Source organism: Lepidochelys kempii, chromosome 1 (assembly GCF_965140285.1).
Source record: "Lepidochelys kempii isolate rLepKem1 chromosome 1, rLepKem1.hap1, whole genome shotgun sequence".
NCBI lineage: Eukaryota > Metazoa > Chordata > Testudines > Cheloniidae > Lepidochelys > Lepidochelys kempii.
In genome coordinates, this window is record NC_136380.1 from 204687925 (window position 1) to 204832103 (window position 144179).

The 144179-nt window shown below is 45.8% G+C and overlaps 1 protein-coding gene across 2 annotated transcripts; it reads right to left on the minus strand.

Moving 5' to 3' along the window:
• Positions 1-3827: 3827 nt before the first annotated feature.
• On the minus strand, positions 3828-95534 carry ARHGAP31 (Rho GTPase activating protein 31). Of its 2 annotated transcripts, none has more exons than XM_073308932.2 (12): positions 95345-95534; positions 32758-32860; positions 32039-32183; positions 26509-26591; positions 25663-25770; positions 23961-24106; positions 21822-22020; positions 18454-18578; positions 15323-15382; positions 13984-14598; positions 13209-13507; positions 3828-12091 (listed from the first exon to the last, which is right to left on the minus strand). In XM_073308932.2, exons 1-12 carry the CDS (start codon positions 95442-95444, stop codon positions 9551-9553), a joined length of 4524 nt encoding a protein of 1507 aa, XP_073165033.1. In that variant the 5' UTR covers positions 95445-95534; the 3' UTR covers positions 3828-9550. The 2 variants fall into 2 exon arrangements, with proteins under 2 accessions (XP_073165033.1, XP_073165023.1); XM_073308922.2 differs by having other exon boundaries at positions 13969-14598.
• Positions 95535-144179: the final 48645 nt, after the last annotated feature.

Sequence of the window (144179 nt, forward strand, 5' to 3'; positions counted from 1 at the left end):
TGCCCTTTCCTACCCTGTTTGTCTCTCCTCTTTGCTACCAGTTTGCCTCCAGTTCTATGCTGGTTGCTGGCCAGGTCAGGTCAAGAACTGGCAGCAGCGAGGTGTGTCTTGTTGACAGCCCTTGGAGGGCTGGGGTGTGAAGCAGCAGGGCAGGTTTCTACAGGAGCCTTCCCCGGTGCCAGGTTTAACAACCTGTCTCCTGGGTAGAAATGGAAAGCAACCACTTTGGAAACATGCTTAGACATGGAGCTGTCATGTTGTAACCAGTGCCTCCAGCACAAACACTCTTGGTTCAGGCTAGGCTGTAATTTGTACTGTGTCAGCCTTTCAAACCCACAGTGATTTGCAATCAGGGAAAAATGACTTGGTGGAAAGTGTGCTGGAGCATTTCCATGTGTTGCAACATGGTGGCTGCCAGCACAGTTTAACTGTCGTACGTGCAGGGCTTTAGTGTGTAATTTGCTTGATTTCTTTAATCATGGAAATCTTGGAAGTCTGTTGAGTGTTCTGGGCAGGTTTATAAAATGCTCTTGGTGGCAAGCGAACAATAAGACGGGTATAAAGAGAGAAAAACCCTGTGAGCAAAATTAGTCATCAGCTAGTGGAGATCACAGTCAAGACAGAGTGTATTATGATATTTAATGGCCACGTGACTGGTATGCTGCTTATATGCCAGTTGCCATAGAAACTTACAGGAAGCATATTCTAGTAATTTTCCTAAAGGGAAAGCAAAATTAAGGAAGGGTGTCACGGTGGAGGCTTTATTTGGAGTTGAAATCAAGCCCCATGCAGAGCTGGACAGGAAATCATTTTCCTGTTCCCCCAAGAATTTTGAGATTTTGACAAATTTTCCCATCCAAAATGGGACAAAATGTCAAATCTCAAAAAATTTTCTGAACTGAACAAAAATTTTAGCTTTGGGTCAAGCAAAAATATTTGTTTGGCTCATTCTAAACCATTGTTTTGACTTTTGATCTTTCCCAATGTTTCTGACACTTGTATTTTTTTATACTATATATTCATTTAAATTTTGAAACTAAAAGTTGTTTCAGAACAAAACATGGAATTTTTTGTTCTGAAAATGCCCAAATGGGGCATTCTGAAAGTTTTTCCAATGTTTTTTTTAAATGGCAAATTAGTTTAAACTAATTCTTTCCAATTACCAGTGTCCATTTTGATGAACTGGGATTTTCCAGTGAAAAAATGTTAGTCAAAAGCATTCCCAACCAATTCTAGTCCCAGACTCAGCTGGTGCGTGGACAAAATGTATTTTCTTGAGCCGAAAGGCTCAGTTGTTCTGAGGAAGTGAACCGTAGGTCAGATTGCAGGGTGGGTGGCAGAGTTTACAAAGGGCTAGCAGCTCCATTTTTTCAAGACAGAGGACAGGTGTAAACAAAAAGTAATGTCACTAAGGCAGTGGCTCTCAACCTTTTCAGACTACTGTACCCCTCTCAGGAGTCTGACTTGTCTTATGTATCCCCAAGTTTCACCTCACTTAAAAACTACTTGCTTACAAATTGCTTACTTTCTCATTTTAACCATATAATTATAAAATCAGTTGGAATATAAATATTTATTTCAGTGTATAGTATAGAGAGCAGTATAAACAAGTCATTGTCTGTATGAAATTTTAGTTTGTACTGACTTCGCTAGAGCTTTTTCCGTAGCCTGTTGTAAAACCAGGCAAATATCTAGATGAGTCTATGTACCCCCTGGAAGATCTCTGTGTACCCCCAGAGGTACAGGTAACCCTAGCTGAGAACCACTGACTTAATGCACTAATGGCAGGTGCTCATATGCTATGGCAATAAGGAAGTTATAGCAGAGAAATCCAGTTTATGACTTTAGTTAGGTTCATAGTTTTCCTTTATCATTCATAATTATACGCAAGAAACATCAAACTAAAATGAAGTGCTGGTTCTTGTAGTAATTTCTTGTGGTGTTTTTTTTCTAGCCTGGTTTAATTTTTCCTTTTAGTGTTAGCAATGCATTGACCACCTATCTTTTTATTTCCCTTCTATTGTTTGAAATAAAGCAGACTCCAGCGTGTAATGTACTAATGAGGAAACGTGCACTAACATCATGGAAACATCATCTAGTCAATATTATAAGAGGCTGGCAGGAACATGACCTTTAGCGCATAAAACTTTAAACTCTTAAAATAAGGGTGATTTTGTGACAGCCAAAAACCTCTGGCCTGACCTTCAAAGCTGCTGAGCAGCATCCACATCCCCCATCGGCTTCAGGAGGAGTCATGAGCGCTCAGAACCTCTGAAAATCCAACTACTCACTTATTTTGCTCCCTTAACGGAAACCCCCCTCCGCATTCCATGGTGCTTCTAGATGGCAAATTAGGGGTGAGAGGTGATAACAGAGGGAGACGGAAGCATTCATTCATCACATTCACCAGGATCATACGGGGGATAAGAAAGTCTCAAATCACCACTAGGGCACGGGTCTGTTTTATAAAAACTCCAGTTTAATCTCATGGTTGAGATCTGGCAAAACTTAAATTCTTAAAGCAATAAAAGGCACAAAGGCAGGCAATCCACCTGGACAATAAGGCTTAACAAAAATACGATCCATCGGGACTAGCAGAAGAAATAATCAATAGCCCATAAGCCAGTCCTTTTCACCCAACATCTGATTTCCAACCATTCCCCCTGACTTGCATCAAGTCAGTATTTTGAAGGGGACTAATGGATGCAGGAGTGAGCTGCAAGCTTTTCTGGGGTCTGCACTGACCACTGGGCCCTAAACAGGACTTGGCTACTGATTTCCTTCTCTTTCCAGGCTCAGTTCAGCTCCCATTGAAGTCAATGGCAAGCTTTCCATGCATTATGCTAGTAGTTGGAGCAGGCTGTTACTACTAAGCATTATGTTAATCAGGATCAGTTTAAGACTAAACAGGGTTTGGATCAACCATAGGATCTCACCAACCCATGTATATTTATTTTTGAGAGAAAAGATAGCAGAGAAGTAAAAATCAGGGAGCCTCAGGGAAAATGTGGAGTTGAAACTCCATCGGACATCTAAGGAAGAAATCTGTCATGGTATTTTGGGACTCGCCAATCTATTCCATCCTCTTCTAGGACCCAGTTCCGCTCCCGTTGATTTCAGTGGGAGTTTTACCATTGACTTCAATGGTAGTAGGATCTACCGTCGACCCACAACTAGCAATAATCAGATCTAAGAATCTAGCTTCACCTTCCTGTGCTGGTTATAACTTGTTCCAGCTCACACTCTCAGCAGTAAAGAAATTTTAATGGAAAACTATATCTGTACATCAGCCCAAGTTCCACAGATGTGATGGACCTGTTTAGACAATTCCTTCATTTTTAATTACATTTTAATATATTTATATATAATGTTCTTTTATATATATATATATATATATAAAAATTAACACAGTATTCATCAGTACAGGCATTATACAATCTAAAGAAAGAAAAGATAAAAAGATTTTGATTGCACTTTTTGGACTCTGGCTGGTGGAAACAGTTGCAGGCTTTTCTGCTGCTGTCTGCTGCAGACCTAACCTCCTCCAGAGCCCTAACGTGCTGAAAGGCTGCATCAAAGAAGTGCTTCAGCCTTTGTAAAATGAGCGAATGGGACGGACAGTCTAAGTTAATATAGTTTACAATGTAATGGACAGTCCTAGCTCCTGCTTTCCCCCAAGGACATGACTGCACCAGCCAGTCTCACACTCATCAATGCTCCTGCCATGGAACCAGGGGACTCCCCCCCCCCCACACACACACACAAGCCACCAAAGCTCTTCCCTGTCAGCCAGGTGATCCCCCCCCCCCGCAACATCCAACACCCCTCCCATCCAGCTGGGTGGTCCCTACATCCAGCACCCCTCCCATCCAGCTGGGTGGTCCCTACATCCAGCACCCCTCCCATTCAGCCAAGTGACCCCCATACCATACTACCTATCCAGCTAGGTGAATCCCACTTCTACCTCCCCTTGATGCAGGTGACCCCCACCATCCAACACCCCTCCCATCCAGCCAGGTGACCCCCCATACCCACCAACACCCTGCATGCATCCCCTCCTTGTACTGTATAGAACGGGAATTGACCCATCTGGGTATTCCTTGTCCCTTCTTCTAGATCTCATAAATTAACAGAAGTGTGATATACAATGTCAGGATTAGGCCTGAGGGCATAAGAGGCCACCTGAAAACCCTAAAAGAGAGGCCCTCACACTCTTCACAGGATGGGAGTGGGGGAGGAACTGTAGCCTTGTGATCTAGTCAGGAAAAGCATTTCCATGCTAATAAAACCAGGCAACAGATACCTCCCCTACACTTAGGAAGATCCTATATTGTGGGATGAACCTGTCTCCCATAAATGCTACTCCAATGGGTGCAGGGTATGCTGCACATGGACATGGGGCAGAAGTGCACCCAAAAATGGGATGGCTAATGTGAATGTGCTACACTATTACAACTTACTCTGGTTCAGCTGCACTGGTGCAAGTTGCAATGGTGCAGTTCTCTATTGCACACATGGTTCTACCAACTGCACCAAGACCCTACAGCATAGCTTGGACCTTTTCTCTAAGCTAGTAGCAACTGGTCTGAAACAGATTCCTAGTTCCAAGCCCTATGAATTCTGGGAAAGTTTGTTTCCAGAGCTGAACTTGGTGACTTGGGCCCAGCTCTACAATCAGCTGACATGGATAATTTAATCTAAATCCTCCCAACTCCGCAGAACTTGATTTCCTGATCCAAACTTTGTGGCACAGGTCCATCTCTGATTGCTCTCTGGAGAAAATAATTAAGCAATCAATTTGCAAACAGCTACAAGATAATAAGGTGATAAGCAACAGTCATCATGGATTTGTAAAGAAGAAATCATGTCAAACCAACCTGATAGCTTTCTTTGACACGGTAACAAGCCTTGTGGATAGGGGGAAGCAGTAGACGTATATCTTGACTTTAGTAAGGCTTTTGATACTGTCTCACATGACCTTCTCATAAAACAAACTAGGGAAATACAACTTAGATGGGGCTACTATAAGGTGTGTGAATAACTGGTTGGAAAACTGTTTCCAGACAGTAGTTATCAGTGGTTCACAGTCAAGCTGGAAGGGCATGAGTGGGGTCCCACAGGGATCAATTCTGGGTCTGGTTCTGTTCAATACCTACATCAGTTATTTAGATAATGGCATAGAGAGTATGCTTATCGAGTTGGGAGGAGTTGCAAGTGCTTTGGAGGATATGATCTGGACAAACTGGAGAAATGGTCTGAAGTAAATAGGATGAAATTCAATAAGGACAAATGCAAAGTACTCCACTTAGGAAGGAACAATCACTTGCGCACATACAAAATGGGAAATGACTGCCTAGGAAGGAGTACTGAGGAAAGGGATCTGGGGATCATTGTGGATCACAAGCTAAATATGAGTCAACAGTGTAACACTGTTGCAAAAAAAGCGAACATCATTCTGGGATGTGTTAACGAGAATGTTGTAAGCAAGATACGAGAAGTAATTCTTCCACTCTCCTCCGCACTGATAAGGCCTCAACTGGAATATGGTGTCCAGTTTTGGGTGCCACATTTCAGGAAAGATGTGGACAAATCACAGAAAGTCCAGATAAGAGCAACAAAAATGATTAAAAGTCTAGAAAACATGACCTATGAAGGAAGATCGAAAAAAATGGGTTTGTTTAGTCTGGAAAAGAGAAGACTGAGAAGGGGACATGATAACAGTTTTCAAGTACATAAAAGGTTGTTACAAGGAGGAGGGAAAAGAATTGTTCTTCTTAACCTCTGAGGATAGGACAAGAAGCAATGGGCTTAAATTGCAGCAAGGGTGGTTTAGGTTGGACATTAGCAAAAAAATTTCCTGTCAGGGTAGTTAAAGCACTGGAATAAATTGTCCAGGGAGGTTGTGGAATTTCCATCACTGGAGATTTTTAAGAGCAGGTAAGGCAAACACCATCAGGGATGGTCTAGATAATATTTAGTCCTGCCATGAATACAGGGGACTGGAGTAGATGACCTCTTGAGGTCCCTTCCAGTCCTATAATCCTATGATTCCATAAGTCTAGGAGTGTTTCTGTTAGACCAGGGGTATCAAACACACAGCCCGCGGGGTTATTTCCTGTGGCCCACCAAGCTCCCTGCCCCTCCCCCGGAGTTATTTCCTGCGGACCGCCAAGCTCCTCTCCCCCCAGCGCACCATGGCCCCGCTCCTCTGCCTACCTCCAGGCACTTCCTGCCGCCAAACAGCTGTTTGGCAGTGCTTAGCACTTTCCAGGAGGGAGGGGGAGGAGCGGGGAACCACATGCTCAGGGGAGGAGGCAGAGAAGAGGTGGGGCAGGGGCAGGGATTTGGAGAAGGGGTTGGAATGGGGCAGAGTTGGGGACTTTGGGGAAGGGGTGGGAAGAGGCGGGACAGGGGCGAGGCCTCATGGAAGGGGTGGAGTGGGGGCAGGCCAGGGGCAGCGGGGCGGGGAGTGTCAGTGATGTAGCCCTTGGGCCAATGTACTAGTCCTCATGTGGCCCTCATGGTGATTCGAGTTTGAGATCCCTGTGCTAGACCTTACCTAGCTTGCCACAGAGCTGTCCCTCTCTGGGGCCTACCTTAGTACTTTATGCATCAGCTGAAGCCAGTTAGTTTTCAAGGAGAAATGGGATCAAGCTGCAAAATTCGGATAAGATTTCAGACACCACAAGATTTGGGGATGTTCATGTCCAAGATTTTGCCCATTATCAAAAGAGTGCTCATTTGTAAAATCCAGATCTGGGAGCTGGCTCAAATTTTGAAGACCCTCAAAGGGCTGTGGTGTTTGGGTCCAGCCTTTGGTAGTGTTAAGTAGCATTTCCTAATAAAGTGATCTTCTCTTGAAGGGTTTTCCCACTTAACCCAGAGACTTATTTCTTGAAGGGACACTGTCAAGATTAAAATTCTATATTTCTATAGAGTGACTCTGCCTCCGTTTCAGTAACAGGTTTGATTAAATGAAAGAATTTAAAGAGTCAGATTTTCGTTTTTTTTGTTGTTGTTGTTTTTTGGACAGTACTCTTTGTGAACCTAGCCTGGTCTATTTCTACTTTCACATTCCAGTTCCCAGTTACCGGCACAATGCCGCAATGGTTGGGTTCCTACAAGGTCAGGGAGAAGGTGTAAATCACCACCCAAAATAAATGCATTCCCTGAAACTGAAAAACCCGGGAACCCTTTCCAGTCACATTACCATTTGCAGAATTGTGTAATAAACCCCTAAATATTGCAGCTAACCTACTTTAACAATTTCCCGTGGCGATGGTTAAGCCTCCACCCAGAGGAGCTACACAAGGGCACTTGGCATTCGTGGAACTGCAGCTCCATGCTGTATCACATTAAATGAAAGCTGGAGGACTAGCTATGCCCCTCTTTTAGTGGGGGGCTGCTGAGGGTTTTGTGTAGGCAGGGGCCAGGAGGAGATCACTGCTGAGGGGCTGCATGCTCAGGCCCAGCTCCCACAGTGCTTACTCAAGTAAAACCCCTGCTGAAGTCTATGGGAAAGCATGAATCTGGGTGAGGATTATAGGTTCTTTCCAGACTACTATCCCACCTGAGTTTATGAACCCACATGAGTTTGATTCTCCACCACCTTGCTTCTTGTGTGGTCTTTTATGTCCAGGCAAAGCAGGGGTCAAATGGTAAGATGATGTTGAAGGGCAGAGCATTCTGACTCAGTAATTTGTCCTCGCTTTGCACAAGAGTAAATAAGAAAATTGGATGCCAAGTGGTGGGGAATCATCCTTGGGTTCTTGGAGCCTATACACCTCTAGTCCCAACCAGACCAATGACATGGGAGTTTACTCTCCACCCAGACCGAATGGTCAACATTGGCTGGGTTTGCAAACCAGCAGACATTTCACCTGAGACACCAAGAATGCAGGTGCCTTCAAATAAAGATCTAAACACAGACAACTAACAGATGTTAATGAATTTATAACTTTGGATGGGAGCATCTCCTGATTGCCATTGGCCATGGGATTCATAGGCCTGCCCTTCCAGCTGCTCAGTTACTATTCCTGCCACAGCCCATGCTAGCTCGCAGAGGGACTATGAGCTCTAAGACTGGCTAAGAATGGCCCTCATGGACACCGTTACTAGGATTGTATCAGTACTGATGTCTCTATCTGCTGTAGGGTCACAAGTGACATTTTAACTGCAGAGACACCGAGGATAGTACAAGGCCAAGCACTTGCCTCTGGTCACACACCAGCTGACAGACGAGCCTGCGATTAACCCTAAGTCAAAGACTTTGTAGCGGAAGCCTTAATTCCATTCCTATGGCAGCTGTCCCTGTATGACCACGTATTGACAGTAATGATAACAGCCCCTCGGCATACAGTTTAATTCCAACAGAATTCCCTCCTGGGATAACATGCATGTTGCTCCTCCATTCCTGTGCACCAACAAATCATCCTCTCTATAATGTTCCTCCTAATCAATCTGAAGGCACCAACGGCCGGGGAGGTAAAAGTCAGCCAGGCTCTCAGTGACCTGGCCTCATATCTCAGGAATCTGAAGTGCAAAAGTAGCAAGAGACCAGTGGCTGGGAACATGCAAACCAGGAGGGGGGCCAAGGATGTGCTGATCAGAGGATTCTCATGATCTTGTCTAGCTGCTCGGATCCCACTGTGCCACTGCAGGTGGGAAAAACGATTGGGGGACGCTGTGGACAGGTCATTAAGCCCTAGGCGATGGTGAAAACTGATACTCTTGGTCTTTGTTTGGCCAGAACCTTTCTTCCACTAAAATAAGCCAGAGTGATGTCTAACACCCTGGAACCAGAGTGCCAGCTACAAGCCAACCCCCAACAAATAAGGAGGGACTGACTGCAAGACAGCCAGGCAAGTGGGAATCACTAAGTTGAAAGGGAAGCTGGGCTTATCTTGTTCAGCCACTTTCATTCCAGACATTGCACATTCAGGGACACCATGTCTGTGTTACAAAAGAACAGCTATAGGCAATGCCTTCAAGACAGAGTGTTTGCCATTGGAAGCTCTTTAGGTTAACGCACTCAGTGTGATCTTTACAGGTCAGCTTTACTTTCCCACCTTCAGCTATCACCGTTCTCCTCTGCAGTTTGCTTATGCTACGCAGAGCAGTACAGCAGGGATGGCTGGACAGAAGATCCTGCATCATCACCAGGGGGTGCAAGGGAGAAAAATGTACCCGTCTGGTCTTACCTCCTTCACATACAGTGCACCCATGTCCATTGGACCATGCCATGTTTTTTTCAGACAAAGGGTGAGACTTTCACAGGGTGTGTTAGAAAACAAGACTGAAGAAAACAAACTTCCTTGGGAATTTTTTTTCCAAAGAGCAGATAATGTGGGGTTGCCCGAAAAGGAGGAAGGGAGATAAAGAGAATGAGAACCTCAGGAGCAAAATGCTCTGCAGAAGGAAATAAAGGATTTGTGTCCTTTTTGCATACAATATTTATAATCATAACAACAACAACAACAATAGCACAGTTGGTCTCAAGGTGGGCACTCCCATCTCATCCACCAGGGAAGAGGGGTTAGGCGCGCTGGCATTATTCTATCTGCCTCCCGCTTCTCCCGTCGAGAATCACTGACCTCCTCTGGGGCTGATAAAAGCAGCTGGTGGAGGTCTCCAGTCTCTGCCCATTTTTGGGGATGGTCATTTTGTTCCGCAGAGTGACCCCCTCAGGCGTTGTCTGTAGGTTCCCAGACAGATCGCCACAAATAGGGTTTGGAGAGTTGCTCTGAGAGGGGCTTCTTATGGGTGATAACAACACTCTGGAGTCTGCTGAGGAAGATGGATGGTCCATGATGGGGAAGGGTGGGCTGAAGAGGATAAGGCTCTGGGGCCTTCCTGGTCTGGATCTGTAGGAAGGCTTGGAAAACCCCGATGGCCTCTCCATTTTTGAGAATTGTGGGTTGTCTCCTGCGGTCTCCCCCTCTGAAGTGCGCTTTCGGCGCAACACGGGCACCTCCTGGGTGGAATTACAACTGGAGAGGGAGAGATCTGGGAGAGGGTTGAGGCTGCCGTGCCTAGAAGATGTTGAATCCATTTGAGTGGGGTCACTGTTTTCTTTCTCCTCTTTGGCTTTCTTCTCTACCCGAGGGCTCTTTGGGGGCTCCAGCTGTCCCCGAGCTGCTCGGGGGGTCTGCCTGCTGCCTGAGTGGGCTTCTGTTTCCTTCCTCCCCAGCGATGCAGGGATGTCACGGTCGACGTTCTGAGTCTGTAGTGGCTGTGGGACCTGTGTGTACTGGATCTTGGGTGGTATCACTGGCACAGCTCTGGCCTGGCACATCTTAATCATGAAGGAGGTCCTCACCGCTGACACGCTCACAGGGGCAGAGTTACGACGGCCGGTGGCAGCATGGGCCACTGCCATGTAATCCAGGTCTAGCTCCCGGGGATCGAAGCGAGATCCCCAGGGGTCACCTATGTTCCCGGCAGGGCAGGCAGCAGGCAGTGACAGGACAGAATCACTGCTCTTCCCTTCCTTCTGCACACATAGGAGGTTTCCAGGTGAAGTGGGCACCGCCAGGCTCTCAAACTTGAAGAAATCAGGGGCAGGGAGGAGTGAATCCAAGTTGAGAGATGATGGCCTGGTTCTCACTTTACGGGGAATGTCTTCACTTTTGTTGTTACTCAGCTGTGACTCACTGGTAGAACACAGCCCTTTGGTGACAGCCACTCCAGTGGGAGCAGCGTCCTGAGGCCTGGATGGATCTTCATCTATTTTCTTTGCCTGCAAGAAACTGTCTGGGGTATTACAGTGTGGAAAAGGCAACTCAGGTGTCAAGTCCTGAGGGTTTTCTTTGCTGCCATCCACTTCCTTCTCCCCTGGCTCCGAAAGAGAGGCAGCGCGTAGTTCCTCATGCCTGGCTAGCAGACTCCCTGCTGCAGGCTCTGCCTCGCTGCTCAGGGCATCACTTGATCCCTCAGGCTCTAAAGAGTCCTCTCGAGGACTCTGAGAGGTCTCGGCTCGCTCGACGTGGCTCAGCCTGGGTGGTGAGGTTGGCAGTGTTTCTAACAGGTCCTTGGTCCCCGATCTAGTGCAGCCACGTGGGAGCTCTTCAGCTGCACTTGTGAAAGATGGTTGGATAGCCCACACACTCAGCACCATGTCTTTGCTATCCAGAGAAAGACTGCGACTGAAACGTGGCCGAGCAGAAAGGCCCCTTTCCACTCCGTAGCTCTGTGACTGGAAGTCCTGCATTGCCTTTTCCTGGAGGTTCTTGAAGGTAGGGGAATGGAGAGGGCTGGTGACCCACTGGTGATCCTCCCATGGCTCTACCAGCTCAAAGCCCTGGACATTGTCTGTCCATGCATCCTCCTCTTCATGGTCGAAAGAGTCCTGGGCTTTGTTGGCCATGCCGCCCTCTTTGGGCTTCTCGGCTCCAGCTCCACTTGCCCTCTTTGATGAGATCAGGCCACCTCCTACAGTCACTCTATCAGGTTTCTCCCTCTGGGTCAGGACTCCATCCTGGCCTACAGCAATGCCATCCTTTTCACTATGCAGCAGGCCAGTGTTGCCTTTCTCCTTGACTTGGTCTGGACGCATCCTTTTGGGATTTGAGACACCTTCTTTTAAAGGACGCTCAATGAGCTGCTGCTCATCATAAAGCTTCTGGTCTTGGTGGGGAGGTGGAAGATCACTGCTGACATTCTCCACCATTAGATGATGCTTTGGAGAAGCTGTCCCAGACAGGACAGTACCCAGTTCGGGTATGTTAGGAGAGCAGTCATGCTGTGCTACCACTTTAGGTTTACCACCCTGGAGGCCGCCAGGCTCCTTCAAACTTTCTTTGGAGGTGACACCAAATAAAGGCAACTGAGATGTGACCTGTGGGGTTCTGGCTGGAGTTTCCTGTTCAGCCAGTGTCAGGGCAAGCACAGAACCAGAAGAGAAGCTGTCCGTTTGTGGTGATGCAGAGGATGCAGAAGCTAGTGCTGAGTGCATTATTTCCTGGTGTGGGCCTGTCTTGGGGACATCTGTAGGCAAGAATGAGAGCTCCTCTTCAGATTCAATAATTTTGAGTTCCTGTTGAATCTCCGGCCACAGAGGTTCCATCAGGGCATTGGCAGCATCATCTTCAGCCTGAAAAACATCAGAAATGTCATAACCTGACAGCCATCACTCCACGTGCCCATCTGCCTTCTGCCCACAACGCAGCCTGTAGCAGCCCTCCAGGAATACCGTCAGACTAGTGGAAATGCTGGCCACCAGAAATCTGGTTAAATAAAATAATAATACCTTGCTCTTATGTAGCATTTTCATCAGTGGATCTCAAAGTGCTTTACAAAGGAGGTCAATATCACTACCCCCAGTTTACAGAAACTGAGGCATGGGGCAGTGAAGTGACTTGCCCATGGTTACCCAGCAGGCCACTGACAGAGCCAGGGATAGAATCCAGATCTCCTGATTTTCAGTTCAGTGCTCTATCCACTAGGCAACACTGCCTCCTTTGCATTTGCCTGTAAACAAATGGGTTTACCGGGGAGATCATCAGAGGTGGAGCTAGGACTCAGGTCTGGTGGCAAGTGGGCAAAGTGAATTAGCTGAGAAACAATAGCTACAATTCCTCAGACTGCCTCCCAACCTGCCCCATGAAATAGACTCACCTACCCCAGCAGGGGGCGCTACACACCCCATAAAGAAATGTTGCCAAATGCAAGGTCATGCACACTGGAAGGAATCATTTGAACTACTCATACACATTGCTGGACTCCACTAATCTGTAACCACTCAGAGGAAAGATCTGGGGTGACTAAGTGACTCAAATCAAAACTCCGCTCAGCGTGCAGCAGTGGGCCCACAAAATGTTTGGGTGATCAGGAATGGAATTAAAAAATCAGACTGAGAAAATCACAGACCTGATAAAGAACCTGGCAGAAATAGGGGGAGGAGGGTCAGAGATGGAGGGTCAAAACGATTAGACATATGGAGAAGCTTCCAGAGACAGTACCGACAGCAGGGTATAGTTAACAGAAGAGGGGAGTGAGAGAGGACATGACAGCTGTATACTGAATAGAGTCTAACCCTTATTAGCCTATATTATATGTCAAGATCACAGCTTGAGGTTGCTCGAATGCAGACACACATGCAACAGTTCCCCAGTGCCCTGTAGCAGTCCCCAGCAAGATGGGGATACTTCCATCTCCCTCAGGTGCTTTGAGACAACGGATATTCCTTCCTTTCAAGGCTCCCTCCTTACCAGCTCTCTCGGGAACAAGGCCTCCTCCGCTTTAACCCTTGGTGTCGCCTCCTGCTGGCTGCCTCTCTCTGAGGGGTTTTCCTGCGTCCTGAGCTGGCCTTGCTCGATCTCACCTGCCAAGTGCAGGCCTGCCGGGCCCTCGGGTGCTGGTGTCTGTTTCAAGCCAGGGCTCTGCTCTGGGGCTTGTCTTCCACTGGTGCTGCTGCCACTGCCTAGCAGCTCCTGGTTTTCTGTTGTTGGCTTTGAGGTTTCCGAGGACTCAGGCTCCTTGGCTGCCATTAGTTGCTCAGTGGTAGGACCTGGATTAGAAACACGGATCAGCAATATAAACCACTCACGACACAGGGCCTGCAGCTGGCCCAAGGCATTGAGATAAAGGACCTGTGTAGGTTCAACTCATCCTGACTGATAAAACCCAAAATCCTGCACTACACTGCTTAGAGTCCCTGCCGTCATGGACAGGGCACTGCTGTCAGGAAGTTCACATGGCTTAAGTCCCACATTCCCATGCCCCCGTGGAATGACCTTACTTCTCTACACCCACCCAGCGCTTTTCCCCAGAATGCCCACCCTCCCCCCAAGCCTCCACTGGGACCACTGAGCTTCTCCCTACCCAAGGTGTGCCACTAGGAGCCCCTAGTCTCTCCACTGCCTTGCACTGGATGGAATGGCCTCACTGGACCATGGTCCCTACCAGGAGCAATTCCTCAGCCCTGCTTTAGCCCTGCATAGCTCATTGCGGGGGCTGTCCACTGCTCACCTCTATAAGTTTTACCTGATGCAGACTCAGCCCTGGGCTGCTTCTCCTCCCTGTCTGTGGCCTGCTCAGTCCTGGGCTGGCCATTCGCTTCTGGCTCTGTGGGAGCGGCGCTGCCTGGCCCCAGAGCAGATGATTCCTCCAGGCTGGAGAGGGCAGGCTTGTCCTTGGCAGGCACGCGGCATGGGGTGCTGTTGGTGCTGATGACTGCGGACACCCGAAGGGGCACGGAAACGGCGAAGGGCTCTGAGATGTTCAGGGCTTTCCGCTGGTGCCGGGGGGAGGCTTCCAGAGGGAAGAGGCTGCTGGGGAAGCCTGATTTGGAGGCTGTGTCGGAGGTGTAGAACATGCGGCACGTCTTTGGGGAGGTCTGCTCGCTTTCAGCATCCTCCATGGCCCGGAACACCTTCAACTGCTCTGGGGGTGGCCTCGCCTCGGGGGCCGTGGGGCCAGCTTTATCCCCGCTGAGCTCTGAGCCTCCCTCGGCCCCCACTGGAGCCCCCTCACGGTCCCATTCACTCTCCTTGCTGAGGTCACCTGAGCTGCTTGTGCCTCCTGTCCGCGTTTTCATCACCGGGATGAAAAACCCTCCAGCAGTGACTGTGCGTTTGAACCGGCCTTTCTCATCCTCCCCTGGGGGGAGGAGACAAATGGAGAATTGGCAAAGTGAGCAGTGACAGCGGAAAGCCTTCTTCCATACACCCAGGAGACAGGGCAGGCCCTAGTGAACAGCCCCAGCCCTGCAGAGTCTCCGATACAGGGCAAGGGACAGAACCTACATCCGTCAGGCTCCTCCCCCAGGGACTCTACCCAGAGTTGGCAGCTGTCACAGATAGCTGAAGCTAGACAGGATCCTCTCCACTGGAAACTGTGCAGGATCCTTACTGGCTCTGGGCATCGTTGTGTGCCCTTGCCAATCAGCCATGTCTGGGCCTTGCTGGCTGGTTGCAGGTGCCAGGCACTGCCTCGTCCTCTTTCCAGGCAGCCTTCCCACAAATAGGGACCTCGTGCCCACTGGAATAATGCAGAGCTGAATGAAGCCCATTGTACTGGTAACAGATATTCACACAAGCAAATATTTATACATGCCTGGACCCATATGCCACCATACAAGCACACAGACGGGTAGAGCAGTGCATATACACATGTATGGTAATGCATGGACATGTGTAAACATCTGATGGAAGAACATGAGAACATCCAACACAGAGAGAAACGTAACCACAGACACAGGTGGGTGAGCATGCATAGAAACAAAAACACCTGCCAACACCTATGCACACACTCGTGAGAGCTAAGAGCTCACAGGCCCATCCTGCAGCTCAGCAGCCCTAGGTACAGGCTGTCAGGGTCTCACCTTCTACAGGCAGGGAGCACAGCGAGTCCATGCTTTTAGCTGGTCGAATAGTTGCTTTTTCTGTGAAAAAATAAGTTTAGAAACCTACATCAGATCCTGGGACCTGTCAGTTTACAACCAGCTGGAGAGCACAGCATAATTAAAGCCAATACAATGACCGGAGGGTGGGTTAATGCAGTGAAAAGGCATTTAGTGTCCCATTATTAACAAAAAAACAGCCTGATCTCCCTCAGTGCACTGTTTAGTATAGATCTGGGCCCAGAAAGAACCCCAGGCTCCCACACCCCTACATTTTGGGAGAGGTCAGGCCTGGAAATGAGCACTGTAGCTCAGGTCCATGACTGGTTTGGGATGGTAGCGTGTTAAAAGTATTCCTTATCAGAGAGGTAGGATGGTCTTGTGGTTAAAACAGAGACAGCCACAGGCTTCTTGTGTGACCTTGCACTGCATATGCAAATCATATGGGGTGGGTGTGATTGCAGGTGCGCAAGTACACTGTCAGAGACGGGCTGCAGCCACAAAGCTTGGATCAGGATCTGAACTCTCCCAAAGTTCAAGGGGATTTGGCTCCAGGATTTTGATCCAACCTCACCTCTAATTATTATACAGTACCAACCATACAAGTGATACTGCAGTGTTGCCAACTCTAGTGAGTTTAGCGATATTTTTGTGATATTAAGGTTTTTTTCTGTAAAGTCTCAGCTCCTGGATTCATGAGACTATGTGAGACTCAATCCCACCTTTTTTTAAAAAAAAAAAAGAAAAAGAAAAAAAAGTAAGTTTCTGGCCCTCATGATTGCAGAGAAAAACTTGAACACATGAACCCTAAAGGCTCCAACACCGGACAGCTAATTAAAAGAACCCAAAATGTATTTTTTTAGGGCTGTCAAGCCATGAAAAAAATTAATCGTGATTAATTGTGCTGTTAAACAATAATAGAATACCATTTATTTAAATAGTTTTGGATGTTTTCTAAATTTTCAAATATATTGATTTCAATTACCACACAGAAAACAAAGTGTACAGTGCTCACTTTGTATTTATTTTTGATTACAAATATATGCACTGTAAAAAACAAAAGAAATAGTATTTTTCAATTAACCTAATACCAGTGGTGCAATCTCTTTATCATGAAAGTTAAACTTACAAATGTAGAATTATGTACAAAAAATAACTGCATTCAAAAATAAAACAATGTAAAACTTTAGAGCCTACAAGTCCGTTCAGTCCTACTTCAGCCAATCGCTCAGACAAACAAGTTTGGTTACAATATGCAGGAGATAATGCTGCCTACGTCTTGTTTATAACATCACCTGAAAGTGAGAACAGGTGTTTGCATGGCACTGTTGTAGCCAGCATCACAAGATATTTACGTGCCAGATGTGCTAAAGATTCATATGTCCCTTCATGCTTCAACTGCCATTCCAGAGGACATGCGTCCATGCTGATGATGGGTTCCGCTCAATAACAATCCAAAGCGGAGTGGACTGACTCATGTTCATTTTTGTCATCTGAGCCAGACGCCACCAGAAGAAGGTTGATTTTCTCTTTTGATAGTTTGGGTTTTGTAGTTTCTGCATCTGAGTGTTGCTCTTTTAAGACTTCGGAAAGCATGCTCCCCACATCGTCCCTCTCAGATTTCGGACCACACTTCAGAGTCTTAAACCTTGGGTCGAGTGCTGTAGCTATTTTTAGAAATCTCACATTGGTATCTTCTTTATGTTTTGTCAAATCTGCTGTAAAAGGGTTCCTAAAATGAACATGTGCTGGGTCATCATCCAAGACTGCTATCACATGAAATATATGGCAGAATACAGGTAAAACAGAGCAGGAGACATACAGTTCTCCCCCAAGGAGTTCAGTTGCAAATTTAATTAATGCATTATTTTTTTAATGAGTATCATCAGCATGGAAGCATGTCTTCTGGAATGGTGGCTGAAGCATGAAGGGGCATACGAATGTTTAGCATATCTGGCACATAAATACCTTGCAACGCTGGCTACAAAAGTGCCATGTGAATGCCTGTTCTCACTTTCAGGTGACATTGTAAATAAGAAGTAGGCAGCATTATCTCCCGTAAATATAAACAAAATTGTTTGTCTTAGCGATTGGCTGAACAAGAAGTAGGACTGAGTGGACTTGTAGGCTCTAAAGTTTTACACTGTTTTGTTTTTTTGAATGCAGTTATGTAACAAAAAAAAATCTACATTTGTAAGTTACACTTTCATGATAAAAAGACTGCACTGCAGTACTTGTATGAGGTGAATCGAAAAACACTTTCTTTTGTCTATAATTTTTACAGTGCAAATATTTGTAATAAAAAATAATAATATAAAGTGAGCACTGTATACTTTGTATTCTGTGTTGTAATAGAAATCAATATATTTGAAAATGTAGAAAAATATCCAAAAATATTTAATACTTTTCATTTGGTATTCAGTGCAGGAGAATCTAGAGTTTGGGATGCTGGCCATTAGGAAAAACATCTTTTCGCCTGTAAACTCTGAAAATGTGATCTTATTTATCCAAATACCACGAGACAATAAACATGGGAACTCATGATGCCAGTTTATACAAAGACACTTTGGGTCTTTAATGCCCTGGAGGCATAGAACAGTCTCTCACTCAGTACCACATACGGTGTGTTAACCTGGCCATGCGCCATTTCCTATGAGACATAATACTTCCAGGAGTGCAGCTTCCCCTAAATCCACTCTGGGTTAGCCAATCCATCAAATACAACACTTAAGGCCGAAATCCTCCATGGTATTTAGGCTCTTAAGCCTAAAAAGCTTTGCAGAACTGGGGCTTAGTGCTTCCTAGGCCCAGGGTAGGGTCTGGGCAACGAAGCACATTCACCCCAGCATTACAATGGATGTTCTGGGTTAGTGTTCCCTGGTTCTGACTGCCTCTCATTTCCATACTCAAGTGAAAGGCCCATGATGGAAGGAGCCAACTATGTGACTCCTCCTGCCTCCCAACTCTCGAAGCCTAATCTGATTTTCACCCCAGATCTGAATTCTTGCAGCACTAACATCAACAGGCTATCTATTGTACCATTGCCATACCAGAGAGGAGTGATTAGGGGAAGCTGGCTGAGAGAGGAAATTAACTGACAAGCTGGTTCTTACCAGAGAGTTTCTGCCCTCTCACAAACACACTCCCATTTCGACTCAGTTTTGATTTTGAATCTGATCCAGACCGGCCCAGGTTAAATATTGACTTCCATTTCTTGGATTTGGTGGATAATTTTCTCCTGGAAGAGAAAATGTACAGGAGATTAGTGCCAGGTACCTGGGGCTGAACACTAGTCCTGGTGTGCCACATAAACCTGTCTCCCCCATCCCCCTCAGCCTCTGCTCTTCTTTTAGTGTCTCTCTCTCTCTCTCTCTCTCTCTCTTTCTCTCTCTCTCTTTTTAATACTGCGGTTTGCAAGGCAAACATTAGAATAACCTTAAGGCAGAGGTTTTTAAAGAGTCCCAGGGGTTTAGGCCCACAAATCCTAGTGACTTTCAATGGGAGTTGGGTGCTAAGCCCCTTGGGCCCCTTTGAAAAGCTCGGTGTAAAACTGTAGAAGCACCACATCTCATGCATATTCTCCTTTGTATACAGTATTGTGTGGATCTTTGTCTTCATCTCTCTGCCTCAGTCCCTCTGTTCATCTAGCATCAGACTGATCTTCTCTCTTCCCACACTCTCACCAATCTTGGTGGAAGAACCTTCTCTGCAGCTCCTGCTTTCAGACACAGACTCCCTGCATCTCTGCCTTGCCCTCAACAACCCTTCCTATCAGTTTGGTACAGAGAAGAGGATGTTAGAGGTACAGAGTCTCCTCTCATTGTGTTACGGAGGGACCAGGGGTTTAGAGGTAGGCCCGTTCTCCTGAAAGTGTGAGGAAAAGGACACTCGGGGGGAGGGGGGAGGGCAGGAGGGGTTGAGGTATCCTATTCGGGGAGCGGGCTGCCTCTGTACCTCTTCCCTTTGTTGTGTGGTCCTTTGCTGTTACTATATGAAGTATGTAGATACATCACTGCTAAGGTTCCTTATGGGTCACTAATAAGTCTCCAGCTGTAGAGGTTATTATCTCTGAGCCACGGCAATTCAGCGCCCATATTTTATTTAAATTAGATTAGAATAGATTAGATTAGGATTAGATAGATAATACTCTGTATTTATCTAAATATATATCTACCTGGCAACTGCAGCAAGGTCATCTGATTTCATCTTTTCGGCTATACCTCCACTACTGACAGCGCTGGTTCACAGGGTATGTGTAGATACACACGGCAGTGAAAGGAAGGCTGTGTCCACACCGTGGTATGTAGCTACGCACATCAGTTAAAGGCTCTGACACAGAAGAGGCAATGGGGAAAGGCTCCAGCAGCTCCCCGCTCTCTTCTCCCTTCAGAGTCTTTTCCTGTCTCACCATCTACACTGCTATTTATACCCGTACTAGCGGGGCGTGCAGGGCATGTACTCTACACGCTGCCATGAGGAGTGTGCAGTGTAGATGTACTCGTAGTGATACAGCAGGAGTGATATTTGTCCTAGTGGCTCTTCTCTTTGCATGAAGGGACACAGTGAATCATACAACTAAGTTAGGTTTCAGAGTAGCAGTCGTGTTAGTCTGTATCCGCAAAACGAAAAGGAGTACTTGTGGCACCTTAGAGACTAACCAATTTATTTGAGCATAAGCTTTCGTGAGCTACAGCTCGCTTCATTGGATGCATTCAGTGGAAAATACAGTGGGGAGATTTATATACACAGAGAACATGAAACAATGGGTGTTACCATACACACTGTAAGGAGAGGGATCAGGTAAGGTGAGCTATTACCAGCAGGAGAGTCGGGGGCCGGGGAGGGGGGTGGAGAAACCTTTTGTAGTGATAATCAAGGTGGGCCATTTCCAGCAGTTGACAAGAACGTCTGAGGAACAGCAGGTGGGCAGGCGGGGGGAATAAACATGGGGAAATAGTTTTATTTTGTGTAATGACCCATCCACTCCCAGTCTTTATTCAAGCCTATGTTAATTGTATCCAGTTTGAAAATTAATTCCAATTCATTAATTGGAATTAATTCCAATTCCAATTCCATTCCAATTCATTAATTGGAATTAATTTGCAAACTGGATACAATTAACTTAGGCTTGAATAAAGACTGGGAGTGGATGGGTCATTACACAAAGTAAAACTATTTCCCCATGTTTATTCCCCCAAACTTGATACAATTAACTTAGGCTTGAATAAAGACTGGGAGTGGATAGGTCATTACACAAAGTAAAATTATTTCCCCATGTTTATTCCCCCCGCCCCCACTGTTCCTCAGACGTTCTTGTCAACTGCTGGAAGTGGCCCACCTTGATTATCACTACAAAAGGTTTCCCCCCCCCCACTCTCCTGCTGGTAATAGCTCACCTTACCTGATCAATCTCCTTACAGTGTGTATGGTAACACCCATTGTTTCATGTTCTCTGTGTATATAATTCGCCCCACTGTATTTTCCACTGAATGCATCCAATGAAGTGAGCTGTAGCTCACGAAAGCTTATGCTCAAATAAATTTGTGAGTCTCTAAGGTGCCACAAGTCCTCCTTTTCTTTTTACAACTAAGCTAGTGGTTTTAAATCCTTTTTTCATTTGTGGGCTGCTAAAAAATTTCGAATGGAGCTGTGGAACCTGTTGGAAATCTTAGTCCGCAGACCACAGGTTGAAAACTACTGAATTAGGCAGATGGACACCTCATGCTGCAGTTCAAACCAGCCACCAGCAGGAGGAGCTCTTACAACAAATGATTTCAAGATCTGTTTCATATTCAGTCAGGTTGGGCAGATTCAGGGAAGTCAAGGCAGCTGCCTTACAGGATGGGCCTGCCTGGTTCTGTGCTGAGGAATGGTGGACGTATGAGAACACAGAGACCTAGAAAAGTTGTATGATCACATTTTCAATGCTTGCAAAGAGACAGACTGATTTCTTCTCCTTGGAGATGGGAGCACAGTAACCCCGATGGTGTTGGTATGTTCATCGATGGGTGGAGAAGGGGATCACAATGTAGGGAGTGGGCGTGCAGCAGGAGGGGGAGCATTCTGTCTTTCACATAACATTTCAAATGGCTAAAGTGGGACACAGCTGGTCACCACCATCCCCAGCTGCAGGCACCGTCACCAGAGCTTCACTTGCTGAGAGTGCGCCACACTCAGTCCCTGTCTTCCCGCCCAGCCCACTCAGAAGCAGTATCATTCCCCATCCCTGTGCTCCCCTGCAGCCACTGAGCACGCCCAAAGGGGCTGAGCATGCCCTGGAGCAGCTGAAGGCACTGTCTTCGCTAGCTCTGGCCCAGCCAATGGTGTGTACAGCTGCGGGCGCCACCGAATGCGGGAAATGTTCCACTTCAGTCAGCACAGGAGGTTTTTGGGAATCAAAGCGGGACAGTCCCGCCAAACTCATGACCGTGGGGAGGTATGCTTTCATCGGTTTGTATTTCAGCTTTCTCTGGGCACATACTTGCTGTCGGGTAGGTCAACGACAGTGTGGAAGAGGGATCCGGTGACTGGGACAATTTCAGGCAAGCTGTTCTCTCTCCTCTCTTTCCGGGCAGGGTGGGAGGCTGACAGACTCCGTGCCTGAGCTTCTTCCAGACTCACCAGTTTCATAGGCAGGGAGGCAGAGGGCAGGGTCAGACTCTTCACAATAGGCATATTCTCTGAAAAGGAAAAAAGAACATTCAAGCCCTGAAGGGAGAACCTAAGAAGGGTTCTCATATGTTTCCTCCACAGGATCACCTCTTGCAGGGGGAAAATCACTTGCTTAGAGATGCGCCTGTCCAATGTGTCCTCTGTCTCCACAGCAATCTTCTTCATCAGACTGCAGTGCCTCCCAACAAGGCTCTGCTCACTAGCCACACTCTGTATTGTGCTCTACTGGCTGCTGCTGAAGCCTGAGTATGAAAGATGTGTGTCCCTCCAAAACACCTGGATCTCAATTCTCCTGAACTTTGGGGAAGTTCAGATCCAGATCCCAACTTTGTGGCTGGCCCTTGTCTCTACTCTGTAGTCTTTCTCCCTGTTTGTTTAGGGGGGTTGTTTTGAACAGTGACATTACTTTTTCCTTCATAATTAATTTTGTTCTGGCAAAAGGACAATCAGGGAGAGTGAAGGCCCCTGTTTGTGTGGGCAACAGCAAGACTAGCTTCCCACACACTGCCTCACCAATGGGCCAGCCTCCTCTCAGAGTGGGAGGGGAGTTCAGCCTCTACAGTCTAATCAATTTTGGCCTTTCTGCTGAACAAGGGAATCAATGAGGGCCAGTGCTGGTGGCTTCTGTGATATGGGAACTTCCCCACTAAGAACTGGACTAAGACCGTCCGTGTATTCCTCACAGGACTCCACACAGCTGTTAGCAGGCAACAACGTTCAGTCACTACCAAAACAGGCCAGATTTGAACTGGTGACCTGGAGATCAAAGGCTCTGCAACGCATCACCAACCCTTTATGTTGGTGAGTCACTACTCCATCATGACATTTGTGCCAATTTGAACTAATCCTAGGGCAGAATTATTCATCCTGCAGCCTCTAACCTCTGCCATGGGAGAACAGAAGGCCATAGGCATTGCATTAGCACTGGAAGAACAGGGGTGTCCACAGGTCAGGGCTGGAGCTCTGAGCGGGTGATTTCCAGCAGAGGACTTTAAGGGTAGTGACAGAGCTGGGTGTGGGGAGGTTGCATAGCCACTGCCTACACTGTGTCTTTAGGCAACATGGTAAGTCCCTCACTTCCTTAAGTGCTAAAAATTCCCCTAAAGCTCAAATAAAAGCTGAAAAGAATTACAAACTTATAGGGGTGCACATTTTTGAGGTTATGTGAGGCTAATCAGGACCAAGAGCCCCCGTTAAAAGCACTTTCTCTACAAGCCTGTATCTGAGTAACAAGAACAGTATTTCCCAATTCTGCTGAAGTCCAGGACAAATTCTCAGTTTATGAAATAATGCCACCAGTTATAAAGCAGCAAATCCTTAGACATATGATCCGAATGCCATGCAAAGCACACACTGTAGTTTTGGACATGTTTTTTTGATGGCAGGAAGGGCTGGGATTAGACATGACAAGCAAAGGGAGGAGAAGGCTGTCGACAGAGATGGGGACAAGGGTGTGAAGAGCTATGATTGGAGAAGGCCTGACATTGCAAGGAGAAGATTTTAGGCTGGGCTCAGGCTGTTGGTGGGAAGGTTTAGGGTTCTAGGCATTGGTGAGAAGAGCTAAGTGGGGTGGCTAAGGTTAGGATGGATTGGAATATCAAGGGTAGATCCGTGAGCGTCGATGGGAAAGGTTAATGTTGGGATTGGGAGTACTGTCACGCTGGTGAGGAGGGAGTTGATGAAAAGTGTCACGATTAGTCGGGTCAGGCATTGGTGAGAAGGTTTAGGGTGGGTTTGCATTTTGGTAGGGACTATCGGGGATGTTGAAGAGAAGGATCTGAGGTGTTGGTGAGAAGTGTTACAGTCAGTGAGGGGCTAGGGTACTAGTGAGAAGGTTTGGGAGCATCTATGAGAAAGGACGGGGTTGAAATTGGGGTGTTGGTGGGAGGGGATGGGGCTAGGGTTAGAGCGGCCAGCAGTTAGCGTATGTGGCAGGGGAGGTAGTTACCATCATTCTCCATGGAGCTGGCTGTTATATTGTTGCTGAAGATTTGATCCACATGATTCAAGATAAACTCAATCACCAACTGTTGGACTCGCACCTCCAGGAAAGCTGCATCTCCGTTGCAGCCAACAGCCTCGATCTCCTTCGACCTGTACCACAGGGGGAGCAGCCATAAATACAATAAAACCCCTGCATCCTAAGATACAGTATGTGAGGGAGAGAATTGCTTTGACCTTCCCCAGTAGGTCATGGGTGGAACCTTTCCCTGATACAGCAGGAATGTTCTGGAATAGGAATTTTTTACCCACTGTTGCTCTGAGTCTTGTTCTTTTTACTCTTCCAGTCCTTTATTCTCTCTTTAACTTTCCATTCTTTCTTTATTCTTTCCCCATTTCCTTTCTCATCTCTCCTTTTTCCTTTTGTGTTGCTTTCTCCATTTCCTCTCCCCTTTGCATTTTAACTAATTTTATTCATCAGAAGTTTTCTTTTTCCTATTTCCACCATTCTATTTTTCCTTTCCCACCTTCTCTCGGTCCTCTTACTCTATTCCTTTTAGAGACTAAACCGAACACTGGGCCCAGCACCCCCTCAGACTTTGGCTCCAGCTCCAAACTTTGTGGTTTGAGCTTATCTCTGTAAGGTGGATTTGAAGCCAAACCACCAGAACTGAACCCAATCAAATGTGAGGGAAGAGCAGATTTGAATTCCATGTCTTGGGTTCTTCTTTTTCCTGCTATTTTTTATGACTGTCTTTTATGACCTTAATATCTATGAGTCTATGAGTCCCTGTCCCTTCCTTCACTCCACCCAGCACTCTTGCATTCTCACTCTCTCAGCAGAAAAACCTTCCTTATCTTGACATGCCAAAGTGTTACTGAAGAAATTATCTCTGGGCAATGGATCCTTTGTAAAGTTAATGAGTGGTTTGTTAGATAACGGTTTGGGGCATTGCCAAAGGGATAACCATGTAAGGAGACTGCAGTTGCATTGCCTGCTGCTTTCTTGTCCTCCCTGGGACTTGCATTACAAAGGAAACAGACTTCAGGTCATTTGACAAGAAGGACAGAAGCTGGAATGGAAATGTCTGAGTAGTAAACATCCACTTTGCAATGTTCAATAGTTTCAACATTTGATCCAATCACAGGATTGGCTCTCAGCATTGATTTTCACGCATGGTAAATTACGAAAAACTGCTTGGTGATCTTGTGATACCAGCGAACGTCCACTAGCAACTATCTTAAGATCTTCAAACTCATTTCATTTGTGACCAAAATGGATTTGGATTCAAGTCATCTATAACATGTAGCACTATCTCCCCTTCCCGAGTCACTCATTGCTCTGTCCTATCAAACTCAATCACCCATATTTTGAAAACAGTTGCTTCAATCCCATAATGATGAGCAAACGCCTCATTTTTAAATGGACACTGTCAAAAAGAATATAGTTTTTAGAAATCCATAGATTTCCTTCCCTGGATATTATTAGTAAAACCTCAGGTTATTCAACTTGGGAGAATTTTTTAAATGATATTTACTTTGCACTATTATTTATGCTGTTTATTTCTTTGCATTTTTCTCAGCGGGCTCGGTCTGTGACTAACTGGTCAGTCTCTGTTTACTGTCTGGTCAGTTTCACTCTTAGATGATCCAGCAGTAGCTCAGCAGCGCTCCCCTAAGAGTGAAGTGAAAAGAAGTCCTTACTGTACCTGAGGAGATTAGGTGCCCACACTAGGGCCAGGTTCCTGGTGTGCATGTTGGTCATGTTGCTGAAGGAGGCCAGGTGAGTCAGATGCTTGATCAGGTATTCCAGAGTCCTGCAAGCATTTGGTTTGGATAAAGAAAAAGTCTTCAGCTCCTGCACATGTGATCAAGTCTCCCATTAGTTGCTAGCCCGCGAGATTACAGCAGTCTGCCATATAAGATCTGCTAACAGAATGCTCCTTTAGCTCAAGAGGTAGAGGCCTGTGTTTTGGTGCTGATAGTACTGGTTTCAGTCTCCCGCAGTGACTGTGGGGTCTGTATATATGAGACTGGCAAAATGGGCACCATGGCTCAAAGCCAGAGCAGCGATTTGTGATGTCAGAGTTTATGAGCAGTGGTGCAGAACACTGTGGATGTTGTTATTGCAGATGGCTTCATGTGGCACAACCCAAATGAATTTGAGGAGGAAGGTCAGTAGGAAGCAGAAAGAAGGGGGCTACTGATGCATATGGTGGCTGTGGAAATTCAGATCACATTGTATGCTTAAATACACGTGCTTAATTGCCTTCTCCCACTTGGACAGCACTGAGCAACTGGCCAAATACGTTATGGCAGCTGGGAGGGAGAGCCGGGTTGACGGAAGCTAGAAAGGGCTGGTTGCTCTTTCAGACACATAATGCAATGATCTGTTTAATTTTATTTAGAGGACAGGTGAATTGCTCTTGAATTTGGTGGCAATGAATGAACCCACCTCTCAGCTCCTCCCCGAAGCTGAAGCTGTTTCAGAGAATCCTTCCCACAGCTAAGAGACACCGTATGGATCCCCACAGCCTCAACGGCTGAGTTCTTACCTGTAATGTGATGGTGGAAGTTCCTGGATGACATTTTGAATTCGGGCCAATTGCTCCTCCTCTGGGCAGCGAGATATTGCCTCCTGTGGAGAGAAAGGAAATAGTCCATTGAGGTGATGGATTTAGAGGAAGTGAGGAAGTGACAGAGAGAGACGTGTACAGAGGCCTGGCAGGTGTCAGAGGGAGCACTGTCTCATTACATTACAGAGCTATGAGTAGGAAGTCCTGCCACTGACTTTCTGTGAGACCTTGGGCAAGTCACTTCACCTCCCTGTAAGGATAACCATACTTACCCACCTCACTGCGGGGCATAGAGCCCTAGTCTCCTTCAGTTCACAGCTGAAAGTCTGGGCCTTAATTCATTAAACACTTTGAGATCTTCAGCTGCGAGATGTATTTCCTTTTTCTTCTTTTTGACTCCTGCCTTCTCCCTCCCCTCCTTCCTCCCACTCATTTTTGAAAATTGATTCCCCTTCCTCCCCGACCCCGACACACACACACACTGACTGGGAGAAAAATGGAAAGAAAAAAAACAAAAAATACGGAGAGCGGGTGGAGGAAGAGAGGGAAAATAAATGAAAGGAAAAGAGGAGGAAATGATAAATAACAAATGAAAAATATTGAAACTTTTTCCAAAAAAAGTTTGAGAACAAATAAAAAATGGGTCCTTTTTAAACCCTGTGAAATGAAAACAGCTTGGGACTTGTGGGCATGAAAGGCAAAGTAATTTATAAATAAAAACAAGCATTATTATCTACTGTATGTAGATACAGCAGCTCCTGTGATGATGAGGTATTTTAGATGAGCTACAATGACAGGTGCCTAGAAATACAATTGCATAGACAGAATAACAAACATCTGCATTAGCCATTAGAGTGGAACAGCGTAGATAAAACGGAGGTGAGGCACCTCCCCACCACCACTAGCCCGGCAGTTCTCTGCAAAGCAGGAGCTGAGAGGAGATTTAAGAACTTATTGTCTGAATTCCTGAGAGTTCTTCTCTGCATTGTTAGTCTTCTGTCAGCTATTCCCTTTCAACATTACAATGGGAGAGGAGAAGCCACTAGGAACTTCAAACAATGTGAGGCTATCTAGGATCCACCTGCCCACTCTGCTACTGCTGGGGGTTGGAGTGAGTTCAAAGAAAGACACGGTGACCGCTCCTGCCAACTGGAGTTTTGCCTACATAAGGACGTCAGCAAATCTAGAACTGAGATGAAGAAAACAAGCCTTTCCTAACCATCAGTTGCTTAAATATAATTAATTTGAAATCACCAACCACAACCACAGAAACCCCTTCCTGTGTTTTCACTGTCACTACTACATTCCCATTATTTATTCTGCTGTCACTATTCTCGTCACTATTCTTTTCACTATCAGCCATCCTTTATGCAAAACCACATGTAAATTGCCATAATCAATTTCGCTACCAGAGATGGGCATGAACTGCATGCCGGGATCCAAGCAGCCCCCACTTTGGGAACCCAGATTTGAATTCTGTGCCTTGAACCTATTTCTGATCTTTGTTGTCAGCCCACAACCACAGGTGCATAGACACCACCACCATCACAATTACCATACCAAGCAACAGAAGCATCAACAATGTCATCAGTCAATACCTTCACCATTGTTACCAATGATCTCACCAATAAGAGCATAGCCAGGATCACCAACACAAGTCCTTTAATGTCACTGACATGGTACACGTGTGCTGTCAAACTTATATACCATTAATCAGGCATCGATCGAGGAGAGGGCTTTGCAGCAATAATGAATATATAGAGAGAGATCAGGTGTTCATATACCACCAGCCTGCCTCCAATGTCAAAACAGTTGATGGGGAGAGAGAGACGGACACCTTATTTGGATTAAATGAGCTCTAACCTTAATCTTCATTCAAAGCAGGAACTGAGCCTTTTCTGAGGTTCAAAGAAGTTAGTGGGGTGAAAGTTAACCTGTCATTTTTTTTTTATCTCCACAAGCCTCAGCTCCAGAGATAGTCCCAGATAAAAAGACAGCTCTGATACCTCTGAACTTGGGAAATCCAAATCTGAGCTTTGTGCCTGACCCCATCTCTGCTATGGGCTGAACTGAAAACCCAGAGATGAAAACTCCTGAATTGGGGGAAGTTCCACTCCAGATTTAAATCTTACAACTCAGACCCATCTCAGCTGATTATTTTTGTTTCAATCCACCAGTGGAAGTACTGACCTATAAAAAAACCTGTTTCCATCATTCGAGAGAGAAGAAGCACAATAAATCCTACGCTTCTCATGTGAGATTTCCAGGCCATTGGTTCTGACCAAAGATGGATCAGGAGAAGCATCCAAACATTTGGATGCAAATCTGAAACATCAGACATCAGCTGGGTTTTGGCTCACACATTTCATTTCTAGGTTCTAGGAAAGGAAGCTGAAACAGACAGCAAGCAAATGCTGATTCATGTGATGTCATGACTGACTCAGACTCAACAGCCATACTTCTCAGCCAACTGAGCTAGAAACCCATGGCATGGCTTACAAAACCATGGGGCACCATCTTCAACATGTGGAATTATAGATTCGGAGCATCAAGAAGGAGAGGACACAGAATCCCAGGAAAAGCCAACTGCTTTTATTTAATGTATTTTTTTCAAATGTAGCATTAATTGCTGATTGTTTCACCTTTCACCTTGTGAATGGGAAGAAAAAATTGGAAAGAGACAGGGAGTTTCAGATACACAGTCAAGGACAGACATGATCTCTTACCCTTCTACTACACTGACCACACTGGGTGTGCTCAGCTGGTACCCTGTTCCTCCTAACCTCTGGCTAGCAAGTGGAGTAAAACTGAGGAAAGAAGAAGGTGTGTGGCCTTCTGTTTTTGAATTGGTTCGATGGAGCAATCAGTCCCTTTACACTAGTGTTAGAATGAGTCTGTCAGTGCCAGAGTCACCAACTCGATCAGAACTGGATTATGAGCTGGTGAAGGCCCAGAGCAAGAGGGAGTGTCACACTGCAAAGGTAAATATGCAGCAATGCCATGGCAGGGTCATCGCATTTATAAATGTGATACCACTGAAGCCGAAAGGCTAATCCCTCTCTGGTCATTAAGAATTTTCCTATCCTGAGACACTAATGTCTGAATTACTGTGGTGACTCAAAGCTGTGCCTAACCTTCCTCAGACACAGTGTTGAGTGAGGCAGACAGGGTGGGATTACCAGGCATCCCTGCCTCCCACCCACACCCTGCTGTCTAGGCACTGGGGCACCCATCCTACATTCAACCAGACTCCCCATCTGGTGGTTTTCGCTAGACTTTGGGGAATAGTTTCTTTTTTGGGGGCTTCTGTTAGTATTTCTAGTCAAATGAGTTACCCACTGTAAGTAGAAATACCTATAGTTAAGGCTGCCCAACAGTTCCCATTATAAAACCCTGAAGCCAACATTTTTCAAAATGTTCAGCGAATCAAAATCTTGAAAAAAAATTGCTTCGGGTCAAAAAAAAGATATTTCATTTGACCTGAAACAAAATGTTTCATTTTGATTTTGAATGTTTTTTTCACATTTTAATTTAAAAAAAAATGTGAAGGAAATTTCCAAACAAAAAGTCATTTAGAGCTGAAAAAATGAAACATTTCCTTTAAAAAATGTCATAATGAAACATTTTCACATTTTTGGATTTTTAAAATTATTTTACCTACACAATTTGGCAAAATCAACACAAATTCACAAAACGTTCCAGTGTCATCCAATCTTGCATTTTTTGCCGAAAAAGGTTTTGGCTGAACAATTTCACACAGCTGTAATAAGAACCTGTTTTCAGTTGCTTTTAACTTTGCCAAATCTTAATCATCCCAGTTCTCTAACCCCTCTACTCCTTATCCCAGTCTCCTCCCACACTACCCCCCCAGACCCGGCTCCTCACCCCTTTGCATATCCTATCAGCCTTTTCTTCCTTCTTGTCCTCCTGCCTGGGCCCAGCAGTGAAAGCACAAGAGAGACCATCTTCCTGCTCTCAGTTCCTATGTCGGGCATGATAGTTGTCCCTGGGCAGCCAAGAGAAGTAACTGCAGGGAAAGTCCTGTTCAGCCCCTGCAGCCCTTAGTTAGAGCATGCTCAATACAGATGGAATCTTTGGAGAATTTAGCTGCCAAACTCTAACAAGTCTCTAGTGAGCAAGTGCAAACTGAGATTGTTCAAAGACTTAAAACTTGGCCAACTTGCACATATTTTCAAGGGGAAAACAAAAGGCTTTTCTGTTCTACATACATTCATATACCATGCTCATCACTATAATATCTAGCATTCCTGACACCAGAGTGATCCCCCTGCCGAATTTCTAGTCTCTGCTTCAAAGTTAAGGGGAGACACCAAAGCTTCTCAACAAAACAGTTCTAAGAATTTTTGAACATGGGCAATACAATGTACTTTTCCCTAATATCGTTCTGAGAAATGAATGAACTGTTTTATCTGAAACTTTCCAAAAACATTCAATATGAGTCAGCCAGCCAGCGTGGAAAATTTCAGCCCAAATGATTAAAGATTGGCAAAGTTATAACCAAATGAATGCAGGGTTTTATAGTGGAAAGCATCAGGCAACCTTAACTACAGGTGTTACTATCTGCAGTGCCAAAAATAAAATATTAACTGTCATCAAATTGTCCAGTTCTTTTAGAAATCCAGCTATGGTCACCAGCACAGACTTAGGGAGGCTCAGCAGCAAGGGTCATTGTCTATTTTTCTGCCCCCAGCAGTCTGCTCCTACTTGTATCCACACATAATCTGTATTCGCTTTGCAGAATGGAGTTATTACACTTTGAATTACAGTTACTTTAAATGAGGTTACAGATTTCTGCTTGAACAGTTTCCACCTTCACCTGCTCTTTGTATCCAGGACATGATCATTATGGCCTGATTTTCCATTGCCCTCTACTTTGTGTCATAATTTACATCAATGCAAACTGAGTGCACACTAGCACATCTGCAAGATGTAGTATTTTACACCCACTGTGCACTCGCTGTGAACAGGTGTAAATGACTGCACAGTGCATCAGACAATCAGGCCCTGTGAATTCACATGTTATAAAAATTACAAGCAAAGGACAGCAATGGGGGAAAGAATCAGAATTAGGGAGGAAGGGAGGGAGGGCCAGAGGAAGGAAGGAAGGAAGGAAGGAAAGGTTCAATGAGACAAAGAGAAAAAAAAGCGGGGGGGAAGCGAGTAAGAGAAAGAATGAGAAAAAAACAGAATGAGAGAGGGAGATATGGAAGAGAAGGAGACAGTGTAACACAAAGATAGAGGGATGGAAATAGCGAAGAGAATGAGGGAAACAATGAAGGGACAGAGAGAAACAAAGTGAGAAAGAGCGAGACAGCAACAGACAAAATGAAAAGATAGCAGGAGTGTGCATGAGCACTGATGGATGATCCCCCTACACACACACACAAACCCCTGACATGGGGTCATCAGAGTGAGACTAAAACACAACCAACTACCTTTACCAAAACACATGTGCATGCCGGGCTGTGAAAAAGAATAAAAGGCTCACCGTAAATTTCTTGTAGAGCTCATAAGTGAGGAGTGGGTTTGGAAGCTCCCTGAAATACAGCTTGCAGAGTGACCCCACACAGTGAATGTCCTGAAGGTAAACTTCCCTTGTCAGGTCTGGACATTGATCAGAGCCAAACTCCTGCCTGAAACAACACAGAAAGAGATATAACAGCCTGGAAGAACAGGAGCTGGAAACAGTCCATGCCTAGTTGTCTGTCACAGGCAGAGGGGAAAGAGAAATATGTTATAGGCTGGAAAGCAGAGATCTGCCTCTTTTACCTGCAACCTGGACCAGATCTTCTCCTGAAGCTCAGGCTCCAGGTTCATTCTTCTCTGGTTTTCCTCACACAGCTCCACTGATGGGTCCTAAAACTGACATACAGCGACTACCCTCTCCTGAGGTTGGATACTCCTGGACTGCCCCTGAGGTTGGTTACTCCTAGGCTGCCCCCAAAGTACTCCGTTAATGGACCCAGAGTGGGGTGCTTTTGGGGGGACAAAAGTTAGTCTCCATAAAGTAGTGTGTTTGGTCTTTACCAGTGTTAGGAACTAAGGTTTTCTCTAAATCTGGTCTCCTCTTTACCAGGGCTGGGCCCTGCTGCCCTCATTACACTACCTTGGGACGACATTCAACAAGTCTATGCCTGGACTAGCCCCAAACAATGGTACTGAGCAATGCCACTGAACCCCGCTTTGCAGTCAGACCCCTGCCCTTACCTCAGCTTCTGTATGTTGGATGTCACTCCAGAGAGCCGGTAGATTCCATCCACAATGCCATGGGTCTCAATGAACTCGGCACAGCTCCTCAGCACGTAAGGGACTAATAAAGGAAAGGAAGATGAGGTCAGCAGTGACTAGGCAGAGAGAAGATCTTTCATGAGGGTCCTCAGAGGAGAGAGTCCCATTAAACGGTGGCAGAGCCTCTCTGCAGTGACCAGGAAAGGATATTGTAATTGGTGAGATCAAGAATAGCAAAATAAAATCATTGAGGTGGCCACAAATTGATTTACAGAGCTAGACAGAAGGTCGCACGACAGTTCTGCAGCAGCCATGGTCATCATCTGTTCTGACAATAACGGCCTCTAATCACACGGCTGCTCTAGCCATACCGTGAAATGCAAGAAAAAGGCTTTTTCCAGAGGGGAAAGTGATTCAATCATAACTGGGAGCATGAAGAAGTGGGAATCCTCCAAGCAAGCTGTTCTCAAGAGGTCTCCAGCTTAGCTGTGTTGTGCCAACTGGTCTGATTAGTTTGCTTAAAAATCAGAGAAGCATCTACTCTTGTGTGTGAGCCTAGTACCCAGTGACTAGGGTTTAGAAATACCTAGAGAGATTAGATTAGATGGAAATATAGGCCAGATCCTCAAACTGACATAGCTCCTTGGGCTTCAAAAGAGCTCCACCAATTTATACCAGCTAAGGATTTAGAAAAGAGCCCAAACTACTAAATTCATATCCAGATCTGGAGTTCAGGTGTGTTTCAATCTGAGGTTTTGCTTTCTCCCATTACACAAGTATTTGAGCCAGTCATCCTTTTGGTTCAGATCCATCCCCTGCAGTCCCCAGTGCACTCAGCTGGCAGAGTCCTTCCCTATTATATGCAAATCACTACACTAATGCAGTATGAAGGCTGTACAGTTATAATCCCAAGACAGTCAGGAAATGCAGACGTTAAGGTTCCTCACAGCAGCATTAACTCAGCCACATTGTGTGTCCCATATGCTCTGTAGGACAAACAGTAATAGATTAAGCTGTACATTTAACCAGAAAACCAGGCCTAGCCAGTACCGTGAAGCGAGGCTACTGGCTGAACCTTTCCTGGGTTCTAGTGGTTATAATATGCAGCAGTAAGGTCATATCAGCAGGGATTTTGATATTTAGGACCCAGATCCAGCAGACCAAGGAGGGTCTGAATATAGCACAACTGAGAAGGCATGCGGGAGCCATCTCAGGGGGGCTGTACCTCTTACGTACCATGCAGCACAGCACCACTGGGGCCATAACATGGAGCAGTGCATTGGGGAGGGATGGGAAGGGGTTATTGGATCCATTTCCTACACCAACCCACCAGTGCTGTTTTTTCTTGTCCTGGCCATTAAGGGAAAGGTTTTTGTTTTTTTCCTGAAGGATTTTGCTACTTAATGTAGCATGACACTTACATGTCCCCTCATGCCCACTCTCTCCCAGCAGTAGGATCCTGCTCAGGTCAGGCAGGGAGAATGTGTGGAGAGGTCACAAGAGGAGTAGTCATCTTTGCACTCCACTAAAAGTCTTAGCAGATGCCATTTTTCAGAAGTGATTTTTCAACCTTTTATAACATTTTCATGCCTGCCCCTGCAAGCCAAGCCAAGGCACCAGTCCTTAGGGAGGTCTCTGCCCATGCCAAGGATCAGGTTTCAAACTTCAGCCACCGTCACTGTACTCCCATTCAGAACACAATGGGCCAGATATATCAGGGACAATTTGTTGTTTCAGAAAGTGGAGGCGGTAACCAAGGAGACAGCCATTTTAGACTTGATTCTGACCAACAAGGAGGAGTTGGTAGAGAATTTGAAGATGGAAGGCAATTTAAATGAAAGTGATCATGAAAGGATTGATTTCATGATTCTAAGGAAAGAAAGGAGTGACAACAGCAGAATAAGGACAATGGACTTCAAAAAAGCAGACTGTAACAGACCCAGAGAACTGGTAGGCACAGTCCCATGGGAAGAAAATCTGAGGGAAAAAGGAGTTCAAAGAGAGCTGGCAGTTTCTCAAAGAGTCAATATTAAAGGTGCAACAGCAAACTATCCCAGTGCAAAGGAAAGATAGAAAGAATAGTGAGAAGCCAGCGTTGCTCCCTCAGGAGCTCTTTAATGACCTGAAAATCAAAAAGGAATCCTATAAGGAATGGAAACATGAACAAATTGCTAAGGGTAAGAACAAAAGAATAGCTCAAGCATGAAGGGACAACATAAGAAAGGCTAAGGCACAAAATGAGTTATACATAACAAGGGACATAAAAGGCAATAAGAACTGGTTCTTTAAATAATTTAGGAGCAAGAAAAGATGAAGGAAAGTGCAGGTACTCTCCTTAGCGGGGAAGCAGAGCTAATAACTGATGATATCAAGAAGGATGAGGTATTTCATGCCTATTTTACTTCAATTTTCACTAAAAAGGTTAATGGTGACCACATACTCAGCATAATTAATATTAACAACCACCAGGAAGGAATGCAATCAAAACAGGAAAAGAACAGGTTAAACAACATTTAGATAATTTAGGTGTATTAAATTCAGCAGGGCCTGATGAAATGCACCCTAAGGTACTGAAGGAACTAGCTGAAACAATCTCACAATCATTAATGATTATATCTGAGAAATGGAGAACAGGTGAGGTCCCACAAGACTGGAGAATGGGAAACATAGTACCCGTCTTTAAAAAGAGAAAAAAAGAAAAATTGGGGAATTATGGACCAATCAACCTAACCTCGATACTTGGAAAGATACTGGAACAAACTCCTAGAGGACAATAGTGTTCTAAGTAATAGCCAACATGGATTTATCAAGAACAAATCATAGCAAACCAACCTTCTTTGTCAGGGTTATTGTCCTACTGGATGGGGAAGCTGTAGATGTGATATCTCTTGATTTTAGTAAGGCTTTTGACACTGTCTAACATAACATTCTCATAAGCAAACTAGGGAAATGTGGTCTAAATGAAATTACTATAAAATGGATACAAAACGATTTTAAATACCATACTCAAAGAGTAGTTATCAATGGTTCGCTGTCAAAGTTGGGGAATATATCTACTGAGGTACTGCAGGAGTCTGTTCTGGATCTGGTACTATTCAATATTTTCATTAATGACTTGCTTAATGGACTGGAAAGTATGCTTATAAAATTCACAAATGACACCAAGGTAGGAGGGGTTTCAAGCACCTTGGAGGACATGATTAGAATTCAAAATGACCTTGACAAATTGGAGAATTGGTCTGAAATCAACAAGATGAAATTCAATAAAGATAAGTGCAAAATACTACACACTCAGGAAGAAAAAAATCATATGCACAGCTACAAAATGGGGAATAACTGGTTAGGCAGTAGTACTGTTGAAAAGAAGTTATAGTGGATCACAAACTGAATACGAGTCAACAACATGAGGCAGTTGCTAAAAATGTTAATATAATTCTGGGGTGTATTAACAGGAGTGTCATACATAAAACATGGGAGGTAATTGTCCCCAGTCTACTTGGCCTGGTGAGGCCTCAGCTGAAGCACTGTGTCCAGTTCTGGGTGCCACACTTTAGGAAAGATGTTTAGAAATTGGAGGGAATCCAGAAAAGAGCAATAAAAATGATACAAGGTTTAGAAAACCTGACCGATGAGGAAAGGTTAATAAAACTGGGCATATTTAGTCTTGAGAAAAGAAGGCGGAGGAAGGGCCTGATAACAGTCTTCAAATATGTTGAGGGCTGTTATAGAGAGGATGGTGATCAATTGTTCTCCATGTCCACTGAAGGTAGAAAAAGAAGTAATAGGCTTACTCTGCGGCAAGTGAGATTTAGATCACATATTAGGAAAAACTTTCTAACTATGAGGGTAGTTAAACACTGGAATAGGTTTCCCAGAGAGGTTGTGGAATCCCCGTCACTGGAGGTTTTTCAGAATAGGTTGGACAAACACCTGTCAGGGATGGTCCAGGTTTACATGGTCCTTCCTCAGCGCAGGGGGCTGGACTAGATGAGCTCTTGAGGTCCCTTCCAGCCCTACATTTCTACGATTTGGTGCTCCCGGCTAAGTGACTCTCTGAGGTTTAATCAGCAGAACGGAATCTTCGTGTGGTGTTGAGCCAGCTTTATGCCATCTCTGTTACTGACAACCCCCCTACCCCCAGTGTAAAAGATGGGGCCAAGAGAAAGGAAGCATTGCCAGAGCACTGTTACACTCTAGCAATCCCCAGCTGCAGGAATGGCCCCTTAAGGTTGTTCTAAGTTTCTCTGCAAGACCAGCAGCCTGAGGATCAGACTGCCCCAAAGGTGACTAACAGCAACCCTGGTGGCTCCCCACACCTCTGAACTGTACTGGGTACAAGATAATCTGGCCTAATGTGGTTCCGATTTGTTTGTTTGACCATTTTGCAATGGGAAACATTAATTTTATTCAATTTTTCATAACTCAAAAATGGGGGAAGAAAAGGGTTTTCCTCAAACTTTCCTCCTCCTCCTCCTAATCTAATACACCTTTGGGGAAGGCACCAAGTATGAAAAATTTCAGCCCAAATGTTGAGTGTTATGAAAGGTTGTGAAAATGCTGGAATAGAAATATCCCAAGCTATATATGTACTGGGTGCTCACAGGCATCTCTTTTCATATGCAGGGCTTTGGAGCGGAGCACGGAGCTGGAGCACGGAGCAGTGGAGCTGCAGGTTTTTGCCTGGAGCTGGAGTGGAGCCGGAGCACAGAAAATCCTGACCGCTCCACTGCTCCAGTTTTTTTTTTTCATTTTCAATCCAAAATGAATTATATTTAGCAAGAAAGTCCTAAAGATGCCAAAAAGTTTCAAATTGTATAACAACTGATATTAACATCTACTTTACCACTTTACGTAATATGTCACAGTTATTCTCACTTCAGCCGAAATCAAGATTTAATGTACAGATACAAAATTACAAAGTTTTGTGGAGATATGTTTTATTAAAGAATCAGCTAATTATCAGACATCCTGCAACACTGCAGACGGCTCCCACCCTTGTGCCAAGGTTAGGCGAGTACATACTCATGTAGATTAGTTAGATAAGTATGTGTTGATACTTCTTTTGTAAGGGTTGATCAATGAGACGTGCTGAGTGCTGCGATTACGGAAAAGTGTGATGCAATACGCAACGTTTAAGATATCACGAACAGGTATATTGCAAAAAACTAATGTTTTTGTTTATTGATATATTATGATATCGCAAGAGATATTAACCACTTACGCTCATTTCTCACACTGGCTCCCATTACCGGTACATTTGTTCATTTATACATGTTCCCGTATTATTCTGGCGGACTTATTTGATATGTCATCTGTTCAACGGCCTTTTGGTAGCGTTGTTTGTAATTTTAAATTTACTGAAAAAGTTGTGTGCAGCAGGCATATAAATATACAGTAAACATTTTTGCATAAATTAGGAGTGATTTTTGTGATATATCCAGAGTGATTGGAAAATGTCCAACACAATTTTGGGGGTGAATCCTTAGGTCATTTTAAGAAAAAATGTTTCTGTGAACACGTGTCCTAAAATTCTTCCTAAGGGAGCTACAGTCCCTTCAAGGAGGTGATAAAAAGTTAATTTCTGATTAATATCTCAAAAACGCTTTAATATAAAGTAATGAAATTATGTCTGTGTCTTAGCATTAGTATGTGCTACCATATTACGTTATCCAAAATTATTTAAACCATAGGCATCCTGAACTGGCGGTTGCTCATTTTTATTTCATATTTCAAGAAAGGCTTGTCGTCGACTGCCCCTGGCTACGACCAGTACTACTTTGTTCCATAATAAAGTTAATAATTTTTGGTTATTATTTATTATTACATTTAAAAATTATGGTTCCAAAGCTGAAAAATAAGTAATAAGTAAAATTTTTTGTATCATTCTAAGCAGATTAAAATTTTTAAACAGTTTTCTCGGAAACGGTTAATTATACAAAATAAATTAAGAGTATCATTTAAATGCATGTTTTAGCATTAAATCATATTCCAGGGTTGTATCTGTTAAATACTAGTTTTTCACTAGGAGGGTGGTGAAACACTGGAATGCGTTACCTAGGGAGGTGGTGGAATCTCCTTCCTTAGAAGTTTTTAAGGTCAGGCTTGACAAAGCCCTGGCTGGGATGATTTAATTGGGGATCGGTCCTGCTTTGAGCAGGGGGTTGGACTAAATGACCTCCTGAGGTCCCTTCCAACCCTGATATTCTATGATTCTATGAAATAGTCGAAGATTTAAAAAATATTAAATAAAATTGGCCCAGTCCCCCCAGTTCACGATGCCTGTAGTTTAAATAATTTTATTTGAATGATGTTGTATGATAGAACGTTGGAAATAAACTTTAACGGGAAAGCGGATTCAAATTGCAAGCACAGTCCTTTTAGTAAAGAGAGCAAATTTTCAGAAATATATTTTTTCTTCATCAGGCTGGAAACATTATACAAGATAGAGCAAATAACAGGTTCTATCTTGTATAATCTATTCAGGCTGATGAAACAAAAACCTATTTTCGAAATTTGATCTCTTTACTAAAAGGACTGTGCTTGCAATTTGAATCCGCTTTCCCATTAAAGTTTATTTTCAACCTTGTAACGTGTAGCCTCGTTACTTCCCAACAAGTAATGTTGTAGAATAGCAATAGCACATACTAACGCTATGGCACATACCAAATTTCATTGATATATCTATATTAAAGTGTTTTTGAGATATTAATTAAAAACTTGGAAAATATTTTGAATATTTTACCGCAAAATTTCATAAGAAAAACTAACTTGCAATTTATAAATAAAAATTTATATTATGTATATTAAAAATACTTCTTACTTCATTAAAACTGCAAGAAACATGTTACAATATTAAAATATACTTTAATAATAATTTTGTGTAAAAAGAAAATGCGATCATTTTTGTCCAGAAAATCCAAAATAAATTCAAAGTACCTTAACTGGTTAAGATATCACAAGCAGGTACATTATAAAAAAAATGTAATGCTTTTGTTCATTGCTTTTCAAAGATCATAACAAGAAACATTTGGATGCAATAGCAGCACAAGCAGATCTGGCCATGGCTTCCACAAAAAAATCAAATCTGCCCCCCATGATTGATAGCCGATTTATGGAAAAGGATCTCAACTACGTCTTTACTTTAGAATTTGAAAAGCCCAAATTTGGGCTTTTGGGAAAAGCAAAGAAGAAATCTGCAACGTGCAAGGTGGAAAAGGAAGTGAATGGCGAGCTCAAACCATGCAGCTTCAAGACAAGTGAAGCAAGTGCTGTGAAAAGTTTCAGCCTTTGGCGGCATGTAAAATGTAACCATTCTGAAAACTATGCGGCTCTAGTTACAAAAAGGGACCAGGAAGATGAGGCAAAACAAAAGGTTGACGCAGCTAAATGACGTCCATCTGGCTCTTTGAAAACTCCTGTAGAAAAGATTTTTTGCGGAGCTTCATCTGAAAGGAAACCCAAAATTAAGCAAACAAAACTTGACTCATATTTGAAGTCCTCAAAGGTTACAGTCACCATGGATGCCAATACTTTCTGTGAAGGGCTGATGGAAATGGTTTGCTTGAGTTCAACACCACTCACTACCTTCAGGCTAAAGAACAAAAGATCCAAAAAATTGCAGGTGAAATGGGTTGGCAGCTTGGCGTTTTGACAGGGCATGATGCGGTTCATCATTTAGTTGTCAGCACAGCTGAGTCTGGTCGCGAAGAGCTCAAGAAAGCTTTGGAGCAAAAGCTGTGCTACCTGAAAATGGATGCGGCAACCTGTGGAAACAGAAATTTCCTTGCAATCAATGCTCAGTACTATGAAGAAGGAAAAAATAAAGCTGTGGTAAAAATCTTGGACATAATTGACACTGAAGGGCGTCACAATTCTTCGTATGTGAAAAGTCAAGTAAAAGCTATTTTAGAAAAATTTGGGATCAGTGAAATGCAAGTGCTGAGCATCTGCGTTAACAATGCAGCAAACATGACGTGTGCCGTCAAAAATTTCAGCGAGGACAGTAAAACCATTTCTACCTCTGAGAACTGGTATGTGGACAGAACTGAAGCTATTTTGCCTGATGAAGGAACTAAAGGAATGGATGAAATCAAACTCAACATGGATGCTGCTGCGCAATGGGTTAATGACCCTAGCCTCATATTTCCAACATGGCTTCATGAGGACTACTCAAAAGTCCAACTGATGAGGTGTGGTATTCACACTCTTCAGTTGGCAATCTGGGATGGACTGAACAAAGAACATGCGAAGAAATTTCTAGCAAAAATTTGACAAGTCATTGTCAAACTACGAACCCCAAGTATTCCAAGTGTTCTGCTTGATTTACGTGGGGTAACTCAATCATTGGATACTGTGACTCGCTGGGGTTCAACATTTGCGATGATTGATGAGCTTCTTGTTTTTCAATCTTACTGTGAACAAGTGGCTGCTGCTGGAACAAGAGAACTCAAGTTAACAAAAGCTGAATGGGATGAAGTGAAATACCTGCGAGACCTCTTGGCAAAGCCAAACCAAATAACCATGAATCTTCAAGCTGTCGATATAACCCTGGGAGTTTTAATGAAGGAATGGTGAAAACTGTCAAAATTCTTGCAAGAAAATGGTGGACAAATTGCAGAAGGAATTCTATCCTCCATGCAGAAATGTGAAGAGAAGCTTTTTGACAATATTAATTTCCTTGCTGGAGTTTATGTTGACCCACTGTATTGGATTCTTCTTACCTCAAGGGAAATACCAAAGGCAAAGGAAGGGCTCCTTGATATTGCTTGACGACTTGAAAAACAGAATCTTTTGCTACATTTGAACTTGGCGAAAGAGGTTGAAGTAAACGAAACACAACAAAATGAGTCATCGACAATCGAATTTGCAGTTTCGGAAAGTTCACATCCTTCAGAAATAGCAGGCTGTTCTCAAACTTCCCTCTCCACTCTGAACTTGTTTGAGCGTCCATCCCTGAGACGTCTTCAACCATCACAGGGAAATGGAGATAATTCAAGCACCAATTCTTCAGAAGATGACACCTTCTAAAAGGAATTGGATAAACAAGAAAGACGCCGGCAAGTTTCTTTGATTCATAATTGTAATGAAGCGAGAAACTTTTGGGGAAGATTGTGAGGCTATGGAGTCTATTGGTAGGCTAAAAGTTAAGTCTGTTTTTGAGGCCACAGCTACCCACACCTCATTCAGGCTGCCTGTAGAATTGCTTCGAGCATGCCAACAACTCAAGCTAGTGTAGAGCGACTGTTTTTGGCTTTAAAGTTAATTTTAAATGATTTGCAGCAGGCTATGAAACATGACTTGATTGCTGCAATAATTTTTTACAGAATGAATTATGAATTATTCTAGTTTGTATTATTGTTGATTACATTAAATTGTTTTAAAAGTCTGAATAAAAATGTTTTTTCAAAATTACAGTACGCACTTTTTTATTTAGTTAAAAATTAATTTGAGTTGGAGCGTGGAGCGGAGCTGTCACAATTGGTGCCGGAGCAGAGCTGGAGTGGAGCAATTCAAAAATTTGATTGCTCCAAATTCCTATTCATATGTGTTCATTTGGCAATCTAAAAACGACACCAATCATTTCAGCAGCACATGAGCAAGTCATGTAAATTAAACCAATAAAACAGCATGACTGCTTGTCACCCCGCCCTCTCCCATTGCCATTTCACAAATCCCATCCCTCCTTAGCCTACCTACAGTCTCCCTAAGCCACCCCGTTGTCAAAAGCCAGGGAATAGAAAGGCTTTGCAACATGGCTTGATAATCAACAGGTTTAAGCTGTGTCAGAATAGTCTCTATAGCACTCAGGAAGCCCTCCCTACAGAATTATTTCTATGTGGAGTTTCATCTGGGTGATTACATCGATGACTCCTCATGATGATTAATTTGAGCACCCACCCACTGCAGTCATTTTGGGAATTCTTGACCTTTAGTCTCCTGTGCCTTAGCCTGAGAATGCCCTCTTTCATATCCCTATTCTGCTTCCACACACATGCACTGAACCCCAGCAATGCATAGATCTCATACATCTGCCAGCAATTACTCTGAAAGTCACATGATCCAAACAAGTAACTCTCCTCTCTGGAGATTTCACAGTTGTTGCACCAAAGTAACAGAGAGGAGAATTTGTCCTGTGTCTTTAGAGCACAGGGCTCATTATACTGTCTCACTATCTAATACTGAATCAAACTCAAGGACCTTGTGCTGATTAAAGACCCTCAAGAGGATGGGTCAGGACTAACCCAGAGATGTGACTTCTGTCTCTGTGGCCTTCACCTGCTGTAATAGCTGTGTTCATTAGAAACCATTAAACTGTCTACAAAACAGGGAAGATGCATGGCAGCAAGAGACAGAACTTTCTCAGTAGCAGCCCCTTGGCTATACAACTCCATCCTGAAGGATTAGTTCAAACAGGAATTATTCTAGTTCAGACAGAAATTATTTCCAGGAAGTTTTATGACCTGTGCCATGCAGGAAGTCACACTAGATACTCAGACAGGTCCCTCCTGGCCTTCAAAACTATGCATCTATGGTTCTTCCATGATGTCACTGCCTTCGAGATGAAATGTGAGACTCATCCTTTCACAGTAACAGCATCCTCCTCCCAGCAACGGCAACTGCACTAATAAATCACATGGAAGGAAACTGATGGGAAGAGAGGAAAGAAGAAAGCTTCTCCCACCCCTTTCCCAAAAAGCCAAATATTCCTTTAGGACATGCCCCTGGAAAGGAGAGAGAGAAACATTTCCATCTCTGAGTACAACCGATAGCTGGTTATCTGTAACATGAGTAGGCACTCAGACACTGTGATGAGGAGCATAATATAAATGATTAGCTAGAAAGACAAACTAAATAGAAATCTCCCCTCTCCCTCCGCACCCCACCCTTGCCTGTTTAGATCATCAGCTCTTTGTGACAGTGACTGTGTGCGCCTAATGCAATGAGGCTTCAGTTTTGGTTGAGGCCTCGAGGAGCAACTCTGATATAAAATACAAATAATACTAAAAAATAAGACATATCCATGTTAATTTCAATTTTATTCTGGGGGGAAGGTGGGTGAATCACTGTTTCATCATCATCTTCCTTCCCACACCAGCAGGTGCATAAGGCAGACGTCAAACAGTCCCTATCCTGGGCTCATTTTTCCAGGTCTTTTATATTCAGATGTAATAATGCCACTTCATCCATTATTGTGCTATGGAGACTGCCTATAGACCAGCCTCTCCATCTCTTGCTATGGGGTTGCCAAAGAAATGCTTGTTTAAGCAGCCTATTATCGGACATTCTTAAAAGGTGTCCCAAATATGTCCACCTCTTCTTTCGTACTGCTTGTACTGATATAAGTAGTTGTACCCATTCTAGGACCTCTTCATTCCTTATTTTAGCTATCTATTTTACTTTGAGTATTCTGTGCAGACACGTGCATGGACAGAAGTTTAGTTTGCATTGAATGGACAGATTATTTTTCAATGACTCTGCTCCATATAGAAGGACACTTAGGACATTGCTTCTAATGATCTTGCGTTTGGTGGTTTTGCTAATCACATAGGAGTTCCATATGATTATGTTTTTGAAACACAGTACTGGGGTTCCATGCGGTTAAGTTTTTGAAATACAGCACCCGCTTTACGTACTCTGGACTTCATATCAAACATGCACTCATCAGTATTATGAATGATGCTACCCAGATAAGTTTCAAAGTAACAGCCGTGTTAGTCTGTATCCGCAAAAAGAAAAGGAGGACTTGTGGCACCTTAGAGACTAACAAATTTATTTGAGCATAAGCTTTCGTGAGCTACAGCTCACTTCATCGGAAAGCTTATGCTCAAATAAATTTGTTAGTCTCTAAGGTGCTACCCAGATAAGTACATCCATTGAGGATTTTCAAGGCTTCACCTTCGAAGTAGATAAAATCATTGGTGGGTAAATTAATTTTCATAATTTCCATCTTTGATTTATTGGTAAGACCTACTTGCTTGGCAGAATTTGCAAGACCAAATGTCTTTCACTGAACATCTTTAACTGAATTATTTATGAGACAGATGTAATCTGCAAAGTCAAAGTCTCCAAGCTCGCCATCTATCCATGAAATGCCAGTTTCCATACTGATAGTCTGTCGCAAAACAAAATCAACAGTGTCTCAAGCCAATGTTAACATTAAACTAGTCAGTGAGCTCCTGGTTTATCTTTACTGTACATTGAGTATTCTGATACAAATTTTTAATAATGTGAATTATTTTGTTGGGGACTCCATAGATTCATACTGTCTGCCACAGTGACTCTCAGTCAACACTATCAAATGCTTTTTGGAAATCCACAAAATTCAGAACTAGTGTTTGCCACAAGGAAAAAGACAAATTAATGAGAGACAAATTAATTGAGTAAACTGTAAAGAATGTTAAAAACCCACACAAAAACCCAGTTACTAGCATCTAGATGGCTCAGTAATATGGTCTATGCCTTAAAACTCCTTTGTCTAGGGTAACCAGATATCCCATTTTTAAGGGGACAGTCCAGTTTTTTGGGACTTTTTCTTATATAGGCACCAATTACCCCCCACCCCCTGTCCAGTTTTTTCACAGTTGCTATCTGGTCACCCTACCTTAGTCAGACAGCATGAAGGATAATCAGATATAAGAAAAAAATACCAGAAATTCAAGAGTCATCTACAAGTGACTAATTTGACCTCAGGGGAAAAAAAACTTGTTTAAAAAAATCTCTTTTCATCTGCTGAGCCTGGGATTTGTATGGAATAAATCAGGGCAAGAGGCCTCAGGCAGATGAGAGAATCTCTTATGCACCAGTGTGGATAAAAATCAGTGAAGCTGGGAATGAGTGACAGGGGATGGATCACTGATGATTACCTGTTCTGTTCATTCCCTCTGGGGCACCTGGCACTGGCCACTGTCGGAAGACAGGTTACTGGACTAGATGGACCATAAATTCTTTTTTTTAAAAAAAATTGGATTTTTTTAATTTAAATCAGATTTTTTGATAAAATGCTTTTTTTTTTTTTTTTTTTTTTAGGAAAAAACCTGTCTAAAGATAGTTTTAATTAAGATGCATTATAGCGCAAAGTTATCTCATCATGGCATAGGGATTACAAATTCTAATTCTATAGTATGAGAGAATATATTCATGTAACGTTTAAGAAAAGTTTTGTAAATGAGTTCCAATAGTTCATGGATTAGGGACCCAATCTTATGGGGCTCCAGGAGCTTCTGTATAGATTATTTAGGTTAATCTTTCTATCTACCCAATGGGACTCAGTGCTCAGTCTACAAGATACTATCAGAAATGCTTAGTTTTGAAGTTCTCAAATTGGATTTGTGTCTCCAGAGATAACATGCTTGTTAACAGCAAAAATGTTTTAAATAAAATAAATAAATAAATAATATATAGAGGTGAGAAATAACAGACCTCAACCCTATTGTCCCTCTGCAAATTTGTGTACACAGAGTCAATCCCTTATCTCTCTAAAAGAGCAAAGTTTCAAAAAGTTCAATGAATCAAAGATTTTTGGGGGCGGAATAGATCTGGACAAGGAGAAGTCTGGAGGTAAATGTGAGAAGGGAGGGACAGGCAGTAGAAACAAAAATGAAACTGTTTGAGCAGCATATTCCAGAAGTCTTGAGGTCCTTCTGAGTGTAGCCTTCATTGATTTGAGATCTACCATGCCATTCTCTCACTAGAAAGGAAAATCTATAATGGCAGCAGGCTGTAAAAGAGACCCAGTTTGGGAATATTTTAATGATGTTCCTCTACCTGCGGGTAAGACAGGCATGCGTGCAAAATGCAAACAGTGGAACAAAGAAATGCAAGGCCTGGTTGCCCAAATGAAATAACATCATGCAGGATCTTCAGGTTGGTAAATTTTTTTTATTTCATATTTGTTTCTTAAGGACTGCCTATCTTCCTTCTGGACTATTCTTGAATTCTCATGTTTGAGCAAAAAAATATAGTTGTTACTCCATGGTACTATCATTTTAGATGCAGTTGTGATAAAAAATAAACAGCTGAAATAGGCAGATCTTCCTTTTACAATTTCATCTTTAAAGTAGTACTGAGTATCAGTGAATGCAATGATGTAATTGGGCGCAGACTCACCCAGTGGCGCCTCCTGCTGGCTGTCTGGGAATTAGCTCTTTTTACCAGCTCTGGAGCGCCCTCTGCCAGTGTCTCGCCGTCGCTGGCCCCCATGTCCCTCCCGGACCCCAGTGCCCTTTTACCTGGGGTGCTGCCCCTCCAAACCCACAGATCTGGGTCTCCCCTCCCCAGGGAATCCCTACCCACTATCTCCACTTTCCCTCAGCCTATGGGCTACTGCTAGTCACCATCTAGCCCCCTTTCACTGAGGCCAACTGCAGTCTGTACAAGCCAGTCATCATAGACAAGGGAGGTTTTGACTTGCTGCCTTCCCCTGCAACCCAGTACCTCCAGGGGCCTTGTACAAGGCCCTGCAGCCTGGGGAGTTGCTGGCCCGGAGCTCCCCAGCTCCTCTGGCCTTCCCCCAGCCCTGCTTCGTTCCAGTACCCTTTAGCACTCAGGCAGCTAGGTCCATCTCCCTCCTCAGCTAGAGGGAGACTCTGTGTGCTTCTGGCCCACTGCCCTCTTATAAGGGCCAGCTGGGCCCTGATTAAACCAGCCGTGGCCTGACTGGGGTGTGGCCCCAGGGCCGGCTCCAGCTTTTTTGCTACCCCAAGCGGCAAAGAAAAAGAAAAAGAAGCAGGGCCCACCGTCGAATTGCCGCTGAAGAGGGAGAGAGGGAGTGAACCACCCGCTGCCAAATTGCCGCCGAAGACGCAGACGTGCCGCCCCAATCTCGGACAGAGTGCCACCCCTTTCTATTGGCCACCCCAGGCACCTGCTTCCTTCACTGGTGCCTGGAGCTGGCCCTGTGTGGCCCCCAGCTAAGGCTGCTTCTCCCAATCAGCCCTGCTTTTCCTTCCCTGCCACAGCCCTCTCCTCAGGCTGTTTTAAGCCTTTTAAGGCAGGAGCGGGTGACCACCCCTCTACAAATGAGTAATACTAAATGAGCAGTATGGTAATAATAATTAAATAACTGCATTGACTTATTTTGTTTAGGAGAATCCATCCTCAATATGCAGGATTCTGAAGACTATCCACCTTCAAGATCACCATCATTTTCTACAGTTTCAGAGTTATCTGCCAATGATAGTGTTTCAGTCACATCATGTATGTCACATAGCCACAGTATATCAACTGTAGCAAAAAGAAAAAAAAATCTCCATTATCCAGAAACAACCATAGATAAATTTGTGATAAGAATCAGCAGATTACAAAAAGAGGTAATTGATGAAAAAATTGCCCGGTTTGTTTATGCAACAAACTCTCCTTTCCGTCTGATTGAGAACCCACACTTCATTAACATGGTTCAGTCACGGAGACCAGGATACAATCCACCCAACAGAGCAGATGTCGCAGGCAATTTGCTGGATAAAGCGTATGTAAGAGAAATTGAGCAGTGTCCAAAAGGTCTAGAGGGTAAAATTGTTAACCTGAGTCTTGATGGGTGGAGCAATGTCCACAATGATCCTGTTGTATGTGCTTGTGTGACAACACAAGAAGGGAATGTCTTCCCTACAGAAACAATTGATACATCAGGAAATGCACACACAGCAGAATACCTACAAGTAGCAGCAGTAAAAGCTATAACAAACTGTGAAAAAATATTCAAATGTCTAGAACACAGCTTGGTCACAGACAATGCTGCAAATGTATCCAAGATGAGAAGAAATGATTTAGAAGAGAGTGAAGAGAGTCCCAAGCTAGTAACATATAGCTGCAGTGCTCATTTGGTGCACCTCCTAGCCAAAGACTTTAAAGGCTAATGTTGTTCAAATTGAAAAATACTTCCATAACAACCACTTTGCACAGCTGCTCTGAAAAAAAAATGGGAAGAACCAAGCTGACTCTCCCACAAGACGAGCGATGGAACTCAGTAGTGGACTGTTTTGAGCATTCTATCAAAAACTGGCCTAATCTGATGACAGTTTGTGAACAAAATCATGAAAAAACAGATGGCACTGTCACAGCCAAAGTTCTCAACACTGGACTTAAGAGAAATGCTGAACACATGCCGAGTACCCTGAAGCCTATTTCTGTAGCCTTGAACAAAATGCAGGGAAATAGCTGTTTTATTGCTGACGCTGTTGAAATTTGGAAGGAACCGAGTGAGAGCTTAAAAAGAGAAATATGCAATGACGGAGTTAAATTACAAGCATTAAAAAAACGAATGGGACAAGCACTATCTCCAGCTCATTTTCTTGCATATATTCTCAATACTCGGTACCGGGTCAAACCTTAACTGCTGAAGAAGAGGAGCTGGCTATGACATGGACATCCAGCAATCATCCCTCCATAATGCCAACTATAATAAACTTCAAAGCTAAGGGTGAACCATTCAAGAAATATATATGTTTGCTGATGATGTTTTAAAGAAAGTCACACCAGTGAACTGGTGGAAGTCACTTAAGCACTTGGATTCAGAGACTTTTGAAGCGATAATCTCACTTTTAACAGCAATAGCTTCTTCTGCCGGAAAGGAAAGAATATTTTCTTCCTTTGGACTAATTAATTCCAAATTGAGAAATCATTTGGGACCTGAAAAAGCAGGAAAGCTTGTTTTTCTTTTCCAGAATATGAACAAACAGGAAAATGAAGGTGAAGACGACTGAGCTTGCTGCAAAAGCCAATATTTTAAGTTTCTCATGTTGACCTGGCTGACATAGTCAATTTAACTATTTTAATTAAAAACAATTTTAACAAAAACAAACCTGATTTTAAAAAACTTGAACGTTTAACTAAATTCAAAAATTCATATGCTTGTTTTGTTAAAATATTATATGTTTGCTGTTGAAGAAAAAAAATCCAGAATACATAACGTTGTTGTTTTAGTTAAATAAAACAATTTAAATATCTGTCTGGTGATGTTCTCCTCCTAATACAGCATGGCAAGAAAATCCTCCAAATATTAATGATTAACCTGTTGAACTGGAGATAGTTCACCTCCAAATGACTTCATAAATATCTGCTTCAATTAACTATTGTAAATGAAATAACCAAACAATCAAACCAAACTGATACAGCTGTAAAACTAATCTGAAAAGTTTTCAAAATAAATCACTTTAAAAATGTATAATGTGTACCTTCTAAAAATGAAACCTACATCTATCTCTGAGTTGTGAAGAATATGTATTAAGGTTATAACAACCAACAAGAATGCACTTTTATGTAGAAATCCATAATTAAATTGCGCCTTCCTGACTAGTGATTTAAATCATGATTTAAATGAATTTCATTTAAATCATTATTTAAATCAATTTGATTTAAAGCAAATCTACCCTGTTATGCACCAATTGAGGGAGGCTAACCCAATCCACAGGCAAGCAACAGAAGGGACCTGAGGGAATACAGGTCAGCAGCAAACCTTTTCAATACTTTTACCGAGTTTAAACATTTGTGTGAATTTAGTATTCATGGAAGTGAGGGGCAGATAACTATGGAGACAGCCTAACATAGCATAAACAGGTAATATACAAACAGAGCCCCTGCTGTTCCAGTGCTGGGCTCCCCACACAGCTCTGCCAGTGCCCCTCAATCATCATGCACCATGATTTCCTTCTATTCCAGTCATTGGATTCTTCTGAATAGAAACACCCAGTTGTGTCAAATTGTGTCGTGGTTTTGTGATTCAAAAAAATTTCACATGGGACTCATTTCACTTGTGGCCAGAAATTATAGACTTGACCTCAGATCTCTGGAGGTGAAAGGACTGTATCAATTTCCTGCAAAGCAAGCCCCTAAATGCAGCCCTTGTGTGAAACTGGAGCACAATAAATGTTCTGTTTCAGCAGAACCTGCAGCACTGAAATCCCTCAGCAGAGCTGATCTCCTACAGAGCTGATTTATTAGGGCATTAGGAGGGAAGGGGAGAGTGGTAGTGGGCAGCTGACCCCCATTCTGTGCCAGTCTGAGATCATTTCATTCTGGTTTGGCTGTTTTTCTATTTCAGAGATGAGTCAGAACCAAAACAATGGGTCCAATCATCCCTGAACTTGGGGGTAAGTTCAGATCCAAATGTGAATTTTACAACAGGATTCTAGCTCTATAAGAGGCCAACCAGAAATCTTGGATCTGAACATTCTGGGGTTCTGAGGAAGTTCAGATTTGGATCTGAACTTTGCAGCAATGTGTGTGTGTGTGATGTGTGCATGAGAGACAGAGAGAGAGAGAGAGATGGGGGTAGATGTCCCAATCCTCATGAGTTTCTATAATTAAAAGCATGCTGGAGGCTTGGAAGTTGGAAGAGGCAGCTGGTGTCACACAAACCCCCGCTTGTTCTGCCAGACAGCCAAAATGTCCTCATTTGAAACTACAATAAAAAACAGATGGAGAAGAAGAGGAGAGTGTGGAACCAGGCATCAGTCAGAAGGGAAACTGAGTTATAAACATAACGCAGAGAGAGAAAATTATGCTTCTCTTCCCCTTAGACAAAAATAAAACAAAAGGCCAGTTTCAGTGATTAACACCATTCTTGCTGAATGCCGATGGTGGGGCCCTATGGTATGGGACTATGTACTTTTATCATAGACTCATTCCATGAACATGTGTCATGCCACATTCCTATACAAGTCACACTCCTTATACAGCAGTTACATATCATGCCTCCTTTCTATCCTGATCAATATCCCTCTGATGAAGGCCATGAATGGTCACGGTTTCCTACCTCCCACCAGGCTCCTGACTAAAGCTGGGAATGAAATTATTTTCCCATCCCATAAATATTTCTAGATATAGAACAATATTCCCATCCCAAAAATCAGTTTGGGTCAATCAAAATGTTGTATTTTGATTTTGACCATTTTTTTTATTTGAAAAGGCTCTATATCCCTTCTAAATTGCTTAATCCTAGCTAATGTAACTGCGGATGCTCATATTATCCACGTCTAATCCTTCTAAACTCTCGGCTTCAGTGAAATTTTGTGGCAGTGAGTTCCACATGTTATATGTGCACAAAGTGCAAATTAATTATTCCCTTTGTCAGTTTTGCTTGTTTTTCAATTTAATTTTATACCTCTTTGTTCTGAGATTAGAAGAGAGGGTAAAGAAGAGCACCTGATTTACCTCCATTCTACCACCCATTATTTTATACAATATACATTTATACAAATGTATTTTATACATTTTATACATTTATACATTATACATCATACAGCTAGGGCACACATTTTACCACATAAACAGTATTATGTTATTAATCTGCCTTCATATCACAAAAACGAATAGCCATTATTACATATTGCAGCACAACTGAGTTAATGTCACTTTTATTTTCGCATTTCCTTACTTTTAATGACTTTAACTCTCCAATCTTATGCTGCATTAGCACTGCATTTTGCATTTATTGTTAGGTAAATACAGTCAATACACATAAATACAGTCAATGATGCTTTGCATTTACAGAACTGCTTTCAACTGAGGATTTCAAAGCACTTGGCAATGGTGGGATTATTATCCTTGATTTACAGATAAGGAATCTGAGATCCAGAGGTGACGTGACCCTCTCGGGATCACACAGCAAATCAGTGGCAGAGCAGGGAATAGAATCCAAGGCTTTTGTACCAGTATAACTATTTCTGGCAGGAGTATGATTCTTTCCTCCCATTATACTAGGGTGACCAGATGTCCCAATTTTATAGGGACAGTCCAGATTTTTGGGACTTTTTTGTATATAGGCTCCTATTACCCCCTACCCCGTCCCGATTTTTCACACTTGCTGTCTGGTCACCCTACTTTATACCATTAAAAGACCTCCTGTGGATGCCATTGTACCATGTAAAGGTGCCTTCCCCTCACCCTGCAAGAGCAGTTATACCAGCATAAACACACGTATACCAGCATAACTGAATTCACATGAGGAGGGTTGTACCACTTTATCTATACTAGTGTATAACTAAAGTGTTAAAACTTTTTTGTGTAGATATCCCCTTACCAACATAGCTATGCCAGCAAAACCTCCAGTGTAGACACTGGTATGCTGATAGAGGAGTACTTTTGTCGGCATGGCTAACGTTTGGAGAGTTGGTGTAGCTATGCCAGCAGAATTCCTACTGTTGGCTTATTCTGCATCTACACTAGGGGGCTCTGCCCTCCTATTAAACTCAGCTCTTAACGTTCCAACTTGCCTTCAAATTCTTAATTGCAATTTGTGACTGTTCCAAACACAACCTGAATCCCCTCCCCCACGCCCATCTCATCGTACTGGCACTGAATGGCCCCCCTGTTGGCAGCCTCAGACTGAACGGACCAGGGAGCCTGAACTCCCCTCTCGCCCCCAGAGAAATCCCTCCAACTCAGGGATAAGGCCCACTGGTGTGGAACAGCATGGGGGAAAGCCTGTCCTGCATAGCTATGGGGATAGACAGAGAGCTTCAGTCTCCAGGGCTGTCAATGCAACACCTTTCACCAGCACGAGATTCACTTTATAGAAGAAGAAAAAATAAACTGCCTCGCCATCAGATTCCACTGTTAGTTTTGGCTGTGATGGCTGCGCTGCCGGAACCCTCACGCACCCTGTGTTTAAACAGTAAGAGACAACTAAACAGCACCAAATAGGTTTAAAAATGAATCATCTCATTGGAGCCCTCCTTCCCTCTTCCCCCTCGGCTGCCATCAAGTCAGCCAAAAAGATGAATCGCTGGCACTGCTCTGATCCTGTCTATGCAGGAGCCAGAGCAACTAAATCATCCAACAACCAACACACTCTCTTTTATTCGTTTGTGGGAACCGTTGCTGCACTGGCACTGGGGTTTCCACAAAAATACCGTTAGCAATCTATCCCAGAGACTGAAGCACAGCCTTGTGTTATCATTTTGACTGGCAAATCCATTCACAAAACGAGCCTAATCCTGCAAATCACTGAGCACTCTCAACTTCCGCAGTCTACGCTGGTTCTAGTCCTTTGATTCTAAGCTGATGCAATTCAATACGGTATTCAATTCTTTGGGCCAAACTTGAGTTCCATCGAAGGCAAAGGCAAAACTCATTGAACTTCAAACAGGCCAGGATTTTGCTCCTTGATACAGTACCCATCTTGTGTTCAGTACACTCTTTGAGGGAGCTAAAATGAGGGCTCGGGGTGTGGGCTATGGGGTGGGGCTGGGGATGAGGGGTTTGGAGTGGAGGTGCTGCAGGCTGGGACCGAGAGGTCCAGAGGGCGGGAGAGGGATCAGGGCTGGGGCAGGGGGTTGGGGCGTGGCAGGAGATCAGGGGTGCAGACTCCGGGCGGCGCTTACCGCAAGCAGCTCCCAGAAGCAGCAGCATGACCCCATTCAGCTCCTACACAGAGGTGCGGCCAGGCAGCTCTGCACGCTGTCCCGTCCACAGGCGCTGCTCCTGCAGCTCCCACTGGCCGCAGTTCCAGGGAGAACTGCTGTGGGGGCAGCGCTTGGGGCAGGGGAAGAGCCCCCTGGCTGCCCCTATGCATAGAAGCTGGAGGGAGGACATGTTGCTTCTTCCGGGAGCCTGCAGATCCATGGTATGCATGGAGCAGGACAAGCCCCTGACCCTGCTCCCCAGCGGGAGCTCAAGGGCTGGATTAAAACGTCTGATGGGCCGGAAGCGGTCCACACGCTGTAGTTTGCCCACCCCTGGTGTAATGTAATAATCTCCCTAGTAGTAACTGATGGGCCGGAAGCGGTCCACACGCTGTAGTTTGCCCACCCCTGGTGTAATGTAATAATCTCCCTAGTAGTAAAGGCTTAGGTATATGAAAATGAGCAGGGCTCGGATGCTGGTGTTACAGAAGTTTCACCATTCACCTTGCTTCTGATGACACCTGGCGAAAAGGATGCCTAGTTTAAGTGCTGTATCAAAAGCTGATAGAATATGGAAGCAAGCGGGTGCCATATACAGATGGGACATTCGAGGGAGCTGAGGGAAGGAGTCAGCAGGAGAATAATAAAAGTGCAAAGCTGTAATTGGAGAGTTTTCTGTTAATGAAGACTCCCCTGCTGATGCCTCCTGAGCACTCACTGATTTCAGTCAAAATCAGTAAACAGGTCCACAGCCCATGGGTGTGACATTATGTCCGCTTCTTTCTCTCTTTGCTCTGTTATACCCTCATCTACCTTCTTTTTCTCAGTTCTCTCCCTCTGTTAAAAGGACTGGGGAAGGACATAAGCCACATTAGTTCATCTTCGGGTAGTTAGGCAAACAGGAAAACATATAGTTTTTGTATATTTCTCATTCACTCTCAGCATGAGAGATACAACCCACAAGGGCATCAGCAGCAGGTTTATGGTGAACAGCAAGCCTGCTTCCATTTGCTGTCTCTACTCTCCTGCTGAAATACATTTGCCCAGTCACTTGCAATCAGTCCTCTTGAGGTGTCAGCAGAGCCCCATCAGCCATTACTTTAAGAGACCATGGGAAACAGCATCTCCCATGAAGAATGGGAGCAGTTGCAAAGGATTCCTAGAATCATTGAATCTAGTGGTGAAGTTAAAAACAGCTTGGTCCCTTCTAGTCCATCTCCCTGGTGGCCAGTGCAGAACTGTTCCTTGCTATAGTGTTTTGTTCAGTCTCGTTTTAACTATGCCAAGCAATGCGGATTCTTCCCTCACTTTTGCGGGGGTGGGGTAAGAAAGGCCCATAGGTCTCACTGTTAGAATACTGTTCTGGGTGCAGAGGTTCTGGGGTACACCTGAAGAGGACCAGCAGATAGTATAAGTTAGACAGTTTTAGAACCCCAGTGCTATGTCCCTCTTTTATCCCAGTTGCTCTCTCTCACACACACAATTTAGCCTACAGTATTTTCTATTATACAGAATTCTTCCTCATTTTCTGCCCTACACGGTAGTGCCATGTTGCTGTGTAGTTCTAAACAGCTGCCATATTCCACACCAGAGATGACTGCATTTTAATGGTGGGCAAAGTGATGTCTGTGTACAGTTAGTAACGTGTTTTAGGAGCCCTCAGGATTAAAGGTGCTCCATCTAAGTTATTACTATAATTAGATAGACTGAAGAGACACTAAGATGAAGAAAAGCAGATGGGCAGTGCTGCAGGTCTGTTACCCTCTCCTCAGGTCTGGCTCTAGGTTTTGCTGGGTCCTGTTTGAAGTAAAGCATGACTGGCTCTTGACAGACTTCAATGACTCTCACAGCACCTCAGGAATGGCTATGGTAGAGGGAGGGAGGGTTTCAGCAGTTGGTTGGGGCTGGCTCCTTGTCATTGTTGGGCCATGGAGGTTTGAGCCCCTAAGGTTCTTTCAAGCTTAGGGGGAAAAGGACAGGGAAGCTGGATGTGTGAGTTGGGAGAGGATGCTGACAAACTGGGATCCCCAAAAAGTCAGTGCTCTGTATGGCCTCATACTGGGCACATATCTAGGGGCTGGACCGGAGTCTCACCTCCTCCAGAGCACATTGCTGAAGAATAGGGATGGGCTTAACCTGAAACCCTGGATCTGAATATCCGTGATATTCAAATTCAGAGAAGTCTGGATCCAGGACAAACTTTGGACCAGAACTGGCCAGACATCCTGGAGGGAGAATGCTGGACCCCCTCCAGGTGTGTAACAGGTAGAATGCTCCCCCTGCACACCAATGAGATGCCTGGGGCAAAGTCCCTCCCGGAACATCCCGGGGTAGTACATATCCACTCTGCCCCCAGTGCCAATCAGTTGATCCCTCTGCTGGCCCACGTCTCTGTCACAGTCCAAACCAAAACCACAGAGCTGAACATCTACAGACAGTGTAAGAAAATCAAGAACTGGATCCGGATCTAAACTTCACAGCTCAGGACCGCCTCCAGATCGCTCGAGTAGGCAACTATTCCCTTGCACAGTCAGGGGAATCTTTTCACTATAAATGTTTTTCTGGTAGTCAAACAGATTTGTAGTCTGGAAAGCAGAGAGCTGAATCCTGGAAGTGACAGGCCTGATTCCCCACCACCTGGCATCTTGCATCATTATTTGTATCTGCACCAAGTGGGCATGAAAGGATTTGGAAGAATTTTACACCCACTTAGTGCAGATGTAAATGACAACATGGTGCAAGGCAGTGGAGAATCAGACCTGGTATCCTTGTTTCCCTGTGGGCAGAGGACTGTTTGGCTGCACCCCATGTAGTATATCTTTGGCTTTAGGTCATGGTTTTCTTTTAAATGTTGCCCTTGGTCACACTGATACAGATTGACACTTTCACTCAGGCTTTTCACTGATCCACTGACAAAGAGCAGGCACAGCAATTTCCAGATGTTACCTCAATGGGCTTCTTTAAAGATAGCCCATGATTTAGGGCAAACAGCTACAAAACTTTTTAAGAAGCTGTGACGTTATTGACATGAACTGGGACCCTATAGATCATTGTTGCAACTAAAGTCCTGTAGTGGCCCCCAAGTCTTGTATAAAGGGGTCAAATAAGGTGTCTAAGACAAGGTTATGGTTTGCTGGTTATGCTTATGCTATCTGTATAGGGGTATCAAGACTAACACGGCTGTTACTCTGAAAGTTATGAATATTGGCTCTATACTGTCTGTATTTCAAACTTATGCTATGCTTCTGGGGAACACCCCAGACAAGTTGACATCAGCTCTGCCTAGCCTGCTTGATGGCCCATTCAGGACCATCAGCTATACAACTGACCCATTGAGAGAAGGCAGACACAACTTGTGACTCAGCAAGGTATGTACCTATGGACAGAACTCTGAGGTTTTTCCATGCTGTGTGATGGACAACATGTCTTTGGAACAAAGAAAGACAGACCACATGGCAAGAGAATATAAAAAGCTGCTGCAGCTCCTCCATCTGGTCTTCAATCCTGCTCTCACCGCTGGAGGAACTTCACTACAAATGGAAGCTCTGCACAAAGGACTGATGACCCATCCCAGCTGTGGATGTACTCTAGAGACTTGATTTGAACCTGCAGTTTATTCCATCACTGCTACAAGCCTGAACCAAGAACTTTGCCATTACTGTATGTAATTGATTCCATTTAACCAATTCTACCTCTCATCCCTATCTTTTTCCTTTTATGACTAAACCTTTGGATTTTAGATTCTAAAGGATTGGCAACAGCGTGATTTGTGGGTAAGATCTAATGTGTATATTGACCTGGGTCTGGGGCTTGGTCCTTTGGGATCGGGAGAACCTCTTTTCTTTTACTGGGGCATTGGTTTTCATAACCATTTGTCCCCATAACAAGTGGCACTGGTGGTGATACTGGGAAACTGGAGTGTCTAAGGAAATTGCTTGTGTGACTTGTGGTTAGCCAGTGGGGTAAAACCAAAGTCTTCTCTGTTTGGCTGGTTTGGTTTGCCATGGTGTGCAAAGGAACCCCAGCCTTGAGCTGTAACTGCCCTGCTTTAGGCAATTTGTCCTGAATTGGCATTCTCAGTTGTATCCCGCCAGAACCAGCCTCGTTACAGAAGCACTATGCATCACGGAAAGACAGCTGAAGAGCTCCAACTTAGCCTGCTGCAAATGAGAAACTGAAAAGTGAATGCAAACAGCAGCCTGGGAAAAAAGGAAATAAGGATTTAAGATGTCAAATTGGTAAGAGAAAATATGTGCAAGCGACTTAGAAATAATAAATAAAGAAACTTAAAACAAGTTAAAAACAGTTCCATCTTTGCTTACTCACCAAGGCATGTATTTAGGGTTCAGTATTACCCTTGCAAGAATTGCTCCTGTTGGGCCTGTTCCAGGAGACCTCACACATGCACAACTCCCACTTACTTCAGCAGGCCTTTGTACACTAGGAAAATAACCTATTGGTGCCAATTCTCTGCTGCCTTACACTTTGTCATTTACACCTGTCCTAAGTGAGTGTACACTGCTACCAAATTTGACTGAAAGAAGTATTTACACTCATTTTCTACAGGTGTAATTAACGACAAAAGGTGCAAGGGAGAGTGGAGATTCAGACTTATTGCTGACACGCATTCCTTTCAGCCTCACTCAAATGAGGCTGAAAACAGTTTACCTACTAAATTCCCTGTAAATTCCTTATAAGCTGTGCAGGTGTGGGGCTGCGCAGCAGCCTATTAAGCACAGGCACTCAGGGAACCCAGCCCCAGTGGACCTGCTGCAGCTGAGGGACAGGCGCCCCTCCCCCTGGCCCAAACAGGACCCTGCCACAGCCAGGGGAGAGGCGCCTATCCGCCAGAGCTGCTGCAGCCAGGGGACAGGTGACCCGGCCCCAACCCAGCCCCGGACCTGCTGCAGCCAGGGGAGAGGCATCTATCCGTTGGCCCCAGCCCTGGAGCTGTTGCAGCGGGGAGAGGCACCTCTCACCCCCGCAGCCCAGGTGCTGCTACATGGACAAAGAACTGGGGGAAGTCTTTTCTCCCCACTGTAGCCCCGGGGCGGCCTGCACCCCAAACCCCTCATCCCCAGCCCCACCCCAGAGCCTGCACCCCAAACCTCTGCCCCAGCCCCACCCCAGAGCCCACACCCCCAGCTGAAGCCCTCACACCCCTGCACTCCAACCCTCTGCCCCAGCCCTGAGCCCCCTGCACACATCACCTCCATACTGGTGCACATAACAAAATTCATTTGGCACATGTGTGGGAAAAATTAGAGGAAACACTGCCCACCACTATAAGAGGGTGAAGTCATTTTAACTCAGAAAGCTGATGCTTCCCTGGTAGAATGAGGGGCTAGACCCTTGATGAAACCTGCTCCTGTTATACCAAAGTGTTAGACTTCTGGTGAAATTTCTGGTGCAACAAAGTTGCTCGACCTCTGGGAGAAAACCTGTAAAAGCCGGGAGCTAGATATACTGTGGAAGTTCAAATGGAACAAGTTGTCTAACAACCAAAACATTTTCAACCTTAGTGGAGAAAAAGACCCCTGGGATGCATAGTTGCCACACATTGTGAACAAGTCATTCCCTAGTTTCGGCACACCCAATGGGAGATACATACATGTAAGGGTTAAAAGAAGTCACAAGCACGTAAATCACCTGCACTAGCATGGGAGGAGCACCTGTGTAGATCATGCATGGTTGTTTTTATCCTCAGGGTGTCTAACGCTGAGCAGTAACCTGCCCACCTGAGGACATGGACTCTGTTTCTGGGCAGTATGGAGAAAACACTGCCAATAAAAGCAGGACAAATCTCTCAAGCTTCAGATAAGTTCATAACTGAACTCAGCTTAACTCAGGGGACTAGTCTACAGATGCAGCCTTTAGCTGATGAATGCTTGGTGATTTCAGACATATCTTTTAATCCTCAGGGCTGCAGTTTTCTCAGGTACACCAGCCCTGATCTCAGGGGTCTCTTTAATTTTCCTTTCCATTTAATAAAGAGGACAGAAATGGGGGAGTGGTGTGTGCTATAAGACTCCTAACTGGCATGGCTCCAACATCTGGATGCATGCTGTGCACCATGTCTCTTTCAAAGTCGGCAGCAAATACTATTGCAGGGGTGGCCAAACTGTGGCTCATGGGCCACATGCAGCTCTTTTACAGTTAAAGTGTGGCTCGCGGACCTCCTCATGCCCTCTCCCCATTCTCCACCTGTCACACTGGAAGGAGAGCTCAGAGCTTCTTCCCTGGGGCAGAGTTGTGGGGCAGGGGTTCTTGTCCAGCGGGGAAAGGGGTCTCAGGGCTTCAGCCCTGCAGGAGGTGCCTGCCAAGGCTCAGGGCTTCAGCAGGAGCAAGGTTGAAGCCCCGAGCCTCAGCAGGAGCCTCCCACAAGGCTGAAGCCCCCAGCCCCAGCAGGTGTGCCCAGCTCTCGAACTTCTGAAGATTATTGTATGCAGTTTGGAAGATCAGTAAGTTTGGCCAACCCTGTACTGTTGTGTTCCATCTGCTGTCCTTGTCAGATCAATACTCCGCATGTGCTCAAAGTGACAGTTGTTTCCCACAACAATCTGCAAAGGTCAGAGGTGACAAACAGGAAGGTACGACTGCATCTGCAGCGAGCAGTGTGCCGGAATGCTGCTGGCAGCCACTGCTGCAGCACAGCCTCCAACCGGGTTCACTGCCTCCTTTTTTGAAGGGAGAATACCTGAGCCTCACTGTGCACGGTGTTCCGACCTGGCTCAATCAAGCAACCAGAGGTCTCTCGGCTGGGACACTAAATTATATCAGTGTAAAAGAGAGATCGGGCAGGGCAAAACTTTGCTCAGTTTTTAAGAGTTCAAAAACATGTTGTTATGGCAGGTGTTACTCGGTGTTATTTTAACACCTAGTATTTCAAGGTCTTTCACTTAGTGTGTAAGCAAATATTCAGTCTTGGGAAAACATGCTCTGTGGTGCTGGTGGTTTTGTTATGCAATGTTCTGAGTACAGGGAGCCACGTAAGCAGCAGGAGAGTTTGCACCCTCCATTGGTCTATTATTAATGCCACTTCTTGAGGCAGAGTTGCTACCTGGGAACCTGGCATTGTTGTTGAGCTGAGATTCCTGGAAGAAGAGTTTGCCTCTATGTGCTGTTTATGACCACCTCTGTTCCCGGACTGGTGTATCTGTATAGATAAAGCAAGGTACACTTAGGGTATGTCTTCACTACGACCGGCTCGACGGGTAGTGATCTATCTATCAGAGATCGATTTATCGCATCTCGTCTAGATGTAATAAATCGATCCCCGAATTGACGCCTGTACTCCACCTCGGCAGGAGGAGTAAGCGGAGTCGACGGGGGAGCCGCCATGGTCAACTCACTGCCATGACGACAGCCAGGTAACTCAAACTAAGATACTTCGACTTCAGCTATGCGAATAGCGTAGCGGAAGTTGCGTATCTTAGTTTGAATCCCCCCCCCCCCCCCCCCCCGTGTAGCCCAGGTCTTAAAATACACCCAGATTCCACATCACTGATTTCTCCTCCCCTGGGAAGCTGACCTACAAGGTCCCAGACATCTGCTACTGTTGGGTGGAAGAGCAACACTGAAGTTGGAAGAAGGGGCAACAATATAATGAGGCTGAACATGTGGTCACCCTCACAGTGACTCATAAAGGGGCAGCCCCTCTGAATTGGAACAGGGTTGAGTTGAACACTGCAGAATAAGTCTGCTCCTTCATCCACTAAGAGAAACAACCTGTAAAGGAGGTAATTACAGTCAGTATTTCTCTTAAATTCCAGAGTTTCTTTTCCTCGGCTGTAGGGGGAAGGCTGTTCAGCAGTGTTATCTGTATTTCTTTATCCTCATTCTTCTTTCTATCCCATGGCCTCCTCTATCCCAGACTGTGAGGAGCTGTCTCCATACTTCTCCCTTCACCTCCTCCCTCACCCCCGTTCCCCTAGAGTCCCCTTTTCCCCCACACTGGGAAGGTTAAATCTTCATATCCCTTCAGTCACTCAATAGATATGCATGTGCGGCCAAGTGGGGAGGGTATCTTCAATGCTAGCACTGGGAAGAAGCCAGCACCCAGCTGTTACAGCAATAATAAATACACTCTCTCTTCTCAGTTGTAGTCCCTGGCTTCCATACTACCCAGTGGATTTCTGGTATATTCCATATTTTGTTCATTTTGTTTTTCATTTGACAAATGACAGGCTCTGAACTAACGTGAAAAAAAAAAAACACCTTTTTTCCCCCCATTTTGCTATCTCTGCTCCAAGTCAATGCAGGTAGCGCTTATCATTTCCTCTCTACCACACACACCAGCGTGCATTCATTTCCTGCGAGCTAGTTCTAAACTACAGGCCGATATTGTTTTCGAGGCCTCTCTCACTTGGAAGCAGCAGTAGCTATGCTGCACAGGGCTTCCTGTTGATGTCAGGCCCCACTTCCTCCTAAAGCAAATGGACTTCCTGTCAGCATATGTAACCTTTTCCATGAGGACTGGAAGGAGCCATTTTCCTACACAGGAGCAGAAAAAAAAATGGGGATGGGAATAATGGGGAGGCTGCCAGGATTGTTTTATTCTTGCATTTGTGTGTTTAGTCAGGATAGAGCCCTTATCTCTAACAAGAAAGAAAGAGAAAGAAAGAAGCCAAGACAATACAATTATATCTCAGCGTCACCAGTGTTTGTGAATACCAGAGAAATAATTTATTGCACAGAACATCAGAGAATGATTAGGCTCCCAGATTTCCCACTGAGGAATTTAGTCTTAGTAAAGACAAGCTACAGCAATAGCCACCTTGGCCTCCTACATGGCTAATGAGTGGATGGCAAGCCAGGTGTGAATCTACAGTGCACCAGCCTGCTAGTCAGGAACTCACCACGTGGACGCTGCTACAATGCAGTAAGAGTCCCACGGTGCCATTTAGCGAACTCAAAGAAGCCAAATTTACTCCAGATTTACACATATCTAAATGAGAGCAGATTTGGTCCCCAAGGCTATCACTGTCTGCCCTGCAGATCCAGCTCCATCGCATGTGAATAAACTGGATTGTATTCCATCTCGTGCATCATCAGCAGAATTGTCAGCTAGGGTACAATTGAGACATCTTTATTGCTGGAGAGGGCAGCGGGGGCAGAAAGAATCCAGTTGCAGTCTCATATCAGGGATAGCGTGCAGGGCCCTGGTGAAGTCTGCAGCACTGACAATTAGAAAATCATTTGCCAAACAAACAAACTCAGCAGATTGGATCTGAAATCACTGATGCCCCAATCCCACACAATCCAAGTCACACTCTAAATAACAAGCTCTCTACAGAAACGGATCAGGGATTCCACAGAAAGTCACATTTTCCTTTTGCACCTCCTCTCTCTCTCTTTTAGTAGCTTTCTGTTCGTGAATGAATTACTTCAGTCCCTCTCAAGCACTGCACTGACCAGGAAAAGGGTGTGGGGATTATTAATGGAAAAATCCTTGAATCCTTCAGCCTCGTGCATGACTGTAGTTACAAGTAAAAGCAAACAGGATACCACACTGTATGTGCAGAGAGAGAACAGAAACTCAAAACGATCTCCAGCAACTGACTTATGAGGGAAGAATAACACACCTATGGTAAATAGGCATAGCTGGAGCAAATTATGATGTATGGGGAGATGGGCACATAAACTTCTGGACATGGGTGTAAACACCAAGAACGGAGAGGGATTGTTTAGGTTGATCAAGGGGGTGTACCTATGGGGAATTTATGCTGAACGGTAGAAAAAAAATGTCCTAACGGTGAGAGAGTATTATGCTGTGGAATAGTCTGCTCAAAGGAAGTAGTGGGAATGCCATCACTTGAAACATTTAAAAGTTGGTTGAAGAATACACTGTAGGGAACAGTCTTGCATTGACCTCTGGGAGACAGACAAAATAATCCTGCTGGTCTTTTCTGTCTCTATTATCAGGTGAGACTTTCAGAGAAAAAATCTGGCAAGTCCACCTGGAGAGTTTATTATATAGCAATAATAAATTAAAGCATATACAGCACGTACTCCATACAGCCAAATGCAGCTTCATTTTGAACTGGATCCTGAACAACAGGGGAAGCAAAGCCAATTGAAAATTTTCTGTTGGTAGTTTTATTTGGAAAATGCTGATTCAACTAAATTAAGATGTTGCATGGGAAGGTATGGATTTTGTTGAAATGTTGAATGAAAAAATATTTAAACATCGTTTTGAAAATGCTGAAGAGCTTCATTTTGACATTTATTATAAAAATCAAAACAATAAGTATCATATGATATTAATTTTTTCAGAAATTTCATTTTGCAGGAAGTTTCCATCTTTTGTTCCAAGTAGGGATGAAATTCCGAGTTTTGACCAGCTCTAGGGGGAAGCTAGTGAATTTGACTGAGCATGGGAAGAATGCGCTTGCTCTTCTTTGCACATGCGAAAAGAGGGGCAGCAATGTTCTGCATGGATGGGAGTCTAGGCAACTGAGATTTACTCAGGGCAAGACTACACTACAAAATTAAATTGCCCTAAGTTTCATCAACATACAGCCATCGCAGTAATTGAATCAGTTTTGCATGTCCAGTCTACACTCCCTGTGTCGGCAGTGCACATCCTCACCAGCAGAGCTTGCACCAATTTAACTACCAGTGTGGGGCATTGTGGGTTGGCTTCTGAAAGGCAGCAACAACCAATGTAAGCAACGCAGAGTCTACACTGAAACTGTCAACCTAAGCACTACACTTCTCATGGAAGTGGAGTTATTAAATTGGTGTAGTGAGTGAGTTACATCCACGGGAACTGCATTTTAGTGTAAACACTTACAGGTTAGGTCAACGTAAGCTGCCTCACTCCGTAATGTAGACCGGACCTTGGTCTGGGATACTGTGTGTGTTTCTAGAGCTTGTATATCACCCCACACCATACACGTAACTTTCATTTAAATCAATCAGTTACTCAAATCCCACAGTGAAAGGATCAGGCTCCAGCACAGTCTTACAAAAATGTATTTCACTTCCATCCGAGAAGCTCAAAGCTCTTGACAAACAGCAATGAATTCAGCCTCACAAAGCCCCTGGACAGAGAGCAATTATCATCTTCATCTCAGATGGGGGAAGTGACTTTGTCCAGGGTCACATGGTGAGGCAGAGCTGGGAGTGGAACCTAAATCTTGTGACTTGCACTCCCTGACTCAACCACAAGACCAGCCATCCTCCATATGAGCCTCACAGCAATAAGCACAGCTCTGAGTTCAGAGGGTTGGTGACGTACCCAGACATTTATATGAGCTTACTAGAATCACTGGGTCTAGAAATCAGGCTGGAAAACTCACAAGGACAGGCTTTTCTGGGAGATACCCTGTACTTCCAAGGCAGAAATACCTTTCTCACCCCAGATTTCCATCGCTATCTGAAACCTAGATGCAAACAGGCATATGACATTTAAATAAATAAATACACTGGAACCTCCTAAAAGGTTTTGGCCAGGGTTAGCAGGTTCAAGTTTGGGGCAAAGTTCTAGGCTGGTTCTTATGAGAGACCAGTGAGAGACTAAAACCCCGGACCAAAACGTCTCCTTGGGAATGTTTAGAACTGAATTCAATCTTTATTGCTCGTTCCCACCTCTAGTCCTTATTTTTTTCCTAACTGGTTCCCCCATGACTAAATACCACCATAATGGCAAGAAGCTACCCAGAGGCCCTCTAGGGAGAAGCTACATGTCTAATTTTCTCAGGAAAGGCTAAAAGAGATGCAGGTTAAGTTCTCACTGGAAAAGAAGAACTTTCTGCCTGCTTCAAAAGCCAATCATGTCAGTCCCTAGGCATTCACTAAGGCCGCGTCCATTTCTTTCTGTCATCTGATCTCTTCCACCTCTTTTACTTTTTCATTTCCTCTTCTTCTTTTCACAGGACACTTGGTTTCTTATATTTTTTCTTCCCCATCTCAGCCTGGCAAAGCTGACAGTCCCAAGCCTCAAATTTTTAACCTGAATCCACATTTAGAACACACCAAAAATTAAGGATGTTTGGATCTGGGGTTTTGGTTCAGGCCCACCTCTTCTGACTAGAACTCTAAATTGGGTTGAAGTCAAACAACCTAGCCTTTGTTCAGCTCTCTGTTCCCCTGAAATGTCAGCAAACATCATGGTTTTGCTGATGCCATCATCTGGGTGGTCTGAACATCTCCCACACTGCATGCTGTGACGGGGTGGGTGTTCAGCAGTCATCCAATCATAGGGATAGTTGCTTTAGGACATTATTGTTCCTTCTCACCAAGGCGGCGGCCTGAAGCAGCAACAGTGCCATGAAATCTACACAGACACATACACTTCCAGCTGCCCTGGCTAGCAAGGGACACACATACTGTTGGTTTCAAACCACTAGCTGATTGTGCTGCTGGGAGCACAGGAAACCACACTGGAACTCAGGACTCTCCTAGAACATTGGGATGGGTGGCTAGACTCCCCCTTTCCTTAACACCTGCCCTCCTCTTTACATAGCCTGCTTCTGCTGGGAGAGAAATGAGAAGAAAAGAACACTTGCTTGCCTGCATCACGGCTGACCCTGGGTTGGCACACAGCTGTGGGGCAGTCTGAGCTCCTCACTGCTGCTCTAGCGCCATCCTGCCTGGGTGCTAGTTTCTCTGTCTAGGTGGGAAGGGGTCCAACCTGTGGCCCAGAAGCCACTTGTCGCCCACAAGACTCTGAACTGTGGCCCTCAAGGGTGTCTGTGTTCAAAAACTGCGTGTTTGATTGGGAATGGAAAACGTGCTCCCTGAGCCGTGTCCTGTGATTTTAAACCCAGGTGTTTCAGTCAGGCCGGATACTCTGAGGGAGAGATGGGGGCAACTCCTTCCCAGCTGCCTCCCATTGCTTCCCCTGCAGCCCCGGTGTGAGCTGGGTGCTCTGAACAGCTGCTGTCCCTTCTCTGCTCAGCAGTTCCCCACTGACTACCTGCTGCACCTCAGGGGAGGGAGGAGAGACCTGGTCTGACTGCTCTGTGGCCTGTTTCCAAGCTAGGCTGTAAGAGCCCCAGGGCGAGAAGGATCAGAGCTCACAGGGCTCTGCCTAAGCGTAGGGAAGTGCTAACAAAGGGTGTACCCCTCCCCACAGCCCCAGGCAGCCCAGGAGAGTGAGGAAAGGGAGACGCTGAGAACCACAGCCCCTGATTCACCACCCAGCCTGGGGACTGCTCTAACCTGCACTGTCTGGCAATGGTCCCCTCGGCACCATACTGCACCTGGGAGAGAGCTGGAGTGCAGTGTACACTGGCTACCACCACCACACCCCACAGCCCTCTCAAGATGCCCCTCCATCAGGGGCTGTGAGGAGGGAGGCCTAGGAGCCCCAGCATAGCTCACAGTAGGGGAATCCCCAGCAAGGGACCTGTGAGTTGCTCCTTCTGAGAGGACTCCCTCTGCACTGCCTGAGAGTCTGCGATTGTGATCTTTTGGAAATAACACGTTGGGCCCTCAGTCTGAAAAGGTTGGGCATCACGGCTCTGTCATATTCCTCAGCTGTTCACTGTACTGTATGAGCACCATTTACAATACTCAAGGGTCATATGGAATTCTCCTTAGTCTCTGCTCTGCACCTCTCCCAAGGCCAATAGATTTTGCTTTACAGCCATTTTTTTGTTTCGTGCTGGTCTGGTTCCTTGTCTCCAATTATTGTAGGGAAGGTTTGGCCAAATGGTGAGGTTTGCTTCATGCTCTGAAGGTGGTCACTCTTATCCCCTCCTTTAGGACATTCCCCAGACAACTGCTCTCAGTGGTCAATGCCTGTTCTCTGACTTTATACACCCTGGGCATTGTCAGCTCCAGTGTCACTCTGACACAGCCATATCCCAACTCATTGAGGGCCCTGAAGAATTTTAAGACCAGGGGCTTGGGTTGCCTCCACCAGTGGAAGGTGCAGAGGATGGGCATGATGTGTTCTCAGCAGTTTGTCCTGCTAAACAGGTGTGCTGGTGCACAAGTTCTGCACAAGTTGCAGTTTGTGTTGCCTCTATCTTTAACTCCAGATGCAATTCCAATACAATACACTGGCAGTGACAAATGCATGTTAGACCTCATTATCCTCTCACTTACACAATGGACTTCATTGGAGTTACTCCTGCCTCAGAATGGCAGTAACTGGGAGAAGAATCTGTGTTCAGTCTAGAAGCAGCCTGTCACTGTGCTCTCTCCTGGAGATTTTACTTTTGTTCTTTCTTGTTGCTTCACTTAGACTACATGAAAAGCGACTGAAACTTTTAAAAAGAACAAGGAGTACTTGTGGCGCCTTAGAGACTAACAAATGTATTTGGGCATAAGCTTTTGTGGGCTAAAACCCACTTCATCAGATGCATGTTGCTCTTTGCACATGGAAAACAGCATGCCGGTATAAATCCAGAGTAATTCCACATGAGTCAATGGAGGCACCCCAAATTTATAGCAGTGTAACTGAGATCAGAATCAGGCCCAAGGCCACACAAACTATGCATCTGGAGTGACTCAGTGGTAAAAGGCAGCTTGTGAGAACACTCAAATGCTGATCCAAGACCAGGGCTGCCTCTCATTGCATGCTCTCCTCTGTGGGAAGGAGCGAGGTATCACAGTGACACGTGGTGCTAGGACAGCCATAAACTTTGCAGAGCCAAGCACAGTAGGGTGACCAGATGTCCTGCTTTTATAGGGGCAGTCCCGATTTTGGGGTCTTTTTCTCACATAGGCACCTATTACCCCCTACCTCCTGTCTCGATACTTGCTATCTGGTCAGCCTAAAGCACAGTAATATACTGAAGAGGCCTTTTCCCCACCAGCACTTCAGACTGGGCTTGAAAGCAAACTGCAGTTCCAGTGCCTGATCCTGTATTCCTTCCACAACCAAACCTCCTGTCAGTTTTTGGGGAATCTTGAGTGTGCAAGGAATGCAGGATCAGGCACCAAGTCGGGAAGACTGGGGAATGTGTAATTCACTGTGGACTCAGGATAGATTGGGATACAGTGCACCATGGAATTGATGCCCAGAACAGCCATACTAGGTGTTTGTCAAGTCCGAGCCAGGTGCTATGTCAGAGTGGTGCTGCCAGTGCAGAAATATCCCATATCAGTTTGAAACTGGAATAAGAATCAACGGAAATCTTGTAAAAGATCATGAAATTTCTGAGCAAATCCAAGGAATTTATGAACCTGGCTCGCCTGCCAGTGACCTGAATCTACTTTATAAATCACATCAACGAGCCAGCGTTGGCTGGTGGAACACAATGGCTAATCACAAACTCCAAAGAACATCCATTATATGCTCAGCAGGTGATATGTAAAACCTGTAAACATTTGCATCTGCTTTATGCATACATCCTGTGCTCGTGACCGGTGATTGCCTGCCCCCCCCCCCCACACACACACACACACAGCAGAGAGAGCACAGGGCTCTGAACAAGAGATGGAGTCAGACAGCTAACAAAATCATCAGACAGCTAACAAAATCATCCAAAGCACAGGACTTGGTGGTGATGGGGGACTTCAACTACCCAGACATCTGTTGGGAAAATAACATAGCAGGGCACAGATTATCCAATAAGTTATTGGAATGGATTGGAGACAATTTCTTATTTCAGAAGATGGAGACAGCTACCCAGGGAGAGGCTGCTCTAGATTTGATTTTGACAAACAGGGAGGAACTGGCTGAGAATTTGAAAGTGGAAGGCAGCTTGGGTGAACATGATCATGAAATGGTAGCATTCATGATTCTAAGGAATGGTAGGAGGGAGAACAGCAAAATAAAGACAATGGATTTTAAGAAGGCAGACTTTAGCAAACTCAGGGAGTTGGTAGGTAAGATCCCATGGGAAGCAAGTCTAAGGGGAAAAACAACAGAAGACAACTGGCAGTTTTTCAAAGAGACATTATTAAGGGCATAAGAGGAAACTATCCCCTGAGTAGGAAAGATAGGAAGTATGGCAAGAGACCACCCTGGCTTAACCAGGAGATCTTCAGTGACCTAAAAATCAAAGAGAGAGTCCTACAAAAAGTGGAAACTGGGTCATATTACAAAGGATGAATATAAACAAATAACACATGTATGTAGGGACAAAATTAGAAAGGCCAAGGCACAAAACGAGATCGAACTAGCTAGAGACATAAAGGGTAACAAGAAAACATTCTACAAATATATTAGAAGCAAGAGGAAGACCAAGGACAGGGCAGGCCCATTACTCAATGGGGGGACGGGGGGAAATAACAGAAAATGTGGAAATGGCGGAAGTGCTTAATTACTTCTTTGTTTCAGTTTTCACCAAGAAGCTTGGTGGTGATTGGATGTCTCACACAGTGAATGCCAGTGAAAATGAGGTAGGATCAGAAGAGGCTAAAATAGGGAAAGAACAAGTTAAAAATTACTTGGACAAATTAAATGTCTTCAAGTCACAAGGGCCTGATGAAATGCATCGTAGAATACTCAAGGAGCTGACTGAGGAGATATCTGAGCCACTAGAGATTATCTTTGAGAAGTCAAGGAAGACAGGAGAGATTCCAGAAGACTGGAAAAGGGTAAATATAGTGCCAATCTATAAAAGGGGAAATAAGGACAACCCAGGGAATTACAGACCAGTCAGATTAACTTCTGTACCTGGAAAGATAATGGAGCAAATAATTAAGCAATCAATTTGCAAACATCTAGAAGATAATAAGGTGATAAGTAACAGACAGCATGGATTTGTCAAAAACAAATTGTGTCAAACCAACCTAATAGCTTTCTTTGACAGGTTAACAAGACTTGTGGATGGGGGGGGGAGTGGTAGATGTGGTATATCTTGACTTTAGTAAAGCTTATGATACTGTCCCGCATGACCTTCTCATAAATAAACTAGGGAAATGCAACCTAGATGGAGCTACTATAAGGTGCGTGCATAACTGGTTGGGAAACCATTCCCAGAAAGTAGTGATTAGTGGTTCACAATCAGACTGGAAGGGCATAACAAGTGGGGTCCCACAGGGATCAGTTCTGGGTCCAGTTCTGTTCAATATCTTCATCAATTATTTGGATAATGGCACAGAGAGTACACTTATCAAGTTTGCGGACGATACCAAGCTGGGAGGGGTTGCAAGTGCTTTGGAGGACAGAATTAAAATTCAAAATGATCTGGGCAAACTGGAGAAATGGTCTGAAGTAAATAGGATGAAATTCAATAAGGAAAAATGCAAAATACTCCACTTAGGAAGGAACAATCAGTTGCACACGTACAAAATGGGAAATGACTGCCTAGGAAGGAGTACTGCAGAAAGGGATCTGGGGGTCATAGTGGACCACAAGCTAAATATGAGTCAACAGTGTAACACTTGCAAAAAAAGCTAACATCATTCTGGGATGTATTAGCAGGAGTGTTGTAAGCAAGACACTAGAAGTAATTATTCAGCTCTATTCTGCTCTGACTAGGCCTCAACTGGAGTATTGTGTCCAGTACCAGGCGTCACATTTCAGGAACTTCCAAACTGTCAGGGTGGCTAAGCACTGTAATAAATTGCCCAGGGAGGTTGTGGAATCTAAGAGCACATTAGACAAACACCTGTCAGGAATGGTCTAGATAATTAGCCCTGCCACAAGTGCAGGGGACTGGACTAGATGACCTCTTGAGGTCCCTTCCAGTTCTATGATTCTATTATTCCAATTCTATGATTATATGAAAAACACTGGCCCTGAGCACCCCGAACACTGTGGATATTCAGATCCATAATTTGCCTCTCTGTCTCAACTCTCTTCAGAGCCATTTGAAAAGAACAAACCTGGAATCAGACAGGTTGCCTAGTGGGGCCTTTCTCACTCTTCACCTTAGCCTGATAAACAGCAAGAAGTTCTGTGCTGGGATTCCAGAGACATAGGCCAAGTAGGATTCAAGGATGGGAAGCTGTATATATTTCCTCCCCCTAGGCCCGGACCTGGGATATCCCAGGACCTGGATACAACCCAAGCCAGCTTCACAGATTCATAGATTCTAAGGCGAGAAGGGACCATCCCTTGGCTTCTCACTGGGATATGCCAGCACTGAAGCCCTCCTTTTGAAGGTGAAGCTTTGTTTCTCAGTTTATTCTGGAATTCATAGAACCATAGGGTTAGAAGGGACTGCAGGGGTCATCTAGTATAACCCCCTGCCAAGATGCAGGATTTGTTATGTCTAAACCATCCAAGACAGACAGCTATCCAGCCTCCTTTTGAAAACCTCCAGTGAAGTAGCTTCTACAACCTCCCAAGGCAGTCTGTTCCATTGTCCTACTGTTTTTACAGACAGATTAAATCTCAGGAAAAACTTCCTAGATCTGCTATGCTGTGGTTTGAACCCATTGCCTCTTGTTCCTGCTCTTATGGCAAGGGAGAAAAAAATTTCTCCATCTTTTTTATGTAAGCCTTTCAAGTATTTGAAGACTGTTATCACGTCCCCCCTTAATCTCCTCTTTTCCAAACTAAACATATTCATTTCCTTCAGCCTTTGCTCATATGGCTTGCATTCCATCCCTTTGATCATCTTTGTCGCTTGCCTCTAGCTTATTATTGTACCTGTGTCTTTTATATTAAAGATGGGGGGAGCCCAGATTCACCAGCTTTTCTGACATTTGCAGGCCAGTCCCAGTATCACTGGTCTGAGCTGGCTTACAGAACATTTAAACAGTTCTGTATTTATTTCCAGTTTCCAGGCATCACACAGCAAGGAGTGGATGTCAAATATTCACATCCTGAAACAGCTGTGATGCACAATGTCAGCATGACACCATGGGGACCCAAATGTTACAATATTGTATACGATGCAGTGTCGCACTGTGGCAATCCAGTTGCTGCAATATCATGATGCAGTGTCAAGCCATGATATAATTATACTGTTCCACAGGGCAAATATATTTCAGGCAGCCACTGGGACTGGGTGAGATAGCGGTTTTAGGTCATAAAAATCTTTTATTTCCAGTTTTTCTTCACAAAGCCACAAACTGACAGCAAAACTCAGCCGAGATTCTCAAGTTTCACCTGGTTTCTACTCATATGGCCCAGCTTAAACCCAAAATGCCACCAAAGTTTGCCTCAAAAATGCTCTAGATTTGGCCAAAGGGTTTGCAAACCAAGCCCCAGGTTTAGTTCATAACAAAACCTAAATCCAGGCAGGTTTCCCCTACTTTCAGACTTTGTTATGGAAGTTTCATACATTTTGATTGGCCACCTTAGTAGAGCTTGTGTGACCTAACACCCCTTTCACACAATAGCATGGGCACTCCTGATGGTAATTTTTATAGATGGCTTTAAAATGGAGGATTGGAAAACAAGAACTCAGGGAACAGTACAGCCATGATCCTAATAATCAGAGGGCAACAGGCACCCACTCACCCCTCTGCACCTGCATTGAAACTTGGAAGCAGCAACAGCAAAATCCGGTGAAGGAAAGCAGCATTGATTTTCATTATTGCCTTAGAGGACTTCAGAAAATTCAGTCAGTCAGAAAGTTAAACAAGGAAATTACAAAGCTGTATTTAAAAACACTTGAAAATGTTTCAAAATGTCCTTTGAGATGAATTGGGCCACTGTGTAATCCCAGGGTTTGCCAAATCCATCAGGAAACACAGACTGATGGGATGTATCAAGACAGGAAGGTTCAGGGCTGCAGTTGGAGAGATAGGGAACATCAGGAGATTCCCACAGTTCCTTTTTGGTAAGAAATATTAGTGCTATATGGATGTGCACACTAAACAAAAAGAGAAAAAAAAACACAGAACTAAAAAGTCCTCTTGGAATCTCCTGCTGGTGTCTGTCTCTCTTTCTTTGCTCTTACCTCCCCAACTTGATTCATATGACCAGGATGACCATATGGCTGCTTCCTACTTTGATATGTCATATTTAGATGCCTTTTCTATATAAAAAAAATTAAAGGAGATAATTATTAGTGACTTGGCTGCATTGGATCAAGGGATTGGAAACTATTTTATTACCCACCGCTGTTTTTCTTTAAGAGACAGGTTGGCCACTTTTCTAAACACTTCCCAGGACAGGGCTGTTCACAGCTGACATGAAGAGGACAACCCAATGCAGGCCTTAAATAAAGAGGCTCTCATATGGGCATGCTGGTACCTGGGGTCACTAAAGGAAATGTGTTCCCAGCAAAGTTCTATTTCACAGAGACTGCTGCTGCACGAAAACGCCCTGGGGGGAACAGATCTGTGCTTATTCCACAGCAGTCTATGAAAGAAGCAACTGTTCTGTGTTCTGAATTCTGAGAACCCCCTGGCCAATAGTGTCCGCTGCAAGCACCCTGATTAAATCCCCATTTTTACACCATTTCCAGTAGTGCTACTAAATCTCTCCCTGATGAAGAGCCCATCTGCCCAGTGATTCAGGGCGGGGAGAGGGAACTGGGTAGCTGCTGGGAATAAAGAGGAACAAGGGAAGGAACTAGGAAGGAGGGAGTAGAGAACAAGAAAGAAGAGGGCATGAAGAACAAAAGAAAATCCCCATGTAGTCTACAACACTGGGGTTCTCAACATTCCAATGCCAAATGCTTGTTTTTTCTGGGCCCTGCTTCCTTTGTGTCTCTTCTAGATAGATCCTCAAATGACTTGTCCTGCAAGTAGAGTTTGCTGTGCCATTGGCTTTAAGACGTTAATTATACAGCAGAAATCAGAAGTTGCAATATAAGGAGAGTTGTTGCAGGAAAAGAGTGTTGAGCTCATGTTTAATCAAACTTCCTTACATTTTGATGGCTTGTTGCATGGTAAATCAACTATCCTTCTCATTTCTAGGAGACTATGAAATGTGAGCACTTTCAGATCTTTGTACCATGGTGCATGCTTCCAGAATTAAGGAAGCTGATGCACTCTCAGAAGGCAACTTTTAAATGTCTATGACTTTACTTCAAAGTCAAATTTCTTCAAGTGAAGCACAATACCTGGTGATCACGGAGCACTCCATGGACACATCGAATTTGGCGTTGTTCTGAGAATGAAGCTTGGTATTTTGTTTTTGTTTTTTAATTATCCAGGCATTAAAAGAACAGTGGGCAAATTTCTTTAACTGGTGAAAAGCTTGATTGCTCATGTTCCAGTCACACAGAAAACAGCCGAATGGCATTTTCTCAAACTTTCCAAAACAAGATTTGTTTCTTAGACTGAAAACAACCAGGAGCAATTTCACCGAAAAAGGTCAATGTTTTTCGGTGTCTGGAAATAGGGGATTAGGATAATAAAAAGAATTCTTTGCACTTCTATATTATATTCTCTCTCTCTCTTTCTGTTGCCTCTCCTGAGCACTACATCTGTTGCTGGCAGTGTAATTGTCTTGTACCTACCTAAACAGAAGAGTCTTTCCATTGGCTCTACCCCTAGCACTAAATCTGCCATGACTCTAAGTCTTGTTCAGAAAGTTTTGCACCTTCCCCACGGCCATCCGCTCTCATTCAGCACCATTATTTGGCTTGCAGATTCCTCACACAGTTTCTCTCTGCCACCTTCACCTCTCTTTCATTTCCCCATTCTTTCCCTCCATTCTGCTCCACCACAGGATTTTTTCATCTCTCATACACACTCTGCTCCTTTCAGCCATTTCTTTAGCCAGCTGCTCCCCTGGCTGTGATATCAGCTGTGACAAATTAATTAGGGTAGGACGTAGCTAGTACTTGGATAAGAGATCTTCAGGATAAACCTAGGTGGTGGTGGCAGTCTTTGCTATGAGTCAGTAGCACTAATATCCAAGCATGGGCTCAGGAAAGGCTGGACTGCTGAAGGTGCTGTCTTTTAGAATGGCTGCAGAATGGAGGTTCTGGTCTCCAAAGCTCTCTTAGCACTCTTTGCCAGAATATCAGGGTTAAAGCCAGAGCCCTGGCCAAATCCCTGTTCAGGTTATCCCTTTTGCTCTTTCATTTAGACACTATTTTTTTTCTTTCCTGTCCTAAGGTGTTGGGCAGTGTTGCTAGGTACTATTAAAGAGCTACCATGTTCTCTTCAAGATATAAAACCTCATCCTTCAGTGCATAAGCTAACCACTATCCCACCGGGGGCAGGAAGGCACTTCCCTTACAGGCATATTATCCCATAACTGTCCACTCTGCCATTCCTGGCACCTCCGTCTGGAGCAGCTGGTGCTGGCCACTGTCAGCCAGAGGATACTGGACCAGATGGACCACGGTCTGATCCAGAAAGACAGTTCCTATGTTCCCTAAGGTGACTGCATTTCAGTAATAGGTGAAGTAATTCATGAGATCCAAGACCCTTCAAACCGTGTAACAATAATAATGAGTCCACACAGAGCACTTTCACCCATAGCTCTTCAGAAAGATGGGTTAGTATCATTACTCCCATTTTTCAAATGGGGAAACTGAGGCACAGAGCAGGGAAGTGACTTGCTCAAAGTCACACAGTAAGTCAACAGCAACCCTGAAGTAGAATCCTGAACCTATTGCAGTGCCCTATTTACAGGCCTATACTCCCTCCGATTGCGTCTGTATTTTAGACAGATTAATAGACTGATAGATGGATGAAGCATTTTCAGATGAAAGGTCCTTCAGAAAGCTAAGGTGTTATTACTGTACTATGTCTGCACCACGTTATTAAACTGCCCACAGAAAAAGAAAACAACTTGAGACTCCAAAGACTCATTTCACATATGAATTTTTATGCCGCTGAGCATTCAAGTCATCAGCAGCTTCTTCCATTCTGTGCATTCCTCAATGGGCTCTTGGTGGGAGCGAAGTCATTCCTAATATTTCAGACAACTATGTTGCTGGTAGTTCGGAAAAGTGCTCGGCTGAAACTGCTGACACGTCTCAAATTCCCCAAGCAGTGTTACTGGCCCTAGCCAAGTAAGTTCAAGGAGCCATCTGGCTGGGGTTGTGACATCCACGTGCCAGCAGCCTGCCTCTCGCTCCCTGAGCTGGGATAATTGGACATTGTTCGGTCACTGAATCACATCTCTGTAGGGCTGCAAGCTTGTCTCGTACAGATGAGCTAATTAACGTGCAAACAGCCAGAGGAAGGAGGGAGTCAGTCAGTCAGTCAGAGATAGCCCTTACCCCTTCCCTTCCCAGATAATAAACAGAAGGTTTATGTGTAAGCAGGATGCTTAATGACACTGGGGGAGGGGAGGAGAAGAGGAGGAGCCCCCTTCTTAATGTTTAATATTTGAGCCCTACATGTAACACATAGCCTGCCTTGGGTTTGGGTGTGGGATTCTTCCACAGCCTTGTTCCCATGAGAAAGCAAGGGTTCTGAACTCCCAAGTAAGGCCCAAAGCAGCCTGGAATCCTGCAGCATCTGCTGCTGCACTTGCCATTTGATTTCTGGGGTTTGCGGTATGATATAAATAACTCTTTGCCTTCTCCAGCACCCCCACCCGCTAGAATCTCAAAGTGCTTAATGAAGAGGAACTAATTCAGCTTTGCAAGCTCCACTTGCCCCTTTCTGTGAGGGACAATAGGCCAGTACTATCATGGATGGTCAACTCCTCAATTTCCGACATCTCCAAACAAAATCTAATTAACATCACTGATCCTTCAGTATGCAGATGACGGAGTCATTCTTGCACACACCGAGACCGACCTGCAAAATATCCTAAACCTTTTTTCAGGTGCCTATCGCAGCCTGGGTCTCTCTCTCAACATTGGGAAAACCAAGGTAGTTTACCAACCCTCATCTGCACAAACTACAATTTGTACTCCACAAAACACCATCAGTGGAGAACCCCTGGAAAATGTGGACCATTTTCCATACCTTGGCAGCCACCTCTCGCAAACAGCCATCATTGACACAGAAATTGAATACAGGATCCGCTGTGCCAATAGTCTTCAATTATGGTGCCTGTTTGCAGATCCCTAAGATCTTGGTTTACAAGGCAGTTGTCATCCCCACCCTTCTCTATGGGTGTGAGACCTGGGTAACCTACCGACGACATCTCAAATGGCTGGAGTGGTTCCAACAGCACTGCCTCAGGAGGATTCTCAGGATCAGCTGGGAAGACTGACGCACTAGCATCAGCATTCTCTCTGCAGCCAACATCAGCAGTATAGAAGTGCAGGTCAGGAAACACCAACTCTGCTGGGCTGGCCACTGTGCACATATGCCCAACACTTGCCTCCTGAAGCAAGTACTTTTATCTCGGTTAAGTCAGGGAAACAGGGCTCACGGAGGGCAGTGGAAGCGCTTTAAAGACATACTGAAAGTACACCTTAAAACGGGAGGCATCAACCCAACAAACTGGGAGGACTCGGCGCAGAACAGAACACAGTGGCGCCACCCATACACCAAGCCACAGCTCACTTGGAGGAGAACAGACGTGCTCAGGAAACAGAGAAGCGACAAGGGAGGAAAGAAAGGGCACAACAGTCCAGCCAACAACTAGATTTCCTCCAAAATTACACCTGTCACTTCTGTGGGAAAACCTGCAGGGCACGAACTAGGCTCCTCAGCCACTTAAAAACTCACCAGTGAACCCCCTTGGTAGACATGATCCTTGCATAGAGGGATGGCCAAAGATTAGCAGCCTCATTTAACAGGTGGGGAAACTGAGGCACAAAGCAGCTAAAGGGACTTTCTTAAAGCACCGTGCAGGGCATCAAGGACGCTATTTGTCTCCCCTGGGTTGTGAGTGGCATCCCTTTTTATGTTCTACAGTGAGGCTCTGGAAGAGGGCAGGACCCCCCATGAACAAGGGGTTAACGTCAATTTACCCCATCTCTGGCACAGGGTTTTAACAGGTGGGGTATAACCCAGGGAGGCCAAAGGGACAGGGTGCCTTTGGGGAGGCTGGGTGCCACAATCAAGGTCACAATTCCGAGCTGAATCCCAAACGTGGAACAGTTTTCTCTTTGCTTATCTATGGTCACTTAATTTTCTTCCCTTAAGGAAGAGACCCTGCTGATTGACTGCAACTGTATTTTCTTCTGCTAAATCATTCCACCACCTTACAAAAATTTAATCTCTATAATAAAAGATGCACTAAAATCAGACACAGGGAACCATTATTATTTCCCTTCTAGGCTGGGATGCGGCTGCTGTTTAACAGAGTACAGAAACACTATACAACAGCTCAGGACAGGGAATGAAGACAAATCATGGATCCAACTGAAACTGTAGAAAGGGAATTGAGGGATGCAGAAAGTACATATGCAAATGATAATCTGACCAGATAATCACCATAAACTTCTCTATCCTGGGGAAAAAAAGAAAACCAGCATTTTTTAACAGTGCTCAAGCAGTCAGGCGGCCCTTTGTTTTAACAAAGGGCAGTACCTCCTCACACCATCCTGGTGCATTCACTGTGTTGAGTGAGAAGGAAGGCCAACATCTATCTACTGAATCATCAACACCACTTCCTGCAACAGATTTCCTTGGAAGACTCCAGTCCTGGATAGTGTATATGAAAGTGCTTCAAGCACAGTTTAAGGCTGTAGGTTTAGGTCTGCCATGTTTAGAACTCTACATCCACTTAATCTTCTTCACTATTGCAGCAGAATGACAGACAGGTATTTAACCCACTTGAGAGCACTAGAGGCAAACAGGACAGGAGAGAGAAGGGAGGTAAAAGAAGAGCAATATGGTTCAAAGCTGTTATCATCAATTTGATCCTGCTGATTGCTTGTTTATTTCATTCAAATTACAACACAGACCCAAGACGTTCTGGATGGTTATCCAGAACGAAGGATCATCCTCCCTGATCAAAACTCAAACTTCTGAGGTTTAACCATCATTACTATAAGCAAAGCAACCCACTAATGAGGAAGTTCAAAAAGGAAACCAGTGCAGGCCTCACATGAGACTCTGAGAGTCTCCAACATCTTGTTTAACACACTTGCTCTGCCAGCCTCTCTTGGTGCAAGCCAACAACAAGATACTGAATAGCACACACTGCCAGAGACAGAACATGTGAAACATTATTGTTCTGAAATACAGATAGGCTCAAATTTCACAATTTGGATCCAGATTTCCAAACATCCACAATCTAAGTTTTAGGGGTGCTCAGATCAGTGGTTTTGATTCAGCCCATTATAAAGACAGGGGCCATTTACTCAATTCTGATCTGGAACTCATCTTAGGGTTTGAAGATGACCTTATTAAAAAAAACCCGAAGTACTACAGTATCAATTCCAAACAATATACAGTACAGATACTGCAGTGTTTGTGGCAATCACAGTGGTATTTTTTTAAATAAGGATTGGATCTGAGAGTTTGGTTGGGGCTTATGTCTAATTGCCTGCCTTTACTAAAATTAGAAATAAGTCAAGGGACCCAATTACAACATGACTGTCCTCTGCCCATTTGGACCATCCAGGTTTTTGACCCAGTTTGACCCAGTTTCAGAGACACACAACACGACAACCTTTAGCTGTCTCACAAACCATGTCCCAACCCAGCTATAACTGGGAGAATGTAAAGTAGGGCCTAAGACAGAGGTGGGCAAACTATGGCCCATGGGCCACATCCAGTCCGCAGAACTGTCCTGCCCGGTCCTTGAGCTCCCAGCCGGGAAGGCTAGCCCCCAGACCCTCCCCTGCTGTCCCCCCTCCCTGCAGCCTCAGCTCGCCGTGTCACCAGCACTCTGGGCGGCGTACCTGCGAGCTCCTGCCGGGCAGCACAGCGGCATGGCTGGCTGGAGCCGGGCAGCGCAGCTGCCAGACATGCTGCTCTGAGCGGCATGGTAAGGGGGCGGGGAGCAGGGGGCGGGAAGTGGGATCCTGGGGGGGCAGTCAGGGGACAGGGGGCGGTTGGGATGGATCAGAGGTTCTGAGGGGGCAGTTAAGGGGCGGGAAGTGGGAGGGGGCGGATAGGGGACAGGCTGTTTGGGGAGGCACAGCCTTCCCTACCTGGCCCTCCATACAGTTTCAGAACCTCGATGTGGCCCTCAGGCCAAAAAATTTGCCCACGCATGGCCTAAGATGTAGGTTGGTTTGATTTTTTTAAACGGTTCTATAATTGTAGAAACAGACATAGCCTCCTGTTCCAAATGATAAGTCTTTGAGCTGCTCCTGGGCTTGGGGAGCATGTGGGATATTAGCATCTCTGAAGGCATTCAGTTAGTCAAGCTCTAAACATGGAAGGAACAGGAGCAGAAGATGAATAGCTGCAACCCTGCTCAGCTGCTAGAGCAGAATTCCAAGAGTAGCAGCAGGCAGCTGAGAATCTGGCAGCAGGACATGCATTCCCCATCCTCTTGCCTGTTCCCCACTCCAGGGAGGGGCATGCAACAAAGCCTCTGTGAAAGAGTCTGGGCATGTGTCAGGTGCTGGTGCACATGGGATCGCTTTACAGCGGCGTGTGCCGACCAAGAATCATCAGGGGAGGGAGGCCACTGCAGGCACCATACATTGCTGCCCCAGAATTTTATTTGTATGCTTTTATTTAGACAAAGATCCTGCATAGACGTGTGTGACCTATTATGAAATCTGTGTGTTAATAAAGCACCCATTTGTTCGTTGTTCAAGCTCAGCAGCAGTGGGACTGCAGAACTAACTACGACACAGAGGATCTAACCACAGTACCTTAAAGGACTCTCAGCACTAGTGTGATCTGAAGCTGTCATAACCAAATACCAAATTCCCCTCCCTTCTTGTTTAGTTGCAGACTCAAAGTCCGACCCTGGCCTGAGTTTTAAACAAACTTGAGGCTAATTTATAATAGGAATTGTCTCACATGTTCACTCAATAGTACTAAACACTAAGCTACTTGTGTTACTGTCTCTGCCCTGCCTATATGTGTGCCTAGACAGGGGCACTGTTTGGAGCTTCTGCATTGATGCTGAGGCACACAGCATTAGCTGTTGGTAGTAGGGGGAGGAAAGAGGTTGGGCTCCTACTAAAGTCAAGGGTGTTTTCTCCACCTATGATTTTATTTCCCTTCCACACACCCAATTATTATTATTGACGCATGGGTGCCCAACTCCCCTCTGCAATCAGTACAGTAACCTCTGTATTATTTAATTTGACACTAAATTCAATTTGTGCTACAATGTCCTCTGTGCAGTCCATGTCAGTCTTTGACTGTTGTAGATGTTTGTGTTGACAATATATAACTGGACTGCAGAAGTTGTTAAGGGAGAAGCTGAAGGATTTGAGGAGCAGGATTGAGGACAATTGGGGTTTTTGGCACTGGGAAAGCCTGGGAAGCTGTTTGGGATTGTAGGACAGGCATGTTAGCTGGATGTGTCTCCCATATGATCAGCAATGCACCAATTGCAATGTTTACATTTATGTTATCATCTTTAGGATTCTGAGTCAACATCCCAAAGAAGATGAATCAAGCAGTTCACTCTGTTAAAGGTATTGTTTCAGGATGGCTGCTGACTCAGACAGACATCACTGCATCACTCACCCTCAGCTCATAGTCTCAAATTTTACTTCACAATTAATCTGGAGAAGAGAGGACTGAGAGGGGGCATGATAACAGTTTCAAGTACATAAAAGGCTGTTACAAGGAGGAGGGAGAAAAATTGTTTTTCTTAATCTCTGAGGATAGGACAAGAAGCAATGGGCTTAAATTGCAGCAAGGGTGGTTAAGGGCAGATATTAGGAAAAACTTCCCAACTGTCAGGGTGGATAAGCAATGTAATAAATTGCCTAGGGAGGTTGTGAAATTACCAACATTGGAGATTTTTAAGAACAGGTTAGATAAACACCTGTCCGGGATGGTCTAGATCATGGGTGGGCAAACTACGGCACGCGGGCCACATCCGGCCCATCAGGGTTTTGGATCCAGCTCACAGGATTGCCACCCCTGTGGCGCTGCAGGGCCAAGGCAGACTCCTTGCCTGCCCTGGCCCCACGCCGCTCCCAGAAGTGGCCGGTACCACGTCCCTGTAGCCCCTGGGGGACGGGGGAGAGGCAGAGGGCTCTGTGCGCTGCCCTCGCCTGCAGGTACCTCCCCCGAAGCTACCATTGGCCACATTTCCCCGTTCCCAGCCAATGGCAGCTGTGGGGGGCGGTACCCACAGGCAAGAGCAGTGCACGGAGACCTCTGAGCCCCCCCGCCCCCAGGGGCCGCAGGGACATGGTGCCGGCCACTTCTGGGAGCGGCATGGAGCCAGGGCAGGCAAGGAGTCTGCCTTAGCCCCGCTGCACGCCGTTGCCACCCAGGAGCCGCACAAGGTAAGTGGCGCTGGGCCGGAGCCCGCACCCAGAACCTCTCCTGCACCCCAACCCCCTGCCCTGAGCCCCCTCCAGTACCCTGCACCCCAACCCCTTGCCCTGAGCCCCCTCGTGCACACCGCACCCCCTCCTACACCTCACACTCCCTCCCCCACCCCAACCCCCTGCCCTGAGCCCCCTCTAGTACCGCATACCCCTCCTGCACCCCAACCCCTTGCCCTGAGACCCTTCCTCCCACACCCCACATTCCCTCCTGCACCCCAACTCCTTGCCCCAGCCCTATATTCATGGCCCTGCATGCAATTTTCCCACCCAAATGTGGCCTTGGGCCAAAAAGTTTGCCCACCCCTGGTCTAGATAATACTTAGTCCTGCCATGAGGACTGCAGTGGACTGGACTAGATGACCTCTCAAGGTCCCTTCCAGTCCTATGATCCCATGATTCTACGATTAAGAGGACTCCAATTTTTTTTAAATGAGAACTAAGATACTGAAGCAGAAATCCGTGGCACAGTGTATACTCTGCAGCAAATATGGTGGTTGTAGAATTGCAGAATATACATAAGGCCACGGTTACAGATTAACCATTCTGGTACTGTGTCTGAATCATGAGAGCTCCAGTCTAGAGCGGGGCCTGACCCAAAATCTAGTTCCAAAATCAAAAACTCAAATTTGGGAAAAGTCAAATCTGGGTAAGAGTTCTGCAGTATCTTTACTTCAGCTGTTGCCTTTGTATCATGCTAGCATCTCATCTCCCTGTGCCTTTTGGAGCTGTGAAATCCTGTATACTGCAGCCCCCAGCAGTTTGCGACCAAGTCTAGATAAAATGTGCTGTTACCAATAAAGAGAAAATGTTTGCTAATTCAGAATGTGTCTTCTGTAAAACCTAGTTCAAATTATGCAGCCAGAACATGTGATTCATACTGTTTGCAAGGGAAATGCAGGATCAAAACAGAGGGAGGCATGCAAACAACATGTCTGTCTCATGCAGTGGTTGATGAGGTAAATGTAAAGCAGGAAGCAGCCTGGACCCAGAATATGTGATTCACACATGAGTTAGCCAGGGAAATATAGATACAAAGCAAGGAGAGCTGTGCTTGCAACACAAATCTTCAACCAAGCTACAGGGATATGAAAACCCAGCTCCCAGAAACCAACAAACAGACTGAGGAAGTAATACAAACAACATCCAAAACAAGGAAGAATAGCGAAGTAACAACAGCAAACAGATGGCTTCTGCTCCCATTGTTTCCAGTGTTAACACCCAGCTCAGATTTGCTTTCTTGTTGCTTTCACAGTGCTGCTATAAAGGCTGATGTCTGGGACCTGCAATATGACGCACTGCTAGTGAAAGTGGGTGTAGAGAAAGCAACCTTGGGATTATTACATATTTGCACACACTATCCATTGTGGCTGCCTACATCTATGTAGGAATCTACAGAAGCACCCCCTTCACCTATGCAGACCCAGGTGCTCCATGATACCATCCCTCTTCTCCCTCCACACATGAGTACATGCCCCGTAGTTCATACATTCAACCTTTGATTCCCTATGCAGCAATTGTCTTGAAAAAAAGTTTGGTCCCATACTCACTGGGAGGGGTTCAGTTTACTAATACATTCCTCAAAGAGTCAAATCACAGCACCTTGAAACTGACTCCAGTTCTCAGAGCCTGCAGTCTCTGCCCACCACAAGACCATGGAAACACCAACCTGAGGAGAAACCACACACATACATCTATATACACCACGAGTCGACAGCCTGCAACATGTTCCACATAGTATAGTGAATTTATTTGCATTAGTATATTAGTGACATTCATTTTAATATGTTCTCCAGCTGATACCCAGGTAAGGAGATGATTTAGAAGTCTAAACTTCAAGGTTGAAATCCTTGGCACTCCACATTCAAAACACAGGAGGGACAATCTAGCCTTTCATCCTTCTGCAGTAGATGTACATTGGGTCTTTTCAATGAGACCTTAAGAAGTGCCCTCTTATGTCTTCTGCATGGGCATTAATGATTCTTCAGCACTTTTCATAAAAGTGAGGGTTTGTGCATGCATTCTTACACACAAATATAGGCCTGCGAGTTGCACAGTCATAAAGGCAAACACATACCCCTGTACACACACTTTCATTTGCAGACAAACATACTTAAAAAGGCAGACCCCAATGCACACAAACACATCTTTATGAACATACAAACACAAACTAGCTTACACAGACCTCGGTGTTTACTGTATATAATCACACCCATATGTCCCTGTGCACAGAAACACTCACATGAGCATGCAAATACATTTGCACACACAGAGCAATGCATCAAAACATTCCGCACATACATGTGTGCAAGGACACACATGGAGGGAGGGATAGCTCAGTGGTTTGAGCATTGGCCTGCTAAACCCAGGGTTGTGAGTTCAATCCTTAAGGGGGCCATTTAGGGATCTGGGGCAAAAATTGGTCCTGCTTTGAGCAGGGTGTTGGACTAGATGACCTCCTGAGGTCCCTACCAACCTCGATATTCTATGATTCTCTCTCTCTATGATTCACACACACATCCATGCATGATAACACAGCATACAAACATATGCTTGAGCACGCTTATGCGTGCGGCTGCAAAGCCACATGGCCTGGAGAAGCCAGCTTCACATCTGCACAGCAGGTTTCAAAGTTGGCTCCATCTGGACCATCTCCTTACAGCAAATCACATGCTGCCTGCAAGGTAGGTCTCCCTGCTCATCGGAGCAAGGGCAGCAGTATGACTGTAAAATAAATGGCATAAAACTCTGTTTCCCTAGCACATGGTCATTATGGCTGATGTGGTGACAAGATACTGTCCCAAGATCGGGAGTAAGTGACTGGAGAACTGGCTAGGGCTCTGTGTTTTCTTTCTTCTGTGCAAAGTATTTAGTATTTAATTATTATTAATTTACCTCCTTAAAAAAATGTTGATATCTCCTACAGTAATGCTCTGAAACATTACAATGCACAACAGTGCTACTGCAATGCATTCGGAGAGCTATTACGGTCCAAAATTGCAGTATTTTTTTATTAGGGTCCTAACACTAAATGAGCCGTGTTTTAATGCTCACTCAATGCAGTCATCCTAATGCTTCTTCTATAGGAACGGTGAGTGTGAAGAGATGGGTGTTGAGGGAGGAATGTTAGAAGGGTTTTATTAGCTTTGGCAGAGAGGGTACGGGACGTGATGGAGACGGGGAGTGGAAAGACGGTGGATACTGTAGGATGGGTACTGGAGACACCGTTATTGGAGGAGGATTTATATTGGTAGATTAATGATAGGCACTGGGGAGAGATTTTAGGGTTGTATGGTAGGGATTGGGGAGAGCAATGAGGGACGAGTAATGGGACCAGGAGTAAAGGGTACTGTGAGAGCAGGTGATGTGTACGGGGAGACTGAGAAGAAGATCCATATTGAGGAAGTGGGTATTGGAAAGGACAGGGTGATGGATATTAAGGATGGGTGTCGGTGGAGAGAGGAAGTAGGGAATGGCATTGTGGAGTCATTTCCACTCCCATGTCCTGGAGAGATACGCATCCTCATCCCTTGCTTGTATCCTTTGCATGCCTAGTTTGAGTTCCTACATTCACAGACTCCAAGGCCAGAATGGACCATTGTGATCACTTAGTCTGACCTCCTGTATAATGCAGGCCACAGAACTTCCCCAAAATAATTCCTAGAGCAGATCCTCTAGACAAACATCCAATCTTGATTTTAAAATTATTAGTGATGGAGAATCCACCATAATCCTGGTAAATTGTTCCAATGGCTAATTACCCTCACTGTCAAAAATGTACACCTTATTTCCAGTCTGAATTTGTCTAGCTTCACCTTCCAGCCACTGGACCGTGTTATACCTTTCTCTGCTATATTGAAGAGCCCATTATTAAATATTTGTTCTCCATGTAGATATGCTCAATCTGTAATTAAATCACTTTTTAATTGTTTTTTTGTTAAACTAAATAGATTAAGCTCCTTGAGTCTATCACTATAAGGCATGTTTTCTAATCTTTTAATCATTCTTGTGGCTCTTCTCTGAATCCTGTAAAAATTGTGGGTACCAGAATTAGACATAGTATTCCAGCAGCAATCACACTTGTGCCAAATATAAACTTCTCTACTACTAAAATAACCTCTACTCCCACTAGAGATTCCCCTGTTTATGCATCACAAGTTCTCATTAGCTCTTTTCATCACAGCATCACATTGTTCAGCTAGGGCCAGCAGTTGATTTTCCACCATGACCCCCAAATCCTCTTCAGAGTCACTGCTTCCCAGGACAGAGTCCCTATCCTGTAAGTATGGTCTACCTTCTTTTCTCCAAAATGCATACATTTACATTTAGCCATACTAAATTGCACATTGTTTGCTTGCGCCCAGTTTACCAAGTGACCCAGATCGCTCTCAACCAGTTACCTGTCCTCTTCATTATTTATCATTCCCGCAATCATTGTGTCATCTGCAAACTTTATCAGTGATGATTTATTGTTTTAGGTCATTGATAAAAATGTTTAAATAATGTAGCGCCAAGAACTAATCCCTGCGGGTCCCCAGTGGAAACAGACCCACATGATGATGATTTCCCATTTACAATTAAATTTTGAGGCCTATAAATTAGCCAGCTTTGAATCCATTTAACATGTGAAATGTGAACTTCATATAATTCTAGTTTTTTAATCAAAATGTTGTGTGGTACCAAGTTAAGTGTCTTACAGAAGTCTAAATATATTATGTCAACACTATTACCTTTATCAACCAATCTTATAATCTCATAAAAAAGATATCAAGTCAGTTTGACAGGATAATTTTCCATAAACCCATGTTGATTGGCATTAATTACATTACTCTCCTTTAATTCTTTATTAATCAAGTCCTATACAGCTGCTCCATTATCTTGTCCAGTATCACTGTCAGACTGACAGGCCTATAATTACCCAGGTCAGACCGTTTACCTGCTTTAAAAATTGGCACATTTGCTTTCTACCAGACTTCTGGAAGCACTGTCCAGTGCTCCAAGACTTACTGAAAATCATCATTAACAGTCCAGCAAGCTCCTCAGCCAGCTCTTTTAAAATTTTTACATGCAAGTTAACTGGACCTACTGTTTTAAAAAACACCTAACTTTAGCAGCTTCTGTTTAACATCCTCCAGAGATACTAATGGAATGGAAAGACTGTTTTCATACCATATGATAAGACTACATCATCTGTTTTTTCCACAAATACAGAACAGAAATATGTATTGAACACCTCTGCTTTTTATGCATTATTATTGATAATTCTACCATTTCCATCTAGTAATGAAGCAATACCATTCTCAGGATTCTTTTTGTTCCTGTTATATTTTTAAAACTCCTTCTGATTGTCCTTAACTCTGTTGGTCAGAGATTTTTCCTTGTGTCCCTTTGCTGCCCTCATCAATTTTTTACAATCCCTAACTTCTGATGTATATTCATTACTATCAACTTTCCCTTTCTTCCATGTGTTCAATATATTTTTTTAATTTTTTTACAGATAACCTTCACTTCCCCTATAAATCTATTCAGTTTTTTAACCAGCATGGCCTTCTTCCTCAATTGTGGGATTGTGGCTTTTGAGGCATCTAGTAAAGTCCTCTTAAATGATTCCCAATTATCATTCACACTTTTCTGTTTAAATTCTTCCTCCAAGCTGATTTGGCTCATAATTGTTTTCGGTTTTGTGAAATTGGTCCTATTAAAGCACCAAGTATATATAGTACTGGTCTGGACTTTATTCTGCTTGCACATTATTAATGTGATCAAGGCCATTAATTCTTAGTTGTGTTATCAGTTCCTCTTTCTCTGTTAGGACAAGACGTACTATAGAATTCTCCCATGTTGGCTGCAACACGTTTTGAGTTAGGAAACTGTCATCTATAAAGTTTAAAAATTCCAAATACGTTTTAGTACTGGCAACATGAGACCTCCAGCATATGTCATTCAAACTGAAGACCCCCATGATCATACAGGGTTTTTTCCCAACATATTATAGATAACAGGATGAATGTCACATAACATATTCTAGCGTGATTTGATGGTCTGTAGCAGTCACCAAATAATATCATATCTTGAGCTTTATCTGTTGGGATGTCGATCCATACAGATTCAAGGTCATTTTCTGCTTCTTGCTCCAGCCAAACACTCCCACACAACAGAACAAGAAGTCCTGTTTTCATGTGTCATTTTAAATCCTTTTTGAGGGTCATCAAGAGGACAGGCCTTGGTTGTCTGTGCTTTCCGAAACCCTGTTGTGTGTCTGAGGCTGTCTGCAGGCTCAGGAAGATGTTGATGCAGTGCTCACACTTGGATCAGATTTTCAAGCTTTTCTATGTAACTAGGAGGGCTGGAGATTTACTTGAAATCAAATGAAATATGTGATTCTGACATAGTCACCTGTCTCCGGCAGCTGGGCACTAGGCATATAAAATATGCCTATGTCTTAATCCAACCCAGAGAGAGTAGGAGCACTGTGCCTGGTTTCCCTCCCCATGTGCAAACATCACAGGGCTCCTCTTGATCTGTCAGTTGCCAGGTGGGCACTAACCGTTCTCAACATGTTCTAGTTTCTATACAAGCTGCCCTGTTGTTGAATCTTACCATAATGGCTGAGGCATAGGACAGGCTGCATCTACCTGATGAGAAGTTAGTGGTGAGGGTTGGTATTTCCCATAATGCAAACAATCTTGCGACCCCCAGACCTGCTACCAAGGTTTCCTATTAATTAATGGGCAAATCCAGAAGTCCTAACTCAGACAAAATTCCCAGTGAACTCAGTGGAAATTTGTGCCTGAGTCAAATGTGAGTATGGCTTTCAGGATTTGGCCTTGGTATATGGATAGCTGGATGAACTGACTAAATAACCTTCTCTCAGGCCTGGGGGGTTAGAGATTAACAATGTGATCAAGTCCCACCTGGGGGCTGTGCCACAGTGAAGGGGAGGAGCTACAAAGAGCAACAAGTCGTAGTGTGTCTAGAGCACAGGGACTGCCTTCCTCCAACCTTGCTCCGATCCAGCCTCCACCGGGGCAAGCCTTGCCCACCCTGGCCCAGGCCCAGCACCCCCACTACTAAACTCCATAGTTGTCTCCCCACGGTCAATACTATTTCAGGGCTTGCAGGAGGGTGAGCAGAGTGTTACATTGGCAGCAGCCAGAAAACACTGACCCCTTTTTCCTCTCCAGAGGGCACTGCTAGCAGGCCCCACTTCACAGCCACATCAGAGTCCTCTGCTCATGAAAAGAAGGAGCCTCAACCACTGAGCACAAGAGGGCCATTTGTTTCAAGGGCCATTAACGAAGCAACCCCACTTTTTCAGCCAGAGAACAAAACCAACAACTGGAGTCAAACAAAGACATTTAAAGAGCTCTGGGTGCTATCGGCGAAGGACTTCAGCCATTGAGGGAACTACAGAGAGTGGGTGGGGGGCGGTGTGGGGAAAATCTGAGGTCACTGCATCCCAATCAGACAGCATCATGCAGGAAACAGATGTGCAACAAACCACAGAAGGGTACAGCAGCAGGAGAATTAACTCTACTGCAAATGGGACAAGATGGGACACAGAGCAGCTCCTCCAGTCTTGGAACAAGGGGGTTATCTGAAGCTTTTCTGTTTTTTTTCTTGAGAGAGAGAGTTTCTGATTCTCCCAGTTGCAGAGAAAAACTGGACATCGTGAGCTGAGTGCACCCCAAAAGCTCAGAAACCAGAAGGCAAAGAAAAAAGCCCCATGTTTGTCATTTTAGAAAATCTCATGATTTTTAAACCAATCTCATGTTTTGGGGCAGCCGACTCATGATTATTGAATGCTTAGGACTGGCAGTACTGGTTTATCCCCACAAAAGGTACAGCGCCCTCTGTCACCCTCCAGTCAACCAATGTGCTTCATTTCTGCCCCAGAGGGATCACCTCTAAGGGTAAAAGGGGAGTTCAGACACCCCACCCCACCCACTCAGTTGAGACGGTCAAGGAAGGCAGGAAGGATCAAGTGCGGTGATAATAGGAACCGGATTGAGACCCAGCAAATACATTTCACACAAGCAGAGGTGAAAGTAAGCCGGTACAGGATATCGGTAAGAAAATGGCTGCTGGTACACAGCCAACGTTCAAGCGCTGCCACAGCAGTGCTTTAAGCACCATACCCACAAAAGGGGCAGTGTCCCAGGGCCCGGCAATTTAAAAGGGCCCGTGGCTCCCAGCAGCAGCCAGAGCCCCAGGCTCTTTAAATCACCACCAGAGCCCCAGGCAGCATGGGCCGGGCAGCACTGAAGGGTTGCCTGGGGGAGTCTGGCCCCAGCCCCGCCTATTCCGACTGAGGCCCCGCACCTTCTGGGGGCCAAGAGCCTTCCCCCCAACCTTGTCCAGGACCCGGCCACGCTGCGTACCAGTAAGTCCTTTAAGTTACTTCCACCCCTGCACACAGGCAACCAACCAGACATCAAACAGCAACAACTTTCAGCCCCTGCTGATCCATGCTGGACTTGAAGAATTATCCTAGAGGAGAAATGCACAGTATCACATTATCAATGCCCTGAGCCATCCATTATACCTGCTAACATATTTTGACTCTCTGCCCCTATTTAATAATACTACTTTGTACTTTTACACCAACTTTCATCCTATGATTGTAAAGCACTTTACAAGCAATTGTTAATTAAGCCTTAGGTATAGTAGGTAAGGAATACAGAAGCATCTTCTCATCCACCATTAAAATACAGCCATCTCTGGGGTGGAATGTAGTTGCTGTTTAACAATTAAGGACAAAAAACTATAGAAGGAGAAAAGTTAATACCTGAAGCAAAATATAATTTTCTCCATTGGAATTTGGTAAGGACATCAGGACTAAAGCCCTTACAAAAAACACCACTGGCTCTTAAATGAATTGACCACAAGAATTCAGGAGCTCAGTATTATCTCTCATCTGAAAAGCAGCACCCCATTATTTGAGGACTTCAGTAACTCAGCCAGAGGTTAGCGTTCTTTACAAGGTGGGATAAGTAAGGCTCTGTGGCCTGAGATGTGCAGGAGGTCAGACTGCCTGATCACAATGGTCCCTTCTGGTCTTAAATTCTATGAGCACAGCACCCCTGAAGAGCATGCTGAGTTAATGATTATGTACTGACCCAGAGGGAAGAAAACCATAAAGAATTGCCAGCTCTACATCCTGCAGCACCCAGATGTTCCTTAGAGATCTCCCTTCTAAGCACAGAGCTGGTCTAACACTCACTGGTTTATGAGAGCTTGTGGAATCACTGTACAAGGCAGCTTTGCAAGCTGGGAAAAAGCCACTCTGTGTGAAGTAGAACCAGTTTGAGTTGGCTCCAGTCCCTTCTACACCCTTGCCTGCTGTTCCAATTACTCCTTCTGAGTGCATTTGAAAATCTGCTTTCACAAAGTTCCACATTAGAATGTCTTTTCTGGACACCAATCAAAGTGCTCCATCCCCATGTCCTGACTACCAGATGCTCTGGACCAGCACCTCGGTCCCATATTGCTTCTGAATAGGCAATAGCTAAAGCCAGCATCATTCCCCCCCAAAACGTACTCACACCCTCTAGGATCCTGCCTGCACAGGAGAGAAAGTTATCTCCTATTACCTCCACAAAGCCCCTGCCTGCAGGGATACTGGCTTGTTCCTGCAGCCAGTTGATTTTTGGATAGTTAAATTGTCCCACTGACAATTATCTTCCATGCCTTCACAGCCCTTCGAATTTCATCCCATAGTTCCAATTAGAGGAGAGCTGCAGGCTTGTAAACCCATCAGTGACATTTGGCCCCCTCATTGCCCTCACAGTCACTCTGATAGATTTTATTTCATGAGTATTGATCCTGCTAATAGAGGAATGAATGCTCCCACGTCTCTTCCATCCTCCCCTAGCCCTCTGATTTAACTTCTACCCTATGATCTAACTCATATCCTTCTAAAGGAATATATAACAATTGGGCCTTTCATTTCTGAATCATACAGCACTGGGCAATGTGACATACTATTCAAAAAATAACACAGTATTATATACGAGAAAGGGATATCCACATTTTCCCACATTGCTTTTCAAGACAGACCATGTAAGTAGATTGAATTGTGAACCATCCTACAAATGACACCTAAGACAAGGTCATCACCACTCATTGTCATAAAAAAACAACCCACTGTATTTTTTGTAATAAACGCTTGCTTTTTAGTCCAGCTGCCCTGGCCTAATTTCACCTGGGACAATGCTGTTCTTTCCCTCTAAATTGCCTCAGCAGTTTCCACTGGATATGCTTGCTCTTTCCTATCCTAAACTGTTGTGCAGCGTTGCTATGAGCTGCTGTAAACAGCTCCTCACCAGAGGTGGCTGCTGGGGTGATGGGTGGAATTCACTAGCACACATAATTCGTGTATCATTGTTTTAAAATGTGTTATATTTGTTTGCTGTTTGGAGCATTGGGCATTAAGGTACTGTATACGTAGAAGATATTGTAAGTACTTAACATTACTGCTGATTTGCATTGTAAACTGTCTTTTGCACTAACCAGAGAGATGCACATATGTAACATGCACATGTATATGAATATCACACACACATATATAGCACATCTTTCATGTGTGATAGAAAAGATTTACTACATAATCTAGTCTATCTCTCTGCCAAGGCAGGCATGTTAAGTACATCATTAATCATCCTAATCATCATAGAGTGAAAGACCCAATTGTAAGGCCCACCCTACATGGAGCTGACGTTGCTGCAAGAGCTCTGTCACTCAGAGTAGCCCGAATCTGGGGAAAGTAACTCAGTAACTGGAACATTATGCTAACTTAGATGGAGGAGCTGGGGCAGACACATATTTATTCTTTCCCCATCTACTTGGCAAGCAGAGACTATCTGTTGAGGTCTCAGCTGCTTCTCCCATCATCCCATCCCTCTTTTAAGAAATCAGCTCTTTTCCTTTCCTCATCCCAAACCAGTCATTTAAAAACCAAAACCCTCTGACTTTACTGCAGCCACCCCCAGTCTGACCCACCACATGCAGGACCAGCTCTAGGCACCAGCAAAGCAAGCACGTGCCTGGGGCGGCACATTTCCAGGGGCGGCATTCCGGCCATCCTTTTTGGGGGGGGGCAGTTGCACTTTCGGAGCTGCGCCACTTAGACAGGGCGAGGGCACCGCGCCTCCGGCCACAGCGGGAAGGGGAAGCCCCAGCCCCAGGATGCTGAGCTGCCAGGGCACAGCCGCTACCTAGGGAGAAGAGGGCGAGTCCTGCCGGGAAGCCGGGGCTGCGCCACCTCATCTGCGCACTGGCTGCTGCGCTGCCTTGTGCCACCCCTTGTATTGGGGCTTCTCTGCGCAGCAGGTGGGGGAGGGGGTCAAGCCCCTGCAGGCGCTGGGAGAAGGTGACATCACTCCCTCCGCTTCCAGCGCCGCCTGCGAGCCCCAGCCCCACCTGAGCTTGGGGTGGCAAATTTTTTGCTTGGGGTGGCAAAAAACCTATAGCTGGCCCTGACCACATGCTCATCTGAAAGCCCAGAAGAAGGAGAGGCGAGGATAGAGAGAGACCAAGCAAGGATGTGGTTATATGATCTCAGCTGACCCCCTGAAGCCCCACACACGTCCCTCCCTCATCCCTTCTGTCCTTGCCCAGCACAGCAACTGAAAGAGGAGATGGGAGCCTTACTGGACATAGGGATAAGGGGCGTTCCGGGTTCCTCTTTAAGACCCTGTTGTGTGGGTGCTGAGTGCCCTCTCCCCCCATGCTTCATTTGGAATGAGAGAGTTGCCCGGGCTCAAGCAATTAGGCAGCAGGTCCCAAGCAAGTTTTTCACATTCATAAGGGATGTGGCAAGCCCAGAAGTGCCGGGGCTACACAGTGCCAAGCCTAGAGGTGAGTTAAGCACTGACCCATGGACTTCAGTGGCAATTCAGAGCCTGGAAGGAGCAGACCCTAGGCGTGACCCTGGCTTGCCAACCTGGAGCCCTTGGAAAGCAGGATCAGCCCCTTCTCCCCCGACACACCCAGTCTCCCCGGCCCGGCTCGCCCCACCCTGCAGGAGGAGGTCAGGCAGCAGCGAGCTTTCCGGCCGTTCGCTGCGGCCGCCCGTGCCCGGGGATCCCACATGCCGCGGCCCCGGCCCTCCCCAGGGCCTGAAGAGGCGATTACCATCCTGCCCCGAGCTCTCCAGGTGCTCCGTCAGGTCACAGCCGAAGGCGCCCGCGGCTCCCTTCCTCTTCGGCTTCGGCTTCGCTCCCTTGTTCTTCATGAGTTAGTCCCGCCAGCGGCTCGCCCCGCTCCGGCCGCCGCCCCGCGCGCTGCCCCTCACACCGCCGCCCCTGCCCCGCGCCCGGGGCGGGACACGGGGGCTCCGGCCGCAGCGCTCCGCCGGCAGGTCCGGGCGAGACCGGGCTGCCCGGCAGGCAGGCGGCCGCGGCGCGCACAGCCCGGGCCCGGCGGGCTTCTCATCAGCGGGGGCGGCGGCGCCGGAGCGGTGCCCGCGGCGGAGCTGGACGACGGGGCGGGGGCGCTCCTCGAGCAAACCCCGCCCGGTTCCTCGGCGCCCCGCTAGCTGGGGCGGGAGGGGGACGGACCGCAGCACCCCGGGCAGAGGCCGAGCGAGCCGGCGGCCCCGCTCTCTCGCCTCCGGGAGCGGAGTGGGGAGCCCGCTTCCTGCCCTGGCTCCTCCGGCTGCCGCCTTCCTCCCCCCTCGCCGCGCCGCCGCTGCGGGGACGCTCCAGCCCAGGAAAGGCTGGAAGGAAGTTGGCCGGGGAGGAGGCGGAGAGAGGAGCTGGATGGGGGGGGGGTGTCCTGACAGATAACGGGCCGGCCTGAGAGCGGGCGCTGCCTGGGCCACCAGCGCTCCGCCTCGGGGAGGCCCGGGGGGAGGCGAGACCAGACATGGCTTCGATCAGTGCCCGGCTCCGGTCACTGGTTCCTCTCTCCGGAGCCCTCTCCCCCCGGGACGCTTCCCTCCCGGAGACGCCGGTGCTAGAGCTCTGCAAGGGCCGGGGGAGGGGTCCCTTCCCCCGCCGAGAGCAGAAACAGATGCTGCTGGGCTCCTACGTTCATGCCCTTTGGAGTCAATTGCCAGGAAAGGCTCCTTTGGGGCTTCCCCGTGAAGGGAGTTGGAGGCAAGGAACCGAAATCTCCCCAGGGGCTGGGGAGCACACAGCTGGGGGCCTGGAGTTCAGCTCAGACTGCCACCCGTGCCCCAGCCCAGCGTTGGCGGGGCTGCCTGGCACAGACGCACGGTCTGTCTCGCCAACAGAAGTTGGGCGTAGGTGCTGGAACCGGGGGTGCTGCTGCAGCCCCCGGCTTGAAGTGGTTTTCATCATATACAGGGTTTACAGTTGGGTTCAATGGCTGTCAGCACCCCCACTATACAAATTGTTCCAGCACCCCTTATTGGGCCAATAAAAATATGACCTCACTCACCCATCTTGTCTCTCTCACAACTAATCGTGCTAATAATAAAAACATAAGAACGGCCACAGTTGGTCAAACCAAAGGTCCACCTAGCCCAGTATCCTGTTTTCTGACCGGGGCCAAGCCAGGTGCTCCAGAGAGAATGAACAGAATACAGCAATCATCAAGTGATCCATCCCCTGTCACCCATTCCCAGCTTCTGGCAAACAGAGGCTAGGGACACCATCCCTGCCCATCCTGGCTCATAGCCATTGATGGACCTATCCTCCATGAACTTATCTAGTTCTTTTTTGAACCTTGTTATAGTCTTGGCCTTCACAACATCCTCTGGCAAGGAGTTCCATGCATTGACTGCGTTGTGTGAAGAAATCTGCACTTCTGTTGCACCTATCTTCCCAGGCTCTCCAAATGCTTTACATAGGGGGTAAACTAGAGGGTCAGTAGGCTTTGTTGCTTATGTAGGCCCAGCTGTACACCCAGCCTGCCCCCCCCCAACTCTGCTCAGTTTTGATTAATTGGATTAATTAATTTTTGATTAATTTTTGATCTATTTTCCAGTAAATTCAGGTTTTTCTAGTTTCCCCATTTTTATCAAAATCAATAGGACTCTGAGCTTGGGGAGAGGGGTGGTCATGAGAGGTTCAGCTAGAGTGAGACCTGATTGGAACTGGGGTATCAAGGGGTCCAGCTGAGGAGGGTGGGGGGGCTGGCCATAATGCGGTGAGGGGCTCACCTTCCCTAACTTAGTACTCACCCTGAATTCAAAGTGACTCTGTTGCCCACCCACAGGCTTCTGTGGGCATCTGTACACTGAAATTAAACACCCGAGGCTGGCCCATGTCAGTGGACTTGGGCTCACAGGGCTATAAAACTGCCGTGTAGATGCATGGCTTGGGCTGCAGCCCATGCTCTGGGAGCCTGCAAGGGGGAGGGTCCCAAAGCCCAGGCTCCAACCCAACCCTAAATGTCTACACTGCAATTTTATAGCCATTTAGCCTGAGCCTGCAAGTCTGAGTGAGCTGACACACGCCAGCCATGAGTGTTTTATTGCAGTGTAGAGACATCCCCTATGGGGCCACTGACTCATCTCTTATCCTGAGTGACCAACTAGTGATTTTAATGGAAATCAGACTTTTCTGGTCTTCAGATTGTCACCAAAATCAATAGGGTTCCACCCATTGATGCCTAGACTATTCCCTGAAATATTAGAACTGATCAGCTGCAGCTTTAAAAGGTTATCCTGTTACACATGGTTAGACAGAAAAACACCATCAAGTTGTGTGTAGGACCTCACTTTGCTTACCCAATTAATCTCATTCCCATTTTACAGCTAGAGAAACTGAGGCACAAAAAGAGGAAATGACTGCTCCACAGACAAACAGGAAGTCAATTTCAGAGCTGAGAATGGTACTCAACTCTCCTGATTCCCAGCCCTCTGCTCTCACCACGAGATCACAGTGCTTCCAGAGCCAGAATCTGGAACTCCTGACTTTCCACTTCCTGCTCTCACGACTAGCCTCCTCTCTGTTCCCTTAGTGCTAGCCTGGCTTGCAGAAGATTTGAAACATCCTGAATTTATTCTGGGCTTCTTGCAACACCTTGATGTTGAGTCAATACATCAGGATCTGCTCTATAACATAATGCTACAAACACATCACACACCACAGCAACATCTTGCTGCAAAAATTCATATACTGTGACTGATGAGAGGCAAACTTCAAAAGGGTCCAGTGGCTGGTTCATACAAAAAGACACTAGGATGCAGATGTTTCTCTGAATCTCATTCAAACCAGCTGCTGGCTGACTTCTTTAGGAAGAGAAAGCCCATCTGGGTGGCTTCAAAGGAAGCATTTCCTTCCACACACAACAGCTTCTTCTTGAGGGGCTGAGGAGCTCTGACACTATTGCAGAAGGCTGGACTTATGTGCAACATGTTTCATTTGTCTGTATCTTACACCATGTCCAGTGATCCAATTCTGAAAGGTATCGCCACCTGCCTTCTCTCAAGATCTTTGCTAGACTCTTCTGCCAGAGTTACAGGATGTCCAGATCAAGACATCTCCAAAATAAGGTTGATGATGATTGTCTACTATCAACCCCCATGGTACAGACAGTTTAGTCCCTGCTGCCTGCTAATCTGCCGTGCAAACTACACACAGAAGAGAGGGGAGAATGATGGAAAAAATACTGAGGAGTTCTTGGGCTTCCTTACAGAAGGCCAGATCCTGACGGTCTGAGCGGTTACCGAGTCCTTATTCGGTCCCAATCTCAGTGGACTCTTTAGGGGCTTCAGCTGAGTAAAAACTGACTAAGTTCACCAGAATTTGGGCCGGGGAGGTGCTCCTCTGAGCACTCAGATTTTGATACCTTTGCTCGTATTCAGTCATTCTTGAATAGTACCTTAATCCACAACCTAGCCCCAGTGAAGTCAAATGGGGCTAATGGTGAAGTAAGGCAGTGGTTCTCAACCAGCAGTCTGGGGCCCCTGCGGGGACCGCAAGCAGGTTTCAGGGGGGCCTCCTAGCAGGGCCAGCATTAGACTTGCTGGCACCCAGGGCAGAAAGCCAAAGCCCCACCTCATGGGACTGAAGCCCAGGTCGTTGAGCCCCGCCACCCAGGGCTGAAGCCAAAGCCTGAGCAATTTAGCTTCAAGGGGACCCCTGTGGCATGGGGCCCCGGGCAATTGCCATGCTTGCTACCCCCTAATGCCAGCCTTGGCTGTTATATGCAGAAAACAAGTTGTTGTGGCACAGGTGGGCCATGGAGTTTTTATAGCATGTTGGGGGGGCCTTGGAAAGAAAAAGGTTGAGAACCCCAGGAGTAAGGTACTACTCATTGTGAGCAAGACTATCATAATTTGGCACTCAGTAATTATGGTAAGTGGCAGAAACCCGCTCCCCCAAAGGAAACATCTCTATTTTAAACAAGAAGTGGGAGGAGGCTGAGGGAGGCCTGTAGTGGCCCAGGGTAGAAGCCCAGGTTACTTGCTATTTTTAGTTGTTTATTAAGATACTGCTAATTTCTCTCTCCCCCTACACACACAGCAGTCACACTGGCTTCAGTGCATGTTCTGCATTCATTGAGCTTGCAGAATAGAATCTTGTGTCTGTCATTCTGAGTCCCTCCCTCTGTCTTTCTCTTCTCTAATGTACTTTCCTTCTTTCTATCACGTAAGGGCTTCCTGGAGATTCTGCCCCATACTAGAATCCAATTCAATGCAACTTCAGTTTGTACAGCATCTTCCAGTCTATCCCAGAATGCTTCACTGAGCTGAACAAAACAATGAAAGAAAGGAGTAGCAGGGGGAGAGGAATGAAGAGGTATAAGATGCAAGGAAGAAAGATCTGTTTTCAGATGAGACTTAGTAAGTGGCAGAGCATTGAGCGGAGCAGTGCAGATAACTGATTTTTTAGTGTGCTGACCAAAACAAAAAATGAAATTTAAAAAAAATAACTTTGGGCCAATGGAGGCAAATCAAAAAAGTTGTTTACAAAATTCTTTTGGGTCAAATAAAACATTTTTTTTTACCTGAAATGAAATGTTTCATTTTGGTTTTGAGTTTTTTAAGGTTTTTTTTACAAATAAAATTGAAGTCAAATACTAAAAAAAAATTGAACCGTTTCATTTAAAAAATGTCAAAACAAAATGTTGTGACTTTGGGGGACTTTTTTTGGGGGGGGGGGTTGGCTGGTGGGTTTGATTTTCTTCCAACTGAAAACATCTGGTGAACTCAACACAAATTTGCTCAATGTTTCAGCCAACCCATAACTGCAATTTTCTATGAAAAAATGTTTGTCCAAAAATTTTTGCCCAGCTCTAGTGTTGAGGAGACAGAGCAGCACAGGAAGCCCTGTCAGGCAGCAGGAGCTTCAGAGGAGAAGCAGCACTGACACTGTTCTGTGAAAGGACAGAGGGGAGGTCATTGCTGGATCACCCGAGGGACTGAGGGGCTGACTAGAGACAGACAAGGTCAGTGAGATAGGCTGGAGCAGAACAATGGAGGCTTTTCAAAACTAGGACATTTTTATACTGAAACCTGAAATAACAGTGGAGCCAGTAGGTCCTATTTCTTTGTATAACTTAGAAAGTGAGCCGTGTGAGGATGAGCTACAGATAGGTGCTGGAGTCTAGGATACCTCCTGGAGTCAGAAGAGCACATAGAGAAAAAGAGTTGCCATAGTTAAGGTTAGAGCAGATGACGGCAGGAATGAGGGTTCCAAAAAGAGATAGAGCCAAGCACATGTCATTCATGGAAGAGTTTGTGAAGATGAGGATGGGCAAAGTGGAAGAAGACAATGAGTTCAGGCCAAAAGTACAGACAGTGGAAGCAAAACAGAATTCGAAGCTGGAGATGGAAGCTGGACGGTGTGGGGCGGGGGGAAGAGAATCATCCCTCCTGAAAATGAGACTGCAGATTAAGAGCGGCACAAAATCAGGTTGGTAACCTCACAGAAACAAGGTTTCTCAGGAGATCCCCATTGCTTCCTGGTCTCAGCTCGGAATATGGAAACACCATGAAAACAGCTTGTTCCACAGTACCTCAGCCCAACCCAGGAAGTCAAAGCCCGTAACATTTATTTTAATATCTTCACTTTGAACCTTTTCAGGATTTGGAGCTAGTAGAGATTTGGCTTGGTTAGTACATTATTTCCTCAGTTTGTCCTCCCTGGCTCTTTGTGCTGAAGAATAGGTTATGATGTTGCAGTACATGCTGCTGGCTGTAATATTTGACTATTAGCCTGCTGTACAATACGTGACAGAGGCTGACCACAGCACAAGCACATGCTGTCACAAAAGCTCCATTGTTAGAAGGGGCTGACCCACCAATGCATGCAGTGAGGTGGGCTTTGTGACAGAAGGTCGACCCAACACAGCCAGCTTCTCTAGGGATTTAGTGTGCCTCACAAATTTGATGCCGCAGGCAGGTTTGTGTGACTGAATATGGGACAGTTAATGACTCTGTAATTTCTCCACAGATGGGACATTTGTGCCCTGGAAACAGAGAAAGGGCCCCAGGAAAAGCTTTGGCCATAATGCCTAGGTATGGTGCCCTCCCCTTCTGAGACCTAGGGACTGTGGGGGAGGCGCCACTCAGGGGCTATTTCTGGGAGCATGTCCCTGCCCTCCCTGTTGTGTTTCCGTCATTGTGTTGAACTCTTTCCCATCCGTGGCTTTTAAATCTCCAGCAATCTTCCAGGCGCCGCTCAGCACAAAAGGCAGGGTGGGGACAAGGGGGAGGGGAAGAGCTGAGGGAAAAAATGAACCCCTAAAAATAGCTCTGCCAAGTAAGATTGTTTTCCTGACACAGACGGTTCATTGTTAGGCCCTGACACGTCAGTTCAACCTCCCTCCCCATCCTTGCTTTTTTCTCCCACCCCTCTCCGGCCCAGCTTCCTGTCTACTCCCATCCACAGAGCTGGACTGTATTGTGGAGTTGCACAGCTGTCTTTGTTTTTATGGGTGCATGATAGGATCAGGCATTGGGGACAACCCTGCATGGGTTTCCCACCACATTCATCACTTAGCTCTCTCCGCCACAATAGGACCTCCTCCCACTCCCATCTTCCTCTCCTTCTGCCATGGGACACCCGCCACTCCCACCAACCCTTCTGCTATGGGACACCCACCACCCTCACCTCCCTCCTCCTCCCCTGCCATGGGACTCCCACCAAGCCCCTTGCCATGGGAGGCCCTCCATTCTTACCTCTCTCTTTCCCCCCATGGGACACCCTCCACTCTCACACCCCTCCTCTGCCCTCCCAGCCCCCTGCCATGGCATTCCCACCACTCTTATCTTTTTCTTCCTTCTTCCTGTTAAAAACTAAAACCTTGCTTTGTGGCATGGCTCAGAGCCCCAGTGCTTCAGACACTTAAGGGCACCATGGGTGAAGGGGGCACATCATACCTGCATGCGGTGGGACAGCCCTACCGCTGGCCCTGTGCTAGGGACAGATTAACCACTAGGCACAATAGGCCCATACCTAGAGCTGTAGCTGTGAACTCGTGTGATGATGTCACTGCTGCCGTGTGCTGTCAGAGGAGAGCAGGCGGAGCAGACTGCACGCAGCACGAGATTGCCAGGCTCCGCCCCCATTGCCGATATTGGGATGATTGAGGGCAGGTCTGAGATGATGCTGCCTTTTCTTCTCCTTGAACGGTGGAGCACAGGTGCATCCTGGGCCATCACTGATGGCTATGGGTATGTCTACACTGCAGTTAGATAGTGGTGGCTGGTCTATAGCAGCTGACCCAGGCTTGCAGGGCTCAGGCTAAGGGGCTGTTTAATTGCAGTGTAAGCATTCGGGCCCAGTCCCTGTGGACACGACCACCACCTGTCACTTAGGCCCATACCTTGAGTACTCTCTTTGACTCAGCCCTCTCTCCTGACCCTCACCTCCAGACCCTGTCCAAGTCTTATGCTTCTTTCTGCACAACATCCCTAAGGGCTTGTCCATACCGCAACTTGATGTGCAGCAAGCTGGGGTGTAACTCTACAGCGTACAGCCTGCTGCACATTCAATTGTTGAGTGGACCCTGCTGCTGAGCACCAAAAGTTTTGTAGTGCACTTTGATCTACTGCTGTATGTCAAAACACATTATAGAACGTATAGTGCACAGCAACAAGGTCCACACAGCAGCTTAGTGCACGGCAGGCTGATATGCTGTAGACTTACACCCCAGCTTGCCATGCAGTATGTCTCCCTATAGACAAGCCCTTAGATCCATCCATCCCTTTCTCTTCATTCACACAGCTAAAACTCTTGCCCAGGCCCTCATCATCTTAACTACTATAAACGCCTCTTTGGCGTTCTTATAGCTGGCAAATGCCAGCTTGCCCCATCTACATCAATTCAAAATGCTGCTTGTGACAGAGTACTGGAAGCTAACACTATTGAAATCCTGGGGGTGGGTGGGCATAAGCCCATCTGCATCTGAAAGCCTAAGAGGAGGAGCTACTGAACCCAGGGTTCAAGTAAGGTCAGCGAGGCAACAAATGAGAAAACAGGAATGGGCATGAGGGTCACAGGGTCATAAGCAGGAAGCCAGAGGGGGACACCAAGCAGAGAACCCCAGACAGCACCCACCTCTCCTTGAAGGTGTCCAGGGGGTCAGTGGACATGGCCCAGAGGAACTCTTCCCAGATGTACTCCTTTTCTTTTTGTGAATAGACTAACACGGCTACTACTCTGAAACCTGTCTTCCCAGATGCTTGATCAAAGGGAGGGGCGGAAATAGGCCCCACAGTCACAGAGCACCTCCCCATCCAGCATCCTCCTCCTGGTATGGTAGATGGCCAACTTGGCCAGCGCCAGGAGGAGGTTGATAAGGAGGTCTTGTGACTTCGTGGAGCCATGGATGGAGAATACATAAATCAGGAGGTGGGGGAAAAGTGCAGCCAGAACCTTAGGCCTGGTCTACACTAGGAGTTGAGGTCGGATTTAGCAGCGTTATCTCGATTTAACCCTGCACCCGTCCACACGACGAAGCCCTTTTTTTTTTTACTTAAAGTTAAACTCTTAAAATTGATTTCTTTACTCCATCCCCGATGAGGGGATTAGTGCTGAAATCAGCCTTGCGTCCACACTACCCCAAATTCGACATGGCAATTGGCCTCCGGGAGCTATCCCAGAGTACTTGGTTGTGACAGCTCTGGACAGTGCTCTCAACTCAGATGCACTGGCCAGGTAGACAGGAAAAAGCCCGCGAACATTTGAATATCATTTCCTGTTTGGCCAGCGAGGCGAGCTGATCAGCACAGGTCACCATGCAGAGCTCATCATCGCAGGAGACCATGCAGTTTCAGACTGCATGCCGAAGAGCTCCAGCATGGACTGAACGGGAGGTACGGGATCTGATCGCTGTATGGGGAGATGAATCCGTGTTGGCAGAACTCTGTTTGAAAAGACGAAATGCCAAAATATTTGAAAAAATCTCCAATGGCATGAAGGACAGAGGCTATAACAGGGACCCACAGCAGTGCCACATGAAAATTAAGGAGCTCAGGCAAGCCTACCAAAAAACCAGAGAGGCAAATGGCCGCTCCGGTTCAGAGCCCCAGACATGCCGCTTCTATGATGAGCTGCTTGCCATTCTAGGGGGTGCAGCCACCACTACACCAACCCTGTGCTTTGACTCCGTCCAAGGAGTGGGAGGCAACATGGAAGAGGGTTTTGGGGGCGAGGAAGATGAGGAGGAGGAGGAGGTTGTAGATAGCTCACAGCAAGCAAGCGGAGAAACCGGTTTCCCCAACAGCCAGGATCTGTTTAGCACTGTGGACCTGGAGCCAGTAGCCCCCGAACCCACCCAAGGTGGGCTCCTGGACCCTGAAGGCGGAGAATGGACCTCTGGTGAGCATACCTTTTAAAATAGTATACATGGTTTAAAAGCCAGCGAGTTTAATTATTAATTTGCCCTGGCATTCGCGGCCAGTACAGCTACTGGAAAAGTCTGTTAACGTGTCTGGGGATGGAGCGGAAATCCTCCAGGGACATCTCCATAAAGCTTTCCTGGATGTACTCCCAAAGCCTTTGCAAAAGGTTTCTCGGGAGGGCAGCCTCATTCTGTCCTCCATGGTAGGACACTTTACCACACCAGGCCAGTAGCACCTAATCGGGAATCATTGCAGAACAAAGCATGGCAGTGTGTGGTCCCAGTGGTTGCTGGCATTCAAGCAACATCCGTTCTTTATCTCTCTGTGTTACCCTCAGGAGAGTGATATCATTCATGGTCACCTGGTTGAAAGAGGGTGGTTTTAGTAAGCGGACATTCAGAGGTGCCCGTTCCTGCTGGGCTGTTTGCCTGTGGCTGAACAGAAATCTTCCCCGCTGTTCGCCACGCGGTGCAGGAAGGGGTGAAGCGATCATCCCAGAGAATTGGGGGTGTGCGTGGTGGTGGGGGGGTTATTTGGGTTTTTGCTGCACATGAACCCGGAAACCGCAGCCCCTCCTTTTAATTTGCCAACCCACTTTTAATGGCCAACCCAATGGCTACTTCGTATGGGAAATGAGGGTGCTGCTGTTTGAAGCCATTCCCAGATGTTATGAAGGTTAAAGAAGTCAAAAGACTGTGGCTTACCCTGGCTGCCTGCAAGCCGAATTCTGCTGCCCGGCCCTGCATGAGTGATCTCTCCAACCAAACCGGCATACCCTCAATATGAGGCAAAATGCAACCTTGTAATGAAAGCACATGTGCTATGTAATGTTAACAGCAAGGTTTACTGTGAAAGAGTCTACCCACTGTTCTATAAAATGTCTCTTTTTAACTACCACTCTCCCTTTTTTTTTCCTCCACCAGCTGCATATGTTTCTCCTTCCCAGAGGCTAGCGAAGATTAGAAGGCGAAAAAAACGCACTTGTGATGAAATGTTCTCTGACCTCATGCTGTCCTCTCACACTGACAGAGCACAGCAAAATACGTGGAGGCAGACAATCTCAGAGTGCAGGAAAACAAAATATGACCGCGAGGAGAGGTGGCAGGCTGAAGACGGTAGGTGGCGTCAGCTTGCTGAAAGAAGGCAGGAGTCAATGCTCAGGCTGCTGGAGGATCAAACTCATATGCTCCAGCATATGGTTGAGCTGCAGGAAAGGCAGCAGGAGCACAGACTGCCGCTACAGCCCCTGTGTAACCAACCGCCCTCCTCCCCAAGTTCCATAGCCTCCTCACCCAGACGGCCAAGAATGTGATGCGGGGCCTCCGGCCACCCAGCCACTCCACCTGAGAGGATTGCCAAAGCAACAGAAGGCTGGCATTCAATAAGTTTTAAAGTGCTGTGTGACCTTGTCCTTCCCTCCTCCGCCACCCCTCCTGGGCTACCTTGGCAGTTATCCCCCTATTTGTGTGATGAATAAATAAAAATTCATGAGTGTGAAGAAACAATGACTTTATTGCCTCTGCAAGTGGTGATCGAAGGGGGGAGGGGTGGGTGCTTCACTTACAGGAAAGTAGAGTGAAACCGGGTGCTGGGGGAGGGGGGTTTCCATCAAGGAGAAACAAAAAGAAATTTCACACCATAGCCTGGCCATTCCTGAAACTGGTTTTCAAAGCTTCTCTGATGTGTACCACCCCCTCCTGTACTCTTCTAACCATCCTGGTGTCTGGCTGCGCGTAATCAGTGGCCAGGCAATTTGCCTCAACCTCCCACCCCACCATAAACATCTCCCCCTTACTCTCACAGATATTGTGGAGCGCACAGCAAGCAGTAATAACAATGGGAATATTGGTTTCGCTGAGGTCTAACCAAGTCAGTAAACTGCGCCAGCGCACTTTTAACTGCTCAAATGCACATTCTACCACCATTCTCCACTTGCTCAGCCTGCAGTTGAATAGCTCCTGACTACTGTCCAGGGTGCCTGTGTATGGCTTCATAAGCCATGGCATTAAAGGGTAGGCTGGGTCCCAAAGGATAACTATAGGCATTTCAACATCCCCAATGGTTATTTTCTGGTCTGGAAAGTAAGTCCCTTCCTGCAGCTGTTGAAACAGACCAGAGCTCCTGAAGAAGTGAGTGTCATGTACCTTTCCCGGCCATCCCACGTTGATGTTGGTGAAACGTCCCTTGTGATCCACCAGTGCTTGCAGCACCATTGAAAAGTACCCCTTGCGGTTTATGTACTCGCTGCCTTCGTGCTCTGATGCCAAGATAGAGATATGGGTTCCGTCTATGGCCCCACCACAGTTAGGGAATCCCATTGCAGCAAAGCCATCCACTATGACCTGCACATTTCCCAGAGTCACTACACTTCATATCAGCAGCTCAGTGATAGCATTGGCTACTTGCATCACAGCAGCCCCCACAGTAGATTTGCCCACTCCATATTGATTCCCGACTGACCGGTAGCTGTCTGGCGTTGCAAGTTGCCACTCGCTTCTCAACTGTGAGGGCTTCTCTCATCTTGGTATTCTTGAGCTTCAGGCAGGGGAAAGCAAATCACAAAGTTCCATGAAAGTGCCTTTACGCATGTGAAAGTTTTGCAGCCACTGGGAATCATCCCAGACCTGTAACACTATGCAGTCCCACCACTATGTGCTTGTTTCGTGGGCCCAGAATCGGCATTCCATGGTATGAACCTGCCCAACTGACACCATGATGTGCACACTGCAGGGGCCCGTACTTTGTGAGAGGTCTATATCCATGTCCTCATCACTCTCGTCACCGCGCTGCAGTTGCCTCCTCCTTGCCTGGTTTCGCTTTTCTTGCAGGTTATGGTTCTGCATATCCTGCTGGATAACACACCCGGTGTTTATAGTGCTCATAATTGCCACGGTGATCTGAGCAGGCTCCATGTTCCCAGTGCTATAGTGTTTGCGCTGAAAAAAGGTGCAAAACGATTGTCTGCCGTTGCTTTCATGGAGGGAGGGAAGGAAGGGGGGCCTGACGATATGAACCCAGAACCACCCGCGAGAATGTTTTTGCCCCATCAGGCATTGGGATTTCTACCCAGAATTCAAATGGGCGGCGGAGACTGCGGGAACTGTGGGATAGCTACCCACAGTGCAATGCTCCAGAAGTCGATGGTTGCCTTGGTACTGTGGATGCACTCCGCCGACTAAATGCACTTAGAGCATTTGTGTGGGGACACCCACAATCGACTGTAAAAAAAAGCTTTCTACAAAACTGACTTCTGTAAATTTGACCTAATTTCGTAGTGTAGCCTTAGGAGAACATCTTTCTCCTCTGCTCTAGCAGTGCTGGTCTGAAATGAGATTTCTGGTTGGTTGAGGAACTGTACTACTGAATGGATGCTCTAATACCCTTATGATCTCATTGGCCAATAATGATGTCAATCCACTATGGAAAATAAAATCCTCATATGGACAATTTTTAATTGGATGAGAGCACTGCCATTCGAAGATTGTCCCTGCACCGCTCCCCTCTTGAGCACATGATGTCTTACCTTTACAGTGTGATTGGCTTGTACTGCCTCTGTCACACTGCCCGAGAAGAAAGGAATTCTGGGTTATCCTGGCACTATAAAAATAGCAGTATGCCAGTGCAATAGAGTGATTCAGGTGGTAGGAGTGTTGGTTAAGGGAATTATTTGGTGGGTGTTTGTGGGTGGTGTTAGGCTGGTGGATGACGTATGTTCTTTATACACATGGGTAGGAAGGAAGGATAGACAGTCAGTCTAACTAACCAGTGTGTAGGGATGTGTGGTGTCTTATGGTGAGTAGTCTTGCCTGAAGGCAGGAATGGGTTTTAGCCACTTAGTCCCTCAAACAGAACTCTCCTGCTATCAGGATTACCTCCTATGGAAGATGGGGACTGTTTTGAAAAGGTCCCACTGAATTTTTGAATAAGTAAATTATTTAAAGGGATGTTCATTATTTCTCTGTTGCCCATTGTTCTAGGAGTTGTGGGATTTTTGTTTTACTCACGAATCTTCCCCAACTACCAGTGGGGGGAGAGGGGGCTCCCATGGGAGGCTTTTGCCATCTTCTAGCATAAATTTTAATTTAGGAATCTCTAAAAAACTGTTTCTAAACTGCCCTAAACCTCCAGGCAGTGGCATTTGTTTTTGCTGCTGTGACTACTTAGCCATGACTGTGAAGCCAGCGCTGCCTCCAATCCTCACAGCCCCAGCTGCTATTTTCCCTCCCCCACCAACACAAAAAAAACTTAAACTGGATTAAAAGGAATCAAACTCCTAAATACTAATCTTTCCCTCCTTCCCCTGCCATCAGCTGTGAGCAGTAGCACCCACTGGCAGCTGCAGACATAGGCTGTAGCTGAGAGAACCAGGTGCTACTGCAACTGGCAGGTCCTGCTCTTGTTTATTGCCCTAACATTGTACAAACGCTAAAGGAAACCCTGGTAGGAAAAATGCCAATTCCTCTCCCCAGTATGCTCTCTCTGCCTGCCAGGAAGGCACTTCCCTCACCACGGCCAGGCTCATTACCTCATTTGCTGGATAAATACCTGTCCTTCTGACCTGCTCACCAACCACTGAAGCCCGCATTGACATTTTCCCTAGTGTGGGGGACACTGAGCAGGGAAATTAGCTATGGGGGGCACCCCTCATGCTCCAGGGAGTCCTTCCCTACCAGGATGCTGGTGCTCCAAACTGAGAAAATTCCTCCTCCTCCTCTTCCCTTCCCTCCCCACAAGAATCTTGGTCATGTATGTAGTTGCTATCTCTGCTGCTGAGCTGGGATCTGTGCTCTGGGATACCTCTGGCTGCAGCACTTCCTCTCCCCAGGCATCTTTTTACCCTGACAAGTGCCAGGGTGTGCAGTGGCCAGCAGCAGTTGATGCCACAGCATGGATCCCAATTCAGCTAAGGCAATGCTACTATAGTCTATTTTTGTCACTTCTGAATCACTTATAATATTGACTCCACATGAAGTTACAAAAGCAAATATCCCTAGTAGTGCATCATTGTCTTCAGCATTATGCAGAGTTAGGGGTCTACCAGCTGCAGCGACTAGGCAGTAGGGAATGGGGCCTAAAATCTCCAAGCAAGGAGGGACAAAAACATCCTTTCATCATGCCAGGCTTGCGTTGGCTCTTTCACCCTGTCAGCGACAGGTTCAAGTTCTTTCCTGACAGACTGGGGTGTTGTAGATTGTGAGTTACAGCAGGAGTTGGTCCAAAGAGTTTTGGACAGAGTCAGAAGTGCATCAAGAGGCTGTCAACTCAGCGTACCTGGCTTGTTGGGCCAGGTCTTATGGCTACAGCTGAGAGCAGTCAGAGCATGGCCCTGTGTAGTAGTGGTGGCAGTAGCAAATTAGCCCGACAGAGCAAGAGGGTTTTGTTCTCTTTGCAGTAGATTATGACCAAGAAGCCTGGCTTCTGGAGCTACCCTTCTATTTTTAGACCCTCTCATGTGCCCACCCAGTGCTGTTCCCCCTGTTTGTTTCCTACCAAACAATGAGACCTGAAAGAATTGTTTGGAAAGGAGCCAGCACTTGCTAATGAAACTGTCAGGCATCCAAGCGTCATGCAGCCCTTTGTAACCTACTACTAGAGTGGGAAAAAGAAACAATTGCCCCTTTTACTTCAGGCCTCTCTGGAAAGAAACACTGCTTGTATCACAATGTTGTTAAACCCATGGGGTAATCAGCCTGGTCCACAGCACAGAAGGGATGAGTTATGAAGCTAGGGCACAGGGGAAGAGCTTGGATCTGCCTCAGCTGGATGTTCCTGGGAAGACTTTCCTACGTGCTCGCCCAGCAGGACAGCTCCTAATGCAGTAGAAGCCACTCACACATATTGGGCTGCAGGTGCAGACAACAACCCGCAACTTCTCCTCTGTCCTGTGTGCCCCCAATGGACAACTTCTTCCACAGCCCAAGACTTATGGAAAGAGAAGCAAAAAAGCACGGGCGTTAAAAATATAGAACATATGGGAAAATGGGGCGAGGGGGAGAAGAGTTCCAGTGAAAAGGGGGGAAAGAAAGAAAAGGAAAAAGAGAATAGACAGGAAAAGTCATAGATGGAGGTGTCTCTCTGCCAATCCATCAGTCTCTACAATGAAAGTCAGGAATCTCAGCAGCACAGCTGAACACTGCAATTCCAACTCCGCTACTTCCGCTAGGCCTCCCAAACCAATCCATCTATACACAAAAGGGCATGACCCTAGCCTAGGGGAAATTACAGGAGCAGCAACTAGTCTGTGTTGGGGTCTACTGGAAGTGCAGAAGCCTAGGGTGTCAATAATATCTGTTCCAAAACCTAGATGCCAACTAACATTGGCATTTCCATTAGGGAAGGAAAAAATGAGCCAAAGAGTGGGCACAAGGAGGTGAGTACATTATGCCTGTGACCTTTCTGAGCGCTGGTCTACACTAGGAGTTGAGGTCGAATTTAGCAGCGTTAAATCAATTTAACCCTGCACCCGTCCATAAGACGAAGCCCTTTTTTCCGACTTAAAGGACTCTTAAAATCGATTTCCTTATTCCACCCCCGACAAGGGGATTAGCACTGAAATTGGCCTTGCTGGGTGGAATTTGGGGTACTTGTGGACGCAATTAGACAGTATTGGACTCCGGGAGCTATCCCAGAGTGCTCCATTGTGACCGCTCTGGACAGCACTCTCAACTCAGATGCACTGGCCAGGTAGACAGGAAAAGGCCCGTGAACTTTTGAATTTCAATTTCCTGTTTGGCCAGCATGGCAAGCTGCAGGTGACCATGCAGAGCTCATCAACAGAGGTGACCATGATGGAGTCCCAGAATGGCAAAAGAGCTCCAGCATGGACCGAACTGGGGGTACGGGATCTGATTGCTGTATGGGGAGAGGAATCCGTGCTATCAGAACTCCGTTCCAGTTTTTGAAATGCCAAAACCTTTGTCAAAATCTCCCAGGGCATGAAGGACAGAGGCCATAACAGGGACCTGAAGCAGTGCGGCAAGCCTACCAGAAAACCAGAGAGACGAACGGCCGCTCCGGGTCCAAGCCCCAAACATGCTGCATCTATGATGAGCTGCATGCCATTTTAGGGCGTTCAGCCACCACTACCCCAGCCATGTTGTTTGACTCCTTCAGTGGAGATGGAGGCAACACAGAAGCAGGTTTTGGGGATGAGGAAGATGAGGAGGAGGAGGTTGTAGGTAGCTCACAGCAAGCAAGCAGAGAAACCATTTTTCCCGACAGCCAGAAACTGTTTCTCACCCTGGACCTGGAGCCAGTACCCCCCGAACCCACTCAAGGTGGGCTCCTGGACCCGCCAGGCAGAGAAGAGACCTCTGGTGAGTGTACCTTTTAAAATACTATACATGGTTTAAAAGCAAGCATGTTTAATGATTAATTTGCCGTGGCATTCGTGGCTCTCCTGGATATATTCCCAAAGCCTTTGCAAAAGGTTTCTGGGGAGGACAGCCTTATTCCATCCACCATGGTAGGACACTTTACAACTCCAGGCCAGTAGCACATACTCGGGAATCATTGTAGAACAAAGCATTGCAGTGTATGTTTGCTGGCGTTCAAACAACATCCGTTCTTTATCTCTCTGTGTTATCCTCAGGAGAGTGATATAATTCATGGTCACCTGATTGAAATAGGGTGCTTTTCTTAAGGGGACATTCAGAGGTGCCCGTTCCTACTGGGCTGTTTGCCTGTGGCTGAACAAAAATGTTCCCCGCTGTTAGCCGCGGGGAGGGTGGAGGGGCTAGCCACGCGCTGGGGGGAGGCAAAATGCGACCTTGTAACGAAAGCACATGTGCTGTGTATGTAATGTTAACAGCAAGGTTTACCGTGAAAGAGTGTACCTATTGTTCTATAAAATGTGTCTTTTTAAATACCATTGCCCCTTTTTTTTTCTCCACCAGCTGCATGTGTTTCAAGGATCACAGGATCTTCTCCTTCCCAGAGGCTAGCGAAGATTAGAAGGTGAAAAACATGCACTCGTGATGAAATGTTCTCTGAGCTCATGCTGTCCTCCCACACTGACAGAGCACAGACGAATGTGTGGAGGTAGACAATGTCAGAGTGCAGGAAAGCACAAAATGACCGGGAGGAGAGGTGGCGGACTGAAGAGAGAGAGGTGGCGGGCTGAAGCTGAAAGGTGGTGGCAGCATGATGAGAGGAGGCAGGATTCAATGCTGCCTTTCCTGCAGCTCAACCATATGCTGGAGGATCAAACCAATATGCTCCAGCATATGGTTGAGCTGAAGGAAAGGCAGCAGGAGCACAGACTGCCGCTACAGCCCCTGTGTAACCAACCGCCCTCCTCCCCAAGTTCCACAGCCTCCTCACCCAGACGGCCAAGAACGCGGTGGGGGGGCCTCTGGCCACCCAGCCACTCCACCACAGAGGATTGCCCAAGCAACAGAAGGCTGGCATTCAATTTTAATTCAATCAGTTTTAAAGTTTTAAACTTTTAAAGTGCTGTTTGGCCTTATCCTTCCCTCCTCCACCACCCCTCCTGGTGCTTCTCTCCTCCACCACCGCTCCTGGGCTACCTTGGTAGTTATCCCCCTATTTGTGTGATGAATGAATAAAGAATGCATGAATGTGAAGCAACAATGACTTTATTGCCTCTGCAAGTGGTGATCAAAGGGAGGTGGGGAGGGTGGTTAGCTTACAGGGAAGTAGAGTGAACCAAGGGGCGGGGGTTTCATCAAGGAAAAACAAATAGAACTTTCACACAGTAGCCTGGCCAGTCATGAAACTGGTTTTCAAAGCTTCTCTGATGTGCACCGCACCCTCCTGTGCTCTTCTAACCATCCTGGTGTCTGGCTGTGCGTAACCAGCGGCCAGGCAATTTGCCTCAACCTCCCACCCTGCCATAAACGTCTCCCCCTTACTCTCACAGATATTGTGGAGCGCACAGCAAGCAGTAATAACGGTGGGAATATTGGTTTCACTGAGGTCTAACCGAGTCAGTAAACTGCACCAGCGTGCTTTTAAATGTCCAAATGGACATTCTACCACCATTCTGCACTTGCTCAGCCTGTAGTTGAACAGCTCTTGACTACTGTCCAGGGTGCCTGTGTATGGCTTCATGAGCCATGGCATTAAGGGGTAGGCTGGGTCCCAAAGGATAACTATAGGCATTTCAACATCCCCAATGGTTATTTTCTGGTCTGGGAATAAAGTTCCTTCCTGCAGCTTTTGAAACAGACCAGAGTTCCTGAAGATGCGAGCATCATGTTCCTTTCCCGGCCATCCCACGTTGATGTTGGTGAAACATCCCTTGTGATCCATCAGTGCTTGCAGCACCATTAAAAAGTACCCCTTGTGGTTTATGTACTCGCCAGCTTCGTGCTCCAGTGCCAAGATAGGGATATGGGTTCCGTCTATGGCCCCACCACAGTTAGGGAATCCCATTGCAGCAAAGCCATCCACTATGATCTGCACATTTCCCAGGGTCACTACCCTTGATATCAGCAGATCTTTGATTGTGTTGGCTACTTGCATCACAGCAGCCCCCACAGTATATTTACCCACTCCATATTGATTCCCGACTGACCGGTAGCTGTCTGGCGTTGCAAGCTTCCACAGGGCTATTGCCACTCGCTTCTCAACTGTGAGGGCTGCTCTCATCTTGGTATTCATGCGCCTCAGGGCAGGGGAAAGCAAGTCACAAAGTTCCATGAAAGTGCCCTTACGCATGCGAAAGTTTCGCAGCCACTGGGAATCGTCCCAGACCTGCAACATTATGCGGTCCCACCAATCTGTGCTTGTTTCCCGAGCCCAGAATCGGCGTTCCACCGCATGAACCTGCCCCATTAGCACCATGATGCATGCATTGGCAGGGCCCATGCTTTCAGAGAAATCTGTGTCCATGTCCTGATCACTCACGTGACCGCGCTGACGTCGCCTCCTCGCCCGGTATCGCTTTGCCAGGTTCTGGTGCTGCATACACTGCTGGATAATGCATGTGGTGTTTAATGTGCTCCTAATTGCCAAAGTGATCTGAGCGGGCTCCATGCTTGCCGTGGTATGGCGTCTGCACAGAAAAAAGGCGCGGAACTATTGTCTGCCTTTGCCCTGACGGAGGGAGGGCGACTGACGACATGGCTTACAGGGTTGGCTTACAGGGAATTAAAATCACCAAAGGGGGTGGCTTAGCAAGAAACTGAATGGCCCCCTCAAGGATAGAACTCAAAACCTTAAGGATAGAACTCAAAACTGGGTTTAGCAGACCGTTGATTTCACAGAGGGAAGGAGGGAGGGAGGAGAAAATGAATACAAAACAAATCTGGTCTATTTCTTGTTTTGAGCCACTTCATCTATATTTATACATCTTGCTGGCAGCAGACTGTGCAGTACGACCGCTAGCCATAATCATTTCCTGGGTGCTCGGCAGAAGACGGTGCAGTATGATGACTAGCCATCATCTTCTGCTAGCTGGAGGTTAAAAGACAGCGCACTGCCGGTAGGACTGAATCGCCATGAGACAAAACAAGGGAAATGACCTGGCTGAGTCACTCCCATGTTTGCCCAGGCACCCAGTTAAAAGAGCACCCAGGACTATGTCGATGATGCTACCAGTCATACTGCACTGTCTGCTGCCAAAAGGCAATTAACTGCTGCTGTGTAGCAATGCAGTACCACGTCTGCCAGCACCCAGGAGACATACGGTGACGGTTAGCTGAGCGGGCTCCATGCTTGCCTTGGTATGGCGCCTGCACAGGTAACTCAAGAAAAAAGGCGCAAAACGATTGTCTGCCCTTGCTTTCACGGAGGGAGGGAGGGAACTGGGGCCTGACGATATGTACCCAGGACCACCCGTGACAATGTTTTAGCCCCATCAGGCACTGGGATTTCTACCTAGAATTCAAATGGGCGGCGGAGACTGCGGGAACTGTGGGATAGCCACCCACAGTGCAACGCTCCGGAAGTCGACGGTTGGCTCGGTACTGTGGACACACTCCACCGACTACATGCACTTAGAGCATTTGTGTGGGGACACACACAATCCACTGTATAAAACCGCTTTCTACAAAACCAACTTCTATAAATTCGACCTAATTTCGTCTTGTAGACATACCCTGAGAAGCCTAATGCATGCTGGGTGAAATCCAATCCAGTGAACCATAGAAATGCAGGATTTGATTTTCAAGAGATGCTGAGCACTTGCAATACTTGTTGCTGTTTGAAAATCAGACCCACAATATTCCAAAGAAGGGTGTTAAAAGCAGTCCCACGTGTTGGCCAGTAGAAACCCCTCAGGAAGGAAAATAATCTGTAGGTAACCAGCTACACTTCTGCTGCTATGAAACACAAACCACCAGCTCACAGTCAGTGCAGAACAGTGGCCATGGGCAGAAATCAGTGTGAGCGAGTGGCAAAGTTGGGGAAGCAGTATGTACACTGCAAAATGCAGATGCTAAAGGGGAGGTAGAAATGAGACGGCATATTTCACCCTGAACCACTGCAGGACACAGGGAACAGGGCCCTGCACAGCTGTACTTTAACATGTTTTGGAAGGCAGTAGAGAGTTCAAACAGTTTCAGCTATTACTTAACTCTTAATAGTAGCTCCTGGAGTCAGTGGTTACTGACCCCAGCCATGGCAGAAGGGGCCAGGAACTAAAGAGGAGTTTCCTGTGTATCACACTTCCTGTGTTGCCAACTACTCGTGACACTTGGCATTTTTTAAAAGACTTCGCTCCTGAAGGCAGATGATTTTTGTGAGATTCTCAGCTTTCATTTTAAAAATAAATGTTTCTAGCCCTTCTGATTGTGGAGAAAAGCTTGAAAACACAAACTGGAAAAGCTCAAAAAACAGAAGATAGAATACAATTTGGAGCCTTTTTATTTATCTTTTAAAATCTCATGATTTGGGGGAGGCCTGACTCATGAATGCTGAAACCCTGGAGTTGGCAGCACTGCTCATTACATGGTCCCCAGTGATGATTGTGGCAATAACAAAGAGAGGTTTTTATTTCATACTTGCTGTTACAGTAGAGCACATTGGTCGGCTCTGCCCAGTGACTGAAGATCATTCACAGAGCTTATGAGTCAACAGGAATTTATATTTTTATTTGACAGTTCACTTTAAGTAAAGACGGCTTATCTATTTTCATGATTACTTAGGATTGTCTGAGAGGAATTAGGCTTCAGCCACCTCCTTCCCCTGCTCCCCCTAGACAATGCTTCTTCAGCCCTTTCTGTCCCCCTTACCTGTGAGAGAAGATCTTGTGAGACATGTAGCTCTTGGACTTGGTGCTGTCCTGAATCAGAAAGCATCTTCACTCCCTACCTCCTTTTCTGACCTTTTAAGCACAGCAAGGCCAGATGCAGGCAATCCTGAACTCCAGCTGAAAGGGCAACTGAATAGCTCACAGGCTTTACGTTCATCACAGTCCAGCTGTCTTTTCTCTGTCACAAGGGACACTGAACTGTTAAGGGATTATTATAAATGTATTTGAGCTAGCTACCTGAATTCTAATACGCTGTTGTGTCCCAATGCAGTGTTGTTGTAGCCATGTCAGTCCTGGGATCTTAAAGACAAGTTGGGTGAGGTGATATCATTTATTGAACCAACTGCTGTTGGTGAGAAAGACAAGCTTTTGAGCCACACAGAGCTCTTCTTCAGGTCTGGGAAAGGAACGCAGAGGGTATGTCTAAACTTTAATTTAAAACTTGCAGCTGCTCTGTGCCAGCTGATTTTGGCTCATGAGACTCGGGCTAAGGGGCTGTTTAATTGCAGTGTAGACAATGGGGCTTGGGCTGCAGCCTGGGCTCTGGGACCCTCCCACCTCGGAGGGTCCTAGAACCTGGGTTCCAGCCTGAGCCTGAATGTCTACACCACAATTAAACAGCCCCTTAGCCCGAGCCCCACAAGCCTGAGTCAGCTGGCGCCAGCCATGGATGTCTAATTGCAGTGTAGATATATCCAGACTGTCACAGCTAAATACAAGGTGGAACAGATTGTTTAACATAAATAGTTAACACATAGTTCAAAGGACTACTCAAGGTGAAGTGGCCCATTACCCCTCCAGTCATAGGGAGGAAAGGAGGCAGGAGGGAGAAAGCCAGTTGCGGGATGTTAGTGGATTATAGATTGTTGAAATAATCCATAAATCCAGTGTCTCTATTCAGTCAATGATTTGTAGTGTCTAGCAGAGTTATTAATTTAAGTTCCCAGGCTTGTCTTCTGAAGGTGTTGTGCAGCTTTCCTGTGCAGATGAGATCTGATAGGTCAGACACAGAGTGACCGCTCTGTGAAAAGTGTTCAGCCACAGGTGATAGAGTGTTTCTGTCTTTTATCATTTTCTTGTGTGACTTCATTCAAGAGCATCTGGGCGTGAAAGCAGACAATGTAGCCAGCATGTAGGCTGCAGAATAATAGCATTTGCTAAAAATGTAGCCCCTCCCCTGAGGTGTGGCTCAAACCTCCACTCTGGTGCATGCTACTTGGAGGGGCTTCCTCCCTCTCCTCGCCTGGGCTGGGTCTTTTTGTGACGCCTGGGGCCTCCACCTCACTGTGCCCAGGACACAAGGGGTGCTGTCCCTTGGGAAAATGAATGATGCTACCACTGCTGGCAAAGAGCATAAAACCCAGTACACAAGAAACAATAAAGTACATCAACACAAATCCCAGCAAAGAAATGACACGTCCAAAACCAACAATATAACAAAGGGGAAACTTTCCTGGGAGCAGGAAAATAGGATCTGGGGAAGAAAAGGGTTTGGCTTTAAGAAGTACTAAACGTTAACAAATCAACCAGTTTCCCACCTCCCTGCACTTACAGCTCTTCCCAACCCCCAGCTCCCTCCAGCACACCTTCCCAGGCAGGCGGCAGGCTGAGGAGGAGTCCAGAGACAAGTGCTGCAGCACTGCGAACACTGGCCGGTTTAAACAAACACAACCTTCTAATGGCATCTTCTGGTCTGTTCTATCCCCAGCCCTGACTCCAAGCATGCTGGGAAATGGTGGCAGAGCCAGGGGTGAAAGTAAGCCGGTAGGGGCCGGTACGGCCTCCCGGTAAGAAAGGGGCTGCCGATGCGGGCTGGTACACAGCTGACGTTAAAGCGCTGCTGCGGCGGCACTTTAAGGACTGTACCGGCAGGGCCGCTGACAGGTGTGGGGGGCAGCAAAAGGGGCAGCTTCCCTGGGACCCGGCCATTTAAAAGGGCCCAGGGCGCCCGGCCACCACCACCACCACCGTGGCAGGGGCCGGAGCCCCGGGCCCTTTAAATCGCCACCAGAGCCTTGGGCAGCACGAGCTGGGCAGCGCTGAAGGGCTGGCTGGGGAAGTCTGGCCCCAGCCCCGCCCCTTCTGCCTAAGGCCACACCCCTTCTGGGGGCACAGAACCGCCCCCCACCTTGCCCAGGAGCCTGGCCACCCTGCGTACCAGTAAATCCTTTACATTTCTTTCACCTCTGGTCAGAGGGCTCTGGTAGCCTTTATTGTTGTAGTCATAGGCGCTGACTTCCTCTCTACCTGGAGGGTGCTCAATCCCCACTCTGTCCCAGACCCTGACCCCACTCCATCCCTTCCCCAAGTCCCCACCCTTCCCCGCCTCTTCCCACCCCTGCTCTGCCCCGTCCCTGCCCCGCCTCTGCCCCTTCCCCCAGGCCCCACTCTCAGCCCGCCTCTTCCCACCCCCGCCCCGCCTCTTCCCCCCCTCTGTCCACCCCCTTCCCAAGCGCACCCCATCTCTGCTCTTCCCCCGCCCTCTGAGCGCCTCCTGAATGCTGCGGAACAGCTGATCGTGGTGGATGGGAGGCGCTGAGAGGGAGGGTGGGGAGCTTGGCTGCCAGTGAGTGCTAAGCACCCGCTAATTTTTTTCTGTGGGTGCTCCAGCCCTGGAGCATCCACGGAGCCGGCGCCCATGGTTGTAGTTCATAAGGCAGGACTCCACTACTGGCTCAGTCCAGGAGCTGGCAAACTCCAAGTGGGGGTTACAAAAATAAGAAATGGAAGAAAAATGCTCATACATACCATCAATAGAAAGTAAACATAAGATGATGATCTTTGGGCTGCAGATAAAAAGCTGCTTCTATTTTTCTTCCATAGCCTCATGTCTGAGTGACGTATATAGGAAACCAGATCCTCCTACAGTCACCACTCATGGGTAACAACAGGATCATCTCCTGCTGATAAAATCGTCACACCCCATAGTCTCTCTCTCTGGGTCCTAGAGCTTGGGAAATAATTTTCAGTGAATCACATATTCAGCAAATGTAGCTCTTTTTCCATTTGTGGACTATCCTGGAGCAGACTGCAATGTCCTCAGATTTTTCATTATCTGAAGTTATCTGGCAGGTTTTGCAAACATGTCCATTTTTTCCAGCACTCTGTGGGTTGATTGCAAACAGTTCTGATATTTGGGATTTGGCTATTTCCTGTTCCAGCTTTGTTAGTTAGTTGTGACTGATTAGATCACCTTGTGTGGTTCCTATTGGATTAAGTAGGCAAGCACCAATACTTGGGTGTGCAAATTTGTTGTTGGGTTTCTACGGATCTTTGCACAACACCACTTTGAAATTCTGATATTTCCCTGAGAGTAAAGAGACAACTGATGATCAGGAAGTGCTGTTTGTAAAAGACTCCACAAGAGCTACTTCATCATACTGCTAACCTGCAGTGCCATGGGGTCTTCCATGTCCCCTTCCTCGCCCCTCATCCCCTGTGAACCCTCTGGATTCTTGCTGTTTGTTGTGGGAGGGGACTGTGGAGGGAAACTGGTATGGTTGCTCTAAAGACTAGATAGGCCTTTGTTGCCATAGTAAGGAAACCCGTCGGGTGTCTTTTAATGAATGTAGCAAGCGAGAGGGCCCCGTGGGGAAGGGCCTGGCTGCCATCCTGGGACCGTGCTGTGACACATCACATTGTAATGAGAACACAAGAAGCACAGAGATGCTGCGGTCTCCCATACTCCCCTGAATTCCTTAATCTCCCTGTCGCTTGGTCTGCATTACAGAGTTAGGTTGACATAAGGCGGCTTACGTCAACCTAATTATGTCAGTGTACACACTACGACCTTGCTCCCACAGATGTAAGTGCCTTACTACACCAGCACAATAACGCCACCTCCATGAGCAGCTAGGGCAATACAGTGCCCATGTAGACACTGCGTTACTTACATTGGCTGTTGGCTAAAATTCTTGTCCATGCTGGAGCCAGGAAATTTACAAGAAAGCCAGGCTGTCACCATGGTGGGTGGAGGACTCCAGCGAGAGCCAGGCTTCTCCTGGGCTCCCTGCTCCCAGCCGGGCTGCACTTGTCCCACTCCCCACTTGGAGCCCACACTCCAAGGTGTGCAAGCAGGGCCACCGGGAAAGGCTCCATCGCTCACAGCTGGGCTCTGCAGCATCCTTTCATGTCTAGATCCCAGGTTTGCAAAGACAGCTTTGGGCCTAAGCTAAACAGCCCTGTTCATTCACAAACTCTCCAGACCTGCCAGCCAAAGCCCAATCCTGCATTCCCAGGCCCCTCTTATTTGCGTGCCAGTGGGTAGCCAAAGAGACCGAATTCCATACTCCCTTCTCCCCAGGGAAAGTGGTGCTTCAGCGCCCCCTTCTGACTGCCCAGTCCCTGTGAAGGGGTCACAGGAGTGGGTCAGGTGCACAAGTAGACGGGGGAAGGCTGGCACCCGGCTATGAACGTCATGCTTTCTAGCACGTCCAGGAAGCTGAGCATGTCTTTCTTGTGAGTGTGCTGAAGCCTTTGCATTTCAGGAATCCAGGGTGACAGCAGCAGGGGTATAAAGTTTAAGCCGCAACTCTCTTTATTAGATACATGACAAGATGGCGCCTGGAGGCCAAGAGTGTGTCTGGCCTCATGGCAGAGACCCCTTTACACTCGGAGGCTCTCTAGTGGTTACACAAGGCTAATGTTAGAGACAGTACCACAGTATACCACAATTAGAGGGGATGCAGGCAGACAAGAGGCCAGCTGCATCACGGTACACAATGTGGTTCGTGGGATGAAGGGGGAGGGAGTTGTGGTCACAGATGCAGAGGGAGCCGGATGAGGCCCTGTCAGGGTTCCTTCCCCACTTTGAACTCTAGGGTACAGATGTTAAACTTCCCCAAGGCACAAAGTCTTTGCCCTTGGATTAGGTAAACGCTGCCACCACAAAGTGATTTAACAACTATCAGGGAAAGGACCACTTGGAGTTCCTATTTTCTACACCCCCTTTCCTGGGGAGGCTTGAGAATAAACAAGATGATCACAGACCAGCCTTGGATTTTTAAGACCCGAAAAACCCAATCAGATTCTTAAAAAACAGAACTTTATTAGAAAAACAAAAAAAGATACAAGAACAATTCTGTAAGATCAGGATGGAAGATAATCTTACAGGCAGTCAGATTCAAAACATAGAGAATCCTAGGCAAAACCTTAAGTTACAAAAAGACACAAAAACAGGAATACACATTTCCTCCAGCACAGTGAATTTCACAAGCCAAAACAAAGAAAACCTAATGCATTTTCTAGCTAGATTACTTACTAACTTTACAGGAGTTGGAGGGCTTGCGTCCTTGATCTGTTCCCGGAAAAGGTATCACACAGACAGACAAAAGCCTTTTCCCTGCCTCCAGATTTGAAAGTATCTTGTCCCCTCATTGTCATTTTGGGTCAGGTGCCAGCCAGGTTACCTGAGCTTCTTAACCCTTTACAGGTAAAAGGACTTTGCCTCTGGCCAGGAGGGATTTTATAGCACCATATACAGAAAGGTGGTTACCCTTCCCTTTATATTTATGACAGGCCCCGTTCATGGTTATTCACAGTGGGCCCTGCAAAATCTATACGGGCCTATATCTTCCCTGTGACGGCAGTGAAAAAAGACTGTTCCCATCTGATGGCTCATCAGTGATTGTGTGAAATGAGCTGGCTCCCAGTGGCCACCACTCTTGTTAATGATATGGGTGTGGAAGGGTTCAGGAGTTCTAATGCTGCCTGCCCCCTTGGGAGGTGTAACACAGGACTGTTAAACACACACACACAAACCCGTGGGGCCAGACTAAGGTGCACAGCATCAACCAGGTCAATGCCAACCCATGCTGGGGTGGGAACACACCATAGCTTCACCTGGTAGCAATTGATTCCACAGGAAAGGGAAGGGAGGGACGAGGGGGCTGGCCACTTCTCCCACAAAGGAGGCCTGTACAGATCTCAGCCTGTTTCATGCTGGGCTGGTGCATCCTGTGGTGACATGCCGTGTCATGATGTCCAATGTGACAAAATCAAAAGAGACTGAAAGTACTAGAGAAGAAAGACTTGAGTGTGTTATTTTTGGAGGGAATTATCATGACCAGGGGTAGGCAACCTATGGCAGGCATGCCAAAGGCGGCACGCAAGCTGAGTTTCAGTGGTACTCACACTGCCTGGGTCCTGGCCACAGGTCCAGGGGCTCTGCATTTTAATTTAATTTTAAATGAAGCTTCTTAAACATTTTAAAAACCTCATTTACTTTACATACAACAATAGTTTAGTTATATATTAAAGACTTATAGAAAGAAACCTAAATTAGAGTGAATAAATGAAGACTCGGCACACCACTTCTGAAAGGTTACCGACCCCTGATCATGACCCTGGATAAGCTGTTGGTGAGCCAAAAACCAGAGCAGTACACTCTCAGTCCATGACTGGCAAACTGTGTACTTTCTTCTGCACATTAACAACAAGAACTTATGTTTTACATAGCATCTTTCATAGACTCATAGGCTTTAAGGCCAAAAGAGATCATCATGATCATCTAGTCTGGCCTCATGCACATCGCAGGCCACATCACCTCACTCACACACGATTCCTGTAATAGACCCCTCACCTCTGTCTGAGTTACTGAAGTCTTCAAATCGTGCTTTAAAGACCTGTTTGCAAGGCCCACTAGGTAGCCACCTGGGAAAGAATTATCTGTGTTAACTGAAAGCCCTCCCCCTCTAGTGCCCCATTTCTGGCTGTTGGAGATATTTACTACTAGCAGTCGCAGATCGGCTACGCGCCATTGTAGGCTGTAGACTGTACGCCCATCATACCATTCCCTCCATAAATGTATCAAGCTCAGTCTTTGAGCCAGTTAGGTTTTTTGCCCTCACTACTCCCCTTGCTCCCAGAGTTTCTTACACAGTGGAATCACTTTCACCTGCCACTGTAATACAACCCCTTCTGGGCTGGAACACTGGCTCTGTTTATCAGCACAGGGCACAGAATGAAGAAGAGCATATCCAAGAAATCAGACAGACAGAATGTACTGATTTGGAATTTGGCCAGAGCACTAGTCCTGCACACACCCTTGCAGGATGTGTCTGTGGATTTTTAATAACCACATGGCTTTGATTTTACAGTTCAGACAAAAAAGACAGTGAGTGCCTCACCAACTAGGAACAAACAAAGCCACCTACTGAATCACCAGCAGCACTTGTGGGGATCTTTTTGTACACAAGGAGGTCTCTCATTCACGTATTGACCCATCCTGACCCTACTTAGGTTATGAAAGCTGCCAAGACCACAGTAAGGCTGAAGGCTCCTCTGTGCTGGCTCCTTGGTCTTTGTTTTGGGGAGAGGGGTTGCAGCGGTTGACAAAATATCTGCTTGCTCCCTCTTAGTCAGTAGGAGGTCCTATGGAGTAGAAGCCCTAGTATTTCATGCCTCTTCCACAATTCATGGGAAGGAAGGTGAGTTTATTTTTTGGAGGAGGGCAACGAGGTACACCTGACAGTGGCTATGGGGAAAAGCAGCTTGTTCTCCTGCTTGGAAAGGACTCTGGCTGCAGTAACTAACGCTGTTAAACCAAGTCAGTCATTTTCCATTGAGAAAAATAAAATCAACCCTGTTGCTGAGATGGCTGCAGCTGTGGCATGATGGCCTCCTGACTTGGTACCAGAGGACTTCTGGATATTGGGGCGTGGGTTGACATCTAATGGTAACATGTGGTATAACACCACGACCACACTGGCAAAAGTGCAAGCAGCACACACATGGATGATGCAAGATGTACTGGAAGCGTTATTCAAGGATCATGCCTATTTAAGGACACACTTGCATATTGTATCCATAATCCATGTATTACGAGAACTCACACACTCTGCCTAGCTCAGCTTACGGCCAGATGGAATTTCCTTAGATACGATCCTATTCAGAAAAGTAACATCTTCACAGGATTGGTTGCTGGTATGCATCCCTAAATGTCATGTATGTTTGACCCATTTAATTGGGTGATGTTTTGTGGGGTGCTGTGCCAAAGCAAGTGTCTTGAGAAACGGGGCTCAGAGTGGAGTTTTGTAAAGATCTGGTGAATGAACACAACCAACACAGCTATCAGTATTAAAAACTAGGGAAAAGTCACTTGCTAACAACGTATCAATTTAGTCCGCATGCCCTAGGACTGCCAATGGCACCAGAGCTACAGGGAACCTTGGAAATGCTTCATAAACCCCCCAGGCCCATGGCCACTATGCATGCTTTACTAAGGAAAAGGAACTCCATTGGTCTGAAGTTCGTTGTGAAAGCGTGGGAAGGGGAGTTAGCACAGCCCTTAAAAGAACCCCAGTGGCAGAGCCTGTTACAGAATGTTCAATATGCTTCTGTGATCTCAGGCTACGCCTGATACCGCAAAAGATTCTAGTTAATATGGATTGGCTGCCGCAGAGGTTGTGCAAGATGGGGGCTGTGTCCTCTGATGTTTGTTGGCACTGTAATAGAAAAGGGAACCCTGATGCATATGCTATGGGACTGCCCAACAGGAAGGCAGCTGTGGAAAGAGGTGAACACAAGAGTGAAAATAGTGCGTGGCTTCAGCAACCAAACCTCAGCTGATAATTATATTCTAGGTTATGTACCTGCTGCGCTGGGTTTAACTCCGCCACAAAGACTTTAGTTCTTGAGGGCCTCAAGTGCACGCTTTTACTAAAATGGAGGAGAAGGCTCGTGCCCAGAATAGAGCAGTGGTATTTGAACTGGTCTGAATTAGCAGTGAAAGAAAGGATAGCTTATCAAGATAGGACAATTATATGAATTCAAACAAACGTGGACCCCATTTCTTGTTACATTTGGATAAAGAATGCTGAAATAGGTCAAATAATGCCAGACTTCCATTCCACTGGACCTCCCCACTTTCTCTCTCCCTCTTCCCACCCCCTCCTACAGCCTGGTCCTCTCCTTCCCTTTTTGGCTTATTTGTATATGTCCTTGTTAATTATGATGATTTATTATGATGATTTTATTATATATTATTAATTATTGTTGTTGTTGGTTGTTTGTTATCCTCACCCTCACATGTTACGTCTGTGTAATATTTTCTGATTTTGTATTGTTTGGTCTTGCAGCTTTGACAAGTAGTGAAGTTGTATAATTGTATCATTTTACTGGAGATCCTGTGAAACGTGAGGTAACATATATAAGCTGTAAGTCGTTTACCTTTTTATTTTTTATTGTTCATTTCTTTATGAAAATTGATAAAAAATGAATTTTAAAAACCCATCAACAACTTAGGGAAAAATAAAATGGCTCAGATGACACAAGTACCAACCCAAACTTCCACCCTAGCCCTAACCTGAGCTCCAAACTTAACCCTTCTGGAGAGTCAAAAGAAGAGGCTGATTTATTTCTCCCTATTTTCATACCTCTCTGCTTTTCCTGAGATCAGGACTGGAAACGACAATACCAAAATATATATAAAAAAATTATTTTGCTATTCCCACCCAGCCTCTAACCAAAATCTGATTGGAAATCTTGTTCTATTGAAACAATCTGATTTCCAGATCAGAGCTGCTCAACTTGAAACTTTTGGGTGCTTATTTAAATAGATCCCCTGAACTTGCATGATCTACCTGTCACCAGTACAATCTACCTGCACACACAGCTGCTGCTAATTACTTGCAGCACCTGCAATGTCAGCCATTCCCTCCCCAGGAAGAACATTGTAGATACTACGCTTTAAAATTGAACAGTCAGGCTGGTAGGAGCCTGCCTGCAGGTTTCCAGGCAACAGCTTTCCTCAGAGCCCTAGCCTCAGAGACAGCCGCTTTCTGCAACAATCCAGTTTGTAGACAGAAGCTGCAACAAAGTCATACAGGGATATAATGTACTGTATGCCTTCTGGTGGTCACTCCGATAACACGGCTTGGTACAGGAATGGTCTGTTGAACCCCACTGCCCAACAGCCTGAACAAGGAGTTGGGTGTGTCTGTGGTGTTCCCTACAATATATCCTCTATCGCCTTGCCTAGTTTTAAATGAACCAAACAGTGGCACTTTAAAAATTCCTTCTGACTTTCGATAGGACTAGAGGCCTAAATCGTTTATGCCATACGTGGCAGGTGGCTAGGGCTAAAGCAGGCTCAGCCACCCTGTAATGGGGTGTTCACCCCAACCTGGAGAAGAAGGGGTTAATAGAGGCCTCATGGTCCTGCCACACCCTGTCCCAGAATGGAGCATTGGAGATGGGTCCTCCAAGCAGCCTAGGAAGGCTGCACAGGAAGCAACCGATTGGAGGGAGGCTGCATGGAGCAGCCAATTAGGGCATAGAAGGATCACATAAAAGGAGCTGCAGGTCCAGAGACAGTCAGTTACTGCTGGAAGCCCAAGGGGTGAGGGCTGTGTCCCTAGCAGGCTCAAAGAAAGCTAGCACCTCAGGCAGGTCAGTTGCTCTCAGGGACCGGGGGAGCAAGAGAGAGCTCCTAGCAGGCTGCAGGGACTGAGCAGCTGAGTGCCCTGAGGCAAGGGTGAAGAAGGTGCTGGGGCCATGGGAAATGGCCTTGGTTTGGGGACCGTAGCTATGGTGAGAGGAACTAGAAGCGCAGCAGGAGGCTTCTATCCACAGGATCCCCCGGGTCCTGTCCCCCCAGTCACCACTGGGGAAGTGGCATGATTATTGGACTGCAACGCTAACCCCCAAAAGGGGAAACATGGATGGTGACACACTCGGTGAGCTGCAAAGAGGGCACTGCAGGTGGATGCAGACACTGAGTGATGGTGTGCAGACTGTGAAAGGGGGTGTTGGCCTCGAGCGAATCCCCAGAGCGACCAGGAGGAAGTGCCAGTCTGGCAGTGAGTGATGCACCCCATGACACAGCCCAGTGCAGCAGGCCAAACCACGTCTGCGGTGGTGCAGAACCAGGCTGGTGCTGAACCACCCCTTATATGTCAATGTAGAGCAGAGGACTTATGTTTCAAAATCTGGTCTAAAAGAGACATGTGGCCTGCATAGTGCTTGGTTATCGGCCTTGTAAGGAGGAAATTGATCTTGCTAAATTTAACCCTGTGATTGCAGCACTGGCAGATTAAAGATTTTGCTGACCCTAGGCCCTGAAATAATTGCTGCCCCCGCCCCAGCTCACCTCCGCTCCGCCTCCACCTCCTCCCCTGAGCACGCCACCTGGTCCTGCTTCTCCCTGCCAGTGCTTGTGCGCAAAACAGCTTCATGAAGGAGGGGAGAAGAAGGGGGAACACGGCATGCTCAGGAGAGGAGGCGGGGCTGGGATTTGGTGAAGGGGACCAATAGGGACAGGGAATGGGGGTGGGGAAAGGGTGGAGTTGGGGCGGGGAGCGGGAACCCGGCGCCGGGGGAAGCAGCCTCTGGCTGCTATTATAAATTTGCCGCCCCTGCAAATTTGCAGCCTTAGGCCTAGGCATTAATACGGCGCTGGATTGCAGGGAGTCTAGTGTTTCAGATCTGTTCTTACCAGTCCTCTCTGGTAGCTTTGGGTGCTTAGTCATTCTTTTCGCAAATAGCTGCTTCTCTCTGAATAAATGCCAGCTTGTCCCCTTCCTACTTCTGGGAAGCAAGATTCATCTCTCTCACGTGTGGCATGTATGGTTCCTATGAGCCTACGGCTGTATTAGGCTCCATTACACAACTGAAGAGGGCTTGGGGTGATTTTTCAGCATCTGAATGACTCAATCCTCTTTGGACATAACTGAATCCTCCCTGGCAGAGACAACATATCCCCAGGGCTCCAAAACACACTTTGAAAAGACACTAACACAGCTGCTACTCTGAAACCTGTCTTTTCTGTCTATAGAAAAGACCAGACTGCACCAACTGAGGAGTATGTGAAGAAATAAATCTCTCAAGGTAAAGACCCTTTGGCCCTTCTATAAAGACATCACTCCACTTCAGATGACCCCAGCTGAGCCCTGTGCTCCCCTAGCAACAGGCCCAGGAGGGTTTCCAGGGCCAAAGGATAAACCTTTACAGCAAAGTGTGGGTGAAGAGCGGTTGGTTTGCCCATCGGAGCTGCCTCCCTGCCTGGTGGCGGGGGGAAGAGAGAGAGTATTTTGTTGAAATGGGATAACAAATAAATAGATCCCCCGCCCATCACTTGTCCTCTCTGCAATATATACACCCTGCTGGGACATAAGACTCATCATCATCTAAGGGGAGGAATTTCATGGGAGCCCGTTGTTAAAATATTGTCCACGCAGTTATTGTGTCTCCCCTTCTCCTGCTGCTTCCTCGTGCAACTGACCATCCTCATCACATTCCACCATGGCTTAGAGGAAAGGCTCCTTTGGCTGCTATTGCAAGAGGTTGCTACCTGGGAATGGGTTCCAAAGGCAGAAGTGGGAGCATTGAAGATATAATGGGTACAGCTGAGTCGAGCAGAGCACAGCTTCTGCTGGTTGGGTCAGGCAGAGATTGGCTGACTTCCAACCCATGGGAGAGGATTTGGGCTCTGACAGAAGAGCCCAGGAGGATCCTGGTTCTAGTCATGTTTGTGTCGATGTGCAGGACTCTTGGGCACAGCATATCTGATCAAGTTAGGGAACTTCACTAACAAATTGACTCAGCTCTGGCCACCAGGTGGCAGACACAGTCCAACGGGACGTCTGCACCTTTGTCATCACTGCAAAGGCAGGAGTGTTTAAGGATGAACACGAGGCAAATGTCAGCCTCTGAGTCAGGATTGGGCCCGACTTTGCAGAACTCTTCATAAAGTAGCCGAGGGTAGGGTGGCCCCAGCTCCCTCCTCTCCACCTCCGTATAGGCAGGACCCCCACTGCCCTCAGCCTGGTGGTCTCCTGCTTGCCTGTGGCCTCCTCCCTCATCTGTCGTCGAGGCTCTGGGTTCTCTGCTGACCCCACCTGCACAGGAAAGCCAGGAGATGAAGTTAAAACCCAACTGCCTGAGGAAAAAGGACAGTGCAGGGGTTCAGCCTCTGTCACCGGTATCAGAGTCAAACCAGCCGGCAGATGGTGAATCAGAGGTGCCATGCTAACTGGCAAGTAAAGTGAGTGGTGTTGGGATCCCTCTAAATACAGTCCCTACATGCCCATGTAAGTTGCATAGGTCCTAGAAGGTAGTGTTTAAACTGCGGCATCCCCGGATCATCTCTTACATCTCAAGAGCTGGAGCTGGGAGCAGAGACCCAAACTGCGGGAAGCTTCTTCCAGGATAGAAATAGCGTCCCCTTATGCTTCAAAATAATGGCTAATTTTCTCGCCACCTGAACTTTTGTTTCTTTAAAATGAAGCGAGTAGCTGCTCTAATTTCAGTGCTCCCCGCTCATTTTGAAAGCGATTTCAGCATCCCTTTGATCTGCACCCGAGGACCACTGGGCATAGCATAGGCTGTGATCAAACAGACCCAGCCAAGAGAGGTGGGGGTTCTGTGATAATGCAGGCATTGTGCTTCCTGGGCCTTCTCCCAGCCCACCGTGCACCCAGGTAAGTTCCTACTCTCTAGGGAAAGTGTTTTACACTAGCAGTACCAGTATAGCACATAGGGTTTAGTGTTGTCATGAACATTTTTCCTCCCTAGAGAATCCTGTATCCAGCCTCTAATTAAGAGTTGGCTGATTATTTTTACAAATAAATTATCTGACTAATTTAGCCCTTTATCCTGGTCATGAATCATTCACAAACAGATTTTGGTTTTTATTCAGTATTTGTAATTCTTTGGTGAATGGTTTATGCAAATGAATTGCAGCCCATCGGGTTGTTTGCAGTCTGGTCTTGGTGTGTGATTGGTCACCGATGTCACATGGTATTATTTCTGATCTTTGATTTGAGGACTGATTTCTTTTATTTAGAAGAATTACAGATGATGAATACTAAATCCTCTTCCTCAGACACAAATACCCTGGTAACAGCTGTGCAACAAACATTCCTGCCAAACAAAAACCCATTCACACAAATGTTCATGAATAAGAAATTAAAATGGGATGAACGAGAGTGAGCTGAACAGTTGTGCAGAATCTGAACCAGTATTCGCTAACACTGTTTTTGTAGCACCTGACCAGGTCTGCTGTCAATTGATGATGCTCTTTCATGCTCCCTAATTCATATGTGAAAACTAAAGCATAGTGCATGACAAAATGTTGTTTTTTGTCCCATGCCATTGGCTGATCCACATAAAAACATCTAGTTCTTACCGAGCACTTGCCATCAGTAGACCTCAAAGTGTTTCATAATCTTTAATGTATTTATCTTCAACACCTCCGTGAAGTAGGATGGTACTGTTATCCCCATTGTACGGATGAGGGAAGAGAGAGATAGAGTAGCTAAGTGATTTTTGTCCAAGATCACAAAGGAAGTTTGTAGTAGAGCAGGGAATTGAAATCGGATATTCCAAGTCCTAGGCCATCCTTCCTCTTAGAGGTTTGTCTATTTGCAGATACAGATATCCCCATACTTGCTATTTCCCCCATTGCTGGATCTGAGCTCCATTTACACAAATATTCACAATATATTCTCTTAAACTGGGTTGATTAACAAAGGTTGAGTGCTATAATTCTATGTGCACAGGAACATAGGTTTGGCATACCAAAATAGGACCACAGGAAAGGTAGGATCCATTCCTCGTCTATTACAGTATCCTATAACAGTCAACAAGGCCAGATGCTTTCTGGAGCAGGAGTAAAACCCCCATGATGCAACTACATATTGAATAATACACCAGGGGAGAAAATTCCTTCCTGACCCCAGCTGGTGATCAGTTTATGCCCTGAAGCATGAGGATTGATGGCCAGGGTTATGTTTATCCAAGGTAGGAGCACTGCAGATGCAATTCTGATTTGTATCTCTCTCTGAAATTTCCCATTTAATCCTTGTTGCCCATTACCCTCTACTGAATTTACAACCTTTCTGCCTGCTCTTTGAGATTATCGCACATAGCCCTGATGCAAAATAAAACATTTTCTGCCCTTTAAAAAGTATAGAATGTCCTCAATTCATGCTTAGCCTGAATGATCTGCAAGCTGGTATTTGCCGGATCCCTAAGACAGAAGGCTGAGAGTTCTCTGATCAATGGCTCTAGCAGCTCTCTCATGATCTTTGTGATGCCACTTGCATTATGAAGTGTGCTCTAATAGGATGTCCGCTTGCCCTTGCTTTATCAACAACCCATATGTGCTGGAAAGATGTGGAAGGCTGATTAGCATTTGTGCCATGAGGACATGCGTAGCTGAGGAGATTGCCAAGGGGATGTGGTGCTTTTGATGTCTAAATAGCTAGTTTAAATCCCACTCAGCTCAGCAACAACTGAAAGTCATTGCTATTCAACAGCTTTCAGGTGGTCTGTGTGGAATGAGTCGATGAATCTCAGTTCAGTTCCTTGTGGACAGGTGTCCGCATCACACAAACCATTGTCACAAATGATTCTATGATTAAAGGGACCAGAAGTGTAGGACTGGAAGAGACCTCAGTAGGTCATCTAGTCCAGTCCCCTGCATTCAAGGCAGGGCTAAGTAATAACTAGACCATTCCTGGCAAGTGTTTGTCTAACCTGTCCTTTCAAATCTTGAATGACTGAGATTCCACAGTTGCTCCCTAGGCAATTTGTTCCAGTGCTTAACTAACAAGACTGTTAGGAAGTTTTTTCCTAATGTCCAGCCTACACCTCCCTTGCTGCAATTTAAGCCCATTGCTTCTTGTCCTATCCTCAATGGTTAAGAAGAACAATTTTTCTTCCTCCTCCTTGTAACAACCTTTTATGTACTTGAAAACTGTTATGTCCCCTCTCAGTCTTCTCTTCGCCAGACTAAACAGGGTTTTTTTCCCCCCATCTTCCCTCATAGGTCATGTTTTCTAGACCTTTAATCATTTTTGTTGCTCTTCTCTGGACTTTTTCCAATTTTTCTACATCTTTCCTGAAATGTGGCACCCAGAACTGGACACTATTCCAGTGGAGACCTTATCAGTGCAGAGTACAGCAGAAGAATTACTTCTCATGTCTTTTCAGAGTAGCAGCCGTGTTCGTCTGCATCCGTAAAAAGAAAAGGAGTACTTGTGGTACAACATTGCTGCTGATACATCCCCCTGTTAGCAGTCTCAGCAAAAAAAGGCTGGGGAGTCTGACCTGCATTTAGAGGCAGTCTCCCCAGGGAAGGTGTGAGGTACATTGTTAGAGGGAGGGACATTTGCATTGCAGCTATCTGCCCTGTGGGCAGACAATAGATTTCAGTCTCCAGGACTGTCAGGCTGACATCTTTCATCAGCAATAAAAGAAAAATAAAAGAAATATAACATATGAATTATGGCCCCAACTTGGGGTCCCCGGCTACAACCCCTGTATAGCTCTGCCAGTGTGCAAGGGCTGCAAAGCCTGCAGATCTTCCCACTTGGAATTCCTCCAACAAAAAAGAGATTTTCAGGTGGAATAAGGCTGGCATAATGGCTCTACTGAAGACCTCCAGCTAGAGGAGAGGGTGTATATATTGTGGGAGGAAAGGGGTGTGGCTGGAGCACCCTACTTTCTGGCTATTCTGTGTTACTACATCCTTCTATAGAAGGCCCTTAAACGTAGCTGTGAATTTTAAGAGGTACCCATAGATATTTGAATCTGTTCCTTTTTGTTGCTGACACCATCTGGTAGAAGGGTTACTTTTAGTACTGCAGATAAGAGCTGGTTGCAAATTTTTCATCAAAAGCTTTTTTCAACAAAAAGTGGTTTTTCAAAGGAAATAAAACGTTCATGAAAAGTATTCCCTTACAGATATTTCTATGCTTTAATTAAATAAACAAAAATGATCCTTTTGTGTCATATTAAAAAAATGTTGTTCGGGGGGGAGATAAAAACAAACTCTTTCTGTGCAAACTGAATGGAAATGGTTTTGATTCCAATCAAACAATCAATTCTCTACACACAAAACTAAGTGGAATTTTTGTTTCAATTTATTTCACCAAAAAATATCAAAACTTTTGGTGAAACTTTTTGAATGAAATAAAATATTTTTATTTTGTTTGAAATTTTTCATGGAAAACACCTACCCTTTTCAAACCTACCCTAACTCTAGGGGAAAAGACAACGTTTGTACATGCTCTAAAAATGGCCAGTTTATTCTGACCTTTTGCCATGAGTTTCACAGCCAATGGCTTCCTGCTGACAGTGCTCTGCTTCCAGCACCTGTGGCTCACTAATTGTACCGGTAGCATGCACCTGTCCCAATGGGTTGCAGAGGGTGAGACTGCCTCTAAGACAGAAAGGCCTTCGCCAGCCAAGACAAAGGACCAGGATAGTGAAGATGCTCTGGAATCAAATGGGAAGCATGCACAGCACTGGAACAATGGGGCCCCATAGATCTTCCTGGCTTAAGAAGTGGGCTGCTGAACTTTGTACTGATTGGAACAGAATGATCAAAGAACCTTTGTTCAGCAAGGGGACTGGACAGCCAGCCACAATGAAATAACTAATCCAAGACAGAACCAGCTTCTGAAGACTGAAAAAGATCCTTCCACCTTCAATTCACTCTCCTCTTGGGTTATATCTCTGCCCTTCCATCCAAGCCCAGAAGAAGTGCTCAGGAACTACGATTGGCACTTTTCTGGGGGCAGTTCTGGCCTAGGAAGCCGCTTCTAGTAGGATTCCAGAATAATCTTGAAGGTTAGAATTTTTACTGCTGTCATGAGCTGAAGCACCTAGCCCATCACCACTTCCTAATCGCTAGTCTCTGCTCCTCTGTCGTCGGAACCAGCACCTAATACATCCCCTTTTTAACTTTTCAGTTTCTCCGTCTCCCATAAAAGCAGTGATACCAAGTTGCCTGCTTCCAAGCACTGCCAGAAGGTCTCTCTCCCTTAATCACGATGGGACCGCACGGGCCTTTTGCATTCCCACAATTATTATATATAATAATATATTCCCCTATTAGTCATTTTTGACAAAAGAGAAGTCAAATATCTAAAAAATACTGGGGATGGGCGATGTTCTGGCATCATTCACCTTATTATTTAAGCTCCTCATTCAGACCAATGGCATGAGTTCCTACTAGGCTCCTTGCAGATCTCAAGTTTGTATTGAGAGGTCGGGACCCAGCCCCCTCCACCCAGCTATAGCAGTGTGTCTGGCCATGGTGGAGGTTGGTCAGAGAGGAACTTCCACTGTCTGGTAACCATCCTTCTGGCTCCTCAACTTTCCGTTTCTATATTGTCCCAGAAACAGGATTTATATTCCCTGTTAGACAGTCTGACGCTATGTTCAGAAGCATGAGCCTAGACAGAGCAATAGATCAACCCCTCTGATAAAAACTTAGCATTTGATAGCAAACTATTTAAGATATTGCTAATCCACAAGGTGATCATATGGAACCATAATCTCCTAACATACCAGCTGTATTAAATCTGTCAGTCGTTTATGGCATTTATTTATGATAGGTGCAAGCACCAAACAATAGAGCTATAAGTACCATGAGATTCATAGGAATAACACTGATGTATTGATAATTAAAGTTAAGGGTTAAGGGCTCAGATTTCACACTCGGGGGATCCATGATGACATCCAATTCCCCATTTAGGCCTCCAGGTGCCTGTTATAGGTGCCCAATATGGTGTCTGTACACAGTAGGCCCACCTATCACCTGTGATGTCACGCACAGGTCAAAGGCTAAGTTCTGCAAACTACTCGGTCTCATTTCTACAGTATTTGTCAAAAGAAGGATCCTGGATATTGCCCAAAACTGGATTAATTCTCCCCAGTATCCATAGCGGCAGGTAGCCCCCGATAATCTGAGTGAGTTGAGTGCAAGTCCTCTAATTCATATGAATACCTGAGGGACAAAAATGAGCCCTGCATTTACTAGTGGTATCACAATGTAGCGCATGACCACACTTAGATACTGTAGTAATGGGCACTATGGAAACTCATAGCTAGAGAAATGTAAAGTCCTCGCAAAGCCAAATGAGTTGTGTTTGGGGCAGGGTCTCCCTAAAACTAACTTCCCAATTCCTAAAGCCAGCCCTTATTATTTCCACTGCAGGGGTTTTCCATTTACGTCTTGTCCATTGGCTACAGCAGCCAGCTTCAGCATGTAGCCACACACTGTCTTATCTGCACTGGCATATGCCAAGATGGATAGAGCCTGAGCCTCTTTATGTCAAAAGCTTTAGTCTCAGGTCCCCACAGGAGCAGAAAAATCCCAGAATCAGCAAGAGGGCTGCCAGCAATTGGCTAAAGATGCCTCCGAGGGCATCTGTATTGCAGCTATTGTGACAGAAGAAACCCATTCCTGAGTCTCTTAAAATCCAACAGCACCTTTTTGGAAGCCAGATGCTGATCTGCCTGTGAGCCTCTGTGAGAACTCAGTCCACCAGACTGAGAGATGAGCAGGAGGTCAGACTGAATCAATACTTTTGCCTACCTAAAATGCCTTCTGTAGTTTCAACAGGACACAATATTCTTCCATTCCTCTACTAAAGTGACTCACAGGGATACAATGAGGCTTTACTTGGTACTGTGCTTCATCCTTCCAATACGGTGGGGGAAGCGGTCCCTATATATAGTTTGTGGCCAACCTTTTCAAAACTGAGTGCCTAAAGTAGGCTCCTAAATCCAAAACTAGCTGTCTAAATTGGGGTTTAGGAGCTTACTTACAGGGACCCGGGTTTACATTTTTTGAACTATATATTTATTCCACAAACAAACAAAAATCTTTATTAAAAACTAGTTCAGGTTGCTTATAGGCAACCCCCCCCTTAAAGTCCAAGAAATGTCCATTTAAATTATATTTCTTTCACATAGCTCAACCCCAACATATCCCATAAACTGTTTTAACTGGCAGACTCCGCCCTCTATAAAGAAGTCCCATGCACCTCCAAAATGTATGGTAACACAGTAAACACCACATTCCTCGCGAACACACTGTAACACAAAATCTCAGCTCTGATCTCAGCAATGCTGGCATGTATGTTTGTTACACATCCACACACCAGTGGGGTGTACAACGTGTTATTTTTCCAGAGGGAAGTATGAGGTTGAAGCTGCAGTTTTCCATGTTAGTGTACTTGAGAAGTTGCTTTTTATCCACTTACTCTCCTAGCATTGGAGACCACAATGTGGCTGATGGAGATGACTGGAAATGTTACAAAGGCATTAAATACATCAATAGTGCCCCTTTACTTAGAAGATTGTGTCAGTTCTGGACTTCCCATCTCAAAAAGGATAAAGCAACAATGGAGGAGGTTCAGAGATGGTTATAAGAATGATTAGTTGCCTGGAGAGACTTCTGTATGAAGAGAGATTGAAGTGACTAAACCTGTTTAGCTTAAAGAGTGGGAAAATAATATAACTGTCTCAAAACTTTCAAATTTGATCAACTTTACAATGATATATCACTAATGCTAACAGTAGCTATTTTTATTAGTAGTAGTATTATTTTATTATTTTAGTAGTCATATTTGCAATATAGCATCCCTTGATGCTATGTGTTTTACAGACAAATAATGAAGACAAGAAATTACTATGGTGCATACAAGCTTAAAAATCTGCAGAATGCCAAAATGCAACCTCTTTCAATGGAAAAAAGCCATCAGACAATAAAAACATGAAGATGTTTACCAAAATATATTGCAATTTTCACCATCATCGCTGCTATCTCTACCCAGATGTGCAGGAAAATCCTAGTTTTCTATCTCATTCCTTATGCATCCTAACATTTGGTTTGCTTTTTTGACCACTGCCACACCCTGTAATTGACCAGATCTTTTCCCTGGCTCATTAGAGTTAATTTAGCAACAGCAATATAGACGAGTAGTTCAAATTACTCCTTCCAGTGTGCACTATCCTGCTAAACTTCCCCTGCCACTGTGCTGCCCATTCACCTAGCTTTGTTAGGTCCCTCAGAAGTTCTTCAGTCTTCTCTAGTCGTCACTTACCTAAGGAAGTGTCATCTGCAAATTTTGCAACCTCATTGATCACATCTTCTTCTTTTAGCAAATGAATTGAATGATACTGATCTTAATAGGAAACCTTGTGGTATTTTGCCACATTGTAAGCTGACCCTTTAGTCCTACTCCCTGTTTTCTATCTCTTAGCTAATTTCTAAGAACATAACAGCCAGCATACTGGGTCAGACCAAAGGTCCATCTAGCCCAGTATCCTGTCTTCTGACAGTGGCCAATGCCAGGTGCCCCAGAGGGAATGAACAGAACAGGTAATCATCAAGTGATCCATCCCCTATGGCCCATTTGCAGCTTCTGGCAAACAGAGGCTAGGGACACCATCCTTGCCCCTCCTGGCTAATAGCTATTGATGGACCTATCCTCCATGGATTTATCTAGTTCTTTTTTGAACCTTGTTATAGTCTTGGCCTTCACAACATCCTTTGGCAAGGAGTTCCACATGTTGACTGTGTGTTGTGTGAAGAAATATTTCCTTTTGTTTGTTTTGAACCTGCTGCCTATTAATTTCATTTGGTGACCTCTCTGATCTCTCTGATCCATGAGAGAACTATACCTTTCCTCCCAAGTCTATTTTATTTCTTTAAGGCCAGATTCTGCTGCTTTTACACACATTGAGTAATGCCTACCTTCATGAGAAAGCCAGTTGAAATGAATGGGAATACTCACAGAGTAAGGGACGACTCAATGTGAGTACGGGTGGTGGAATTTGGTCTCTGGTGAGGGATTCTGTAAAATACTTTTTGGAAGTCCAAATAAATTGTCAGCTCAGTGCCTGGCATTGTGTATCATAGAGTCATAGAATCATAGAATATCAGGGTTGGAAGGGACCTCAGGAGGTCATCTAGTCCAACCCCCTGCTCAAAGCAGGACCAATCTCCAACTAAATCATCCCAGCCAGGGCTTTGTCAAGTATGACCTTAAAAACCCCAAAGGAAGGAGATTCCACCCCTCCCTAGGTAACGCATTCCAGTGCTTCACCACTCTCCTAGTGAAAAAGTTTTTCCTAATATCCAACCTAAACCTCCCCCACTGCAACTTGAGACCATTACTCCTTATTCTGACATCTGCTACCACTGAGAACAGTCTAGATCCATCCTCTTTGGAACCCCCTTTCAGGTAGTTGAAAGCAGCTATCAAATCTCCCCTCATTCTTCTCTTCGGCAGACTAAACAATCCCGTTTCCTTCAGCCTCTCTCATAAGTCATGTGTTCCAGTCCCCTAATCATGTTTGTTGCCCTCCGCTGGATGCTTTCCAATTTTTCCACATCCTTCTTGTAGTGTGAGGCCCAAAACTGGACACAGAACTTCAGATGAGGCCTCACCAATGTCAAATAGAGGGGAACAATCACGTCCCTCGATCTGCTGGCAATGCCCCTACTATACATCCCAAAATGCCATTGGTCTTCTTGGCAACAAGGGCACACTGTTGACTCATATCCAGCTTCTCGTCCACTGTACCACCTAGGTCCTTTTCTGCAGAACTGCTGCCTAGCCATTCAGTCCCTAATCTGTAGCGGTGGGATTCTTCCATCCTAAGTGCAGGACTCTGCACTTGTCCTTGTTGAACCTCATCAGATTTCTTTTGGCCCAATCCTCTAATTTGTCTAGGTCCTTCTGTATCCTATCCCTACCCTCCAGCATATCTACCACTCCTCCCAGTTTAGTGTCATCTGCAACCTTGCTGAGGGTGCAGTCCACACCATCCTCCAGATCATTAATGAAGATATTGAACAAAACCGGCCCCAGGACCAACCCTTGGGGCACTCCGCTTGATACCAGCTGCCAACTAGACATGGAGCCATTGATCACTACCTATTGAGCCCGACGATCTAGCCAGCTTTCTATCCACCTTATAGTCCATTCATCCAGCCCATACTTCTTTAATTTGCTGGCAAGAATACTGTGGGAGACCGTATCTAAAGCTTTGCTAAAGTCAAGGAATAACACGTCCACTGCTTTCCCCTCATCCACAGAGCCAGTTATCTCGTCATAGAAGGCAATTAGATTAGTCAGGCATGAGTTGCCCTTGGTGAATCCATGCTGATTGTTCCTGATCACTTTCCTGTCCTCTAAGTGCTTCAGAATTGATTCCTTGAGGACCTGCTCCATGATTTTTCCAGGGCCTGGGGTAAGGCTGACTGGCCTGTAGTTCCCCGGATCCTCCTTCCCTTTTTAAAAGATGGGCACTACATTAGCCTTTTTCCAGTCATCCGGGACCTCCCCCAAACCTATCCTGTCCCTAGTGCCCTGAGGCTTGGATCACATTGTTGTGGGAGGCTAGGGATGTGAATCCGGCTTCACTCAGGGCTTAGCAGCATGAATGCTGGCACTAGTGCCCTGAGGCAGGAATCCTGCTGCACCAGCATTCTCTCAACTCCATAAGACACAATGCCATTCTTTTTCCTTCATGCTGCAATGAGGTACAAAGTTCCTGCTCACCCCTCTCAGGGCCCAGAGTAGGGGCTCCAGCCTGAATGACCACACCGCAATTAAACAGCCCCATAGCCCAAGTCAGCTGACACAGGCCCGCCGCGGGTGTCTAATTGCAGTGTAGACATACCCTTTTGCATCAGCACCAAGCCATCCTGCCTGCTGTGCTTGCTCCAGAAACCACTGCCATCATCAGCAACATCCAGGGAGCCCTGAGGACTCCTTGGAAATTTGTTTCTCCTCAGCCACGCTGCTGTTAAACTTTTTGCCTCTGGTGCAACTGACAAGCCAGCTGTGATTAATGCTGTTCAGCTGGAGCTGGGCTCCTCTTCCCGCTTAGGGGGCAGGCAGCAGTATGAAAGGCTGGGGAAACAGCTGATGTGTCACTTCTTGTGATGTACTCCCCTGTAAGTGCTTGACTCAGCTGAGGGTTGACCAAGCGTCTCTTGAGTGATTTGCATTGGAGCCGGCACCTGAGCTTTCCCCTAGCCTGGAGTGACACTCGGGCTAGGGCTCAGCAAATACAGGCTGTATAAACTGCTCCAAGCTGGCAATGGAAGAGATATAAGCCAGGACAGAAAGACAAAAAGGGCTGATGCAGTCAGGAGAAAATGAAGAGGAAGCCCACTTCCTCCCCAGCTTCTCCTCCTTGGTCTGCTGCCACTCTGCACCATCTTTTGCTCTGCTGTCCTGGCAGTGGGGAGTCTGTGGCTGGTAGTAACTCACTGGGTAATAACATCCCAGATCCTCTTGCACAGAAGATCTGTGGTTAATCTGCTTCTGGTTGGACTTTGGACTAATCATGTTATGCTCCATAAACTATATATCAATCTCTTTACTCTCTCTCTATATATATATAGTAAATAGTACAAAACTAAACCACCACTTTTGGGTGAATGAGTCACATCTACCGTTACACTAGCTGGGATAAAAATGACAAGGACCATCTACCCCCATGGTTGAGGATCTAAACCAATCATCAGTGTAGGTCAAGAAGAAATGCCCCCCAAGGGGTACATAATGATGTGTTGCATTGTAGGGATTTTGCACCTTCCTCTGAATCACTCCCCACTGGCCACAGCTGGAGACACTCTGCCACACCGGATGGACAATAGGTCTCTTCCAATACTGCAGGGAGAGAGGATATTGATCTAAATAAACAATTGGTCTGTTCATGTATGGCAAGAAAGCTAATCAAAACCAAAACCATAACATCGCCTGCCCAAGACTTCTGCTCTCTGCTCTTGAAGGCACTGCACAGATTCAACCTCCTTCTGGAATCTTTATTTTACTATTTTTAGATTGAAATACAATCCCATCCCTTCACATTAACTTCCGACAAATACCTCGCTGATGATGGCAAACTGAGAAACAAAAACATACCATATTTGCTGCATGTGCTTTGGTGTGATTTGAGGTTATTTACCATGCTCATGGGCTTGTTAAAGATAGACACACTGACCAACCAGGTATGGGTCTGTTCTGATACAGCAGTTCTCATGCTCTTGTGTAAATGAGCAAATGAAGCGGGAGAGGATTGTGGAATATTACTGGAAATTATGAACGCTCTAAGTAGCTAAGTGTCACTTGTAGGCTAAGCCCAATTGTAAGAGTTTCATCACCATCAGTAGAAATCAGTCAATACACAGATGTTTGGGGCCATGGTCAGGATTTCGCCGGAAGATCTGGCAAATCCAAACCTGGCCCCCAAACCTGGTGGAATGACAGGAATGTTAAAACCATGGGTTATAACCTGTTTAGGAAGGACAGAGAGGGTACAAGAGGAGGGAGGGTGGCACTCTACATTAGAGATACGATTAGCTGGTTTAGAGTTATTGATAACGTAGAACAACAGGATCTTGAATGCATATGGATCGATAACTAACAAAACCCAGTATGGGTGCTGGGGAGGGTCTGTTACATATCACCAAAACAAACCAGAGAAGAGTGTGAGTGACTCCTTAAATACCTGTCTGTAATGTGTGGAAAAACCATCAATAGAGTTTCAAAAAAATTATAGGTGATAATTTTCTAACATGAAAGGTATTGCACCCAGCAGGAGGTAACTATTTTAGACCTCATTATAATGGATAAAGATGAGTTAATCACCGGACTGGAAGTTGATGGTTGCCTAGGGACCAGTGATCATTACTTGATTACATTCATTATGGGCAAACAGAGGACAGTCCCAACCAGTATTTATATATATATATATATATATATATATATATATATATATATGTGTGTGTGTATATACATACATATTATATATATATATACACACACACACACACACACACTTGGTGCTTCAAAGGGCTAATTTCTCAAAGATGAGGAAAATTATGAGCAAAGTTGATTTGGAAGAAAAATGTAGACAGAAAAATGTGAATGAAAATTGGATGTTCTTTAAGAAGTATTTATCAGATGGCCAAAAAGGCACAATTCCACAATCAAGAAAGAGGACAACTTCGGCTAAAACCCCATCTTGATTCATTCGTGAAATGAAGGCAGCTATTAGAAATAAAAAAGCAACATATAGCAAATGGGGAAAAAAAGAAAATAGATAGCAATCAATATAATTTGGAAGTTGTGAAATGCAGAAAATTGATATGGGAAGCTGAAGACATCAGAGAAAAATTCATGGCTGGCAGACAAAAGGACAATAAAGAGTGTTTAAAGTACCAACCAGAGTTTAAAAACCTAGAGCAGGCCCCTGCCCTCACTACAGAAAGGATGTGGACAAATTGGAGAGAGTCTAGCAGAGGGCAACGAAAATTATTACGGGGCTGGGGCACATGACTTATGAAGAGAGACTGAGGGAACTGGGGTTATTTAGTCTGCAGAAGAGAAGAGTGAGAAGGGATTTGATAGCAGCCTTCAACTACCTGAAGGGGGGTTCCAAAGAGGATGGAGCTAGGCTGTTCGCAGTGGTGGCAGATGATAGAACAAGAAGCAATGGTCTCAAGTTGCAGTGTGGGAGATCTAGGTTGGATATTAAGAAAAATTGTTTCACTAGTAGGGTGGTGAAGCACTGGAATGGGTTACCTAGAGAGGCGGTGGAATCTCCATTCTTAAAGGTTTTCATGTGTTTCTGTGGTGTGGTGTGTAGTTGCTGGTGAGTATTTGCTTCAGGTTGGGGGGCTGTCTGTAAGTGAGGACTGGCCTGCCACCCAAGGTCTGGGAGAGTGAGGGATTGTTTTCCAGAATAGGTTGAAGATCATTGATGATGCGCTGAAGAGGTTTTAGCTGGGGGCTGTATGTGACGGCCAGTGGTGTTCTGTTATTTTCCTTGTTGCACCTGTCCTCTAGTAGGTGATTTCTTGGTACCCATCTCATTCTGTCAATCTGTTTCCTCACTTCCCCAGGTGGGTATTGTAGTTTTAAGAATGCTTGATAAAGATCTTGTAAGTGTTTGTTTGTATATGTCTGAAGGATTGGAGCAAATGCGGTTGTATCTTAGGGCTTGGCTGTAGATAATGGATCGTGTGATGTGTCCTGGATGGAAGCTGGAGGTATGTAGGTAACTATAGCGGTCAGTAGGTTTCCGGTATAGGGTGGTGTTTATGTGACCATCACTTATTTGCACTGTAGTGTCCAGGAAGTGGATCTCTTGTGTGGACTGGGTCCAGGCTGAGGTTGATGATGGGGTGGAACTTGTTGAAATCCAGGTGGAATTCTTCAAGGGCCTCC

What these genes read in the sequence shown, in the direction of transcription:
- ARHGAP31 (XM_073308922.2), bottom strand. Translation starts at nt 95,444, where the DNA reads ATGAAGAACAAGGGAGCGAAGCCGAAGCCGAAGAGGAAGGGAGCCGCG. An exon ending in GGAGAGCTCGGGGCAGGATG is followed by an intron (nt 32,861 to 95,344) that starts GTAATCGCCTCT and finishes TTCCTTTATTAG; the next exon opens with TCCCTTACGTGCTGAGGAGC. An exon ending in AGCTCTACAAGAAATTTACG is followed by an intron (nt 26,592 to 32,038) that starts GTGAGCCTTTTA and finishes TTCTCTCCACAG; the next exon opens with GAGGCAATATCTCGCTGCCC.